The following is a 144179-nucleotide window of genomic DNA, read 5'->3' as shown; positions in this document are numbered from 1 at the left end:
ACAGGCACATCACAAACTGCTGGCTACTACAGTGAATTCAGATGATGGCTTGCCTGTAAATTAGATTTGTGTGTGTAAAACCGATGCTTGTTTACACACTGGAATGATGCCAAAAACCAGCTCAGATGAAACAAAATATTTATGAATTGGATAAACTGGAAACTTACATCTTTATAAGGTGTTCAGAGTGGATTCAGGTATAATTTCCCTTGCTCTGCCCCATTCTTCCTAAGGAGTACTAGAAATACTGCATTTTTAAAAGACACAGCTTTTTAATTTATACTTAGTAATATTAAAGCAAATCTTAAAACAATCCTTTATGAAACAAGTGATCTTAACTATTGTAATTCACATGAATTTAATTACACCAATTTTTACAAGTAATTTAAATATTGCTTTAAGAGAAGTTGGTTTTTTGCTACCATAATAAAATAACTTGTTTTATACAAGATACAGAAGAATATAATTTGATCATTTCTTCTGTTAGCCTTTGTTACATAGATTTTTACATAATCATTACTCATAATGTTCTGACAGATAATGCTATTACTAGCGTTACAATCTTTGCTATTATTATAAAAAATCTTCTGGCTTTGTGAAAATTTTAATTTATTAAAATGTAATGAAAGCACATCTAACATGAACCATAATTTATGAAAATTTTAGATGTGCTGCTTGACATTCATGTCATCAGGCTTCAAAAGTTTCACATCTGAAATGTGAAATTACACAGATTTATAAAGATCCCTTTTCAGCATGTTAGCTGGCACTATCTTCTGTAAAATGTATATGTTTGGCTTTAAAGAGACAGGCGCATGTAATTTTAATGTCAGCACCAGCATCACCAAAAAGTGCCCTGGCAATCAGTGGAAAGGTTTAATAGGTTTCCTGTCTTGTTCTTAATTTGCTGAAATTACAAAATCAATACTTTCAGTTGTAGCTGCAGCTACCCGTTTTACTGCTTTAAGATAAAGTCTACAATAAAGTAACCTTCACTTTCAATTTGTAGCGCAGAACATCAGGGTGTTCTTGGCCACTAACTAGTCTTTCTTTTCTCAGCCAGTATGAGACATTCTAGGTGTGTGATGTTGCCCTTCAAAGGGGAAAGATGCATTTTGTATTAAGCGGAGCTCTCATCAGTGACTCGGTTTGTTTATTTTTAACATCTCAGTCTACTCTCTCCTAAAGTCACCTCTGCACGGGTTGTTCATTATTTCCCTGTTTCTCTGTCTTGATATTCTATACTACATAAATAAGTGATTGGTGTTGAAATGGCCTAATCTTTGTTTTACTCCATAGTCTCCGTTTATAACACAGGATATTAGCATATTATATTGCTGCAGTTAAAAAAGGAAATTCTCCATAGTTAGTCACATTTTTAATAGTGAACGTGATGACTGCATATGCAAAAGGCCTCTGAAAGAACCAAAACGAGGACAACCAGGTCAGCACCACTGGAAAGGTCAAGCTCTAGCACAGAGCAAGAAGGAAAAACCAATAAATACCTTTCCATGGGCTGCTCTGCTATGCCTCCCTGCTCTTTAATGATAGAAGTGAAAAAACATATCTTTACACAATCATTTAGTCTTCCAACTCAAGTCCAACCTGTCCAGCAAGTACTCTGTACTCAAAAATTAAAGTTGTAAGATGAAGTTTTGACCCTCTTATCCATGTTTCACAAGCAATTAAAATGTTTTTAAATTTGGGGGGTTTTTTTTGTTTCTGTTTTTCTCTGATAACTCTCTTCCTGAAATACCTTTCAGCGTATAAACTCTCTTCATCACTTAGCTGAGCAATATTCTGGAGCTATTAGCATTGGAGAAGGGCTTTGGCTTGGTCCTCTTCTAGTGGAGCAATAAAAAGAATGTTAAGCTGCTGCTCACAAAAGGTTGCAGTGTAAGATGTCTCAGTGCTTCCCAGTGATGCAAAATGTATTCACACCAAGGAAAAAAGCTCTCAACACCTGCTACCCCAAATGTTAATGAATACACACACACATGCACCCACACACACACGTGCACATTATGCTTCTTTCTTCTCCGCCACAGCAATTTCAAGTTGGAAATTTTACTCATAAACAACACATGATGGAGTAAGGATACTGTAAAACAGAAAGCACAGTTGATCACAGATGGAATACAGCTCATCACATGAGGAAAACAGAGCCTCCAAATGCCACAGCTCCTTTGCTTCATGCTCTACATTTTTAACTAGCTGCTCAAGGTAAAAGCATGCTATTTATCTTGTGATGTACTCTCTGTAAATGAAAATTCAGAGTAGATCTAGAAACAATTTTGGACCAAAGAAAACAAAAGCATTTGTCTGTAAACAAGTCAAGAGAAATGCCAAATGATTCAATGAAGATCACTTGTGTCACTTGTGTTTGTTTTGATTGGTCCTCCAGTGTTTACAGCACTCAACTCAGCAGGCTCAGAACCCCAAATCTATATTTAATTTAAAGCATTGCACCATCACTCAAATCTTTCAGCAGCCTCACTACAGTCTAAAGAACAAGGGCAGAGGGACCTGTTTACATGAAGCACTTTTACATGCTCCAAGGGATTGCAGAATAGTTTTAAACAAATTATATCAAGATATAAAGGAAATTAAGATTTTTTTTTTGTGAAACAAAATATTTTCCAGTACATGTAGGCTTTTTGCCTGCATTAAATTCTGTCCATTTTCAGGTGTTCTCAGCAAGAGATCATCTTGCAAGACAATATAAAATATTCCAAAAGCAGATTTAAACTGAAAAATAAGATGAATCTCAGAAAACTTAATTTTTATCAGAACTAATATGATGATCAGAAAACATAATGTAATAAAGATAGTCATTGCTATGACATTGAAAGCTTTGTAAAAATTCACAGCAGTTTAGAGAGGTAAATAGAATAAAATAAATAATCAACATATATTTGAGGGCCCAGTCCTTTCAGATGCAGAAACCAAAGTTTTACAAAGATAACCAGTTGAAGGGAAAAAAATTGAGTCCTCCTTTAAGCATACACAGGTAGTCTTAAAATATGTCTGGCTTGTCAAAGGGAGTGAGCCCTCAGTTTCTATTAACAACAGCCAGGGTAGAATCCACTAGCTGTTTTGCAAAACCAGCCCTGATGCAAATGGAGAGTCACTAATGTCGTATGCACGGTGTCAAAGAGCAGCAAACCTCGCTGTAACCATGGTGGTAGCATGCATCAGCACAGCATTACTGCAGTGGTTTTCAATCCTTGTCAGGCTCCTGGTGTAAAAGTCTCTAACTAAATTTAGGGTCTCCCCAGGGAAAGGAAGCTGAGATAGAAGAGAGTTTAGAAAACTAGACACAGTTTATCTATGTTTATTATTCAAATTTTCCCAACGTGCCATGAGGTTTACTGGGGAACCTGTTACCTTGTTTGAAAATCTAGGAGCTTTTGTGCATTCACCCTACCTTATCATCTCCCTTTGCAGTGGCTGCCAGTCTAGAACTGCTGCCCCTGTCCCTAGCTGGGCCATTCCAGGTATGAAGTTTGATCAAAGCCTGTCAGAACTGTTGTCTGCAGATGGTACTCACTGTGAAGCATGTTTCCTCCTCAATGACTCAGTCATTCGTAGGACCCTGGGCATGAGGACTTGCTGCTTCACAGGCACACACAGTTAATGAGCCCGTCCAGCTCTTCTCCAGCTAGGATCAGAGTGAGGCCAAATTTGCAGCACCAAGTCCCAGTTCCCTCCGACAGGAGGAGAAGGGAGTGATTTGGGAGAGGGTATCCAGAGGTTTCAGCACTAGGCAGTCTCCAGCCTTCAGGAAAATGCAGAGAGGGAAGGAGAGCAGACCGAAATTAGCTTCAACCCTGGAAAAAGGAGACAGGCTTGTAATAGTTTTCTTCCTCTTACCAGAAACATTATTCCGGCATCTGTGTTTCTTTCAACCCTGTTGTGCTTCTCAGCAGACAGGGTAATTTGACCCAGAGGATTTTGGCTATCTAAACTATGCTTAATCATTTGGCCCCATTACATCACTACAAAACAGTTCAAAATAGAGGGCTCCTTTTAATAGATTTCTTGCTTCAGTTAACAAAAATTATTCAAACTTCAGTTTTTGCTGAGCTTATTAAAGCAGGACTGTGTTTAAGTTATAGTAATTGTCAATAAAGTCTTTTATAGCAGATTTAACTCAGCATATTTTAGACCTTGCCAATTCGAGACAGTTTCCATAAAAAGGAGAACAGCAATGTTACAGAGTGATAACTCAAAAATGGAAAAAAGGAATTATTTAGCATAAAAGGAATTATTTAGCATAGTAAAAGGAGGTATAACTAGGAGTAATGGGAGGAAATTAATAAAGGGAATGTATCAGTAGGGAAAAAAGAAAAACCTGACAGTGAGTTAACCAATAGAAAAATCTCCAGAGAGAGCAAAGAGTAGCCCACTGCTAGCCAATTTGAAAATAACTGGCCAAAACACTACCAAAAAAATAAACAGGCTGGTAATAATTTTGCAACCATACAGACAGAAGGCTAGGTACCATTCTGTCCCCCACTTCTAAATTTTATGAAAGTGAACAAGTCATTTGAGCTTTCTGATTGACAAATCTAGTGAAATTCAGCATTCTGGCTGCTGAGATGTAATTGCACGGCTTTTATCGTTGCCAGCATCAGAAGTCGAGGCAAAAAAAAAGAAAGGAAAAGTGTTTGGTTTGTGCTTTGTGGTTTGGGTTTTTTTTTTTTTTAATTGACATTCCTTTTGTTAGTCTGAGTTATTTGATTTATCTAGTAAAAATGTGCTCCTTGACTGACACTAAGACAACAAAAATTGTACTAAAAAAATGCTTCATAACAAGAACTTAAATTATAATTTTTTAAATCAATAATTTGTAACAGTAAAACAAAGCAGAAAAGCCAAAATGCTCTTATATAAATACCTCAAAATTGTATCAAAATATGATAATTTCTGAAAATTCAGAATAAAAATTAGCATCCATCTATACTCCTTGTTTTGCAAGACATTATATAAAACATTGTGTTTATTAAAGATAATTGAGGCAACAGAAATATGTTTGTGGGGTTGAATATTTTTTACAACTTTTTTAAAATCTAGTGAAAAATAAACAGTTAAGACTAATAGGAAGTTTGCAGGCAAGAAACGAGCTATCCCATACCAATTAGAAACAAAATACCTCTTCAATAAAAAGGATTAGATTGTTCCCTTGGTGTTGGGCTTTTTTGAATAGGATAAAACTTTTGAGTTATTCAATGTCTGCAGTAAAATTTGGAAAATGTGTTAATTGAATGTGTGACTGAAATTAGAAAATGTAAATCTTCTGAATATTTTCTGTATATTCATGACTATCACGTTTTGACACAAAGAAATAAAATAATCAGCGGATTTGGTTTTAGCATCATTACATGTGAAAACATTAGAACAATTTTTTTAAAAATGTATGAACAGTTTTACATATTTTTAAAAGAACGTACGAACCATTTATACCTCATTCAGATTTAAATTTTTCTTTTGTTTAAATAAAAAGTCCTACCTTTACTCACAAATTTACAGCAACATGCCATAAACCCTTGCATCTAATTATTTCTTAATCACATCTTCTGACACAGATGATTTCAGCTAGATCTACAGTGAAAACAATCACAACAGAAACTCTGACAGACTGGGACCAAACCAATGTTAGTCTACACAGCTGTGATTTTGTAGGATTATACATGTTTCAGTTTATTTCTGCTGTTTTTTGGACTTGCCATCAGCACATTACGAATTTGGTGGGATTGGAATACATTTTTCTTATTCTTATATTGTAAGTTTAAATGCTTATACTAAAACTTGTGCTCATCATATATTTGTCCTTTATTTTTTAAGAACCAAAAGATTTATTTCTATATAAGGCAGAGAACTTTAAAAACAAATTACTACAGAACTCCTCTACAAACCAGAAATATTTATAGTACATTACACAAATACTGATGTTATTATTTAGCAGTTTAAAATAGAAAATTCTAGCATGTAAAATTATGTTTTAAAGTGTGATTATAATGCTAAAAGATTAAGACATTAATATAGGTGGGGTTAGGTTAATGTTTTTTTATTAAAATCAAAGTATGATGTACATCAGTTCTGTTTAAACATGTGAAATAAATAAATGAATTTTTAGGTCTTCCTGGGCATTATTTCTATTATATAAGTTCTATATATATATGTTCTATTATATATAAGTTCTATTATCTATAGAACTTCAAGTACTCTAAGCTTAGCATGTAAACACACAGCTAAAATAAACAAATTACAAAGGAAAAAATCAATCCAACTTTAAGTAAGGTCATGCAGTTTGAAATCAGGGTTTTTTTTGTTAGGCATAAAATAGAATGATTTCCTAACCTGATACTCCCTAGCAATGTTGCCAATTTTCAAGTTACAAATGAGAAACTGGAGTAACAAATAGTCGCGTTGAAACTAAAAGCTTGTGTGTATCATAAAAATATTTAAATCCTTGCCATTTTTACATTTAAAACATCTATTCAAATATGTTTGAGCATTTCAGGGCAAAATAATTTTAAAAACCCATAAATATTGAGGTTTAAATTTAAGCACGCCTCAGAAATGATTCAGAGCAATGTTGTGTTTGCATCATGCTGTGACTCACCAGTTACTCTGAGCAATTCACGTGTGTAAAACGTGTGGAGGGGCCAGGTGGAAGTTGGAGGTGCACTAGGAACAGAGCTCCTCTTCTGTCTCCAGCTGCCATGATATCCTAACAAGGGCAGTGTGTCCATGCACATCCAAATAAACTTCAATAACCATTCACCCCTCCTGTTTATAGGCAACCGGTATGTCTGGAGGTAGGGTATGTTTTCATGTATACACAGACACCACAATGCCAAATGCAGTAAGATGTACAAACACTCAAGGAAAGAATTTATTCCTTGAGCAACCTGCTTCCTTAAAAATAAGTAGTAGTATCAGTGCATGCACTCTCTTAAGACATGCTTTAAATTTACTACTTTATCCCTTCACTTATATCCACCTGGTAAACAGTGCAACAAGACACTGGAAGCTGATGTTTTTTAAATATTTGACTGTTTTTCTAGTGTTTAAAATCCCACAACTTCAGAACTGAGTTAACTTACAACAACACCATAAAATTAGGCAGGGAAACTTTAGATAATATTATATGCATTTAATTTTAAATATCTATCTATCGAGACAGAAAATTGTATACTAAAAAGGCCCTATATTTTAACAATGCACTTTAACTAAAAAAGAGTAATTGCAGAAAAAAAGTATTCTATAAGTTTTCTTCCCTTCAGAATTTAAGGGAAAGCCAGTATTTTAATACTTCCCCATATCTCTCCCTTTCACTTTGTTTTCTTAATTCGGTTCTGCTCACTTCCCTTTGCTTCTTGTTTTCCTGCATTCTCTCTATTTTAACACATATAGATAACAAGAAAATCATATTTAGAGCCATATTTTCTAATTTTTTTCATTTCTAGAAATTAGATACTTGGGAAAAATCGTGTTATCACAAGTAAGATCCTTCTGGAAAGTGACAAAACCCAAAAGCTGTTTCAGTAAGGTACTGTTTTAGCACCTTACCCCTGCCCAAGAAGGTAGATAAGGGGATCTTTTACAAGACAGTTTAGTCACTCCCTGCCATGTCAACTACTGGGGACAGAGAAACAGTGAGGCTAGAAAGCAAAGCCTTAGGACTTTATCGCTTTTCTCCTTCTTAAGATCTGCTACTTATTAGCATTTTTTGATAGTACAGACTAAGTTTTACCCCAAAAAGAACAAAAAGGAGTCACAAATATTTGCCTCAGCTACAGTAGCCCTGTGCTGTGCAAAACAAGAATACACTCCAAGTCTTATTTACCTACAGCCATTTAATATCTCATCTGTTGTTAGAAAGCATGATCTTCCCATTTGATTACACTTTGGTTTAATCACATGTAAGTAAACTCTTTATTGCTGATGCAGAATTTTGCAACTGAGATTTTCCTTTTCTGTAGTACTATAAGATTCAGAAGGCAAACCACGCACTCGATCTAACAAAGCAGTATAATAGGGATGGAGGGGAGAAGCAATTTGGAGTCTATAGGAAGGTTACCATAAAATTTACATTTTCCATAAAATATAAGTAGCCACCATTTTGCTGTAATCCCAGAGCAGCAACGAAATGGTGGTACAGAAGAAAACTACCCTATCAGACACATTTCATCATTGCTTCTATCCATCACTATCTTCTTTCGCTAGCGTGATTATCATTTACCTTTCTCCTTCTTACAAGCAACCTCCTACTTTTAGACTAAAAATTGATAGACCTAGCATAGTAAATAGATAAGGTGTAATTATCAAACTAAAACTACATACTGTACAAGTCCTCTCCCCCTCACCCCACTTCAAACTGCAAAAAAGTACTGCATAGTGTTTCTATCACACACTGATGAACACATCCCTTGGAACTGCTACTGTATGAAAGCTGTATCCTAGAGGTAGAACACATGGTATGGAATATGGCTGCTGCATTGGTCAGTATGTATTTTAATTATTATATGATGAGACATACATAAGTAACACTCAGAAGACCAAAATGATTTAAACTAATTATTTTTGATTGTAATGTGCAACACTGCATTTTGTGAAGCATTTTATATTTAAGTGAATATATGTATATTGGCATACTCGGTTTAGAAATTTATATCGAGGCATCAATTTTGATACACAATGCCTTTTTTTTTTTTAATTATTGCATGCTTTTCAGAAGGTGTGGAAAGGAGTGCCTACTTGTACATAAAGAGGGAAACAGTATTTTTAGATTGGTGCAGGTCTATTCTGTGATACTGTGCTGTACATACTAAAAGAACTCATAAATTTTATCCTGTAATCTCTACAGAAGCACTATGTGCTATAAGCTTTATTAACTAGGTGCTAAATTTATAAATTTGTAATAAACTAGAAAAGTATATTCTGTAATATATTGTCTAAAAGCTTGCTTGGTGTTTATTACTATAAATATGTAATGAAGTTAAGATGGATCACATTTTCAAATACAGCGTGTCATAGGAAAATGTTCTTGTTTTTCAGACACAAGTTGAATATTTTAGATTCCAATATCATTTTATAACTAATATATCAGAAAGCACACAAATGTGGGTCATTTAGGTGATAGTGCGTGCTGAATTTAATTTTTTTTTCGGAGAACTTTTCAAAAACATCCTTAATGATGTGAAATTTGTTTGTACAAATCTGCAATTATGTACAAGTAAAACAAATGTCCTGTTCCTTCTTAAGTACTCCCATTCTTTTCCAATACAAAGCAAAGAGTATTTAGGTAACACTGCCACCTATTGCTTAAAGGTCATAGTGACTAAAATCTGGTCCAGTTTTTTTATCACTCACTGCTCGTTTTGACTACTATGCTTTCATTATTTCTAACAACTGAATGAGACTTCCATGTTTTTCGTATATAATAAACATCTGCCTTCAGTACTTATGACTATAATTTTTCTAGAATCAATGAAAACTTAAGAGACTTTCAATATCGATAAAATAAATTTAAAAAAAATACAAAAAAAAATTAATTTCAAATACAAAATCCATCCACAAAAGGAACAAAAAGAAGATTCTTCAGGTTATAGCATGGCAAATACTGAAAAATCCGATTTCTTTGTTAGATATAAGTTGTCTGATAGAATCCAAAATAGCATAATTCTTGTAAACATTTTGCAAGTGGATATGCAAATACTCAAATTGTAAACAGACATCTGCAGGTCTTTTAAGGACACAGCTTTGGAAGCATGAAAATAAGTCACTATAAGATCAGACCTACTTCTTTTCAGTAAATAATTCTGTTTTCAGGACAACGATCAAAAGATCACTAATTCTACATCTGAATAAGAATCCTGCCATAAGAATAACCTTTGTCAGCTTGGAAAAAAAAAAAAAAAAAGGAGAAAGAAAATTATTTCCACTTCTTTCAAAGAAAAAGTGAGAAAAAATATATTCGATCATACTAAGGAAAGTTACATGAATCAATCAGAAAGACAACACCAGTTGTATAAACTATATAACATAAGTACTGTCTAGGTTAATTTACAGCAATATAGAAAGATTACTTAGTTTGGAAGAAAATTTATTGTTGAAAGGCTCTTTTTTATCCTCAGTGTATTATTCAGTCTGCATGTATAAAATAAGTTGGCTTTACTTCTTCACTACAGGGAAGTAGCTGTATATTTTATAAAATCCCTTATATTCTCTTCTATTATTAGAAGAAAAAGTATGAATCCATTGTTCTTGTGCCCAAAAATGCTCAGAGTTACTATGCAGAATGCTGACATTTGTCCTACATTAAAATATCTCACTAAGAGTCCAGCTCAATTTCTAAGATTGTGAAATTTTAAGACAGATGGATGCACTCAGGAAGAGTAAAAATAAAATATATATTTAAAAATAAAAGTGATTTTGTTTTGGTTTTGCTTTGTTGTTGTTTGTTTTATTGTTTTATTTTTTTGTTGTTTTGAGGCAAGGGGTTTCTGCTTGTTGTTTTTCTGGTTTGGTTGGGTTTTTTTAAATTAGATTGAAAGTATTTTAAATCTCAAATATTTGAAATATCCATGGTAGCAGAGAGAGTATTTATACAAACAGAAGGAATCTATGTGAAGGTTAAATTCCTTATAGACAATATTTTTTTTCCTGTAATCATAACTGCATCCTTTCAGAACTCAGAAACAACATAAAACAAGACTTGTTCTTGCAGTTAGGGACTCCTGATCTTTTCCTCACTCTTACGGTTTTACTCTATGACATTTTTAACCATTTCTCTCCTGCAGAATGTTGCCTCTCAAAACAGTCACCTATCAAATCCAAGCAGTGTCCAGAGCTAATGTCAGAAAGGGAATGACTGAATACAAATAGATATCTACACACCTTTTCTTATCTTTCCTGGTTTATTTCTTATTTCTACACTTTCAACTCTAGTAACAATGCATGATTCTCACACTGGTGAAAAAACCCTGAACTTTGTTTTCTCTTTTTTACTTCTTTGAATAAAATGAATATTCAAGACCTACAAATGTTATGTATTAAAGGAAAAGGTTGGATATTTTTCAGATTTCATTAAATGTTTATGTACCTAAAACAATTTGATGCTAGAGTATTCAACCTTAAATTCACTCAACTTAGTACAGTAGAATGAATTATTAATGACCTAATTGCTAAACATTGATTTGTAGTGTAATTACTTGTTTAATGCACCATTTTATGTAAATATCAGACCAAAACCTAAAAGTGTGGTGCTTTTAATAAATTTTCTTTGATAACACTTGTACATATTCACATACAAAAATATGCCTTTGTTTATTCCTTTAACAAACTTTCTTTTGGAAACTGTAATATGTTTCCTAAACAAATGTTTGTGGCATCAAAAGTTTGCAGGTATATTTTTCTCCACCTCTTTTGCTACCTAAATTCTGATATGACTTGACATAAATTTTATATCAGAAAAAAAATTCATTAAAAATATAAGAATTTCAAATATGTGTGAAAAGAACAAACAAAAAAAGGAATACATTAAATTAAGGGTATGAAACCTAGAACAGGTACGGAGTAAAACGCAATGTCTAAAATCCAAAAGCTACAGAAGGCACTTATGAATAATTTGTTGATTTTATCTCCAAAATAAAATTCACACTTGCATTAAATCAATTATTTTCACAGATAGTCTAAAAATCAGTATAATTTTTGTCTATCATATATAAGATGATTAACAGGCAGGCACATGCATACTGAAGTGTATGTGAAAATGCCAGTATGCTTTGCCTCTTAACATCTGTGTGCTAAAATATACTCAGCTGAGACAAAGATGCAACTTAATTCAAGGAATAAATAGAGGTTAGGGGAAAAAAAGTTATCTTCCTTAGTTATCTGCTCTAATCAACTACACACCTCATGTCAGAATGCAATGCAGAGATGCTTATACTTCCTCAGCTAATATTATCATTACTTTTATACTTTGGCTTTACTAGATCATTGCTTCAAATGAGCATCACTGAACCAATGGAGCTTTAGTGTCTATGTTACATTTTCTTCATAATCATTTTCAATTTATTTTTTTCTTGCATGTCATCATTTTAATGTAAATCTTTCTTTTTCTTTTCAATAAAATGAAATGATTAAGTAATCCTGCTTTTTGCATGATTAAAGATGACGGATAAGCTTGGGTGGATAAAAATCAAGGCTCCTAACAGAATCTGTGCACCTCGCATGTCAGAATCCTTCCAGCTTGTTCAGTGCTAATGACAGAAAAAATTAGCGTGTCTCTGAGTTGACTAAAAAGGATAACAAGCTACCTTTAAGGACCTAACCATACCTCTACACTAAATTTTAAACAGTTGTTTTCCATAATTTTCTGTAATAAGCCCTGATGAATTGTTTTGAAACAGCTTAATAGAGAAATCTTTATTTAGGGCAATAATAAATGTTCATTAATTCTGTCAATGACTACTGCTGGGCTGTTTAATCACCACCTTTGTATCACCAGATATAACATATTTAGAAAATAAAGTGCAAGGGGTGCAATATGCTGAATAGAGTATAAATCTGATAAAAAACGACGCATTTTAATTAGCCAGTCAGACACGACTCAGCTTTAAAGAACAGGAAAAAACTCCTAACTACTGATTTTTGCCAGTATCTCTTTCCTTTCAAGAGCCCTGTGCAATATGTGTTCAGCCTTTTCTGACTGAAGCAAGAAAACCAGAAAGGGGATATTACAATACAGCACATACATACTGCCATCGCCTCTAGACATATGACCCAAAATGATGCTAAGAAGTCTTTCTCTGACCTCCTGCTAACCAGCCTCTTGTGATTAATTCAGCATGTCCTTGAAAGTATCAGCTCGAGATCCTTGTTTTTTTAATTTAAGAGTTTCTGAAGCCCACCTATAGTTTCACCGATGGATTTTTATTTATTTACTTTTTTTTTTCTGTTTGTTTTATCAGAGGTAAAGCATTAATCTATGAACAGAGATCTGCAGTAACAGAAAAACACCACCTGCCTAAGCATTTGCCAAATAGGACCATAAATACCACAACATTTCCTGACCTAAGTTTCGTAGACATCTGTATCATGGTAACACTGCATTTCCCTTCTTTGACAGATGAAATTACTATTCTTTGATTTCCGCCCCCCCCCTCCTCTTTTTTCTGATTATGTTCTGGATGGCAAAATTTGGGCCACAAAATGCTAATTTCTAACCTAACACCATGACAGCAATCACAGCCATCACAAGGATGGAATAAAGAGAGCAATCTAACATCCAGGGATATGAATTTCTGATCAGTGGCTGGCAGACTGCCGTGAAAGCTTACAGTAATCCCATTGGACAGCTAGGGTTGATGAAGCCTGGGAACAGGCAGCCACAATGTAGGTAGTTCACAATTGCAAGCATTTGTCCATAATTTAAAGCTATATGAGAAGTGGAGAGTATTCATCTGAACAACAAGCTGTAATTTAACTAGAGTAACATTTACACAGTTTTTAACCCATTAAGTCCACCTCTTCTTACACTGACATTCCCTGTGTTTAATGCCCATTGTAAACAAAACTCCTGCACATTGAATAACATATATTTTAAGCATTTGCAAAGCTCAGAATAATTTACTGAGATTAACTCTTATTGTATATTTGGCAGAAAATAAAGCATTTATTCTTAAATCCAAAGTCCAGACCATGTAAAACCTTACTGAAGTGAGTGGTTCCCCTGAAGCCAGGCCCGCCACCCCAGCTCACACAGAGCAATATCTAGTTTATAGACTGAGCACACGATTAAGGTTCTTTTCAAAGTGATAATGCCTCAATCATCCAGTGATGTTCCCACCAGAAGAAAATTAGCCCCCGACGAAGTAGGGAGGCTCTGCAAATGGTAGATATTAATGCAGGCTTTGAGCTCTGCTGGAAGAAGGGGTTTCTCTGTCAGGCTTTAAAACTGTAGCCCGAAACATAAAGTGTTGTCTTGCGCTTGAAAGCCTCTAAATGCATCTTTCTACACGATCAAAACCTGTTCCTCCTCTCTCTCCCGAATTCAGCCATCATTAATTGTCATTTTCCTATTTGTCACAAAGCCTTTGCAGCGTGTGTAGCTGTTGCCAGGATTTACAAGGCCCAGACATGATGCCGAAGCTGCTCTCGGTGAAGACTTGTCTACACAGACACGGTAGCACGGTGACAACTAATGACACATAAAAGTGGGCAGGTGAAACTGCCACCACCAAACACTACATGCAGCACAACCACAAGCAAATATTATCAGAGAAATGATAGAAATATGCAAGAGATGCACATGCAAACATTTTCTGATTTCCTTTGGAACCTGCACAGAAAAACCAAGAAAAATATTCACAGCCCCAAGGCCCCCAGGAGACAGAGAAGGAGGAAAGCTGGACCACCCTGTGGGCACAGAGTTGTGCCAGTGACTGAAATGGGGCAAGTTCCCAGAAACATTTCACATTTGTTCATTACTATTAGTATGCACAGAAATAGTAACTGCACAAACACACTAAAAAATGCCAAGGGCAACTGAAAAACATTAACACGCAAGGAGCAACAAGCCCAGGATCTGTGAATAAGCTCAAAGAAAAACTTGTGTTCATTGTTTGCTTGTAAAAGAGAGATGCTGCTTCAAGTTTAGTGTAATATGAGGATGGGTCAGTTCTATGTGCCTCCCAGCACTGAGAAAGAGGAAAACATCATTACAGTGATGTGGATGCTGGGGAGTGAGTGCTGTGCTTTTAGACACAGAACTCACGTTTTTCAGAGTTTCATCTGTTTTGGAGATTTTACTGATTTGTGAGCTGCTTCTGAAAGGAAAAAGGGAAGGAGAAGTGGGGAAATAACTACTGTAACCACCTGCAAATATTTATCGTCAAAATGCAATAACTACAGAGTAAGACAGGTTTTGTTCTTTGTTCTTTCTTTTGTTCTTCCCTCAGTCCTTTCTCCTGCCCCCTCCCCTCCTTCCCCCTTTCTTGCTAGTTTCCTTTCCATAGCCCATTTGGTGTATTTTCCTTCCAAATTAATTTTTCACTCACATTTGTAAATATTGAATCTACTTCCATCAGTTCCCTTTTCTTGCAATCTTTAAAATATTAAAAATATATCCCCACCTCCATTATTCCAATTTTTTTTTTTTTAAGCTCTTCACAGTGTTCTTTGTGACCTTTTTCTTTCTCCATTCTCTCATGATCATCTCTGTTTCATGTGTCTGGGAGACAGTTTTTCCAGTTTTGGTTGTTTTTCAGCACAACTCAATAAAATATATTTACAATGGCTTCCTGATCTGAAGTTGAGTCTTCTTGGCTTGTTAACAGGAGAACTTCACTGTAGTGCAGATATATTTGTCATGGTAGTACAGGGTGGGAGGAAGCAGGAGATGGATGCCAGCAGCAGCTCATGCCAGAGAGCAGAGGGTTCACTTCACACCTTCCCCTGTTTACGAGAATGGAGGGATTACCTCTCTTAAAGGGTGCCATTTGGTGGATGTACATAGGGCTCTGAAACCTGTTGTGGTCCTTACTGAGCCCCTCAAGCTACACTCAGAAAAGTAATGCATCAGTTTACATTAGAAACATTTGCATCTGTTTGTGCAAATCCCTCATCATGCATGTACCACTAACTGGTCCTGAACAATTTCACAACTTAAGAGATGCTTACCAGAAGCCCCTTAGCCAGAACAGGTACGTGCAACACTCTGAAGAGGGTGGATAGACGCTACCTCTGTTCAGCTATTTTATCATTCTTAGACTGAACAGATCTCTGGGGACTAAGGAGAGGAAGTCTTGATATATAACAGTAAATTGGATTTATAACTATTTTCTTATATTCCTCATTACTTCTAGAAATCACTTTTGCATGTGCATGAAACCACACACTTTCAGGAATGTGCCTCAGCAAGCACGAACCATCAAAAGGAAATGTTTTAAGGTGTGCTGGATAAATACCTCAATCAGGACAACAGCACCCATTTCAAATAGCCGCAAATTACTGTGCCTTGTCTCCTGCAGAATGTGACCGAAGATTTGAGAACTACCATCAGCAGATTTACATACAGCCTCGAATTTGCTTCTTCCCTTCTATTGCACAGCCTAGCAAAAGAGTCAAGCTTTGGAGAAGCAGTGTAGGCAGCAGGGAAAGGGGTCACTACAGATACTAAGTCCAAGACTGGACTAAGTGTGGACACAAAGTATGGTTCAGAGGTTTCTTTTTATTTTATCCAAGCTGCTTAGCGATGTCTGAAAAGTATTTCCATTTCATGTTATCTGGATAATATTTTACATCTCCCTAGGTGCAGTTTGCTTGCTTTGGGGCATGACTTCACAAGTCCTTTACCAATCCCATTGTGACTGGAGGATGTATCTATAAACTGTTTAAGGAGGAAAAACCCCAGATTTTTCTTGAACCAGCTTCCACTTCCACAGTGTAACTACAACCAGATCCTGAAGTAGCTTGGCTATCACCAAATAATATATGCAATTTATTACGAAAAATGTCTGTATATATATACGTGCTGACAGTGAATACTTAATGATTCCAAGAATAATAAATACGCAGCTACAGACACACATATATGCCTAAAAATCTGAATGCCATCAATACATATAACCTGTTATAATAAAAGCTAGGAATCCCAAAGCTGCTTCCAAGAACCAACATATCATCCCTGCTAGCAATCCAAAGGAGCCACTGGCACAGAAGTCTGAGGCATGTTTCCGCATGGACACAAGAAAAAAAAGGAAAAGCAGATAAAGCCTCAGACACTTCAGCAACTTCAAAGTTTTCTTTGAAACTTTCTGTAAGTCTTAAAATCTTAGTTCACTCTTTGTTAAATGGGGAAGATAATATCCCTCTCCATTCCTTACAGCTAAGTTGTCAGCCAAGATTCATTCACACTTGTTTAATGTGGTGATGGAATAAATATAAATGTTTAGATAAATACATACAGAAGAGACAACTAGACACACATGCAAAATGTCATCCCCCAAAACAATCTGCATGGCTAGCTTTGGGAATTAATGAGTGGGGACAAATGGGGTTGAACGGCTGCTTGAACCCAACCCAAATCATGGGGGTTGCCATTGGCAACCAATGCAACATATGTCTGCTATTAACCTTCCAAATGCCAACAAATCTGAAGAAAGTGTACACTTCGAAGTCCACACTTGTCCATCAATTACACAAAGCCCTAACATGAAAAGCAAGTTTTGATGCAATACTTCTCCATTTTTCACCAGAGATTTTATTTCTATTGTTTCCAACTCTAAAGTTTTCTGCAAGAGTGTATATGCAGTATCAGAAATTAGTAAAGCCATTTCAGAGACAACAGTTTTTTGCCATCTTTTGGGTTCTCCTATCACTCCACTAAAGGCAAATTTTCTACATGTTAGTGGCCAGCTGCTTCTTCAAAATATTCCCGTGAAAGAGAGAAGGTAAAAATCAAACAAAGGTAGCTTGCCTCAGACTACACAACCTTTCTGCTGGCTTGATGGCAGATCAATTATTTGGGAAAAGAAAAAAAAAAAAAAAAAAGAAAGTTAAAATATCAATTTAATAGCATTCCTTTTAATCAGGGTTTCAGATTATCATGCAATGCCCAGGCACATAATGAAATGTTCATTTTGTCTATTTTATTGGAGGAACCACTACCACAATCTTTTCTGTCTTTTACAACTTCCATTTTCAGTGCTGATTTTGTACTTTGCTTCCAATTATTTTAAGCCTGACAAGATTTCTAGCAAACCTTACTAAAAGGCAAAAATGCAGGAACTAAAGAATAGCAATCTCTCTCAATGCAGTTCCCAGGCAGTTTCAGTGGATGCAGTTAAACTGAAATGAACAGTATACACTAAGTCATGCCCACAGTGACTTCCACCATATATTTCTAAGTCCAAAATGATCAATTTCCCTAAATACACATTTTAGCCTCTTTCCCATATAGGAAGCTTAATTCTTTCACATGGCTGTTTGGTCTGCAATTCAAATGTCACAGCTGCAGATCTTATTGTCAAAGGTGTAATTCTTTAATAAACACAGAATAAATGCAAATTTGAATTATTAAATAAATGTATACAAGGATACATGACTGTATGTGTTCTTATGATGTATGTATGCATAATATATATTAAAACATAGAGAAAAAATGATCTCTATACCCACAATATCAACCCAGTTTTTATTACTTCCCCCACCGCTTTTAAATGCTTCTTATTGTTAAGGGCTCTTAAAAAGCAATAGACATATATAATTTTTTAGAAGTTTGTTAAACTAATAGTATCCTTTGCAGTACTTGTATTTCTTTTAAAATGATACCTGACTTACGAACTCACATAATCATTCAACACAAATTTAGCTACCCAAAAGTAACACCCTCACATGTTTGAAAAGCCCTACAAACCACAAATAACACTAGGAGAGACAGAAATCAGGAAACAAGAGATTTAAACACATCTCAGGAACTGAACATTTCATGGCACAGCATAAAATTTGCTGGAGGCCCTGCTTCACCCAAAAAGTTAAATCCTTGTGCAACATGGTTGTGTTTTAGTCCTTCAAACTGCGGTCAACAAATCTACATAGAAAATTCTGTTACAGACTGCACTAATGTGCAACATCCAAGAATCTTACCACCTGTTTTCTCCTTCTGTGCCATTTCTCTGACATCTGGGAAAGCAACATAAGGCTAATAATATTAGCAGAATCAGTTGCATAATTATGCAGTTATCACCCATGTTAGGAAAACACATTTTGTTCCTATTCTAGGTCAAGTCATTATGAAAATTTGTACGCTTGACTAGCAGAATAATTTGTAGATTGTTGTTTGCCCTGACATTTTGCTATCATAGTACCTCTAAAAGCCTGTTAAACTTCACAATTATGTTTCAGCTCCTGGGTGCCATTGGACAGGTCACGAGAAGCAGACAAGCGAGTGGTGCGTCTGTATTTCAATCCTCGCAAAGGAAGCATTCCGGAAGCTGTTGTCTCCTTGGTAGGTGTTCAAATGACATTTCAACAGTGGGTTGGCACAAAATAATGGTCAATAACAGTGCTTTGCTGTAGGGAAGCCTTCCACTCTGTCGCCATGGTTTCTGGATCTGAGAGAGCCTTAAAAGTAGTTTTCAGGAAATGGGACAAAATCAGGAATTGGATGTAAATATTCTTTGTCCAGTATGTTAAATCTGTGTAGGAGGTTCCACAGCTCTACTTTACAGCTGAGACCAGCATGCATACCCTGGTTTTTACTTTAAATAAGAACCATGAAAATGCACGTGGCTTTACACTATTAAGTGGTATCTAGAATGTTATTGTACATTATTATAAACAAAATACAGGAATGTCACAGCTGACTAAATTCCTATCAATTATGAACTTAATTTTTACACACATTTAATACTTATCTCATTTCAGACTTTTCTATACTGAGAAATTTTCTTTTAAAGAAAAATGGTTTATACAGTTCACTTCCTGCCATAATCAAGGTCTTTCTAACCTGATATCTGAAGGTTATGCTTCAGTGAATAATTCAGTAGGTTAGTGAAACTGTGGCAGCAAAGAAAGTGCTAATCTTAGATAGAAGCTGTGCGGGATATTAAGAAACAATTGCAAAAAGTGACATATTTAATAGAGAAAGATTACTCTGTGCTACATCTATTTAATTTGAATTGAATAAATTTTGCCAGTATTTTATGAGATGCAGTCTGCAAATTATGTGAAACTTCATAGTGTCACCGAAGTCTAGAGGAAAGAATAAAGGATTTTTTTCTCCCTCAACCATTTTATAAGTATTGTGATTTTTGAGGACTTCTCACTCTTTCAAAAGAAATTTCAAAGGAACTGAAGAATCATTCACTGCAGGACTTTATTAATTTGAATTAAGGAAGAAGAAAGGGTAGTAAAAGGTGATAGTACTGAAAGATAAATAACAAGAGGCAATAGAAGGATCTGGTGTAATGAGACTTCTTGAAATAACTGAATTCCTTCTGGACTGTGACTGAGTGAGGCTGTATATGTTCTCAATCTTTCAGGGAAAATTTAGTTGATCTAGCTGAGACAAGTCTGAAAGTATGAGTAAATGCAAGTGTGAAAAATGATAGAGGGCAGTTTTTTACCCTTAATCACTAAACAGATCCTTAATGCAAAGGCAGTCCTGACAAGAATAATTTAAGTCTATGTTCATATGGTTCCTTGTATGACTAAGTGGAATAGGAATATGATGCTACTACTAAAAATATTAAACTCATTCTATGTCATTGTAGAGGTAATTTTAAAAACCCTGTTCTTTCAAACAAACATGCATACCTTTTTCTTTTATAGTACTGGTTTTGTTCAATAACTTACAAGACTATTAACAAGTTGTACAAGGTGTATCCCCTTGACATATTCTTTGAAAGAAATTTAAATAATTGCAACATCTGGTGAAAAGTAACCAAAGCCTTAATTACATAGCAAACCTTTTGAAAAGAGGGGAATACGTTTCTGCATGCCAAGAAACAATTTGAGTGAACAAACATATTTAACATGATGAAAAAAAAATAAAATAAAAGAGATCTTGCCCAAAATTTTGGTCAGAAACCTGCTTTCCGGGAATTATGAACTTTGTGCCTGCACTGCCACCATCCCACCCCAGGTATTCTGCTGCTCAATGCAAATTGCATGAAAGTTATAGATTTATTATGTGGAGGGTTTTATCTGAGGACTGCAACTTTTTATTTTTTTTAACTTGCTCTATTTTATTTTTAAGTAGATGATAGACAAACATAAAATATCTCTCTGGAAAATACATTAGGAAAATTCCAGCTTCAGAGAATAACTATACATTTTGAAGTTAATTTTTGCAAGTTGTTGGTCCTGGATGGGGATTGTTTCATATTTTCTGTTTCACTACAAGCTCACATTATTAAAAACTGAGAGGAGACAATAACTCCTTCCCCTACATTCTTCTTCCCTCTAAGTGCAAGAATGGTAAAACCATTGGAAGTCCATACTGCAGGCAAAATTGTTCTCTCTGATCTGCATGGTGGATCAAATATTCCCAATGGGAATTCTCTGCTGTGTGAATAAAAGCACAAATTTCTTAACTGTGATTTCTACTTTGCCCATTCATAATCCCCTTTGTCTGCTCCAAACACATTGAAAGGACAAAAACACAGATCTACTATGCACTTCAGAGAAAAAAAATTCTCTTGTATGCGTGATTAACCTTACACTGAACAATTCATATATGAGCAGGAGTGGAAATAGGATATGGAGCATTTCACCTGTTCTATAGGTTACCAGATCAAGTCTAGTTTGGGTCACTGGTAGCCTAAAGATATTACAGCTTAATGGACAGTTTGTGACCCACATGAAATGAGCTGGAATTACTTAAATTCATGGATATACATTTCTGTATCACAAAAAAAACCACAAAACTCACTCAGGGCAAGCAGCCTTCCTGATAATATTAGCAGCAAACAGTAGCTGCAGAGCTCGGACCATGTTTTCACTTCAAATGGTGGTCATATGAGAAAGCTGCAGCAAGAAAGCAGTTGAAGCGTAGGAAAGACAGAGAAAGAGGCAGAGAGGGGATGCTGTGTTTGTCTATGTATCGTCTGATATGTGTACAAAGAGAAGACTTCAGTCTCAAGGCCTGTCAGTTCAGCACCTTTCACGAGTACAAAATGTCATGTACTACATACTGATGAAATAAAAGACAAAGGTGTCAAAGGAACCATTACACTATATTCTAGCAATGATCAGAGGATCAACAGTCTCTCTTCTAGATTGACACTATGTTAAACTATGCCAGCATATTTGGCCTGAACCTCTCCTTGTCTGCCCCAGTTTTACACCATGGGTGGAACTCAATTTACCCCAATAACCTCACACTCTTTCAAGCGGAAGAGAAATTAAATACACAGATATTTCCCTTCTAGATAATCTTTTTGCTATTTTTCAATAGAAAATATGGCTGCATACATTCATATGCATTACTAAGCTTACTGTTTCTTCTGTTACCAAAAATAAAGTGTGTATGTTTACTCACCATATGGATGCAGTGAGTAATTACAGTAGGCAGAATAACATCTTGCACCAAGAGGGTAGCTTATAGCTGGGGAAGCAATGTGTAAAAATACCACTGTTTCAACTTCACCTCATCCTGTATATTTGGCTGAAAATGTATTTTTTTCATCAAAATACCCTTCTGAGAGTCCAGATAATTATGGAAGAGCTCAGCATCTTTGCTAATGTGGATTGTGATGGCCTCATGATACCAGAATGCATTATCTTCTGCTCTATTCCACCCACACCACACGATACATGTTGAGAATTCTCTGAGAAACCAAACATATGAAAGATGTTCCTATGAGTACTAGTGACCTGAAATGTCAGAAGTGACTTGATGACTTTCCCAACTGATACGCCAATTAAAACTTCTTGTTTGATTACTTAACTTGGATAATCAGCATGAAAGAGAGGACCTCTCTGGTTTTGGCCTTTATAACCATAACTGCTGCTGCAGCAGTGTCCAACTGTTGAGTTAGGCTACCAGATCCAGTCAAAATTAGATTAAATAGCTCTAAAATGTTTAGATACTTGCCTTCCTCACTAATGTTTTACTAGTTTGCAAGCCTTCAACAGCTTTGATTATGCGACGAACGTAGGCTAATTGCCTACAGGTCTCCCTGTGTTATACCACTTACATAAATACAGGTACTAGTCTTCAAAGAGTAGGGGGTTAGCTTTTACAGGACCTAAAGTGAAATAATATGTAGCTTAGTCTTTCCCAGATGCACCTTTTTCCTGGCAGGAGATTTCCCCGATCCTTTCCAGAAGCACAGCTATAATGCACAGCTATAATGATGGTTGACTGCTGTGTGGAGCCTCCTGCTGCTGAGCAGCACGTGTTCCTGGTAGAATGGCATCTTCCCACCATCACAAGGGGTTACTACTTTGGCTTATGGCTTAAGAAAGGCAGTCTAAAAGATTGTTCCATTTTAATTACATTATGTAATGCAAACCTTGTAACAACCATTATTTGGACAGATGCCATTCCTAGGGCTTTGTAGCTCAAACAGCAGCCTGAAAACAAGAATAGGAAGGAAAGAAATGGGGAAAGAAATGGGGAAAGAAAGAGAAAGAAAGAAAGAAAGAAAGAAAGAAAGAAAGAAAGAAAGAAAGAAAGAAAGAAAGAAAGAAAGAAAGAAAGAAAGAAAGAAAGAAAGAAAGAAAGAAAGAAAGAAAGAAAGAAAGAAAGAAAGAAAGAAAGAAAGAAAGAAAGAAAGAAAGAAAGAAAGAAAGAAAGAAAGAAAGAAAGAAAGAAAGAAAGAAAGAAAGAAAGAAAGAAAGAAAGAAAGAAAGAAAGAAAGAAAGAAAGAAAGAAAGAAAGAAAGAAAGAAAGAAAGAAAGAAAGAAAGAAAGAAAGAAAGAAAGAAAGAAAGAAAGAAAGAAAGAAAGAAAGAAAGAAAGAAAGAAAGAAAGAAAGAAAGAAAGAAAGAAAGAAGGAAGGAAGGAAGGAAGGAAGGAAGGAAGGAAGGAAGGAAGGAAGGAAGGAAGGAAGGAAGGAAGGAAGGAAGGAAGGAAGGAAGGAAGGAAGGAAGGAAGGAAGGAAGGAAGGAAGGAAGGAAGGAAGGAATTCGGAAGGAAGGAAGGAAGGAAGGAAGGAAGGAAGGAAGGAAGGAAGGAAGGAAGGAAGGAAGGAAGGAAGGAAGGAATTCGGAAGGAAGGAATTCGGAAGGAAGGAAGGAATTCGGAAGGAAGGAATTCGGAAGGAAGGAAGGAAGGAAGGAAGGAAGGAAGGAAGGAAGGAAGGAAGGAAGGAAGGAAGGAAGGAAGGAAGGAAGGAAGGAAGGAAGGAAGGAAGGAAGGAAGGAAGGAATTCGGAAGGAAGGAATTCGGAAGGAAGGAAGGAAGGAAGGAAGGAAGGAAGGAAGGAAGGAAGGAAAGAAGGAAGGAAGGAAGGAAGGAAGGAAGGAAGGAAGGAAGGAAGGAAGGAAGGAAGGAAGGAAGGAAGGAAGGAAGGAAGGAAGGAAGGAAGGAAGGAAGGAAGGAAGGAAGGAAGGAAGGAAGGAAGGAAGGAAGGAAGGAAGGAAGGAAGGAAGGAAGGAAGGAAGGAAGGAAGGAAGGAATTCGGAAGGAATTCGGAAGGAAGGAAGGAAGGAAGGAATTCGGAAGGAAGGAAGGAAGGAAGGAAGGAAGGAAGGAAGGAAGGAAGGAAGGAAGGAAGGAAGGAATTCGGAAGGAAGGAAGGAATTCGGAAGGAAGGAAGGAAGGAAGGAAGGAAGGAAGGAAGGAAGGAAGGAAGGAAGGAAGGAAGGAAGGAAGGAAGGAAGGAAGGAAGGAAGGAAGGAAGGAAGGAAGGAAAGAAAGAAAGCTAATCTCTTCCTACTTTGTTCATCACCACTGCACACAGTAGGAACATCTGTTGGTTCTTACTCCATTGCCTCACCATGAGGCACGCCTCACACATAATTTTCCATCCTTTATTATGTTTGCATAAAGAAATACACCTACTTCTCTATGTAAAATTAATATTCAAAATTAACATGGGTTGTGAATAAGTGCACAGTACCAGGGAAAGTCACTTCTGAACTGCTCACATAGACTACCTTATTCTTGTTAGTAGTTTACTTAGTCGCACCATGAGAGTCTCAGTTTCACAGATTTCTTCATGGCTGGTCATTTTTGTTGGGGCTCAGAAAAATTTCCCAAAATTTTTCTCCCATTTTCTGCAGTTCTTTCATCCATTTTGCTGCAGGCAAAAGCCTCTAAAACCCTCTAACCTTATCTTAACCTTACAGGATTGTTTAAAGTAGAAGAAAAAAAGAAGAGAGACAGGCACTCTCCTGTTGATAGAATGTCATTTTGGAAGTCCTTCTGTGCTTCCTACTTTAGTCTGACTACAACAGTTCAGCAACTTTGCCTGAAGTTTAAAAAAAAATTCTAGAAAGAAACATGGAGGTTGGAAAGGATCACTCTGCATTATTTGAGCACAGAAATTGGCATTAAATTCCAGCTCTTGTTTTGTCATACAAGGAGACATGCACAGGAAAAATTCAAAAGAGAAACACCTAAGCAGAAACACAACCCTGTGTTTCTAGGCTGAAGGTGCTCAGGTATGTTTATATGCTGGCCTACAAATTAAGAAATCACTGTTCAAGGTTTACCACTCAGAAAGTATACAAAGAATCCCTTACATGCTGAGCAATGCAGGAGGGATGGCACATCCCTCAGATGGGCATACTTTAGACAGGTATTTCTAAATAATCTCATAGGTTTTGCCAATCACATGTAGGCAGGAAGACATTTGATTAAGGAGAGTATTAATTTCATCATAAAATCCACCTGTGTAAAGAGATGACAGCCACTTCATCAGCGAAACAAAATTTTTTCCCAGTGTCCCTCCCTACCTCTGCATTCGTACGACATAGCAAAACCTAAAGTAACCAAAACAACTTAGCAATGGAAATCAGACTAACTACCTCAGACTGAGACCATGCTGCACAGCAGTCTGGGGACACCCACCCATACCCCCTCACCATGCACACACACTGTCATTGCTGTCACATAAAAGGTGCTGCTGGCTTATCACCCCTTGATCCCCATGTTACACAGTAAAGAAGGGACCATCTCCTGCATAGAAGAACCTCTGATACCTGACCAGGATTCTTAAAACAGGTCACAAGACTTAAATACTTTCTCCAATGTCATCTCAAAAATCACCCAGACTCATTTTTGGAATGTCAGATCCAGCATGCTAGATCCATGTCATGCTAGATCCAGCATTAAAAGAGGAATAAAGAAATTTGCACAGGGTCTAAACGACAGAGGACTTCATTTGTCAGAAGTATATCTCACAACAAAAAGGAAGGCAGTGCAGATTCTGAGGAATGACTATCAACACTGCTTCCCCTGATCATGCACATTCTAAACTTCAACAAATTTGTCCATGAGCCAGCAATATGCTCTTGTGGCAAAGGGGGCCAGGGATAACCTCAGGTGCATTAGGAACAGCATTGTCAGCAGGTCGAGTGAGGTGATCCCACTCCTTTACTGAGACCTGGTGAGGCCACATCTGGAGTGCTGTGTCCAGTTTTGGGGTCCTCAGTACAAGGGAGACATGGAGCTTCCTCAGTGAGTCCAACAGAGGGTTACAAGGATGAGAGTTGTTCAGTCTTGAGAATAAACAACTGAGAGGGGACCTCATCAGTGTATATAATTATCTGAAGGGAGGGTGTCAAGAGCATGGAAAACAAGAAGCAATGGGCAGAAACTTATGCAAAGGAAGTTTCACATGAATGTGACGCAGAACTTCTTTACTGTGTGGGTGACTGTGCAATGGAACAGGCTGCCCAGAGAGGTTGTAGAGTCTTCCTCAATGGAGTTGTTCAAGAATTGTCTGGACACAACCCTATGCAATGTGCACTAGGATGGCCCTGCTTGAGCAGGGAGATGGGACCGGATAACCCACTGTTGTCCCTTCCAATCTTAAACACATTCTGTTTCTGTGATTCTGTGAATACTATTTGCTGAACCATGAAATACCTACAGGTGCTCACTGAAGCCAAGCAAGCTAGAGGTACCAAATGTTTAGACAGTACCAGCAGGTCTTGCATCTGAATTAAAATTTTGCAAATCCTTTGCCTAAGAGGGAAAGGAAAGGACATGCTTACCCAGTTCAAGTATCCTGCCCTCCACAAATGGCCAAGATCTAAAAGGAGATGTATGGTCATGAACCTGATTAACAAATTACAGGCAGCTCCTTTCAAATAACAGTAGCCCTGAATATGCTGTCAACCCTAAGCACAAGCACACTTGTAAATCTACCACATCTGAATTTTCCTTATTTTTTCTCAGCCTTTCAATGTTTAGAGATATCCACCATAGGGGGTCTGGACCCTTTAAAAAGAGGATGCGATAACTAGATGCTAAAAACTGGCATGAGGATGGTGAACTCCCACTTTATTAAACTGCCCAAGAGGAACACAGAGAGAAAAAACAGGGTTTCTGAACGCTAAGCACTGGCCTGTCTCAATTTTTGGTACTGAGCACCAGACCCACTGATCTGTACATAGAAGACGGTCAATCCTTAATCCCCACTTGGCTCTGAATAATGTATTTGCATTGTGTACAGACTAGGCATCGCTCTGTGCTTTGCCACTTCGTTCATGAGAATAGCAACGGTGAAAACACAGATTGTTCTTCCTGCCTTTTATATACCCACCCTGCAAATGCAGACACACACACACACGCACATGTATAAACAAATACGCACAGGTACACAGCCACATAAAAATTCACAGTAAGGCTCACAATCAAACAGAAAATTTGCGAACGCTCTCAGTGTAACACGCGGGCTAACTAGACACACAACAAAAGACTCCTGAACCTTTATCAAACACAAATTAACAGGAATACATTTGAATTGTTAAGCCGAACGTCGCCTTTCAGCGCGGCTCGGAGCTGACGCCTCAGCACACGGAGGGGAAACCTATTGCTGCAGCTCCACCTAGTGGGGAGCGGCGGGAAGCGCAGCGGCCCCGGGGAGCGCGGCCCGGGGGCAGCGGGGGCGGCCCGGCCGCGGCAGCACCGACCCCGCCGCAGCCTCCCGCTGCTCCCAGCGGGAACGAGCCGTGGAGCGGCCCTTTTCAACCAGAACACATGCTCTGTTCTCGGGATCAAAGCTGAGAGCTTGGTCGTTTCTGTTTGTTCCTCAGGTGAGGCAGCTCTCTCAGAGAACAGCACCCTCTAATACTGGCAGAATCAACTATCTAAACGAAAGATTAAGCTGCCAAAATTATATATGTTTATAATCTAAAGGAGTCTGAATTTTCATATACATTCAGAATTTTCACAGAATGGGTAAGGTTGAAAGAGAACACAGCTGTTCATCTGGTCCAACCTCCCTGCTTGAAGTGGGGTCATCCTAGAGCCCATGGCACAGGATTGGTATCTTGGTGATTCTTGAGTATCTCCAGTGAGAGACACTCTACAACCTCTCTGGGAAGCCTGCTCCAGTGCCTGGTCACCTGCACAGTAAAGAAGTTCTTTCTCATACTCAGGTGGAACTTCCTGTGCATCAGTTTCTGCCCAGTGCCTCTTCTCCTATTGCTCAGCACTCCTGAGAAGAGCCTGGCTCCCCCCGTTTTACACCCACCCTTTAGATACTTACACACATTGATGAAGTGATGAGGTCTTACGACCTCTTCCAGATTAAAGGTATGGGAACTTATTGTGTCCCCACTTCATTTCAGTATTCATTTGTGCTTCTGTAATATATTTAATTGCTTCAAAATTCTTTCCAGATATTCACATGTTGGTATTGTTCATGCAGCTAGACATGAGTGGTGCCTGGGGATGGTTATCAAAATCCCTCTGTGCCTCAGTTTCTTTACCTTTGCCTTATATTCCCAAGACGACAAAGTAAGAAAATCATGGTATCATACAAATGCATCACTTCTTCCCAGCAGACACAAAAGGTAAGAACTTTGGAAGAGCTGTAGGCAGGATAAAACAAAACCAAACCAAGCCCCCAACCCTTTCAATGTGTATAGGTGTCACACCTTTCCTTAAAGGTAGTGAATGTGATGCCATGTTCACAGCTGAACCCCTTGATTTTTTTTTATATTATTTGCTTTAAGCATTTTCTTGCAGCTTCTTTACAAGCAGTCTCTGTTTCATTGTAGCCCATTAAAAGCATCAATTTTTTCCAAAAGTCAGCACACTCTGAGGCCCACTGTGCAAGCAGCATCATTGGCTTCTGTATTTTTTCCAAGTTGCTCCACTACCCAGTTTCCCTGCGCTGCATGGGACAGCTTGAACTCACATTATATTTGAAGGTCTCTAAACCATTGGCACTAAGGTCCAGGGTTTGACTAGTGAGCACTCCAGCCCTGATGCCAGAGAGGCAACCTGACGCTGTTTCCTCCTACTAGAGGAGGTGAAAGAAGAGCAAGATCTCAAAACAGAAGAGGTATTAATGGAGAACAGTCTGCAGATGGGCTGGGCTATAGTGTTTCTGCTCAATTATAGCATATCCAAAGATTAACCTTAAAGCAGCAGTATAAAAAATTTCACCACACAAATAATTGAATTCATTCCAAAAACTGTAGTATACGCTGTGCATGGTAGGGAGAATAATTGCAAGTTTGTGCATATTCTTACAAAAATGCTGGTTACCATATGGAGCAAAAATGAAAAGAAAAAAAAGTAGTGAAAATATTTAGTTGAAATTGAAGCTTGCAAATTTTCCTGTGGCAGCTAATTCACAGATATTAATTCAGCATATCAATATATATTTTCAGAACAGTGGCTGTACATAAGCAACCGAGGGAAGGGATCCATCTACCAGAATGGTTTACTTCAATATTTGTATATATTCCAGTTTGTTTCTCCTGAAAATATAAATATTTTTTTCTGAAGAAGAAACCCAAAAGGTGCATAATGATTTCACTAAATTCACGTTAACTATACAGGGTAAATTAAGCAGAAAACATAAAGGCCAAACACTGTACACAGTAATTAAGCTCAATATTACAGGGCTGTACTGTAATAATTACAGCCAGCATTGCATGCACACTCTGATAATTCACTTAAATTGCCTTCAGAACATGCCAAGAAAATCTCCGTTACCCAGAAAGCAAAAAAGATTTTTAAAAAAGGCAAAGAGAAAGAAAAGTAAATTTGTACTTTTCATTTTGAAAACCATAATTTTTCCTTTTCCTATCTTGTTTCATCTAGAAAAAAAACAAAAAAAAAACCAAACCAAAAAAGACCTAAATATAAATAGAGCATTTGCTGTTGTCTTTCTACTAAAGCTTTTAAATTTAAGGAATAATAGATGCCTGTCTAGACAACCCTAAAATTGTTTTAGTTACTGATGTATGAATGACTGATAAATGTCATCTTTTCTGCCTGCAGTGCATTTTCCATCCAGTCTAGTGACATTTGTCTATAGCTGACCTGAGTCTGCATTTTTCATTTGCATTAAGCATTTAAATTTTACAACTCTGGAGCTTCAGGATTCACTGTTTACCGGAAAATACAATACCATTCCCTCCTCCCCCCTCCAGCCCAAAGGAGAGACGCTTTCTTTGCTTGTCACATGGCCATTTTTAATTAAACCAGCAGGGAAGATTCTAATCAGACAAAGGCAATGGAATTTTCTTCATACCTTTCCAAGTGAAATAATTATTAATTCCCTAGTTTCACATTTCTCATACAGATAAAATGAAACATGCTGCATGGGCAATGAAAGGAGGTTTCTATTTAACTATGGACACGTCTTTTGAAACAATGCAAAAGACAGTTAAGTATTTCATGGTAAATGACAAAGACATGGAGATGTGAAAATTAATAGGTTTACCAATTACTTTTAAAATATGCTTTATGCTATTAATGTCTTCAGGCATGTAATTGAAAGGTGGTAGAATTACCTCATAGACAGATATCCATTACGAGACAGATCACTGCAGTTTTACTCACTTCTACTGAGAAATGTTTGTTGCTGCCTACTTTGCAATACAGAAGATTCTGGTATTTTACTGTGTGAACTCTATTCTTCAATCCACCATTGCTCAAACAAGGCATGATCTTTGAAATGCATTACCTCAAAGGACTGAACTCCACTGAAAGTCTTTGCAACCTGTAAGTGGTCTCCTGATTTTGAGCATGGTTTGTTTTTCAAAGGCCATGCAAATCTCAAATTGCAGCAAGCTTTTGCTGCTCATGGTTACTGCAGGCTTTTTAAGGTTTGAGCTTCTTAAAAAGTCACCAAAATAAAATTCCATGGCAATTACTGTTTTCTCTGAATATGTTTGGCAACAAAGCCTGAATCTTTTTTCATTATAAATATTCAATATTATTTTTCCATTTCAGATTTTTCCTACCAGTATTTTTGCAGCTGTAGCCAAGGTAAGAGCTGGAGGAAATGCTTTGCTTTTTTATTGAACTAACAACAAAATGTCTTGGCTGGGAGGCCTAATGCACGGTGTCCACCTTTGCATACATGAATAGTGCCATTAAGCCCTATGGATTTGCATACATCCTATTAAGGGTGCACATGAGTAGTCCACAATAGACTTCTTGTTCTACTGATTAAGCTACATCAGGGAATCTACCCTACAACAAAACCCTTGGGCAAATATTTTCCCCTGCTGATTGGTACCAGTGAATTTCCTTGCAGCTTTGGGAAAGTCTCACTCCTATATACCATTTTTTTCAACAGCTTTATGAAAAGGATTCTTTTTGGTGTAAGCCTGTCATGACTGTTCAGATGATACAGAGAAAGGCAACTATTTCTCCTATGCCTTCCCTACCTGTGGCAGAAGTGCATCAATGCAAGACAGAAGCAGGGGCTCGTACCTGCCTCCGTGTTAGCTAAATCTCACACCACCTGGTACAAGACTCCCTGTAATTCCCTTGGTCCTGGCAAATTTTCTCTTTGCATTTTTCTATCAAGCTATACCTCATCTGCTCCCATTCTGCAGAGCTGGCTTTAATATTTTCACCTCTCTAGCACAAACCAGCACAGAAAAACAACTATCGAGCACCCTCAGAAGTCACAGCTACAGTGGGAACAGGAGTTTGGGGCACATATGCTTTTTTTTAGCCACTGCTGCTAAAAATGCAGCTGGATCCTAGAAAACAGAACTGAACGGAAATGGTTGCTGGGTTTTTTAACAAGCATAGAAGATACAGTTTTAAAATGGGGCTTTTCCCCAGGTCTAGGCAAATATCTCTGGTCCCACATAAAACTAACCCAAGGGTTCTTTTTAAATACTATCAAGAAAGCATATGCTCTGAGGTCAGAGGAAGTTGTAGCAAAAGGAAAACAGAAAACAGTTAACCTCCACCTTGTCTATAAATCAGAGCAACAGATGTAAAAGTAAGTGTACATTTGGAACCTACTGACCCAGAACACCAGCACTGAACTTTTGTTTTCTCTCCTCTCCAATATGACTCCATCCTGTGATTTTTGCTCACAAGGCAAACAAGACAGAGTAGTTTTGTTCTTTTGAAAGATTCACTGAGAAACATTTCTGCCTTGTCTTCTAAAGCATCTCCTTTGCTCAGGAGAGGTGAGGAAAGGCGTCATCATAGGACAACATCCAGTATTCGGACAATGTAAGCCACATGGTGTTCTTAAATGCTGGAATCAGGTACTGCCAGACCCAAAGAGGAAAAAAAAAACAACCCACAATAACACAAAATCACTCTAGGATTGGCCTAAGTACTCTCTCATCAACATTCAGCAGCAGTTCAATAGCAAAGAGGAGAAAAAAACACCCCACAGACACATGAGACGGAAAAAAGATAAAAGGTGTCCTGAATGAAGAAAAATGTGTTATTTCTTAGCTGAGCTGTGGATTAAGCAGAGGAAAGGGGCTCTGACATGGCCTGCAGCTCTTTGTTTATACGAACATCATTCCAGTGATCTGAACCAACATCAGGTGGGAGTATATAGCTACTCCTCATCTATTTTCAGCGCTCTGGCTCCTGTGCAAACTTAGAGAGGTACTATGTACAAATTTTTGTGAAAAGGCTAGGAAAAAAAATATTTCAATGCTTCATGCAGAATCTTCAAATTTGATGCCAGGAAACACACTAGAGCTTTGCAGGCTCACATTTACTATACATCAAGGTCCCAATCCTGCAGTTAAGCCTCTGTGAGCAGCACTTTGTGGTCCATCCCAACCTTAGGAACACAGAGACTTATGGAAAGCTGAAAAGCATAGCAAGAAGACTTTAGGCAATGATTTGGCAGCTAAAGCGGGAAGTCTTCAAAAAATAAGAATAATAAAATATAAAATATTTATATAATTATCTAATTATATACATAAGTACTTACAAATACATATATATATATATTAGCAAACTGAAAATTGGAAAAGCTCTTACAAGCCTTGAATTGTTTCCTTTCTTTAGAAAAGTTTTCACAAAATTCTACATCCTTTTTAAAGGACTAAGGAGCCATTTTTTCTTTGTGAGGCTGGTACACCCTACATTGCAAACTAAACTCTTTACTTTGCACAAAAATTGTAAAACTGTCTTCCTGTGACTTAAAAGTTTTTCCTTCATAACAGCAGAGCCTTTTCAGAAGATTTTGGTCTTAGGATCCAGCTTGTATATGATAGAGTAAATTTCTTAATAGAACAGCAGTGTTAAAATGAAAGTGAGAGCAATTGCACTGCTTTACAAATCTCATTTTATGTCATTTTCACAGGCTGAAAATTATTTTTCTGAAACTGCTCGTGTTGCACTGATACAAAAGTGATCCAAATTTGACCATTCAAGCTTTTTCAGGAGAAAATGAATAAATGTGTGTTAACCTACAAAGGGGCAGATTATTCTCTTTCCTTGGGCTTTTTTGTTGTTGTTCTGACAGCTGAAGAAGGCAATTATTAGGACTTTCTTCTATTAATTTCTGCTTACTGTTTTGGGGGCTTTTAAAATAATTTTTTTATTTTTATTTTTCTATTTTTAAGCCACCTATTTTTAAGCCACCCTTCTATCTCACTTGCCTTTATCAATAGGATTTGCTTGACACCTGCAGGGAGATTCTTCATTAATTTCTACACACCATGCACCCATTTATGTATATAATGTGGCATTTAAATATAGCAATAATGCCATGCTATACTGGAGAAGATTGCCTCCACCAAATATTTACCTGGGAGAGCTAGGGGGCTAGACAGATGGATATTTGGAAATTACATTAAGGGAAGGACAGGTTGCAAATTGCTTGATCAATACAGTACAGCAATGGAGAAAACTACTGAAAAAGTCTATATCCTATAGGGATAAGGATAAATATGGGTCAGTGATGAGAATTCAATTGCCATAATAAAGAGATGTAAATGAAAATATGTAACTGTCAATAATTGCCTTTACATCCAATGGCTAGTGCTTGAAATAAAAAACAAAGATATAAACCAGAAAAATAACATGAAAAGTAGTAAGGAACAGTTGGATCCTACTATGTGCAACTGCTCTGTGTGCCCATTTTGCATCTGCAAATTCCTGTTTGTGCCCAAACTCATTTCTGGAGCTGGTCCACACAGCCTGTATAACCTGCTTCTAACAGCACTAATATTTAGTAGACGTGTGCACTCAACTATTGCTTATTTTCAGATGTCTTCAAGGGCTATGGATATCGCATGGACTAAATGTTCTCTGCCTGCAGATAGGGAAATTGAGACCTACAGAGAGCATAATTTGCATATTTTCCCCTGGGGACTCAGGGGCAGGGAGGAAAGGCCACTGTGTGAGCCTCCTTAGGAATGGGTGATATTCAAGCCCTCTCTGTCAAGAAAAGCCCAGTCCCTATCCCCACTTGGGAGGATTATAGAAGGGTTTTATGCCATAAAATACAAAATAGCTCAAAACAGTCCTTGCCAGACGAGGAGGCACAATGCCTCTTGGTTCTGGGGGGTGGAGGGCTGCCCCTGCAATCTGTGAGGTTTCACAAAATGTTTGTCCATGGCTGGGTGTCCCCACCCTTCCCTGAGTGACCCCACTGTTTGACTTCTCCATTGAAGCCCACCGTTAGCTGTGACCTTTAACAAAATCCCTCACACCACATAGTCTCTACCTCAGAGTCGTAGCTAGAAAAATGACTTCCTCTACATCTTTTAACTCCTCACTCCAGACACTGTTCTTTTCTCTCAGAGAAATTTCTTTACATCTCCCTTGTTCAACTGCACGACCGTAAAACATCTCTGTCTTCAAGAGTGTGTCTTTCTTGCCATCGTATGAATCAGATGTATAAAACATGAGTCTTCCTTCTCAGCATGGGAGGCTGTTGGTACAGACTCCATTACAATGCAGCATCAATAACAACCCTTTTCATGTTCATCATATCAAATTCAGACCTTTATAACTTCCTGACATATCCATTTTGCGGTCTGAATTTACCTGAGTGTTGATTGTTCCTAAAATAAAATTATTTAGGCTGTAAAATAATTTTTTCAGATATTTCCAAGAGTTAGTTGAAAGACACATAGAAAGAAAAAAAATGGCCCCATAAGTTTTAATTTTGAAGAGATTGAGAAACAAATAGATCTTGATAATAGCAGAATTTTGGCCTGAGTAACTGTTTATAAATTAGTCTCCTCACTGCAGATTAAAAGAATAAAAGTAAAAATATTTGTTATCTTTTTAAACTTTTAAATTGGTCATATCTGTGGGAGAGGGGAGTGCATGCCTTTTTAAAAGCCCATAATATATAAAATTTTCACATTAATAAGTCTTCCATGATACTTTGCAAAAGATGATAACAGGATTCCATACTGAATGAGGTTCACCAATCTCATGTGAGATCATGATAGTATTTTTTTTTTCCTTACTATAAATCTCCTGCTTTCCAAATGGTGTAGTTAAGTCCTCCAAAGAGTTCTAAGATGTAATTTATATGTGAAGCTATTTGAAGTTCCTAATTTCAAAAATCTTGATGAGATGAAAAACATTAAAGAAATTAAAGGTTTTAAAGTTTGTTTGGAGGTTTTGAGTAGGTCAGTTGGGAAAAAGCTATTAAACTGCTATTTTGGGCTAATTTTCAGTTGCCTTTCACATCATATTGTCACACGTGTTTCATGATAAAAAACAAGAGCCATGTAAGTGCCATCAAGTTGAGTTGGAAAATATTTACAATTATTTTTCACTGGAGTATAGAGCCAAAGGAAGTTCAATACAACTGGGAACAAGTCCTCTATCTCTACCTGCAAGAGCCCTTAGCAAGGTGTGTGTTGCGTGAGACCTTTGTTTATTCGGGACACACTGTAAAAAGCAAAGACAAAAGTCAAGTGGTTCTAGTCAGCCAGAAAATGAGAGTACCTGTTAAAACTATACTTTTTTGGTTATTGTTGCTTTCACAGTCCTTTGATTCCTATTTGAAACAAGGCGGCAGCAGTTGCTCATGACTTTAGTTTCTACTTCCACTGTTTCTGCCTGCTAGTAGCATATTACAGTTTGTAGCAGTCCAAACAACCTAAAAGTCTAGCTACAGGTGACTCCCCAATCCTTCACATATTATTTTCATCATCAGTACATACTCAGTTCTGTTAGGGAGGCTTTATTTCTGATGTTTTGTGTTTGATTGTTTGTTTGTTTTTTGATTTGTTTTTATATGGGATAATACCAATCTTGTTTCTCCCTCCTCAGTCTAACATGACAGTCAGGGAGCTCTACTTTCACCTCCCCAGAATATTAGACAAGGAAGTCTCTTGCACCCAGCAAAGGAGGATGTGTCACTGCCTTGGCAGCAAAGTCAGTGGGAAACTTTATACTGGCTCCATAAAGGTCTGGATCCCACATCTTAACCAGTCTGCATTTTTCCTCTGTCTAGGTTCTTAAATATCCTTGACAGCATTGCATGGTAGCAAGCAAAGCCCTCAAGTAGCAGTTAAAAGTAGTAAGATTTGATTATATTTTGTTCAGTGAAAACTATGCACCCTGCTTACAACTCAAATGCGAGTTAATATCACTTCACGGAAAAGAAGGAAACCAGATCATTCGAATTACATGATTGTTGATGGATTAATTTGTGACAGAAGAAAGTCAAAATAAGGTGGTGACAAGAGGATTAGTTAACAAGATGCAGTAAGAATGCTAGGAGAGCTGCACTTGCTTTACAAATACACAAGACTTTTTGAAGATATTGCTAGCATGACAGATAAAGGGAATGTAGCTGCATTATATATTTAAATTTTCCAAAGGCATTGGAAAAGATACTGCACAAATGGCTTATTTTGAAAATAAAAGCCCATGTGATGAAGAGAAAAATGCAAAATGAATTAAAATGTAAGAAGAAAGGAAGGGGAGGAAAGGAATAATGAATATAATACACTTAAAATGGAAGGTATTCTCCTGAGAAGTCTCATAGAGCTCTTCAGGCTTAAACCAGGGTATCTGAACCTTGTTATTTAATCTATGTAATGCTTTGTTTATAGACTGTTATTTGACTGAATTGATGAAAAATACTTTATGGGATGCAGATGAAAAATTTTTTTACCTTTCATAGTATTTATACTATATTCAAAGTATGAAGCTTCTTCCTTGATATCACAGAGATTGAAGAAGAAATTAGAATAGCCTTTTGATTACAAAGCCTACATGCTCAACTGTTATAGAAATCCTTTCCCACTTCTCACACAGAAATGAATTTTCTGTAGTACCTCTGGTATGGCTCTTCTTACACTGAGCACCTGGAACCTCTAGAAAAGAAGTACCTGGTGGAGTCTGTAACTCAGAGGTGTTTCTTTCAATTAGTTTCTCTTTTCAGCCTTTGTAAATCATTGGCTCACTACCTTCATGAGCTATTGTGTTATTAGATATCCATGCACAGATTTTACATGGTCCCATTACCTGCAATTTTATGATTACACTCGTAGAATGTGAGAAGCCACTATCCCATTCTTTATGGACAAGGGAAAAGAGACAGAGAGAAACTTAAAGGTTTGTCCCCTTAAAAGCAACAACATGAGGTATTGCAAAATTTAAGACATCACATAATCAAATCCCCAGTCATTAACCCTCCATGACATTCATGAACCTAAACTTGGTTTGTTCTTTTTCAAAGAATATGACAGAAAGAGCAGAGTAAATTGAAGTCTAAAGCATTCACACAGAGGTAGGCCTGCATTCAAGTTCTGCAACTGCTGGAACTAGACCACAAATTTCCCTCATAGCTCTGCCAGTTTCCATGTGTGTACCTTAATTGCAAAACACTTGAAGTGTAAATTTATCTTATTGGTGTTATTCTGTGCTTTATAAATAATTTAGTAAGGAAAAAGGGATTGTCGCTTTCTTCTAGCCCTATTCATCTGTCACATGGGTGTACTTGTCTTAGATCACTGCCATGACAAAGGCAGAACAAGGATCTGAATCCAGTTTTTCCCACCCCAAGGAAAGTGATACTAGCACTTAGTCTTGTGTTGACACAAGTCAAAAAAAAAGAGATCTGTGTTTCTAGGATACGTGCTTCATTAAACCCAGCTCTAAATAATGTCTCTCTTCTGGGCAAGTGTCCTTCTGTCCACATCCTCCTATGTGGCTGGGGACTGTGATACAGGGGGTAGTACCTAAGAGCCATCTAAAGCCTACTTTGAGTAACACAAGATCCATCAGGGCCAAGACGTTTACCAAAAGATATAGGATGAAAAAATAGAGAAACTAAATCCACCGCTCCTAAGTTCATATGCTGTGTAAATATATTTTTTGCTAACATAGAGAGAATGCCATGGTACTTCTTGTCATTAGCCACAACACAATTTGGCCCCTGCCACAACAAAGTTATGGTATTTTACCATCTCTTCACATTTGTTAGCAATTTTTTTTTTCCTTTGTAGCCACGGTTTTGAAGAAAATGCTGAAATTTGCTGAAGAACATAGTAAAGTTGTTTGATTTTGTGGTGGCAATTGCAGAGAATAACAATTCAGAGCACATTGAATCAGGTTAAGTGTGGTTTCCCAAGAGGGCAGGAACTTTCAGCCTGAATGCCATCTTCTGCTTCTAAGCCATGTTGCTTTAAGTAAGATCAGCAGAGGTGGTTAAATTCCATGGGCCCTGATCCAATAGACAAACTCTAGTGACTTGAACAAAGCTGTGGCAGATATTACATAAAGACAAACAGCCACTGTGTCAAGGATGTTCTTGCCAGCCCAGTTCAGGATAAAATATTCAGCACATCTCAAATTTAAACCACTTAATTCTTCTCAAATCAAATACTACATGCAGATACTAAGAAATTTCTTGGAAGACAAATGGTGCCTAAAGTAAATTTTTAATATGTCCAATATCAAGATTTACTGCTTCCTTAGGGAATGTGGACTTCAGTTCTTTTCCAACATGAATAATGTAATCTCTTTTTTGTTGATATCCAGGCATCTGCAAAATCCTTTGACGGACAAGAAATTATGGAAGTACTTTGGCCCAGATATTATGAAGAGAGAATTTGATATGAAAGATTGCATCTTACAATATATTTTGGATTGCTTTTTATTTTGCAATTGGGACAGGATATACTTTACTTTGGGTTCTTAAAAATTTCTGAGATTCAGCTTTAAAATTCATGAATTGAAGTACATAAGCCACATGAAGGCATTCTTAAATTTGTACTCCATCTCCAAATAAATGTGCCTGTAGTTGAGAGAAAGAGGAAACATACTTATGGTCCATAGAGAGCTTCTAACTGTCCTCAAACAGTTGTTTACTGTGACCATTAGTGGTTGGAAGATATGGTTCTACTCTGCTATGCACAACTATATTAAAACCAATAATATTAATTTGGCATTGAATTAAATAGGAAAATAAACTGCAAAAACCCAGCAACAATTGGAAGGGAAAATATCAGGAAATGAATGGAAGTGAATTCTGGAGACAATAGAAGATATTTCAATTCAGAAGATATTTCTGATGTACTCTGCTCTCCTTGAATTTCCTGATCTGTCTCCAAGGTCATTTGTGCATAATGCCTACGGATTGTGCTTGCTTTAATGAAGGCTATCATGCTCATCAGCATGACTTGAGGAACAGTTACAACATCAAACTGCAAACTAAAGAAAGAAAACGTTGTTGACCATCACATCTGCCTAGAAATTCAGAAGGAACAGAAATTTCAGCAAGACTCAAAATCCAACCAGCAAAAAACCCCAAATCTCTGGCTGCATGTCTACTGGATGGATATAGTGTATTTTTATTCATTTGTTGTCTCTCTCTCCTTTCCAACTCCAGAAAGCCTCAAGGTGCCATGATTTCTGTGAACCTATTCTACTCTTCACTGAGGATAGGTTCAGGGCTAATATAGCACAGACCTTGCACAGATCATCAGAAATCTACTGAGGGAAAATGGAAAACTTGAGGGAAGGCAGAATAAACCCTCAGAGGAAGAACTGTCAGGAAACTATCCACCCAAAGACTTTCCCATTAACGATTCAATGGTAAAAGAATAAAAAAAAAAAAAAAAAAAAAGGCAGTGTTGGTTGTGGGGTTTTTTTTTCCTATTCTGGATTACTGGCTTTGTATTTGATGCTCCTGGCCAGGACATGCATATTAATTGCTTTGTTACAGTCCACTGGCATTTTAGGATTGAGAACCCAAACATCAGGTCAATCAAGGTTCTTTTGTAACAAGCTGCAAATGTGCACGACACAGCAGAAGGTATAAAGGTGTATCAGCATCCTCAGCTTTTATTTTGGAATGTGGGGAGTGTATTAGGTATGGAATGGCTTTGCTGTTCAGGAAAACATTAAGTACTGAATAGCAAAGAAAATAGGATTGGCTAATTTTAACATCAGTATAGATGCAAAATTGTTGATGCTGGCTTATTGCTACAGGGAGGTGTTAGCTGTCAGATCCTATTGATTTCAGCTTAGATGTCTTAATTAGTCAATCCTATTGATTTCGATGAGGATGTCATGAAAAGTAATTACATTCAGCATAGTCATTTTTCTATTTTAGCATCTTTTCTCCTTCAAAAATCAGACTTCTTAAATTGCTAATGGCACTAATACCAAGAAGGCAACCAGATTATTTGGTGTAAGAATCAAAACTAGACTCCCAAGACCACTTATCATCACTTTGACAGTTTTTGAAACAGACCACCAGAGCTACACTCAAAACTGTCAAAAAAAGTTGTGTTTCAATACTGCTTCTTCCCCAAGGTCTGATTACAGTTTGGTATTCTTAACTTACTTATTGAATTTTCCCTCAAGTAGTCTTTGTGCCTGAAAATTGTTGAGCTGTTCCATCATATTAGCAAGAAGTGCTTGTTCTAGTAGTGTACAGCAGGGACAACAAAGCTCAACCAGTGCTATGTCACCTCATTCATTTTTCCACATTTCTCACTTATTTATTTCATGTCTGACATCTTCTCTATGTCTTTGTATGATCAAAGTCAGGAAAGCTAGTTTTTGGTGCACTGACTATGGATCAAAGAGTATTTTTATCAAAAAAGATTGTGTTTGGCTAAAATCAATAGACATATTTTACAACACATTTCAGTTTCGTCTCAAGTGTTTGGGTCATGTTTAATTTAAAATTAATCACATTTTACAGACAAAAGACCACAAGTAAAAGACTTAATTCATAGAATAATACTAACCACGCTAGAATGTGAGTGTAGTTATACAAACTGCAAGAAAAGTTCTCCAGAACTAGGACAGGAGGAAAAATGGCTTCTGCTACTTTTATTGAAATAATAAAGAAATACATACATACAGACATAAATAAATATAATAAAGCCAGAAATCTTCATGAAAAGTACCAAAGATCTTCAGGAAGTGTTTTTAATACACCAAAGTAGAGCATAATAGTTGGACCACACAATGGCCCTATCTGTGTGATTCTGTTTTTCTCTTTTCCTGGTCCTGTCCCAAAGCATTCCAATCAAGGCTGGTTGTCTACCAGCAGTTTTCCAATGTGATTACCAAAAGGTCTTGAGTTTTAAGAGCTGAGTAGGTTATTTTAGGGACTAAGAATGCTACTTTTGGAAGAAGAACTGCACAGAGATATGAACATATTTACAAACGAAAGGAAGAAACCTGGTGTAATGACATTTGACAACAAAAAACAGAGTCCATACTTCAACAATTTCTTGCCCATTCCTAAACAGATTTTTCCCCTCATAATGTTGAGACTGGGGAAAGTAACAGAATATAAAATGGGCAGAGAAAAACAGAGAAAATGTTTCTTGACACTGGCTCACTGCAAAACACTATTCTCTGCATAGATATGAGGTTCCTTGGTTGTTGTCTCACCAGTCCTTGGAGCATCATTGAAATAAAAACTCATCACCTCCTATTAGTCCAGAAGTAGCACTGGTGAGCTGCGAGGCTACTTCACATACTCTTCTCACAGCTGCTTGTTTTGAGAAGCAAAGGATGAAACAGACTAAAGAGATCCCTTGTAGCTTATATCTAGGATATTGTGATCTTGTGCAGATGCCCTGCTTTCACAGAAAAATAATATCATTTTTTCTAGTAATTTATACAACAGAATGAGTTGAAGACAATTCATTGACTAATTTCCAGCACAAGAAGGGAAAACACTGTATTAACACCTTCTTATTTTAGATTGGATTTTGGTAGTTTAAGAGGATAATATTTGGTTCACATAATGGTACTGAATGCATATCAAAGATTCTGGTAATCATGTAGTTTACAATATCTGCAAAGACAATGAACATTTTGTAAAGTCTGTTGGATTGGTTTTATATCAGGAGTAATTGTCTGACTATATAAACCTGTGCCACATCTACTGTAATAAATAGTGGTTTATCACAGAATTGAGAATGACTTCTTAAAGTATAAATTTTTATAAAGTCACTGTTAAAGCATCATTTCTTTCAATGTTTTAGTGTGGTGTTATGTAATCATATTACTATTTAATTATAAATCAGCAATTTCCTGGCATGGCATATTCTACTTGCTTCAATACATATATTTCCCTCTTGAAATCAGGTGGCTTTTGTTTTTCAGACCTTCTGAGCACCTGATGCCTTTTGGGATGAGCAGGAATGGAAGTACCATTTCCTCAGTACCTCAGAAATTAAGGAAAAAACCAAGGAAATAAACAAATAAAAACCAACCCCAAGAATATCTATGGGAATTCAGTTCTGAGAGATATTTAAAGGAGCTGGGGTTTTTTTTGGGATTTCAAAATTTAATAATCTATACATTTATTTTGTGACACTTTCTCTGAAGGTAATTTTTGACTCTTGCTGTATTTGTACTCTATTGCTGTATCAGCTTTTTCTTCTGTGAGGTGTCAAATCTGCCCCTTTCTCTTTGTGCCTTAAATGTTCATATTTGACCCCAAAGTCTAAGCTGTGGAAACTGGCCAGAAAGTTCAATGATAGAATAAATCCTTGGTGAACTTTGTGACTTTAATTTTAAAAACTTTTTATATCTATTTTTTATTCAGCTATACAAGTTAAGTGCAATGTGGTCACTTAGATCTTCACAGATACTGTGACTACTGTATTTGTAGTGTGCAAGATCTAATAACCAAGAGAGGATTTTTTGCATTTCAATATACCCTCCTGAATACCAAGAGTATTGTTTTATATCTTGGTCTGCAAAGAACAGTACTATAGGAATGAAAGATCTCATACTGCAAAACGACTAGGCCAGAAGGAGGTTTCTCTGTATTACCCACTGAGTTCACTCCAGATGATCCTCACAAATTTGAGTTTAGTTCAGTGTGTATATTAAGGTGATAGTCTATAGCATGCTAAACTTTTATGATTTTGAGGGGGGAAAAATAGTGTCTTCAGGTGGCATATTAGGCTGGAGTTTCTGTGGGAGAAGGAAGATGCATTTATCTTACTTTGGATATCTAAGTTAGTGTGTACCTAAGATGTAAAATTATACTGCAAAAGGCAGTTTCTTCCTAAAACTGATTAAGCAGTTGGAATATTTGAATGTTTATTATATAATTGACAGAGAACCAATAAATTGTATCTGCTAAGAATTCCTAAAACATTGTGCCAGTCTTTATGTGCATACAGCAGTTGATCACTGAAATATAAAAATATATACATATATAACTCCTATGTGTATATACCATAATCTCATGCTTTATTTAAATAAACTTACAAATATACACTTTTAAAATAAATAAATGTCTAAAAATTTTGCAGGAGGACCTTTGCTGTCAAAAAATATAATTCTGAGGAATCTCAATACCAATATACATCACAGCTCAATTTTTTCTAGCAATCTCAAATTTTTACTTCTCTTTTGCTTTTGTCACACTAAAGTGAATTGGAGATGTGGGTTATTTTGTGTGCTGATGTGTATGAGGGCTATGTGTTAGAAATATGGTGTCTTAATTTTTTATTCATCTCCTCTACAGACCTCTGGCCTGTGGAGTTCTTATGAAATTTTGCATTGCAGCAGAAAAAAAGAGATTATCCATCTGACATCCTAACATGAATAAGTCATAGATCAAAAGCAGCAAATTTAAAAATCTCCATTTTGTCTTTGGTTGGAAGGATATTATGAAAAACGGGGACTATCAGAGGTGGCTTTGGGTTAACGAGCAAAGTTAGAGAAAAATACTGTGGAAGTGTAGGCAGGGGCTGTATGCATCCCACAGGTCCTGGACTCTCCTAATTGTTACAGTTTCATCAGTTTCATGCAATTTTTAGGAATATATTAAACAAAGTTTGAGGTAGGGAAGACTGTGCCTTGCATAAGGGCTCTTCTGAGTGCTGGGCTGCAGCACCATCTGACACTCAATGGCCACTGCACTGCCACAGCCCTCCCTGCCTGTGGGACCCCCCAGAGATGCTGGCCAGCAAGGCAGGCACCCAAGGAGCATGCAGAGTCCCAGAGATGAAAAGCGGACATCACACAAAGGGGAGATGGGAGACAAATGTATTTACAGAAAAAATAACATGCTCTCATGAGCAATTCCTCTTTTTCCTCAGGGAAAACTTGGTTTAGTTTTACTACCATAAGTTACAAAGATAATAAATACAGGTTTCTTCCTCTCCTCTGCTCCCATTTTCGTATCACCAAGAAACATGAGAGCTGTTTTCTTACTCATCCTTTCAACTGTACTAAAATTTACTTGTTCTTTTGCATTTATCTTTTTTTGCCTTTTACTGAGAGAAAAAAAGAAAACAAACCTGTTTATTACCTTCACTCATAACTTTTGACTTACTTAATAGACTAAAAAAGTTTTTTGGGTGACCAAATACATTTCTACATTCCTTTTCCAATGTTTTGTTAGCGTGCTCAGGAGAGGTCTGGTATATAAAGCTTTGATTCATCAGATCACGCAATCCCAGGTTTAAATCTTTTTGAAACACACAATTAGGTGGGTGTTCTACTGAGTCAGTTCTTCAAGATGTGATTTTCTTTTATGAAAGTGATGTGACTTATAATAAAATGAAGGGACCATTGAACTGGTTCAAAATTGCTCATTTAATTTCTGTGGGGTTTTTTTTTCCCTTTACTGTGCCTGGTAAGATTAATATACTCGTAAGTCTCAATATAATTTTATACAGTTTATTCAGAAGAAAAACATATATTGTCTCTTTGTCAGTTGTGTAAGACCTAATACAAAGAACAACAGATTATCATGGTATAGTTCAAGTATCCTACTGTCAATGTGTTAAGCTGATTGACCTCAATGTGTCTATCTTGCAGGTAATGTAAATTTTATTTTGCCTTGACCACCTCTCTGAGCAACACATGCAAACTAGGGTTGTGCAGTCATTTAGCATGTGTGGCCAGATGATTCCCTGACCTCTATCCTCCAGAGGAGGAATAAACAGTCTGGCCTGTGCTGTTCCCCAAGGCATGTCCAGGTCCTATAAACCCCTGGAGGGTCAGATATACTTCCTCTGGAGCTCAATCTCATATCGAAACCCGTAGGCTCATGCGGAAGTTCACACTGAAGTTGGCAGAATGCATGAGGCCAAATACATTATTGCATGCATCTAGCCCTTTCTCATGGTACTTTGAAGGTCTGGCTAGAAATAAAAATGTTTCCCACTCACAGAGAATATGTACAAGCCTGTAAGGCTTAGGGGATCACAGTAAGTTATTGGTACTGAGTTGGTCTTGATTTGCCAGTGTATCAGCCCTGGAGACAAGCTGGCTCCAGACAATACCCTCTCCTGAGGCATTTGTAATTGCAACAAGTGATAGAATCACAGAAGTGCTCTCCTTCCACTGAGCACTTGCTCCTTCAGTTTTTTGATGAGCAGTTTAGTCTCATATACAAAATATCAGTGCCCTGACTCCTGCTTATACACTAAGTAGAAGAATTATACAAATAATGAAACATGCAAAAAAACCCCAAACAACCAAAAAACTCCCAGAGAAAGCCTCATCCTATTCAAAGCTAAATCCAAAATTTCTCAGTGCTCATGAAGCTTAAAGTCAAATTTTGAATAGGGTTTCATATATCCAATAAGTCTTTCCTCTCAAGGCTAAAAATTGACCTTCCTTTCTGAAGAAAGAACAGGGAAAGGTGTCAGAACATCATGAAAATGCTTTTTTGGTTACTAACTTTTGTCTATTTATTTCAGCAATTGTGCCCTTAGTACTTCTGGACAATCACTAGATGACATCTGCCATCTCCCCGCACTCTGAGGTTTTAGAGGCTAGTTTAGTTGTACTACATTTTATTACCATGTGGGAGACCAATACAAATCTACACTGTGGGAAATGATAAGTAAGTCCTGGAAAGAAAAGGATCTGTGCCAAACATCTTGAACAAAAAGATGTTCTTTCAGTCAGTGTATACTTACTGGAAATACAGTAGCACCAGTCAACTGAATATTTGTTGGAGTGATTCTGGCAGGGATCCTTTAAATCAATTTCCTATTCCTTTGTTACCTCACCTTTTAAGTATCTGGAGTTTAGTAGATAGTTATGAAGAAGATCATATACCGTTTTCTGCAATTTTTTTCTATCACTAGCATGAACTAGGGCAACAGAACAAGCAAATGACTGGAGAATAGTGTTCCCAGTTTGTGCTAGGTTCTGGTTTCTGCCCATTGGCTTCAGTGCCTTGAAGTATTTGTAGTTTTATTTCTTGAAAAAATAAGCTGCAGCGCTATATTTCTCCAATCACACTCACCTAGCAAATTCAATCAGCAGAATTTGCTCTGCAGGCACTTGTTTGTTTTTTGGTGATGGTGGTCAGTTACACAGTGACAATTGTCACTGGAACAAGACTGAGTTCCCTAAAAGGCAGGTCAAATGATATTTCAGTTGGTAAGTAGTAGAAGCTCAATTAGCACATGAATCATTTAAAACCAAAATGAACAGAACAGTCAATAGCATTCTTTTGGGAGTAATCTTGCACTTGCAGAGGGATCTGTCTGTTTAGCAAAGCTGCCTCAGGGCTTCTCTAACCTTTGCCTGAGGGCTGGTCCCCACTCAGCAGCCCAGAACAAGGGGAGGGCTTAGGTAACTGTTCTTCTTGTTGTGCATTCCCACCCTCCATCCCCAGATTGAACCGTGCCCTTAATCATCACCTGGCACTATCAGCATTTTGCTCCTTAGCCACTTCACTATCCAACACCTTAAATCAAAAGCCATGGGAACATGAAACCAAGATTGTTCATTTTACTATGATTGCAAACCATTTCTTTTTCTATTATTTTACTATTTTTATTGCAACTTTTGAACTTGCAGAATAAGTGCAATCGAGACAATAACAGCAAGCTGAGAACAATCATAGCCATCAGACTTAGGCATGTACTTACTTCTAAGCATGATGAAACCCCATACATGCTTAAGTCTCACAAATTTCACCACATTATTTCCAGTTAAAATTATTGCTGTCATCACAGCTCATTCTCTATCAGCTTGACTCTAGATTCTTGTAGCAGTTATGTCATATTCAATTATATTTATTTTTAGAATTTACTTATTTCTGTCACCATTTCTGCATGCATAGGATAATTAAGAAATCAGACTTGGGGAAGTGGCAAAGAATGCTCCTAAGATAGCACTGAAGACAAGGTCTACAAAGGAATCCAACATAAGTATGTGCCTGTGCTGCACAGTGCAGCATATGTGAAGAATGCCAAGTTAGCACAGATGTACCTGAAAATGCAAATGTGGTTCTAAAAGTAGTTTAGTCATATCAGTGCATTATATCTTTGAGATGATGTTGTACTGACACAGGTATCATGTCCACAGTATGACAGCTGGCTTTGACAGTGAGAGCCCAGAGGTGGTTCAGAGGCCACAGTATCATCCGGCAGCATGTAGAAATTGCTGAGCAGTGATTGTTCAGCATCATCAAGTTTTGGAGTGGGATATCTATAGGCTGTTTTTTGCCTGTTCTCCAACATCAGACTAGATATAAGGAAAAAATTGTTTACAGTGAGGATGGTGAGACACTGGGACAGGTTCCTGAGAGAGGCTGTAGATGACTCATCACAGGAAATAATCAAGGACACCCTGGATGGGGCTCTGGGCAACCTGATCTAGTGGAAGTTGTACCTGCTCATTACTGGACCAGAAGACCTTCAAAGGTCCCTTCCAACTCAAACCATGATATGATTCTATGACGAAAGAGGAGCTGTGGTGCTAACTGCCATCCTCCAAATTCTTCTCCATCTAACACCATGGTCCTATGAAAAAGCTCCTAAATTTTTACTTGAATAGACAGCCAGAAATGTCTTAGCCTCAATGGCTCTGAACTTAAACAAATTTCCTCAAGGAGACCCAAAAAAGGGAAAAGGGATGAAGAAGAAGGAAACAACCTGTTCTGCATTTTAGTAGCCAGCTCAGTGGTTAGCACACGTGAATTCCCACAGGAGAGATATCTGCACTAGGAAAATTTAACTTCCTAGCTCACTGGCCACCTGTCAAATTCTCATTCTTGATTCAGGTTCTCTGTCTTTACCATATTGGAGACATACTTTTAATGATAACCATGCCAGTCTAGTAAGATAAATTATGAGATCCCTGAGTTACCCAGTAGTAAAGGAAGGTTTCCTTTACTAGGAAATGCTTGGAATGCTTGTTCCTCAACAGGGGTTTGCTCAAAGAGGCTGAGTGTCTCCATTTAGGATGCATCCTTCCCCAGCACTGGATGTTTGAGATATGTCAGTCCTTTGTCTTAGAGAGAGATTCTGTAGGTATAAAATTGGGCAAAGGCTTCCACAAGGGAAAATATATCACTGCTACTGTAAAGATCTCAACTTACTCTTTTCAGTGATTTATATACTGCTAGTATATAAACCTTTTTGTCCCTATATGTACCGTAAATGGTAGCCACATTTTTTTCAGATATGACAGACTCATGTAATAGGTTATTTTTTTCCATTAGAACACATGCCATTAAATCCATTATCCTTTCTAGTTTCTCTGTCAGGGCAATCAGTCTCTTTGCTTTGCTACAGTTAATGCCACTATTAATTAATCTTATCCTTAATTCATAACTCATATTTTTTTTAAAGTAAATGTGCAGCTTGTAATGAGCTGGACTGGCAGATTTTGAGATCAGAGGCACATATCCTCAGAGATACATGCACACTTAATTACTATTTAGGTATCCAGCTTCCATTGATTTCTGTGATAGTTAGGTGACTAAATATCTTTGAAGATTAGTGCCAAAGTTTAGATTCATGAGTTATTTATAGCCCAAAGTTCCCATCACTAGATCCATTTTGAGGAAGGCTGTGTCAAAAGGCATTAGAACAAAGTGCAGGCTCTCAGAGTCCCTTCAGCCTCCAACCTTGCTGCAAAAATGTGAGTGCAACTATTTGTGGGCACATCTTTGATTGGACAAAACTTTCTACCCAGCTGGTGGCTGAATATTCAGTCCCAACAGTACTTCTCACACAAATCATAGAATCACAGACTCATTAAGGTAGGAAAAGACCCCCAAAATCATTAAGTCCAGCCTTTGACCAAACACCACCATGCCCACTAAATCATACAGCGAAGTGCCCACTTACGTGGGAACTGTGTTCCAGTACTTAACCACTCTTTCAGTGAAGAAATTTTTCCTAAAGTCCAACCTGAATCTCACCTTGAGCACCTTGAGGCCATTATCCTTGTCATATCATTAGTTGCCTGGTGAAGAGGCCAACCCCTACCTCACCACAACTTCCTTCTCTTGTCCAGGCTTAACAATCCCAGCTCCTTCAGCCACTCCTAAGACTTATGTTCCAGACCCTTCACCAGCTCCATTGCCCTTCTCTGGACATGGTCCAGCACCTCAATGTCTTTCTTGTAGTGAGGCGCCCAGAACTAAACACAGGACTTGAGGTGTGGCCTCATCAGTACTAAGTGCATGGGGATGTTCGCTGCCCTGGTCCTGCTGGCCACACTATTTCTGATACATGCCAGGATGCCACTGGCCATCTTGGCCACCTGGGCACACTGCTGGCTCATGTTCATCCAGGTCTTGACCAGCACCCCTAGGTGTGGATGGAAAGAGCTGCATTTTTCCTTCAAAACCAATGTCCAAGGATTAAAATCACAACTTTCCATCTGTGATTAATTTTATATTCAAAATAAAGAGGATTTGAGAGAGCCTTTGTGATTCATAGAGGACCCTTATCTCAGACTAAACTTGTCTTCTTACGTTATTTCCTGTGGATGGGAGAAAACATCCATTCTGCTGAAAGTAGGTGGGTTCTTTTTACAGCTGTGGCTGAAGCAGCAATAATTTGTATGATGGGCTGCAGCGCTGCAGTGTTTTCTGTTCCTCAGGGTGGCACGCAGTGGCACACTGTCTATCCCTACATGGTACAGCATGTCACAGTGTGCTCGCCTTTAAGCCTACCAGCAGCTCCAGTGAAGTCAGCCATGACTCTAAGTTAAGTTTTGCTCAAGTGCTCTGTTAGATCATGTCAGAGTGCTAAGGGTTGTTTAGATTCTATCTTAAATATCCTAGTCTGAAGAGCTCTACCTTATGTTCTGAAGGCAGGTACTTTTATACACTAGGTTATAATAGCAAATGATACCCAAATACTCTTAATTTCTAGGATCCCTATTATCTTTCCTCAAGTTGGCTTACTCATTCAACAGTGTGACCAAACTGTAAGGTAGGCTTGCTATGGCCTTTAGTAAAATTTTCCTTTCAATAATACTATAATGCTTTGTATTATGTCATAAAAATGCACTGTAATATTTTTCATATAAAGAAACAAAATGCCCAATGCATGGATAATAATAATTCCAATGTAGCAGCAGCTTTAGTGGAGGCTGAGCTACCTTTATTCCACAGAAAAAGAAGCAGAAAGTAACTAACTCCCTTCCAGTCACAGGGTGATGTAGCCCTACAGACATGCTGGAGCAGGCACTCCGCTGCTCCCTAGCATTAGGGGTCACCTGTGCCACTTAGCCTCATTACCAGGGAGGACATGTGTCACGTGGGACTGACCGAGCACTCTCAGTGGTATTCCTCATCATCTGAAATGAAAGAATATTAAAGGAGCTCGACATTTTACTTCAAAGGTCAACAAATAACTCTCAGTGTCTCCATATATAAAGCAAATGACAGTAGACAACGGGCACAGCTTTGGCCCTGCAGCGGTTGTAGTTTAAAACAAAGTGACAGGAAATAATGAGGTTTAAATTGGTGAATTGGTTTGTTTGTACTGGGGATTAACCTGTAATACACAGTGCACCCAAATTACGGAACTTTGGAGATGAGCCACTTTAAAGCATTGTAGCACATACTCTGACTGCAATGATGCCTCATTTACAGAAATACTGGTATACCTCATTATTCTCCCACAATCACATCACAAAGTTAGACTAAAATCTTAAACTACTTTGCAATAAAATCAAGTGGTTTTAGAAGATAAACACAGCTGAAAACTATTTTAATAAGGTGCATGATAGAGAAAGTGAGAGGCATCAGCTGAGGTTTAAGTGTTACATTTTTACTAATATGTCAACATCAGTATTTATGAATGAAATGACGTGAAAAGAGCCAAAGGATGACTCAGACATTTGTGGTTTTTAAACAAAAGAATGGGATGAAATAACTGTGTTGTTTGCATCCTTCTAAACACTCCCCATAACAATCCAGATGTGGCTTTCACAGAGAAAATAAGTGGCAGCACATAGACCTTTGTGTCACCATATGTCTCCCTGTGACGTGAGGAACTACCGTGCAGTCGCTAACATGTACAGAGGTCATACAGAGAAGGGAGTGAATTCAGCAGCAGTGAGTAATAGAAATGACAGGATGCTCTGCATCCTTCTAAATCTGCTGCTGTTTTCTCTTTCCTTTTCTAGATATTCTAATAGGTGAGGGGGTTGTTTCAGGAAACAGCCTGAGTTCACGTGAAATGGGGCTGGCAGTGTGACAACACAAGTGTCGTAAGCTTGATGGGTTCAAGGATTCTCAGGCACGGGATTCAATATAAATTAAACTGTAGATAAATAAGGACTCTTACTCCGGGAAAGATAAGATTCAGGTGAGAGGGAGGACAGGGCAATGCAATTAATAGTTATTGCACTAAAAAACCTTTATCACCAGCAAACAATATTATTAGGGTTGAAGACAGTAATTTGAGGAAATGGTTCTATTCACATGCTTTAGTTGAAGTAGGTTCCATGAGTCTATTTATTGTGCTGGAGAAGGTATATTCTTTGGATTGGAGAGTTTCCACAGCTTTGGCTTTTTACTGACCTTTTTATGTCTTCATTCACTGCCCCCACACCCTCTTAGCAAGCAGAACACTAAGATGACATCTGACATATCACAGCCAATTCCAAGCATTTAAAATCTGAAAAGAGCACTCAAAATACCAGAAAGATTGACATCCATAAAAAATCAATAAACTGAATTATTTCCAAATCAAAATAATATTGCACCTTATTTTTCTGCATGTAAGTTTCATTGTTTGAGGAGGTTCTCTGTTAACTATGGTGCCTTCAAGCTTGCTCTGACCATGACTAAAGAAAGATCCCCTTCACATATTGACATACCTCCAGAAGCTGAGGCATTGCAAAAGGCAATAGCACCATGTTAGTTCCTTGACTAACTGCCCTTCTGTGCTCTTCAAGCCTTCTTGAATCTATCCTAACTGGGTACCTTTGAGACTTGGAGCACTATACTTTTTTTTCCCACTATTACCCCTATCTTCAAAGTGAAAATTTCTCCTTAAGTAGGTGTCTCCTTCTATACATCAAAAGCTGAAAGCTCCAACAGTGCCTTCCTCATGAACAGGGAAATGGGGAATCCTCTCCTGCCCTCCAGAAGGACTCCATCCCTCTTTTCATTTTCAAATTATTTGTTGGTTAATGAGCAGCACCTCAGGCTGTCAATCTCTGAAGAGGCACAGTGTCACAGGGATGGAATATCTGTCTCTATGTTTTTAATCACACAATGCAATTTTAATCAACCTGCAAAAAAGCCCACATTAAAATAGAGGACAGATCATGCTACAGTTAAATTGTGATTTTGGTGTTGAGATAAAAAATGGATATTAATGTTCATGTTGCAAAAGAAAAGTGTACTTCACAGAATATAAATTAAATATGTAAAGCTTGTTATTTTATAGTACATCTGTCTGCATATTTTAGAGTATTGTTCCATTTTATTACATTTCTGATCAAGACTAATGCTCATTAAAAATCTAATATGACAATGAAAAATTTTATATGGAAAATTCTTGTCCTCTATTACAATTGCTATCTGCTCCACTTTTTGGAAACCACAGTAAATTAGACTTGGACCACAGTAATCTTAATTATATCTTGAAACAGATGATGTTGGAAATATATTGAATAAACTCTTTTGGTGAAATTGCCTTTGCCTCTTAATTCAAAATCTATGTTCATATGCTTACATTATTTAAATTACAAAAGGGAGGCATCTGAAAAACGGGATGCTTTGTAGGGCAGTCATATTCATGAACATTCATTCAATTGTGAAGAGGTCAAAAAAACAGGGGAGAAAAAACTGCTTGCTGATCAAAACGTAACATAAGCTGCACCATTTCATTTAAGCAGCAAAATGCATAGACTAAAAAAAGACAGTTCAGTATGATCTCAAAACTGTGTTCTGTGAATTTGTCATAATTTTAGCTAGAGAGCAGTTGTAACCCAACCTATTTAATTGCTTTATTTGAACAAGAAAAAAGTAGGGGCCATTCTAATAGGTGACACAAGCATATTGGGCAGCTGATGTGAAAGTGACAGATGAGAATATCACCAGATCCAACACTTTGGTTTTTTCTCCAAAGTTGTATCAAAGTGAAATGTTGACTCTGAATGCAACTAAAAACCTGACCAAATTTTTATCTTGTCTCAGTTGGCCTTGTGAGAAGCATGAAACAGGTCATGACATAGCAGGTGATACAACTGGCCAGTTCACCTGTGTCACATGCAACAAGGTGTGATGATAAAAGGGGATTGGTGACAGTAAGTACTGCCATGAGCTACATGAAGGGTATTGTTTCACTCCCATGGCATTACTGCCCTTTGATAAGGAATGTATTTACATAATACTGAGAGGAAGGGTCCCAGAGCAGTGATGCAGAACGTGGCCTCCCTGTAGATCAGCCCTGTGAAGACCCAAAAAGCTGCCAATGGGTGCTTGAGGGCATGTTAAGATGCTGGGATACATTTCATCAACTGCTTAATAAAAACTAAATAAATCAGCTGCTCCAGCTGAGTATGAAGTTTGCAATCTACAGGTGATATACTGAACCACAAACCAAACTATATTGAGCAAAGCTGTCTAATGTTATACCTCCAGTGAAGAGGTTTTCTTAATCTCTTCATGGAACCAACAGCACTAGCCAATTTTTGCATGTCTTCTTTCCTTCCTCCTTACACTGAAGTCCCTTGAAACACTGAAGTACACCTTATTATGTACTCTATATTTTTCTAACCCATCACTAACTCCTCTAACTCGTTCAGGTGATTTCACTCCCAGAGACACATCTCCCTGCACAATCTTTATGATTATGCTTCCTTGAAGACCTTCAGTATTCTAAAATTGAAATATCAACTGTTGTCTGTTTGGTCAACCCGCCAACAAACTGGCAAAGGAGGTTACGTGAGAGGCCAAACTGCAAAATGTCACTGAGCCTAATCAGACACTCAACACTCAACTGTTCAACTCTTGCTACATTAAGACTCAAAGAGACAAGCCAGTGCTATTCAGATCAAAACCAAAGACATTTTAAAACTGTGGATTTCCAGGCTTTCTTCTTTAGTCTCAGAGGAGAGTGGTAAGCTTTAGATTAAACCTCTTGATCAGACTAGCTAAAGTAAAATCTTCAACACTTGCTGCTGTTTACCTCATCATGTTAGACATCAGTGACATTCTCCCTTCCAAAAGGAAGAAGTGGTGTCAGGCCCAAAATCATTGGGTAATTAAGAGATCTCTGCTGGTGCAAGGGTGTCCCACCACAATGTGACTTTGAGAAGCTGTCACATCAGGCCTTGTTTGTGAGGAGGTGGCAACCCTCTCAGCAGCACCAGTAAATCTACTGTTGATGTGGCATCTTTGACTGACACAAATGAACTACCAGATAATGTCAGTAGCAATCATAGCTCCACCGCAACATTAAAAAATAGAGATCATTGTCATAAGAACATTTTTAGCCATTTGTCTTGATGAGATTTTGCCCATCCTGTTTAGAAACTATTTAGTTATGCTGGTATTCAAAAGGAAATTATTATAGCTGGTGATACAAGATGGAAGTTCTCTTTCACTGTCATTACATAAAAATCTTTATATTTGACTATGTCTTCAAGTTTCTTACCCTTTAATAGAAATATTTCTGGGGTTTTTTTAGAGATCAGGTATGCATTGTAATTTTTATGAAATAATTTTTTGAAAATATATTCCTGCAATTGAGTGCCTTTAATCCTCTCTGCAACCAAATTTAGCTTTTGGCTTCATAGAGGGATTTTATTTACACATAGACTATTCAATTAATGAAAATACTTGGATTTGCCACAAGAAAATAAGGAACCAGAAGAAATCAGTGATTGATATCAGCCTTGATGACAACCATCTCCTCTATCTCCATATTAGAAAAATAACAGAAGGAAGGGAAGTGCAATTGTATTGTTAACATCATAAAACTAAATTTGGGAATAAATACTTTTTTTCCAGTTCTTGGCTATTCTTAGGGAGAATAAAGGGAAAGAAGAAAGCTAATGCATCTGTATCAGGGCCAATATAAAAAATGTAAAAATTAATTGCAAACCAATACAGAAGATTTTTTAAGGACATTGAAATGTGGATCTAGGTATTTCTTTACTATGTGCTTTAGCATAAGTAACACAAATGTTGGTAGTGCACAACTAGTAATAGTCTGTTGAAAGACATAAAAAAATGTTAGTCCATCACAGACAGACAGACACCCTTGAGGTAAAACCAGAACTTTCAAGTATATGAATATAACAAAGAATTATAACAAATTTTCTTACATTCTGTGAATGTTAAATTTTCTGTCACAGAATATTCCTGGAGCTCAGTAAATATCTTTGCTCACTTTCAGAATTTTTTAGTTGGGTGGAATTCTTGATAATGATTAGAACTGAAAGCTAGTTCATCCATCTGTCTCTGTAAAACACACAATCCTGATTTACCTATTGAAGCTACTTGTAAGGCTGATTTATGGAAATCCTTGAAGAAGGGTCTGTCAGCACTTCACAGCATTGAATTTGTAAGGGGGTTTCCATATTTTCTTCATTGTAGGCTGAAAAAAAATCTCTTCAGTCCCCTAAAATCATAATCCTCCTACACCCCACTCAGCATTCACAAGCAGAGGTTTTCTGCAAGTAGAATAAACAGCCATTGACTGAAGTTCCTCAGAGGGACCAGACAATCTCCAGCATTCAAAATGGAGTCCCCTCTTCCTCCCATGGCAGCTTTTCCATGTAGTTGTGCACTCCAGAGTAGAGCCCATTTGAGCAAAAGTAAGCAGCCCAAATCCAAATCACTGTATTATTATTACCACCACCACAAAAAAAAAAAAAAAAAAAAAATATATATATATATATATATCCCTAACCCCATCTCTATACAACTGAACAAAATTTCCAAGGCTGAGGAGATACTGGTTATCTAAAAAAAATTTTGTGAAGAGTTTTTCTAAAGTTTTCAACATCTTTATGAACAAGTTGCACCTAAATTTGTCTAAATAACAATGGGCTGGAGGAAAGGCAGTGATTTCTTAAGTTATCCCTGTCCAGAAAAAAACAGGCTGTTGAACATATGGTTCATTTTAAACACAGATGGAATTAGGCATATGCTTCAGTCCTTTTCTGAGTCAGAAGTAAAAACTGAAGACCATAACTATGTAATACTTTGCCATGTTACAGCAGAATCAACTAAAATGTTGCTATCATATTCTTTCATATGATTTCAATATCCTGCTTGAGCAGAGGGGGTTGGATTAGATGACCTCCAGAGGTCCCTTCCAACCTCAGCCATTCTGTGATGCTGTGAACACTGTAGAGATGAAAGCATGTCTGTTACATACTTATCCATAGTTTAAGAATTATAAAATATTCTCATTGTTTATGTAAATATGAAAAAAAAAAATACTAAAAGGCAAATGTGTCATTTGGATCATTCATTTTTCTTTATTGAGCTTTGATGAAAAACAGTCCATTTGAAATATTTCCAGCTACCATTCCAATTCCAAATGCTCAATACAAAAACTTGGTATCAGAATTCAAACATATAAAGTTACATCTCATTATAATTTAATATTTAACAGCACTAATCATTTCTGATTTTTCATAATTAAGTTTACAAAAATAATGTTACATTTATAAAATAAATCAGCTTTTCCCAATAAATTACAGTGGTGTTCTTATTCAAAAATGTAATATATCATACAAAATAGACAACAGCTTTTTGTCAGATAAAATACTAAAGTATATTTTTCCTCCAGTACATTTTGGCAGTGTGAAAACATTTTATTGTACACTTGATATCTAAAGTTCATTGTGAAAAATAAACTAAGCTATTATGCACATCTCTTATATAAGGCAAGGGTGGCCAGCTTGGGGACTAATCTTTATTTCCAGTTATATGTTTTTAGTCAGACCAATACTGCCATTATGTTTATGCAACTGACTTCCTTTATCTGACCCAGTTAATTCATGCAGATCCACCTAGAGTCCAACACTCTTTCTATGACAAGTACACAAAAGTGAGCCTAATCAGTAAACTTTTCTTTTGAGCTGCTCAGTATCTCTCACATTTGTTTTACCTTTGTGTCTCACTGTAGAGCATTGGTGGCCACCTTGTAAAAATAGCACAGTCCAGATACCCTTAAAGTTAATGGCAGAACTTCAGTACATTATTCTGTCATAAAAACTCATACTAAAAGGAACTTGTAAAAAGAGCAATGCATTAATAAAAAACAAACAGTAAACAGCAAAAAGAAAAATAATCTAAAAAGCAAAAGGCAAACATTAATAGTTACTGTACACAGACTTTACAAAAGCAACTACTTTAAAATAAAAAAGAAACACATTGTCTACCTGGTGATAGGTGCATTCTTATTAAAGCCTTTTGAATGTTCAGGTCAGCTCAGCATTTACTGTGTTGTATTTCTTGCCTACAAAAATGTATTTGAAGAATCATTCCAGATTGTTTGAGCAACTTTTACAAGCCAAAGGAGTAACTGCACCATCTCTGGATGCTGTGATCAATGAAGGTGTGTGGTTCAGGATGATCCACATCTTACCTTGAAGAATTTCTGACTCCACTATGTTTTCTCTTTGCAATAGTTCAGCAAACTTCAATATTTTATTATCTCTTTTCTGTCTGTTTCTCTCTTACCTATCTTCTGGGAAGAAAGTCTACTTTAAAGTACTAAGAAAAAATCATTGCTGTCTGGAATAAATAAAATGTGCAAAGTGGTGATTTTCTTATGATGTTATTATTGTATGAACAACATATAATTTCATATATCATAAAAGATTACTTTCACAAATTGTAACTGAGTAGTATAAATGCCCCAAGTGAGCATGTGTCACAAGGTTCACTTTGTGCAAATTCACAGAGGGTTCAAATCCAGAGGGGTTGTTAGGGACTCCAGAGACAAAAGTTAGTCAATGTTGTATCCCCCAGACTGGGAGGGGTGGAAGAGGTGGAGAAAGGGGTTCATCACAGAAAATCAAGTCATCCCATGTTTCTGAAAACTCTTAAAAATTGAGAGGATGAGTATTTGGTGTGCTGTCTTCTGGCTATCTTCTCTTGAAATACAATGGCTCAAACCAGGAACACCTGGAGCTGAATTCAGGCACATTTGCCACTGCAATTAGTAAGTCATACCTTTCCAAACACAGAGCTACTATATCAATTACAACTTCTCTGTATGTGAATATTAGTGATTGCTGAAACATGCATTTACCAGCCAGTTAGACAAATAAACACAATGGCTACTCTTAGAGTAAACCAAACATCACAAAGTATACTCCAGCCCTGAGGTCAAATGGCATGGTTCTAGTTAGACCTCATTGCAGTCTACAGCTTCCTCATAAGGGCAAGAGGAGGGGTAGGCACTGATCTCTGTGGTGACCAGTGACAGGAACCAAGGGCATGGCCTGAAGCTGTGTTAGGGGAGGTTTAGGCTGGATATTAGGAAAAGGTTCTTCACCTGGAGCGTGGTTGGGCACTGGAACAGATTCTCCAGGGAAGAGGTCACAAAAAAGCCCGACAGAGTTCAAGAAGCACTTGGACAACCCTTTCAGGCACATGGTGTGACTCTTGGGGATGGTGCTGTGCAAGGCCAGGAGTCAGACTTGATGATCCTTGTGGGACCCTTCCAACTCAGGATATCCTATGGTTCTGTGATACTCTCTGTACCCCTAAAGAGAGGGGCTGTACCCAAAGAACCTGGTGAAAAGTTTCCCTAGACTCGCCTAATTCCCAAAGCGTGCCCAGGAATTTTTTGGTAAAGTAGTACTAGTTAGTCCTAACCAAAAAGCCTACCAGTCCTTGTTCTAACTATTTATCAATATAAATGCTTCAGCACTGGCCAATTGACTATATAGAGACCTTATTGTATATATACTTTCAAAACAGGATTTTTTAATATAGTTGGGTTTTTCTTTCCATTAAGTATATTTTCCTTTTTTTTTTCAATTTGTGTGCTTTTTGGTAGCCTACTGTTCTACTACTAGTGGAATCTTGGCTTTTGCCTGATTAACCCACTTTTCCAAGTCTACAATTCACAGCTAAACAAGCACTAAACAGTTCCATTACGATGAAAATTATATACACATCTAAAACAATAATATTAAGACAACAACTAAAACAGGAAATAAAAACATGAATCTGTGCAGTAATAAGATCTAAAAATAATATCAACCTCTATACATATTTGTCAGACTGCAGCATCCATAGTTACAGTTTGCATGCAGCAGTCAGAACAGCATTACTTTCCAAATCATAAGGTGTTTTAAGGAACACCCACAGTAGTGGCTGCTGCGGAAATAATTTCCTTTATCAACCTGAGATTTAAATGTGCAAGTGTTCTACCAATCTATCTAGTGCATGAAAAGGAAGGGGAGAAGGGAAGGAAGGAAGGAAGGAAGGAAGGAAGGAAGGAAGGAAGGAAGGAAGGAAGGAAGGAAGGAAGGAAGGAAGGAAGGAAGGAAGGAAGGAAGGAAGGAAGGAAGGAAGGAAGGAAGGAAGGAATGATAAGACAGAGACAGAAATATTATCACAATGGTTTTTGTTTCAAAATAGATTGCTGTGCAATGACTGAAGCTTGATTTGCAGACATTTTGTATTCTTGCCCAGAGCCTTGTGGAGGGGAAGGTAATGGAGTTTCTGGAGTTGCTGAAAAAGAACATAGAAAGAGTTACATCTTTTTATAGACTGGTCTACTCTGGATATACACACTACTGCACTGAAAGGGAGTCCTGTTGCATTTGACATGCTAGGGAAACAGGATATTTTAATTATCAGAATTTTTAGTTTATTAAAGATTGTGCATGTAAAAACAATGATATATCATAATGGTGTTGAATTTTTAAAATTTAATTAAATTCAAGTCAAAGTCTCTTACTTAACACCATTTATATACATACATTTTTAATGCACAATTATTTTAATTTAAGAATGATGATGAAATAGCTCTATGAACACTGACAGGCCACCATTCTAATTAATATTTTAAAATTAAACAGTGAAATGTTATGACAGAAGGCTAACTTGCAATTACTTACGTATCTGTTCTGTATGTACAGGAGCAGACATTGAACTTATGAGGACAGTTTGGCCAGTTAATGGATCTTGGGCTAAGTGAGGATGCATTGGATGATGCAGATGACTGGCATCATTAGAGGTACCTGCAAAAATAACATGAGCATATATCAATTCAAAAGAGCATGTTGTTGCCAGTGACTTATACTTCAGTAATTACATTTCCACAGAGTAAATATTTTGATTGGCAATTTGAATAATTGCCTCTGGGTATTCATTAAACAATTTAACCAGACTTCAAGCATATTAAGCACTGCGTTTATTTTCACTGTTTTGACTGCAATTACAGTGCATTTCATGAAATATTTGTAAGGATTCTTTAATCTGCCTAGGGAATTGTAAGACAACCCAGCAGTTACTGAGAAATACATAGCACAATCTGTCACTGTAGAACTAAGTTAACAAGATGAACTGCCAAGACAAGAAGACTTTAGCTAACAGTTACACAACCCAAAGCTCAGACAGCGAGTCAGAGTGGTAGCTTAGATCAGGATTCCCTCAACATCTCAACATGCTAAATTCAACATAAGACAAGACGGTAAATTTAACAAATTGTTAGCTTACCTCCCAGCAACATTTCCTGAAGCAAACTGTCAATTTTAACAATCCCAAATAGCTTAACCAATTGTATCTGCTCAATCATTTGCCAAGTGATACTTTGGAGTGTAGGCAGTAGAAGAAGAAGTTCTCCAAATCTTCCTCTGGAGTCGTACTGACGGTCATTAATATAATCCTCTAAACTGATTTGGACTTGGAATCGCATATTCTTAATCTTCAGTGGATTACTCAAGCCTTTTGCATCTTAAAAAATGACAAAAACTGAAAGTCAAGGCATATCATGATTTGGGAGGAGCATCTTACTGTTTTTCATTTTATTCTTTTCCATTCAGCTAGATAACATGAACAGATGCTACATTCACAAAAACTACTTTCAATGCAATTACATGTAAAATAATTGAGAGATATTTTTGCAAAAATACCTGGATCAAAAAACACAATTGCTTTCAAGCAAGCATATTCATTGTCATCTATCTGAATTTCCTGGAAAGGACGAACTAATTCATCCAGAATCCGATTTGCCACCCGACAGATCTCTACTTCAGTGCTGTTGCGATGAATTATGTAATTGTTGCCTTGGAGAGAAAGAATACCAACATGTGAATTAATAGAAACATTTTGATGTAATGTATTAGTTGAAGGCAATTTCAAAAGTACATTTCATATTGCTTAATCAAGTTAATAATTTTTTTAAGTAATGACTCTCCCTTGCATCACACACAACTTTTCTTTGCAAACAGAGTATATGTGCGAATTATAGCTGTCACCCTGTAAATAATCTATACATAAAAGTATGCCAACATGTGGAGTTGCTGATTAGTCCACAGGACCAAAGTTTGTATTTGAATGTACAAGTATGAAGGAGTAGACCTTTATGTTTAAATAACAGATAAATATACTAATAAATTTATCTTAAAATGTCTTCTTCCCTGATTAAAATAATATATCCCAAGATGAATGACAAGGATTTGTCAATAGACAAGAGGAGATACTGGAAATGCTTCTTTTTCTAATGGATGTTTCTGTTGTTCCTAATAAAATTAGCATTGTAAAATTATCAGTCAAGAATTAATTTTACCTGGGGTTTTTGTTTTTTGGGGTTTTTTTTAAATATCCATTTTGGAGGTCTCCACTATGGCATCTTAATTCACCTTCTGGAGAACAATAGGAATATCACGAAGCTTTCAGAAGCCACCATGCAGTTTTTGAAAGAAAAACTGATAATTATATCACAAGAGGTCCATGTCAAAATTACTCATAAACTTTACAGATACCTGCCTCCAAGTATCATATACAAGCCTTGAAGCCTCAAATTGTTTCTTCTTTTGGTATATATGCTGATGCTGGTGATACTAAATATAATTTTCTTACTATTACATTATCATTATTTTTCTTATTACCTTCTTACTAATTGCAGTAAAACTGCAATTTTTTTTGTTTTGTTTCTGTTAATTTTGTTAGTGAAACTGTATGTAGGGAAATAACTACCTTAAGAAAGCCATTTGTACAGCCTTTATCTTGAAAGGATTGCTGGTGAGAGAAATACCTTCAGACCAAGCCCTTCTTGTCCTGTTAATGTTTTAATATGTGTAAAAATAAATTCAAGCTGATTTATGGCTATGAAAAGGCAGGCCCAAAGAGGAAGGAGAATAAGTAGTAGAAAACGTCCTTGTACCACACTACCAGTGAAGAGACAAATCTGAGTCCATATCCCAAATAGTCTTGCCTCACACCAAAAATCCTGTCCAAGACGACTGTCTTGGGGTGACTTTATGATGTGTATCCCCTATCGCTGCACTATGCCCAGGAATTAACTTTGTGCCTCTCTGTGCCTTTAAACTGAGCCTGAGAGGGGAGAAAGGAAAAAACTGAGTGAACTTTTCAAAACAGTTGTTCAAGGACACAGACACACACTCCTCTGCTTCTGCAGCAGCAAGAGCAGAGGAAGCACCCTTCTTGCTTTTCAGCCAGTTTTTGGCTCCTTTTCTCCGGAGGGAGATGGAGAGGTGAACTTTGTTTCCCTGGGACTTCGGTTTTTCCCTTCTTCTCTTCTGGACTGTTTCAACATCAGAACACATTGGGAGAGTTTTCCACCGAGGCCCTGGAGGTGGGCCCACACCGACCCATCTCCGAGGAGGAGGAGAGAGATCACACCTACAGAAGGACTCTGAAATCTTCCCAGGTTTCTTTCCAAAGGGAGAAGTTTTATTATTTAGCATTTTGCATATGCTTTCCTTGTGTGTTTGTTAAATAAATAGTTTTTTATCTCTTTCACTTTCTTTCAAGGAAAGTTTCTTTTTTTCCCAAACATGGTGGGGGAGGGATGGTTTTAACCTGCCTTCTATCAGAGGATATTTTCCTCCAAATTTGTCCAAACCAGCACAATGACCTACAGACTTCCTTGCGAAACAGCCCCAATAATGAACATGTCTAATGAAACTCTTTTTGGCAGAGTACACTTCAGAGTGGCAGAGTATTGTGTCAAACAAGGCTAACAAATGCCTCATCACATCACCCTCCACACAGGTTCACATCTAATCTTGCAACTGGGACTCCCCATTGCATGAACTAGAAGACATGCTTCCATCACATGACAACATCCTCTTCCCTAACAGCCATGTTCCCTTTATATAACCCAGCACAGGAGCTATTTCAGCTGACCAAGAATATGCTCCTGCAGGTGTGCCTCGGCAGTGTGCCATGGATGCACCCATCTGTCACACAGCAGGGACAGCAGGAATGATGTTTATGGGGTGGTCCTGTGGCAACTGTCGAGGCACCTGTGAGAGGGCTCTTGGGAAAGTGAGTTGCAGGGAACAGGCTATTTAATATTTTAGCCAGTAGAGTCAGAAGGACTCCTGAGAAAGCTCCAGATAGATGGTTTTCATGAAGACTGAAAGCAGTACATGGGCAACATGTTGGCTGTTTCTTTCCTAAGCAAAGGGGTTTTTATGGTGTTTTTGTGGTTGGTATTGTTTTGTTCCATTTTTTTATGGGACAAAGGTGTAGAAAGGACAATAATGTAAGGAGGCAATTGCCAGAAACTCACTTAAATTGTGGTTTCTGGTATCCAATAGACCTTTAGCTGTATTAACTCACATTAAACCATCCACCTGCTTTTGCTAGAACAGGCACGTGACATTATGTCATTAATAGCTATTTAGCATTCACAGAATGCATTGCTTTGATTGTAGCAGTTGTCCCACTTAAGTGATTACATCGTTGCTAATGTACTATAACATCATCATCAGTAAGTAAAACAAAACCAATATTTACCTAAAAGTAAAATGTCCTTATATGCCATGGACCGTTTTGCTGCTCCAAGCAACAGGTGCTCCCCAGCATGTGCTCTTAGCAGGGCAACCTCACAAAAAAACAGCAGACTCGTTAGATGATAAAGCAGTAAGTTTCAATAGGAGCAAAAGAAAAGAGGATGCATATTACTGTGTGTTTGGTACATGTTTAAGACTGTTAAGATTCCAATGTAAAATGTAAAGTGAATGTAAAAATCTTAACATTGTAAAAATAGCACTCTAACTGTCACCCTCTGTCACTTCTAGCATTCTGTCTAGATCTTAAATATCAGGCTCTGCAAAATACTTTTCAATAAATACACTACCTGCATTTATTTCCTAGTGTGTATTCCCTTGACAAAGTTTTCTCTGGCTTTCTAAGTTGACACTAAAGACTCCAGCGGGCTGGAATGGACTGTTACAGTAAATTTGGTTCCATCACTGCTTTTTCTCTTGAACCAAAAATTTATGCAGCATTTAAAAGAGCTTTTTCCCAACAAAGCCAGATATGCTAAAAGAGTCACTATTGTCCACAAAGAGGAATCCAAATTTGTACTGTGAAGGCACTTGTGCTTATTAGTTTACTCTTTGTCACCTATTTACTTTCCTCTGGTTTTAATGTCTGCTTGAAATCTCAGCAACGGCCTTTATTTCCTCAAGGAACTCATCTCTTGACAAGTCATTCTAATCCAAGACAATCACTTTAGGAGAGATATAAAGGTACACAGCACCTGGGTAACACTTATCTGTTAAGACATACCAGGTTCTCAGTAGAGTTACCTTAGCTGCTCTGGCCTCCTCTATGGTTTGTAAATCAGGCTGGCTCCCAGATCAGGAATCGTTTTTTCAAAACCAGATGGCTTATTTTATAACTGAATGCACAATGCCCCTTAGAAACTCATTATCACAAATGAAAAAGTGGCATTTGTTTTATTTCTCAACATCTTTGTCCCTACTTTACTAAGGTACTTAAGGTTTCAGAGTATTTCCCAATATGTACTCTTCAAGCACAGCAGGAGTGTTTTCAGCTTATCATTCTGAGCTGATATTTTATTTTTTTAAATGCAGACAAAAACATTTTAAGGACATTTGATACGTTCTCTTTTCCTTCATGCCATCGAAACAATAAAAGCAGCAATATTTTTTGCTTGCTTTTGTTGCCCTTGTGTAGCCAATGCATTTGAAATTCTCTTTCACATGAGCAGAGTTTTAACTTATTTGAGTATGTTGAGCTTGTGCACGTATGTGCTTTGTGGGTCTGCAAAGACATCACTAAACTCCTGTTTTGGGGGGGTGTCCTGTGGCCTGAAACATGATATTCCTGAAGAAGGATATAAGAGAGAAAGACTCAGTTCAAAACCAAGGATGATCTAGCACTTGCAGGATTTTGTTAAAAACTGAGAGACAGAAGAAACAAAAAGAAGGATTTACACAATTCCAGTTCACAGAGTGATTTTCAAGATTAATCAGATTTTTGTGTGGAATCAAGAGATCCCAAGCAATGAATTAACCTCCTGCTGAGACTGCTTGTCAGAGAACTGCTCACCACATTGTGGAGATACTGGTTCTGGGTTTGCCAGCACAACCTACTCTGAAAGCCAGTGATATATTAGGATATATTACAGATGTGATGATAGATCAGACCTCTGTCATAAAAACCCTTATGAATTTTCAAGATTTGATGCTTTTTTCCCTCACATTTATTATATACAGTATAATTTCAGTACATTGGATTGTATGAAAGATTATTTGCTATGGATTGATATCAGTATGCTTGGTATTTTTTTGAGATGCTATTTGCTTTTGGTTTTTGCAAGTAGAGAAGACCCACTTCAAATTAAATAACATGCTGTCTTAAACCATATTATAATGAAAAGTGAACATGAAATAAATGCTTTTTAAGGTCACAAAAAAATTCTGTTTCCAAAAGACTACAGAAAGAACAAAACACTTAAAGACATGCTGCTTTGCTGCTTCTTTTTGTTAATGTCTTTTCTGTGGTGGTGGTGGTGTTATTTCAAAACTTAAAAAAAAAATTAAGAGGGTGGGTCTAGTACCCAGCTCTATTTGTTCAGACAAAAAGGAATGAGTGCTTCATCATGACATTGAAATATCACAGGAGTAACAGAGCATTAATTAGAGTTTTCTCTTTGTTTTCCTCTTATACCTGGTCATCAAGTGGTAGTTCACAGAAGCCTGGAATATATTTAGCCCATTCCACCAGGACCAAAAGTTGTTGCTTCATAGATTCACAGACATCACTAACACCAGCGATTTTCTTAACATTTATATCAGTGCTAGCACCAGGACTGGAGATTGAGATCTGGACATAATGAGAGAAAAAATGAACAATGTTAAATTCCATATAATTTTATTTTCACTGGTTAACAGAATATTTAAGAAAAAATCACAGCAGTAATTGCAGATGCTCTTGAGAAATTCCTTGACCATAGGGACCATTACCCTGCATGTAAATTATACATTTTTATTTCCCATTATTACCAGTGTGCATTGCAGAATGCTAAAACTTTAATTAATCATATCATGATACAATATCCTCTCATTCCAAAATACTATTTTTAAACACATTAGAGCTCTTTTCATTTGTAGAAGGGAAGTGTTTTGTTTTTTTTTTTCCTTTAAAATGGTTGACATTTACTTCATTTCAGAAAAAAAGAAGAGCTCACAGTGGCATGCAGTAATATTAAGGGATAGAGATATTAAGAGAAAGAGAGTGATAAAGGGTTAGCATGTTGTTCTAGTGAAAAGATAAGTATCATTAACTTTAGAAGGTAAAATAGGGGGGTTTTAGTGCCTGGAGGAGAATGGTTTGCAATGATGAAGCAGCGGTATAGGCAGAGACCTGAGACATTTCAGAGGAAATGTAAAGGATATGTGTGTGCATCAGACCACCTGCAGTGAACAGTGCTCTGTGAAATGGCAAGAGAACAATATCTTTCTGGGCCTGAAGCTGGGGCACTTCTACCGAGCCAAATTCTTAAATTCTTAATGACTTTTCAAGGAAAGGATCAAAACCAGGCTTTCTCTGAAGCAAGGAAGGAAAGCCAACTTAAGATAAAGCCAAACCTGAGAAGGTAAGGTCCGTTTATAGTTGCTATCATACTAGGGAAGCAAAAGAAAAAGGAAGCTGAAAAGGAAAAAAAAAAGAAGAAAGGAAACAGAATGAAAAAGAGAGAAGAAGAAGAAGAAGAAGAAGAAGAAGAAGAAGAAGAAGAAGAAGAAGAAGAAGAAGAAGAAGAAGAAGAAGAAGAAGAAGAAGAAGAAGAAGAAGAAGAAGAAGAAGAAAGAAAAGAAGAAGAAGAAAAAGAAAAAGAAAAAGAAAAAGAAAAAGAAAAAGAAAAAGAAAAAGAAAAAGAAAAAGAAAAAGAAAAAGAAAAAGAAAAAAAAGACAAAGAAAAAGAAAAAGAAAAAAGAAAAAGAAAAAGAAAAAGAAAAAGAAAAAGAAAAAGAAAAAGAAAAAGAAAAAGAAAAAGAAAAAGAAAAAGAAAAAAAAGACAAAGAAAAAGAAAAAGAAAAAGAAAAAGAAAAAGAAAAAGAAAAAGAAAAAGAAAAAGACAAAGACAAAGAAAAAGAAAAAGAAAAAGAAAAAGAAAAAGAAAAAGAAAAAGAAAAAGAAAAAGAAAAAGAAAAAAAGAAAAAGAAAAAAAGAAAAAGAAAAAAAAGACAAAGAAAAAGACAAAGAAAAAGAAAAAGAAAAAGACAAAGACAAAGAAAAAGAAAAAGAAAAAGAAAAAGAAAAAGAAAAAAAGAAAAAGAAAAAAAGAAAAAGAAAAAGAAAAAAAAGACAAAGAAAAAGACAAAGAAAAAGACAAAGAAAAAGAAAAAGACAAAGAAAAAGACAAAGACAAAGACAAAGAAAAAGAAAAAGAAAAAGAAAAAGAAAAAGAAAAAGAAAAAGAAAAAGAAAAAGAAAAAGAAAAAGAAAAAGAAAAAGAAAAAGAAAAAGAAAAAGAAAAAGAAAAAGAAAAAAAGCCATGAAACTGACTTTCCCTTTATGTTTTATTACCGAAAGCATACTCAGAAAATGATGTAGCACAATTATCTTCCTCAGGAAAAGAAAATAATTGTTTGCCCTTCCAACACTACATTCCTACAGTTTTCAGGATAGTGGAAGCTATTTAGGTTGACTCCTACCAGTTCCCCTTCATTCATGTATCCATGTTAAATCCCTCAGTGGGATCTCTGGTGAAATCCCTTATCCTTGTGTAGTCAAAAGGAGTTGAACTTCTGAACTAAAGCTCTGTGCTTCCTACATAATTCAGTAGTGTAAAACACTGAAAACAGCTTAGATATTAATGTCAGTTAACCAGCTGAACATTAGTTCTCAGGGAAATACAGCAGCTAGGCAGGTGAAAAATTCTTCAGACCTATAATTCAAAGGCTATCATGTAGGAAAAAGGTTAGAGGTATTGCCTCTTTGTAGACAGAGAATGTGTGAAATCCATGCTATAATCATGAATCCATTTCTGGCATCTCCTGTACAAAAACCAGGTTGAAAATACTGAATATTGTTCAGGTGAGAGCTACCAGAGTGATTCGTTCTAGAAAACCTTCAGTACAGAAAGAGAGTAAAGAAATTCAATACCCCTTTTCCAGAAGAGTAAAAGGGGTCTTGCTCATGATTCAAAGGTACAAAGAAGAGATTTGTGATAGTAGGTCGCACTCTGATCTACCTGAAAATGATACTAACTATGCACCAGCTAGAAGATAATACATGAAGGTAAAGAAGAAGTAGATTGTTTAATTGTTAGACATAGTGACTCATGAAGTTAATACATTGTCCTTCCCTTAATATATTTTAATCAAAGCTGTGCATTTTTATAAATTACATCTTATATTACAAACTGCAGTCTCCAGGCTGAAATTACTTGGTGAACTTCTGCTGGGGATTCCGGGGATGACTCCAATGGAGTTCATTATGAACCTAGGATTTAATCTCTTGACAAGGATATGAAGCTATGTGTTTTTCAATTTCTATTTCTGTATTGCTTTAACCTGCCTCTCATTTATGGGGTACAACACAGAAGTCACTGATGTGATAACATCATAGACCAGCACAGGTTAGGAGGGACCTTGAAAGATCATCTAATCCAACCTTTTGTGGGAAAGGAATCCTAGAGGAGATTATCTAGCACCCTGTCCAATTGCATCTTGAAAATCTTCAGTGATGAGGACTCCACCACATCCCTGGAAAGGTTGCTCCAGTAATTGCTTGTTCTCACTGTAAAAAATTCTTTCTGGTATTGAGAAGAAACCTTTGCCAGGGTAACTTCTACCATTAATGACTTGATGAACATGACAATATAACACTGTATCCCAATTGTTCTGCAATCCTTCAGGGACAGATTTCTTTATTCATATGAGAGTCCAGCATGCCCTTTTCATATTTACATAATCCTGAAAGCCTCTCCCAGGTCTGTTGGAGAAAAATTATACTTAGACAATTCCCCCCTGTAAGGGATCTTAAGGAACAAAATAACTAATTTTCCCTATTTAATATGAAAATTTCAAAAGGGATGAATGCCACCCTCTTCCTCATTTCACAGCTGAAGTACTTGGATAGTGTTTTGGGACACTATCAACTCTTCTAAGTCTCTTCTCAGGACTGAACTCATCATACAGACCTATGAAATTGAGGGAAAAACAAGTACTTTTAAGACTTTGATTTGCCATCATGTTAATGGAGCCTCTTGGATTTTGAGGCCAAGATTGTATCTTCATATACACTTGACATAGTGGAAGCAATTCTGTTCTACTAAAACATACCAAATAGTAAGTACAATAAATTTGTGTACACACAAGGTGATGGTTTAGGCCCAGAACCTACTGTTTGAAAATAACTTTGTGCTATAAACAGCTGAGGGTGTGATTCTGTTCAAGACAGTTCTTATTCCTGAATTGCATATACCAGTTGGAAATGATTAAGGAGTATTATAAAAAAAGCACAATAAGCAAGTTAAAAAAATTACTAAGGAGATAAAAATAGCTATATTTTTCATACTGTATAGGTATGAAAGGTAGGAAGGTACATTGTATTCATCTGCTCTGCCCGGACATGCAATATGTGCCAAAGACTACTCCCCAGTAATTCCTGCATCAATTCTTTACAGACAGTTCCAGCCTAAGAGAGATGCTGATAAAGGATGAGATTACAAAGCATTTTGGGATGTATAAATCAGTCAGCATGAAATCATAAAGGTGGCAGTTAAATTCTAAGCAAGTTAGTAAGAGGTGCAAGAATGCAGAATCAATGACCATGATTTATCTGAGGTGCAGAAAAGGACTGGAGACTGTTCCATTCAGCAATTGATTGGATAGGAAAAAAAAGAAAAAGAGAAAATGAAGTTCAGATGAGACAAAGAAAATTTAAAAGCAAGATGTGAATAGACTCTGCAGTTGGAACACTTCTGTTTGCCTTACTTATAGTGTCTAAGGATATTAAAAATGGGATTTTCAAAAGAATGTAAGGAAGTGAGTGTCCACACCCCTTTGAATGTAATGGCTTTGGACAAATTTTTCCCTATGTTTGATAGGAAAGGCAGCTTCAAGGATAGATAGATGACACCAGCTGCCTAAGACAGCAACTGATTTAAAAGCAGATAGAACCATAAACCTTTATTAAGAAAGGTGCCTAAGACATATTGTCCTGGACAGAGTAGAATTTTTTTTATTGACTTTGCTTCAAGAATGTATTCTATTACCGCTTCTTTCATTGAGAAGAGGAAGCTGTGTGCATTTTGGAAGTAGAAAAAAGTAATCTCAACAATTATATTCCTAGAATAAGAAATTGAACAGTATTTAATTTTAGTAAAAGTGGTCTGAACATCACTAGATTTTGTGATAGTTCTCAGTACCTGGCGGGAGAGTGTCTCAGCTTGCGACAATGTGCTAATAGAGGGACTGTTGCAGCCATCAAAAGTGTTTCTTCTTGTACTTATCCTGTCCCGTTCATTTTGTACAGCTGGAAAAGAATAATCATCTCATTTATTGACTTGAAAACACTGACACACAGTATAATTTCAGAACTTTACTAGATTTCAGAAGATAACTGTAAGAACTGAAAGGTATGACATTCAAAGAAGATGATCTGCTTTTAGCTCTGAGTGATGAGGAAGGATGATAATACATGTTTATGGTCTGTATTGGTACACTACTTGCCAGTAAAAAGCATGAAGCATGTATAACTAATTGTAGAGGGATTATTAATCATCACTTTTGTCACTGGATTAATTACAGTAAAACCTCTTTCTTCCTTTGAATTTGAACACATGGTCTCAATTTTAACCAATTTTTTAAGTCAGGCTTTATGATAACAGCAGAAATGGACATCTCCAGACTGCCAAACAGGTCAAGTGGTACAGCACCACTACTGAAAAAATATCTGTCAGAGGAAGTATGAAAGCCCTATTCATGCTCTGCTGTGTGAAACAATGAAACAGGAATGAATCATGACTTTAATCCACTAGTAAGATAATTCTGAAACTCAAATCTCATGCTCCTCCTCAGTGACATTGCATTCATAGCCAGTTTATGGAACATTAACTAAGTTAAAGGAAAAAAAAAATCAATCCAAAAATAACACACCAAAAAAACTTTAGGACAGTAAATTCAGTAAGTTTTGTCTCATGGGGTCCAAAAAAAAGCATTTGAAAGAGCTTTGGATAAGGAATCTGTAATCAGCACATGAGAAGCCTATGAAGCAACAAGGCATACTTTTGAACTAAAGGAAGAAGAAAAAGTAAAAACTATCAGGCAGATCTTTCTAAAACCTAGATCATGCCCAAGATTAGGCCAAGGAAAATAAAAAAGGAGGGAAAAAAAGAATTGCATCAACAGAAATCTTTGGTTTTGCACAAGGACTCTCATTGTCTTTTAAGAGCAGCAGCTTTATTTCCAAAGATACATTCGCTATTTTGTGGGAAACAATCTGCATTACATAATTTAGGAGTAGTACAAGGGGCTTCAATAAAAAAAAAAATATTCTCTGCACTGAGTAGGTTCAGGGTTTATCTGAACAATGCACACTGTTTATTCCAGAGGTGTACTAACTTTTTGCAAGGACACTCGCTGATGGGCCTTTTATTAAGGTCACTCTAAGAAATCTTGTGGGGTGATAAACACATAGTATGTTGTAGACAGGAAAGAGAAAACATAACCTTTTGTAAAAGAATGCTGAAACAAACATCCACTGAATCTCAGCAGTTTAAGTTCTGCATAGATAATTAAAATAAGTTCAGCACTGATTAGTTTTACAAAAATAGTAAGGTGTTCTGACAATACTCCACCAGTGAAAGTCACTGGTGGCGTACGCTGAAAACCATAGTTGGATGCTTTCATTTTCTTCTACACAGACATAATTTTGGAGTATTAGACTAGAATATCTGGCTAAAGCCTTTTTGTCAATTCAGGCTAAAATAGCCTTAAACAGACTCCATGAGGAGGGTGGTATATTTGCTCAAAGGACTTTTAAAGCTTTTACCAACTGAAGCCTTTCTTATCTTTGTCCTGAAGAAAGAGATTTTCTAGAAACAACATGGGAAACTATCACAGACTATGCTACACTTACACTATGAGACATGCCCTAACCATGTAGAGAGGTTATAACAAAACAAAAGTAGTGTTGAAAGTTTTAGACACAGTGGGATCAGAGTAGGGCAGAGTAGTGTTAAGTAGGTTAAGAGCTTTGTGCCGTGCAGCAGGTTGCATTAGCATATTGAGGGAAATGAGCATTTCTGTGGTTTGGGATCCCCAGCACATGAAAGATACTGGAAAATCAGGCAGTGTCCAGCAGAGGGCTATGGAGATGTAATCCACAAGATGCACAAGGTGAAGCAGAGACAGGCATCTTTGCTTATGTGGAAAAGAGAAGACCAACATGGATATGAGGGTCTTCATTTCTGTAGCATACAGAAAATGGAGCCAGATTCTTCTCATGCATAATGAAAAGACAAGACCCAATGGACACTACCCTAACTACAGTAAGACATATTCCAACTAGTTATAAGGAAAAAACCCTTCCCACTGAGGGTGGTCGAGTACTGGAAGAGCTTGCCGAGCAAGAGGTTGTTGAATCTCCCCCCTCAGGGACTGTGTAAATCTGTCTGGACAGGGTCCCAAGCAACCTGACTGAACCTAGATGTCAACCTTGGTTTAAGCAGATGTCAACCTTGGTTTAAGGGAATGAACTAGATGAATTCCAGATGTCCCTTTTGAGATGAGCTACTCTTTAATTCCAGGTTTTGAAAGTCTTTAAAGCTTGCTATTTCCAAAACTTTTAGGTCTGCTGTGGATACACAGGTCTTTCCCTTTCTTCCCATTAGATTGATAACATATATACAATACGTTACTGATTTAATGGCTCAAATTCCAAAAGGCTGAAGTGTCTTAAAGGAGAGCCACAAGAGTTAGCTAACCTATTTCATACCCTGTGTAACACTGTTTAGAATATCCCCATCCAGCTTCAAGGAGAAAAATCCATTTTATCTCATACCAGTGACTTAAACACTACCAAAGCACTGCTACAGTACAGATACTTAAGAGCATAAAGAAAAAGCTTCCTTTGTACAGACTAAAAGAATGATCGCCGCGTTACAAGAGAACTGAGCACTCACATTTCAGACTGGCCTGCAAGCAGATGTATGTTGCTCCAAACAAAAAAGGTAGCAAAGTTTGTGACAAACCACTTTTGAAGGTGTATTTGAAAAGGATAAGGACATCTTTTGCCTCCACATCATAATTGTCCTTGAAACAACAGCCCCAACAAAAAAAAACCACCTCTACTATTTGCACTGCCCTTCTTTCCCTATTGCTCTGCTCCTGTGGTCATTTGGTCCTTCCACTTTGACAGAAGAATCACTGTGACACGTGTTTCTCATATCTGTCAGTGAGATGCATAAGTAACAATTTTCCTATATTAAGCCCTAAAGAAATTAGATTTTTTTGTTAATTAATGTGAGCACTCCACTGACAGATACCACCACTCTTCTCACTATTTTTTCACTCAACTTCACATTCCTTTCTCTGGCTTGAATGCTTCATACACTTACATTTAAGGGAAGAACCAGTAAATTGGCACTGTCATTATTTAGTGTAGGGAAAAAAAAGCCACATAGATATTTTATTACTCAGATTTGGTGGAACATTTTAAGTAAAATCTATTAGTTTGAAATATTCCAGCATATGGCTCAATAGGTAGAAATCAATGAATTTTGGTGCCAGAATTCATGAATTAAACAGTTGAAAATTCACTTTAAATCTATGGACTTCCTTATGTTCAAAGTTCTAGAACTGCTTACCCACTTGAAAGTTAGAAGACACATATTTCACCTTAGTATAAAAGCACTTTCCCATTATGAAGGCATTGTAGCAGATTTTCCATTCGTTTACTCTGCTGGAGTTTTTTAGAATTTTCATTATATTTCAAAGCTAATTCAGATTTTTTCTCTTTGTATATCAAATAATAAACAACTCCATTACCTTCCTTTTTCATTCCTGCTCGAAAACACTTTTTTAAACGACAATATCTGCATTGATTCCTTTTGTCCTTGTCAACAATACATTGTCGGTTGAATCTATCAGAGACAAGAAAAGGCAAATGTATAAAGCATTAATAAAGTAGGACCCTGATTACAAAGAAGCAAACCAACTAATCTGTCCTGTCAGAATAATTTCTATAACCACAGACTCTCTTCTCCAGCTGCACTGATTATTCTTCTTTAATCAGTTTTGAGAGCTGTTCCATACCTGTTCATTTTCCAGGAATATATGCATGTGTACAAACACGTGTATGCATTGGAATAGGCAAGTGTGGAAAATTTTGTAGTTATGTACATCATTTACACCTCAACTGATTTCTGAGGTATGTCAGTAACTGGCTGCATCAAATGGCGGTGGAGGAAAAAAAGAAGAAAAACTGCAAATAGAAAAAGGAAAGGACAATCAAGGAAAAAGCCAAGTGTTGCTGCCATGGAGGAGCCCCTTAGCTGCAAAACCATTACCCTTGTCTGGCAGTGTTTACTCCTTCTGGGAGATAACAATGAACAAGCTGCATGTTTTATCACTACAGGTGGCAACCTAAACAGGAAATGAGAGGAACCAACACAATGAAAAAAAAGGCTTGAGGAAATACACAGAGCATGACACTGCAAGGTGGCTTACCCAGGCTATTGTGCACATCTATAGGTGTGCCTAAAGTGAATGCAGATGAGCCATTTGCCCCTCTCCCTGTCTAGGTCTGCCTTTTTTTCTTTTCATGTGTTTGTTAGATAAACAGACTCTGAAAAAGCAGAGCTCTTCCTGAAATCACTTCTGTCAGCTCTTGACATACCACTTTAAGGGTATGCCTATGCTATATCACCGTGCTATGCCTGTAAGGGAGAGATTTCCTTATAAAAGTATTACACAACCAAAGAAGAGTGAAGGAAACAACACTTCCAGTAACAAGCCATTCTTAGAAATGTTTTCTCGTTACCCCATACAATGGCACAAGGGGACAGAGAATGGGCTACAGCCAGTTCACCACATGTTGTCTCTGCTGCTACTTCCTCCTCAAGGGGAGGACTCCTCACAGTCTTTACCTGCTCCATTGTCAGGCCCCTCAAAACAGAGACAGTTCTCCATGAACTTCTCCAATGTTAGTCCTTCCCATGGGATTACTTCTTCATGAACTGCCCCAGCATGGTTGCTTTCCACAGTGTGCAGTCCTTTAGGATTGGGCTGCTCCAGCAATGGGTCCCCTGCAGGGTCAAAAGCCCTGCCAGAAAACCTGCTCCAGTGTGGTCTCCTCTTTCCATGGGGCCATAGGTGTGGCCAGGAGCCTGATGCTGCAGAGTCTTCTCATGGGGTCACAGCCTTCTTTCAGGCATCCACCGTCTCCAGCAGGTCCTCCATGGGCTGCAGGTTGATATCTGCTCTGCTGTGAATTTCCATGTGTTTCACGAGGACAGCTGCCTCACCATGGTCTGTACCATGGGCTGCAGGAGAATCTCTGCTCCAGCACCTAGAGCACCTTCTCTCCCTCCTTCTCCACTGAACTTGCTGTCTGCAGAGCTGTTCCTCTATCACGTTCTCACTCCTCTCTTCTCTAGCTACATTTTGTTTCTGCACAATGATTTTTTTTTTCTTCTTAAATACATTATCCCAGAGGTACTACCACCATTGCTGATAGGCTCAGCTTTGCCCATCTTGGAGTTGGCTGGCATTGGCTTCACCAGATGCTGGGGACACTTCTGACAGCTTCTCACAGAATCCACTTTTGAAGCCCCATCGCTACCAAAATCTTGACTTAAAAATCCAATATAGCCTTTCAGTGATTTGTTTAAACTCACTGAGTTTTCCATATGTTCTGCTCATGGCTCAAAATGGACAGTTTATGGACCTGAGCTTGCACAGAAAATTTCATCAAAAATTGTGCCGGGTGATATTTTGGGCGCCATTCGGAAAGTAACAGATTGTCATTCAGACTGACAGGGGGAAATGGCTGCTCAAAAGACCTGTGTGTCACACCAAGTGGGAAAATGTGCAGAGGTGTTTCTATGGCCCTTAAAAGAAGACTCATAAATCTTAGACTTACTATTCAAAAACAACCTTCAAAAGGAAAGAATTTTTGAAAACAGTTAAGAATTACAGTTTTCACATTGCAGTGAAAATATGAACATTTTTCCTTTTTTTTTCAGGAAATGACCTTTGTAATCATAAATAAAAGAGTGAAACAGCCTCTGAGTGATGTAATGATATCAACAACATCAACAAGTATCTGGAATATAGTTTCTGGAATGTGTAATATCAAGTAGCATTTCTTAAGAAAAAGCTGAAAATACCCCAATATAGTTTGAAAATTCTGATAAGGTCTGAATACAATCTTTCCTTAAATTCATTAATTTTAGTACCTCTAGATGAACTTTTGAAATACCTGCAAGTATAGACGTGGTTTTTCCTTATGCTACGTCTAAAAAATCCCTTGCATCCATCACAGCTGGAAGCGCCATAATGTTTTCCGGTCGCTCGGTCTCCACATATTGCACAGAGACTACTGACCCCGTTGTCAGCAGCATTCATGTTGACAGCTTCTCCTGAACTGTCTGACAAGAGACAAGAACATACACAGTTATGGAAAAAACTTCCAACAACCACCTCATGCACAAGTTGTACCTAAATAGAGGTTTTTTCTGGCCTTTTCTCTTAATTGCCATTTAACAATTTATATTTATTTAATTTAACAATCTTATTACATCTGGTTCTTACTGACGTGAACACTTTCAAAGTGCTAGAGATGTTAAAAGAATTTATGAAGTTCATAACAACAAATAATTGTGTTCTAAACTCTTTTCAGCTGAAGGGTTAAAAATTAAAGTGCACTTCTTCATTTATAATTACACATACATTCCTACTAACATGAAGGGGAACTTTGGCACAAAGTGGTGTTAACTGGTAAAGATCTCATGTATCAGTTCTCATACAAGCTGGCAATAGCTGGCAACTCTCATACAAAGGTTTGTGATATTAAACAAAGAAACAAAAAAAGAGGGGTTTTGCACAACTTAATTTAAAAAAACCCAAACAAAAATGCATGCTAAGAGTCTGTTATTTCCTCAAATATATTTTTGACAGGAAAACTGGCGCAGTCTTTCCTTGCACAGAATATGAGTTATGTGATTAACAATTAGTCACTGAATATGGTAAACACTACTGAATAAGTTCACCTGAAATCAAACCAGTTATATTTATACTTTGAGTCACAATGTTAGCAGACATGTTCAAAAAAACAATTGCAAAATAGCTTTTTGTTTTGCTTCTGGTTTAAATGAAAGGAAAATATGCCCTAAGCATTTGTAGCTGTTTTGTCCAGGAGAGGAAAGAGTGCTACATTAATTAGATATGCAAACGTAGATTCAAAAGTCAAGTACATGAGTTCATGAACAGTGTACAGGATTAAAACTGTTAATATTGATATATACTATTATTCGTATTATATAGATCCAACTGAAATGTATAACACAAATACATTATAAAATTTTCATTGTGTCTGGCAGAGCTTAAAAGTTAAAGAGTTCTTTAGATACAGAGAGAAGCAACCTTTCTGTTTTGTTTTGGTTTACAGAGCTGTAATTGATAGGAATTACATTAAAAATGATTAAATAAAATGAAATCTTATAAGTAAGAACTCAGTTCTATAAAGATTTTATTTTAAAATCAGAATTTTCATGACTGGAAAATTATTTTTCAACTAGGTTACAGAATTGTTTTAGAAAAATATTAGACTTTTCTTTTGTAGTTTTGTAACTTTGCATCATACAGCAGAATAATTAAAAATACAATATTTGAATGTTATGATGAAAAATTTCACAGCAATATAAGTTGTGCATATAAATACAAGGACATATTTATTTCCTTTGGTGTTATTCTGAAACAAAATGTCTGGAAAATTGACCTGATGTTGAAAAATTCTTTGATTTCAATAGAACTGTGTAATCTGCCTGAATGTGGCTTGTTAAAGTTCTCTAAATGTTCCCAATTAATTTAGACAGCTGGAAAAGATACATAGGGAAGGTTCATAAGTGGCAGCTTTCAGTTCCAGACTAGCACTGTAACAAGACAATGTATTTATAAATGCTGTAAGAAAATATTTAGGCTAAACTCTAAACAAACTCTAAACATAAGAAGGCTGTACCTGATAACTAATAATTATCAAGCTAATCACTTACAGTGATAATTTAACCAGCTCTATCGCCAACACATAATGCAACCAAGCACAATCTCCCTAATCTGGCTTCCTATTTTATTTAATATTAACAGATCCAAAAGGGTGCTATTCAGCAAAAAACAAATGACCAATGAAATACCCATATTAGAACAAAAAGCAGAGAAATCATCTAAAGTTATATAATCATTGTTGATAGCTTCAAATTCAGTTAGGGCATAAAGTTCTGTTTTTTCTTCCTAAATCAATAACCAAATCTACCCTTCTATTTACTAAGCTTGCTGTAATGTAACATCAGAAATTCAGATAAAAGTTAAAGCCCAACAATGAAACCTCAATTAGTTTCTATATGGCAGAAATATGTGGAAATTCAGGTGCTAAATATTTTTCCTGCAAATCACTACATATTGGTTCTGCCTTTTAAAAATACATATTACTATATATTTAGGAATTGTTCTTTAAGATACAATAAGCCAACATTTTTAGTGTATTAAAAGATTTGGAAGGCCATTTTTGAGTAGTTTAACTTGCCTGATACTTTTATTCTTTTATTCACTTTTTTTTTTTTTTTTGGTCAGTACTCAATAGCAGAATGAAATGGTATGCTTTCTATTTCAAGCATAAATTATTGATACAACTTCTCAAAAATTGCATACAAAATGTCTGCCTAAAGTGTTAAATTAGCCAAATGCAAATACTTTTTCTCAGCAAAACATTATCCTCCAGAAAGCCAATGTGATTCTTTTTGAATCACTCTTGTTCATATATACACTTAGCTAGAAAGGTTAGATTAACACTTAAATAAAAAAAATATTAGTCCAACAATTAGAAACTAGGCATCAAGAAACAGTAGCTAATTTTTTTCACAAACCTCTGGATAATTTTGTCCTTTCTTTCTGAAAGTTATATACGAAATATACTTCCATGTCCAAACTGTCAATACTAGTTATTCATTTGTCTTACAGTAAATAAAACAACTGCTGAATAGACCATTTTCTTCCTTTGATTAACTGACTGGTGACAGTATAGCTACTTTATTATATATAACCTCTCTTTTATTTTCCTTAAAGAATTCTAATGTTACCAACTTAGAGTCAGCGATGAAGTGTAAGAGAGCAGATTTGTAGTTTGAAAACAACCCCCAAATGCTCCATTATTAAAACATTTAACTAACACCTTATAGCATTACTAAACTTCACTTTTTCTGTTAACTGGCTTGATTTTGCCTCACAGGGCAGAACTCACCATTGCCATTATACAGAATCTGCATAGTTTCAAACTCCAGTGCTGTGTATGTCGGATCTAAAACTTCACTGTAGTTTGCCATTTCCATGTCCAGTATTGGTTCTGAGAGCCTCATCATTGAATGCAAAAGCAGCGGAAAAGCTGTTCAAATGTACAACCTTCCCATTCTGTTTCACAGTGATTGATAATCCAAAGTTAACTATAACTGTGTCACTTACGTGCAGCAATGGGAGGAGCTGGAAAACTGCTTCTGCATGCTGTATTTTACCTGGGTATTTTTTTTCTTTTATGATACAGTGCAACCCTTCTGATAATCTTGGAATGCTTTTTGAAATAATCTTATCAGGAGTTGTATTGGTTCCAGTTCTTGCATGAACCCAAGGACGTGCAGGAAGCTTCCTATCCCTTATTATTTGCTGCACATTTTGTTGTCAATGTGTGGTACAAACAGTTCTAAACAAACTACTCTGGTTGTTCTGTGTAGAAACTTTAATTTCATATGCTATTCTGCTCTCTCTCTTCAGAACAATAAGGAAATGTGAAATGATTATGGACTATCTCAAACTATACCCAAATCACTCACCTTCATATTTTAAAAGACAGCTGTAAAACCTCCCATTTTACAGCTGGTAGTATTCTTTCCCACTGTCAATGACCTAGCTTTGTAGGCATCCTTAAGCAAGATTTCCAGTCACACAAGTCTGCAGCAAGGCCAGTTCATAAATCCCCTCCATCACACATTGTGCTGCTGCAATGGCTCTGGGCACTGGACACTCCACACTCTCAGACAGTGGCTTCCTGCTCTAACCCTCTTTCATACAAGATGTGATGGCTGCATGGCATTTCCAAGCACCATTCAGATGCACAGGGGGAAAAGAAATATTAATCACCTTCTCTGTAATGAAGAATCTCTGGGTAAGTCCACAGCTCATCAGTTGGTAGACACGGCATGTACAAACCCAGTTAAAAACCCCCTGTAAAGCTGCTTGCATCTGTGCCAAATATATAGCTGAACAGCAGAATTTCACTTGCTAATCTGGTGCTTTCAAATGTTGGATAGCAGGATTTCAAATGTTATTACTTCTCAATACATTCTTTACAGAAAACTACTCTTTACACTGCTGAAAAACAGTTACATAAAGATTACATATACAGGAAAACTGCCCAGTTTATGCCTAATTAACAAGTGCTAGTAACTGTATGTACAGCATTGAAATGCATATTTGAATGGAGAAGAGTGTCTGTAGTTGCTGTTCAGGATAAGTAGCTGTAGAAGGGCACCTGTAGTGGTTTAGTAACACAAACCAACTCGATTAACTAATTAAATAAATAAATGTTTTAAAAAACAATTTGTGACAGACAAATTACCAACGAAGGAGGAAAGTTTACATGAAAAGACCTAGAAAAAAAGCCTTTCAAAATTCATACTTCCAATATCCATGTCCCCAGGGTTACCTGAGAGTCACAAATCATCCTGTCTCCTTGTGAACATGTAGATGCAGTCTCAGGCCAGTTCTCCTCCTGACTCCAACAGAGCCCAGTAATATAATTATGACAACAGGATTCTTGTATAATTCACAGACCTATCCCTAAACCTAAGCAAACTTACAGTTGTGTTACTGCTTGCACAAATTCTCAGATTTTAGAGGGTCTCCACAGGGGCTGTCCTTTTCAACCTACTGCTATTCCTTTTCCTTTAAACCATTCATCCATTACTGTATTTAATGAGATATCAAAAACTGAAAAAGGTTCTTCTTAAAAAGGGCAATCCTATAATTTCATGCATTCATATGAATAGCACATTTATTAAAAACTGATATGACTACAAATACTTCCTATACACAACAAAAGACAATACCAAAAAATGGCAATTTTTAAAGATATTTAAGAATATGACTGAAATTTTAGAATATTTACTGCCTACAATCACAGAAAAAAATTACTCAGAAAGTGTCATTTCACAGTACTGGAGGTGTACAAGGTTTCACAGTTTTTAAACACAGCTAATATTTCTTCCTTTTTCTTAAAGAAATATATTAAATTAAGATTGATGAAGAGCTATTTTTTGACAGCCAATATTGCTTAGGAAATCACTGTAGTTTCATCGTGAGATGGAATAATTTTATATTACCTGATGGCTCAGTTTGAAAAGTTTCTTCTGTAGCAGAATTTGTTGTATTTGCTGCAACCATTTGTTGTGTTTGTATAGTATTTGCTGTAAAACTAATTACTATTTACATAAAAAAAGATTCATTGCCTTAAGATGCTAATTAGCATAGTGTAAAAATTCTTGCACGTTAACTAGAATTATCTTTTGTTCTTCAGTGTACACTTTCCGATAAGATTTTCTATAAATATTATCTGGGTTTTAATACCAAAATTGTATGCTTGCAAACATATCCATTGCATATTTTTTAAATTCAAAATACCAGTTCTGAAAACATTCTGGCATACAAGTAAATTTAAAATAAGGGAATGGATGGAAGATGGAAGATATCAAGTATGACATGATCAAATCCTGCTATTCCCTCTGCTATTAGCAGAACTTCTTCAATGCTGCCAAAACAGGTCCCTTAGTGACTGCTAAAGAGAGGGAATGAATTGACCCTTCATACTTCTGTCATATAAAAACTTATTTCAATTGATTTTTTAATATGGAAAAATGTACGCTACAGGAAAGACATTCTTTATGCTATTTTTTCATGTTTTGCTAAGGAAACTTCTTACAGTCAAATCTTGCACTCATAAAAATGTGCTTTCTGGGGGATTTTTGGCATCATGAAGTACATCATGAACAATTAATGTATACTAAATCACTATGGTAAAATATTAATATGTTTTCTTTCAGCCTTAGGTGGATTAGAATGCAGTCCTGGAATTAGAGCAGTTGACAAAAGCAGCTAATGATGAACGGCTTTTGGTCTTATGTCAGTCCAAGCTTTATACTGTTCACTACTATTCAGACTCCCACACAGCAGATTTCTTTTCATATTGGACACCTGCACTGTTCTTCAAATGCTGAATGACACTGCAGCTTGTAGCATAAAATGTTCTAAGTGAAGTCATCTACTACTGACAGCCAAGAAATATCAGCCTAAGGTAAGCAAAAGTTTTAAAACTGTGTAATTAGTCAAACTGCTAAGCACTTCTTTGAGATAAGTGATAATGTAAATTTGAGTAAGAAATAATTTCTCAAAGTAAATTTACCAGTAATTGTGAAAAGAAAGCTACACAATAATGGTTTTGTTCATGTGGTTTTCTTGCTTTTTTTCTTTAAATCTGATGACCTCAGGATCACATACAGATCCTAGCATTCCTATCTTATCTTTAAGACTATTAACTCTGTTAATTGTTCAGCTCTCCATATTAAATGCAATCATTCTTTCTGACTGGGGTATAAAATACAGCACAACCTACTAAAATCAAGGTTCTTTCCATAAAAGGCTTCCTGAAAATAAAAACAAATCTCAAACTACTATCACCACTGAAAAAGTTTTGGTTTTCTTTTTTTTATTTTTTTTTAATAAATAGTAATAAGTCCCTTTATCTTTCCAGCTTAGTAAGAAATGTAGGTTGCCAGAATAAAGTGTTAATTCAAAGGAATATTTTTTCTTGTTTCCCATATATTCTAGGTAAGAACACACCTTCACTCTATTTCCTGCTTTGCAAGTACAGTGAATTGTGGCGCACATACTTGCAAGGCATCCTGTTTTTGTGAATAATCTGTCATATTTATCCAGCATGCTGGCAAAAACACACATTTTGATCTGTTTCCCCTCTTGATGGCTGGCACATGTAGGACAGATATGCAAGGAGACCATACTAACAAACCCGAAAGAAACCATATGAGCTGAGGCAGAATGCTTCCTTACTACAGTGACCTCAAAGAGACAGTTTATTTGCCAAAAGCTTGCTACCCAGGAAGCAGTGTGAAAATCTCTGCACACCCATGGGCAATCTCATCTTTGGCTTACAAAGATATGTGCCCACGTAATACCACAGACTGAGCTTCCCTCTGCTAGAACACACCTCAGTGCCAGGGAGAACACTGCTAGTCACCATCACATCAGCTCTGCTGACACCCACCCCCAAGTGCTTCATAAATGGTCCATGAGTAATGACTGGAAAATGTTTGCTTGTATTGTATATGTGTTTCTCATGGAAATGTTTGTAACACTGTGGCATTACTTTATTTGGTAGAGATTGTTGGCTTTTTGTTTTTTAAACAAATAAAAATGTTAGAGTTGAATCAGATCTAAAAATCAGTGATAAAGTATAAATGTGTATTAAAGTATAAATGTGTATTACCAAGCTTCTTCAAAAAGAAATAAATAGCCTTTTTACTTAACACCTAAATAACATGATGGCAACATGGCTACAGTCCTCTACAACTCTAAGATGTTGCAGCAAGGTTTGTAATGTTGTTGTGCCCTTCTCCTCGCCCCAGCCCACAAAAAATTTCAGAGCCAAACAAGGACAAAGTTGCCTTTGAGCTGGTTAATGTGAAAGGATTTTTCAGAACACTTTTTGAATCATGAGAATAAACATATAGCACAACTGCTTCCACTAAGGTGACCAAAGGCATGGTCTCATACTCCTCAAACCCAGCACCAACTATCACCTTCAACAAATAAATTTATGGCACTTAGACTTTTGACTTTGTCCTAAAAATTATAGTGATTAAATAAAACACTAGAAAAGCAAAGTCAGTACCAGAATTGAGTAACAGCTTTTCACAGCACACTTATTAGGGAAGGTGGTAAGATTGGCTGCAACAAATCATGCCAGGTGAAACTGAAGTACAGATCTTTGTGGGAAATCTAGGCTAAGCCTGTTTTCATTACTCACATTTTCAGACACTTAGACCACCCCAGGCATTCTATAGAAAGGAGATTCTTGCACATATTGAATTTGCCTCTTTTTTCAGTTAAATTGGTGATTCATTATGTTGAGCTCTGCTCTAACACACAGCATATATAGCTTTCTTTCATAAGTTATGTTGAGGGTTGTGTTTGGGGTTTTTTTTCATTTTGGCATAACAGGGAACAGACAATTATTGTGAGGTCTGATTGTCTTCATATTTATGTTTTTGGCTTAAAAAAGTATTCGTCTTTCAGAACAACCAGCTACAACTTCAACGGTCATGAATGTGAATGAATATAATAAACAAAAAACATGCCTGGTGTCTGACTTGTCAAATACTACAGACCCACCCTACAGCACTCTTTAAAACTTGAAATAATCCCAAAATAGTTATGAAGACATCAATGAGTAGTCTACACCAGAGTTTCAAAGCTGAGTAAGAGATCTAGTACTGCAAATCCTATGAACTGCAATTTACAATTTTAATCTTGCATCCACCTCAGTATTTGCCCTGTCAGTAGCTGAGGGGAAATATCAAAGGAATATGAAAGCTCTAAAATATTTTTAGCCTGAAGAATAGCTGCTGCAGTATAATTTTAAGTATAATTTACACTTGCTGAGGATATATCTTGCTTTCAGATTCTCCCTCTCTATTCCAAATATAATTCTCTCCATCTTATTCTAAAAGGATAAATGATTTATTTATTCACTTTATATACCACAGTGTCATTGAAGGGATATGCTACTAGGATAGCAACAGTAATATAATGGTGTTATATGCAAAGAGATGTTACATCAACTCTTAAGGTGAAGGTAGACAAAGCTATCTGGTTTATCTGATTTTATTTATCACTTACACATGCACACATACATCAGTGAGTGACCTGGGTAGCATCTCACAAAGTATAAGATGCATTGCAGTTCACAAACCCTTAGCTGTATTCTCTCTTTAACAGAAGGGTGTTTTGAGGATGATTCTCACATTGTATTCACCCACAATCTTTGCAGAGCAAAATTATTAAGGCAGTATCGTCTTCATTTTGCAGATGTCCCATGCTACTGTTTGTCAATGGTTTAGTGAAACCCATGGTGTCTCCGTGACAGCCTTTCAGCAAATAATACCACCAGTAGGAAATATTCAAGGAAAAGCCATCTCATAGCCAAGAGGTCAAACATGGACCATTGCATACAGGCCATCACTAAATGTCAACAGCTAGCTGCACAACTGCACTGAGGGAGAGCATTGTGTCAGGGTGATGGAAGGGTCAAGGCCACGATGGTGCCAGTTGAAGTAGCACATTTCTACAGGAAGATTTAGAAGGATGAGTAATGGTGAAGTGGAAGCTTGAAGACACTCATTCAAAAAGGAGGCTGAGGGGTGCCCTCATTCCTCTCTACAGCTTTCTGAAGACAGGAAGTGGAGAAGAAGGGAGATTCTGATCTCTTCTCCCTTATATCCAGAGATAGGCTGAATGGGAATGGTTCAAAGCTGTTTCAGGGGAGGTTTAGACTGAACATTAGGATAAATTTTTTTACCAGAGAGTGGTTGAACATGGAAGATTTCCTAGAGAGGTGATCAGTGCCTCAAGCCCAACAGTGTCTAAAGGGCATTTGGACAATGCTCACCAAGGCTTTAATTTGATCAGCAATGATTTGGTCAGGCAGTTGGACTAGATGGTTGCTGCAAGTCCCTTTCAACTGGAACAGTCTATTCTATTCAAATCTCATCTAGTCTAGTGTATCCTAATATCTTCTATTCAGTCAGAACACAGTATGCCAGATGCAAGGGTTAGGTGGTAAAGACTGAGGACACAGAATAGTTATATTCCTTTAGCCATTCCAGGAGGATGTCCACAGTAGACTGCAAGGCATGTAAATATCAAATGTTATGCAGATTTAAAGTCTTTCTTTATGTACACATATGTTTATACTCACGTATGTACACACAGGAATTTATTGTCAGTGCTTTTGTGACTGCTGAATTTGCCTCTTGAATTATCACTGAGTATACCTACAAAAATTAATCTGACAGGGTGAAGCTCTCCCTTCTACATACTGAATCTTATTAATTCTTCACATTGTATTCTCCATGTCCAGATTCTCTCCGTGAACTATTAGCAAATTTGTATTTTGCCAGTTCAATCCATTTCTGTGCTCACTTTGTGTCCAGATTAACAGTAGATTTGCTAACCCTATGTAAGGTTAGCAGGCACTATTAGAAAATTGTGCATATTTATGGGGAGAAAGGATAAAAACCAGTATACTTTTGCTTTTTACATTGCAACAGATTAGGTTCATTGTTAGGTATGTGAAATACTATTAGGTAGACTTTAGTACTTAATATTTCTATTTTAACTTAATGTTCTTTAGTTCATTTCATTCTTGAAAACTCACTATAGTCATGAAGTGTTGATCATTTAGAGTGCTTAAAGGATTTTTGTAGCATAGAATTTTGTGGTGAGAATTGCTGAGGTACAGTTAAATGACTGGATACACTTGTTAATTATTTGCTTAAATTAGGTAACTTATTATTTTCTGCTACACACAGGAAAATTAATCAGAGAGTTGTCCTGGAGAGCAGAGTGAAATGAGAAGAAAAGAGAAAAGAGTTCAGGCATAAGATAAAACCAAACCATCATGCTATTGATAAGCAAGACTAAGCACTCCTGTTCAATCATCCCCAGGTGATTAGTAATTTTTTAATAAGCCTTCTTGGCAGGTTTTATGCAAACTTGCTCGTAAACAATGTTTTATATAGCCAGTTAGATAAAATTTACTTACAATTTACCCACAGTTATCTTAGAAATACCATATAATGAGATTTTTTTTCCCCAGATAAACACCCTTGCCTTTGCCATACACAATAAAAGAGTTCAAAAAAAGGTTAACCAGTATCAAGGCAAGGTTTGTTTGGTATTCTTTTTTTTTTAGCTTGCCTGGATCTTTCTTTTCTTTGTGATCAATTAATCATAGCAAGTCTTCTAATTCCTATATTCTATCCCCTGCTGAATGAGTTATGTATTCTACATAACATTTCAAAACAAACTCAGTACACTTCTGCCCATGCTAGTGACTATATAACTCTTGGTCCTACATAAAAAGCTAATTAAATAACTGAATAGTTAGACAAGTGCCATTATTTTCAGTTACACTGTCTAAAATTAAAATTTTTAACTAGAGCCTAAGCTGACTCATCACATTCCTGCAGAAAGAACGCTGGGTCAACACACTCAGTTTAACTCTTCCAAGACACTAGCATGGTTATGCTTAGCTTAAAAACTTCTCTAATTGCTATTATTACAAAAATGAATTAATGAGAAATTCAGAGCATACTAAAGACAGTTTAATATGCTCTGAACATCAGTTTAGAGTGAAAGTATGACAAATGAACAAAAACTTCAAATACTCCCTGAACAAAGGAACAATGAGAAAGCATAAAGGCATTGCCATGGTTTAGCATAGTTTGGGTTTTTAGTTAAAGGGGGCTCCATCAGCCATGGAAGTGATTCTCTTGCAAAGAGGTGCTTACAGCTTCCTCTAGACCCGACACAACCAATCAACTGGCTAGTTTGGATATTGGCAACCAACTTTTTAAAGCCACTTAAGAAGCTTGACACGCCTCTGTGATCCACGTTTAAGAGCGAGCAAAGGCCGGGAACGTTCCCTTGCTTCCAGCTTTTGGACCGGTAACGTGGGGCCCACAGCCCAGCAGGGCCGGGCCCTGCTCAGCGCCGCCCAGCCAGGTCAGCCGTGGTGCGGCTTGGCTGAGATCTCAGCCGCTTCTGCTCGCTGGACACCCGGCACAGCCCCCTCAGTGCGGGCCGGGCCGGCCGGGAGACAGCCACCCTGGAGCCGCTTGGCCCTGTTCCATCCACCGCCCTGCTCCGTGCAGGCGGCCCCGCGGCGCGGCCAGGCCCTCCCAGTGCAGCTGCTGAAATAAAACGCTATGAAACGAGCTCTGGCCACCACCCGGCAGAAATTAGGTGACCAACAGCAAAAGGCGAGCTCCAGCTGCAAGGCCCGGGTGAGATTAACTCTCTTAGTGCTGTAAGATTCCTCCAGAACAGATGAAGCCTGTAGACATCAATCCTCTCCCAAGTTGAAGGAAAGGGAAGGGTGAACTCACAGGTAGAAAACACCATAAAGACACCAAAATCAGTGAAGAAGGAAGAGCTGAAACCCCAAGAGAGGAGAAAGAGGAGATGCTTCAAGCCTAGAAGCTGAAATTCTGTAGTAAAGCTATCGTGATGGACTATGAGATATCAGAGTACCCGTTGTAATTTCATGAAAGCATGGGAGGTGGAGGGTTCAAACTGCAATTGTGAGCAAAAGTATCTGTGCTGAAGTAAGCAAATGTTGAAGTAGCTGTGATTTGATGCGAAGCTTGAACAGAGAGAGATGAAAGTCTCTTACTCCCAGGGAAGAAGACCTCTGTTCCTAGAGATGAAGATGCTCCCAGAGATAGGTGAAGAGACCCTTTGTTTCTGAACAGCTCAACCTTAAAATGGTACCCCAGTAGCTCAAGATGGAACCCTCAAAAGCAGTTGTGGGGAAAGCTGTAAAACGAGGGAAGGGACTTTCACACGTGAGCAGAGAACCATTCTGGGCGGCTGTCTTGCTGTGACATTGAAGCCATGAGAGAACTGTTTCTTGCAGAGATGTCTCCATAGCAAGAGCGAGAGAGACTCTTCTTCCTAAGTGAACTGAATAAGACTATTAGAGAGGTGGTAAACTGACTGAAAATCTCAAGGGTTGTCTTTTCATCTTGACAGTGGGAGAAGGGAGAGAGGTGGGGGAAGAAGTGTTCTGAAGGTTTAGTCTGACTTTTTTCTTTCTTTTAGGTCTGTTAATAAACTTCTTTATATTCTTTTAAGTTTTGTGCCTGCTTTGCTGTCTCCTAATTCTTATCTCACAGAAGGAAAATACGTAAGCAATGGATATTTTGAACCAAACCACTACACTTAATTGGTGTTTCCGCCCGTTTTACGAACTGAACCTGCTACAGGCATATTCTCTGTTTCGACCATATTTCAGATCAGTTCTTTAAAGTATCAAAATAACTCCATTTTATGCATCAAATAAATAAGTTTTTAGAACAACTCACAGCCTAGGAAGGCATGTGTGTAAAATACCCTGATTTTCATAAAACCATAGAATGATTAGGGTTGAAAAAGACCTTAAAGATCTAGTTCCATGCCATGGGCAGGGACACCTTCCACTAGACCAGGTTGCTCAAAGCCTCACCCAGCCTGACCTTGAACACTTCCAGGGATGGGGCATCCACAGCTTCTCTGCACAGCCTCTTCCAGTGTCTCACTATCCTCACAGTAAAGAATTTCTTCCTAATATCCAATCTAAACCCAGTGTCTTTTGGCTTGAATCCTTTCAACCTTGTCCTATCACTGCATGCCCTTATGAAAAATCCCTCTCCAGCCTTTTTGTGGGCCACCTTCAAGTACTGAAAGCCTGCTAAAAGGTCTTCCTGAAGCCTTCTCTTTTTCCTCAAATTATTGCATTGTATTTCTAATGAGAACAAAGTCATTCTTGCTTTCACCAGACATGAACTGACAACAGTATCTCCTTGAGAATTCAAACAACAGGGTTGTCTTAAGAACCAGGAAGGTCAAGGACACCTGATATCTTTATTGGCAGAGGCATCTATATTCTAAGCACAGCAAATTCAGATCCCAGTGAGAACAAAACAGAATCCTCTGGAGAAGCTCAGGTCTTTGCTTTGCTGTGCACAGACTCTCTTCAATTGGCCAGTGGTTATCTCTTTAATTTTAACGTTAGGTGTGTTCCCAGGTAGGAATAAAATGTTAAATACCGTGACTTCACAGAAGTACAGATATATCTGCTCCCAACAGATTTTAAACGGTGATTTTAATAAGCTCAAAATCTGTTGAAGTCCCTTTTAAAAGCTGATGATAAATATTAGAAAATAAATTGGGCTGCATCTCTTTTAACTAATGAAGCCAGAGCACTGATTAAGCTGAGCAGGGGAAAATTCACTGGCATAAGAGATATGAGAGAAGTGGTCTAGCAAGGTTTTAATTAGTCTCTATCTTGAGAGCAGGTAAGAGGAAACTTTGAGAAATGGTCATAAATGCCATTATGCATAAAAACACAATGCAAGTCATCAAGCTAAAATATGAAAAAATATGTGCAGCTGCGATAATGTAGGTTACATGATCAAGTTTACCTTCAATAGTATAGATAACAGTAGGATCTGGGTGGGTTTTCTGGACATGAACAATATTCATGTGGCTGTATTCCTTGTTCTTAATGTATTAATATAGGCAGGCTCCATCATTTTATCTGAGAACTTTGCAATCAGTAACATGATTTCCCCATCTGTGAGAGAGGTACAAACTATAGTCCCCTTTTAATAAACAGAGAAATGAGGCAAAGGACAACCAAAGATAGTGTTTATGACACTTGAGTCCACGTGTCTACAACACAGTCTCCTGCATACAAACCAAACATTCAATTCCCTTTGCATATAATGATCAGAAACAGGCACATCTACACAGATTCCTCAGACTTATCTTTAACAGGACGTTGAACTGAATCATCTCTCAAAACACCCATTTCTTCCCACTGGTTGTCTAACTAAAGTGCTCAAACAACTGCAACAGACAGCTAGAGTTAGGTGAGTTGAATGACAAATGACTCCCCAAAATCTGAGAAGAGAGCTGAAGGTGGAGAGCCTGGATGGAGACGTAGCTCCTGTCCTTTCCACTGGAGCAAGTTCTCAAAACTGAAAATATACCATATAGCACAACTGCTACAGCTTATGAATACCAGAAAAAATATCCTTTATCTATTAAAGAAAAATTAAAAGTATTTTAATGTCCTAGTTCAATAATTAATGTTTTCACCGACTTAAAATATATTTCAGAGGGTGTGAGCTTCAAGAAAAGTCAGCCAACTTCACAAAAATGGCCATGTGTCAAATCATAAAATGATACATTATACCAATTGAGGATTAACAGAATCAGACTTAAAAATCAAACTAAAAATAAGCTAGATAAAGAACATTCCTCAGAAAGCAACAAAGCTAATATTAAGTTACTATACCTAAATGTGGGACAGTTTTCCTACATGGTCTTGCCTGCATTCCTGGTTTTTCCATGTGCACCCAAAAATCCCCAAGATCAAAGGTCAGGACTATAATTTTCTTTAGAAGGTGCTCCAAGCACACAGGTTCTTTTCCTGGCTGATACCTTCTCTGGCCTGACAACAGAAATGCAAGTATGCAGAAGACACAGGTCACTTCCCCACCTTGCTGGGACACTGTTCAGGTGCATCTCCTGGGGCCAGGACTGTGATGCACATACACACAGTGCAGACACAGTCGCAGGAACAGCTTGAAGTTAAGCTGCCTTGTCAAAGCTACACTGTGTGTTGATAAAAAGGAGAAATCACAACAGATCTGTCAAATTTATCTCCAAAGACACATAAAAGTTGCTGCACTCCAAAGTTTCAGAGGTTTTTTTTAAACAAAGCAGTAAAGATACACTTCTTTTTGTCTGATTAAGGAGAAAAAGCAGCTGTGAACTGTACTTGCTACAGATTAAATCCCCTGACAACACCTAAAATTGATTAATCTTCTAGATAACATTGCTTTAACATGACACGTGAGAAAATATCTAAGGTGACAGTCCACTTTTGATAAGTGATTTCTGTTAATAAATTGGCATTTAAAACACATTAGTATTTAAATACTCCTATCTGATTTATGAGAATGGCAGAAGTAACTTCCTGTGAAAATTTAGTCCTTCAATTTCGAAAAAGAAGCAGTAGAAAAGACTGTCCTAATCAAAAAGAACAATTTGTTTAGGAATCTGGAAAGCTGAGTCAGTAGCAGCTGTATGCACGGAAACGAAGATGGCTTCACTTAGGTGATGGAAAGGTCACTACTGGGTGTATCCTATTTATGTTAAAGTAGATTACACATACAACAAAACATCCATTTGAAAACTTTCAGAATCTGCAGGTGAATGGAAAAATAGGGGTAACATGATTTTCCTTTTAAGGTGGTGTAAGGTCTAGAGTCAAAGTCTAGCAGTTGTAGTGTCTGACTGCTATACCTATCAAAAACATAATAGCCAAACCAAAGAGAATAGCAGTGTTGGCTGTTTGAAGTGAAAGTCCTGCTTGGTCTAAGAAAGATGGCACTTCTTGCTAAAACTTGGGCTTGCCTGGGCTTTTGAGTAAGTACAACTCTGGACAATACTGGAACTTCTTTGTTACGCTTACTTTTTTTTCCCTTTTTTTTACATATAATAAATGCTAGGGATAGGAAACACAAGAAATATTTTCCAGTTGAAGACTGATGTGACTTGTCTCATTTGATCTACATAGTGTTCTTGGAAAAAAAAAAAAAAGAAACAAAACTACAGTGTTGTCTACTGTTATCTTGAAAGGAACAGTTTAAAAAGATGTGGAAAACCAACAGTTCCTAGGAAGTGTGGTAGAAGTAATTACTTTGGGAACCCAAAATACTCAGAATCATTGAATACTAAAAATACTAAATACTAAAAAGACACGAAGACACAATCTTTTCTGTAACCAGTTTGATTCACGTAAGTGAAGTTACACTTTTCATTATTTAGGAGAGAAAAACAGAAGACTCAAAGGTGAAACTGGATACTGGGCTATTTGCTAATTTCCAAGACTGAAGAGAATTAAAATTACTAAAGTAATATTGTAGCAGATTGCTGTATTATATTGTTTTGAAGTGCAGGAAGAAAAAGAAAAGGAAAAAGAGAAAGAAAGTGGAAAAAAAGATAAAAATAAATAAGAAATGTTATTCCTAGTGTTATTTTCTGAAAGGGATCTGAATATTAAACGCAGTCAAGAAAGAAGAGATACAGGAGAGAACTAAATGACTGGGTATTTGTATAACATCCATTAGCAAGTTTTATGAGTCCAAAAGGAGGAACTGTATTAATACTACTATGAACATGAGGAATCTTGAATACATTCTTAATCCTTTACTTCAAGGTTCTCAGGAGATGATCGAGTTGAACTTTCTTCTCAATGCAGGTCACACCAAGTTGCTAAGGGCTTACAACAGCCATATCCAAAAATACTTTGAAGGAAAGAGACTGCCTAACTTCTCAGGGCATTCTGTTTTCCTACTGGACCTGGTGTCCCCTGGTTCTCCCAGGAGGAATATTTCTCCTTACATACAGTCTGAAATACTTTTATTTTAACTTACATCCACAGTCTCCTGTCCTCCTACCTGCACCACAGTGAAAGTCCATCTTTTCACAAGCAGCCTTGAGGTACCAGAGGCTGCTGTGAGGGTCTCTCCTACAAAGCCATCTCTAGGCTGAAACAACTCTGGTCCATCAGCTTCTCAACTGGGCAGGTGCATCAGCCCCTTACCATCTTGGTGGCCCCCCACTGAACTTTCTTCAGTTAATCCATTCATTTCCTCAAAGAAAGAAGGGGGCGAGTGGACAAGGATGCACCGTTTTAGACACCATCTAACAAGTGCTGAGTAAAAGGAAGTAATAATTTCCCTCGGCCCTGCTAAAACAGCCCAGGATGCTGTTGGCCCTCTTCTTGGATTCACTGCTGGCTCATGCTCTGCTTGCTGTCTACCAAGACTCTAGTTCTTCACAGCAGAGTTTTTCCCAGCTAGTCCTCTAATTCTCTCCCCAGTATAGGATTGTTCTCCAGTTGTTTCCCAGTGTCACAATTCTCAATTAAATATTTTTTCCCTAAGAACCACAACAGCTTTCTAGCCTGCCCAGGCTAAACTACTAGCATTAATAGCATTCCCTGTTTTTCAGGTGTATACGTAAATAAAATTACCGTGATGGACTTGGTTTGAAAATATTGACTTAGCTGTCTCAAACAGCTGTAATTAAAATACTGCCATATCTCTTAATTTAGCCAGAATAAGAAGCCAGCCAATCACTTCCACAAGTACTTCTGGACTCATTTCCTAAAGCCAGCAGAACTCATCTACACCTCCTGCTATCTGTCATTCACCTGACAGTGAATGGCATTTCTGCTTCTATCTACACGAGGAGGGGAGTTAAAAGCATCCATTACAGTCAGAATTAAGGAGCACAAATGGCTTGCCAGCCATGTTCAGGGCATGAGAATGTAGATCTTACTGAAGGAGACTAGAAGGAGTTGGCTTGCCTATCTCAGGGAAGTGAAAAGTGAGAGGGAGTTTATTCTACAAATAAATCATGTGCTGTAAGCTACATAGGGGAAAAAATTATTTAGACAATAAAACAATTCTGCTGTTAGAACAAAGGCATAAATTTGAGGCTGGCAAGTGGAAAGCTTCTAAGGGTTATGGCACTGCAACAAACCTCTTCCATTTGGGCAGCAGAGGTGAGAAACCTAACTGATTTTAAGACATGGAGAGAAATTTATGAAAGGTATTACATGGGTTGGTGATGTCAGCCAAACTGGTGATTCAGGAGATCTCTTCTAGTCTTACTGTGCTGAACATTTGCATCATGACTATTTTTTTATAAAGTGGCCAATGAAAAATATCAAGCGTATTATTCTAATTAAAAATTAAAGAAATATAAATGACAGAAAGTTAACCTCATTGTGATAAGCAATTAACAGAATTATGCTGTGATTGAAGCTGGTGCATAATTAACAACTGCTGTAAATGATGTTATCCATCTAATTTGCCCAGATTGGAATAGCATTATTCTTAGGCATGTTTAGCAAGTTCTGTGGTAATACGCACTTGAATGAAGTGCTCTTTACTAATGTGTTCAAATTCACAAAGCTGTTACTAGAATTGCAAATAAGGTATACACCAGCATCATTTCCTCTGCCCATCACTGTCTCTTCTTTGGAACTATCCTTGACAGAAAATCAAATGATAACAAGTCCAAAAGATGTTTGCACAAATTGAGCTAAAGTAGTGTTATTAAACATGAAAAATGTACAAAAAAACCCATCATGATGAACCAAGTGGGACTGAATTCAAAACACAAGCTGCTGCTGAGTAGAAAGGAACAAGAATCATGGAGCTCACCAGGGGACAGAGGAAAACACTCAAGGTAGAATTCACTTAACAAGTGGAAAAGGGAAGAATATTTTTTCAAGTGGTCTATATTTAAGGCCCAGAACTGAAGAACCTCGGATCATTCAAAGTCAAATGAAATCAGTCGAAAAAACCATCAGCTTTCAGGTATAAGGTCTTCATGGTCAATACATACTGGAGTTGTAAAGTTCTTAATTAGCTGACTAAAGCAGATTCATTAAAAAAAAGAAAGAAGTAACAAGTGGCTCACAAGTCTTCCATTCAACTTTTCCCAGAAGGATATTGAAAAATCTGAACCAGAGAAAGTAATAAGATATGATGAGGAACAATTGCCTGATGAGGAGCACACACAGCCTTGGGTGGACAAAATAATTATATCATTCAGCAAAAAATTTTGGGGTGTGCATACCTTCCACCAACCTACCACCAGCACCAGCTTCTCCAATTTAATAGGTATTTGTATGGCTTTCAGAAGCACATGATCTTTACAACTGATTCATCTCTAAATGGCCATCGATTTCTGAGTGAGAGGCATGTTGAAGTGGGACACGAAATTAGTCTCTAGCAAGCAAGGAAGTTAGTGAAGCATGCAGCAAAACTTTACTTACATTCAAAAAAGAAAACAACAAAGTAGAGACACTTCAGTTCTTCATACACAGGTGAGGAAAGGCTGATTTCCTAGGCTGAGTTTCCGTCCTCATATCTACGTAATACCTGCAGCCAATAAGAGTAAAATAAATGCTAAGCTACCTGCAATGCAAACCAACTGTGTTCCTAAATAAAATTCGTATTTGGACTATAAAGGTTGAGAATACAGTGCTTTCATTCAAGGTATAAAGGCATTTCTGAAGATTAAAGAAAATTCTTAAGTCATTGGACAACATTGATGCCAGATTTTCTTCCACTTGTACAGGAAAAAAGCATAGAATTTATACAATGTCTTGAAATACTATCTGGAAGGATTACATATAGGGAATAGAAGACAAAATGGTTTTTAAGACTGCGGTTCTGTTGACATAGAAGCATATGAATAAAAGATCCCCTGCTCTTTGGATGACTAATGTTTAGGTAAACTGGGTAAACTACATAGTAAAACAGGATTTGTAGTAGAAAAGCCTGAAAGAAAAACTATTTTAATTTAACTACGTGCACAGCACCTCAAAAAGGATAAAGACATGAAAGAAACAAAGGGACATTTTGTAGTAACCTTGAGAACTACTTTACAACTCTTGCAGCCTTGCTGACTTTTCTTGGGTGGGGTGAACTGCACTTTTAAATGCTAAGCTTTAGCTAGGCAGGCACTACCTATTTATTGCTTTATATATATTTATTTCAGTGTTGTCTTTTAATTCTATATATTCTTATGAATGTGTAGTCGATGCATTTATGAGCAACTTTTAAATCCAAACGAAATATGCACTGGTCACTCATAAAGTTCTGAAAGACAATTTGCTTTCTGCACCCCAAATATAACCTCATGCTATTAAGTTCAAAAGAAAAGCATGTCATCTTTAGGTTTTCGTATTTCAAAAATATCCACTTGCTTCAGCAACATTCTTTGCTTTGCCTTTCACATTACTTGAAACCTTATGGGTAATACATACTATTTCCCTTGGAAGAAACTGACACACAGAAAATCACTTCTAAACACCAGGGATGAAACTCACTCCCCTTATTTAGATACAACAGGACTTTAGACAAGAACAGAGATTCTTACAGTCTAAAATGTAAGTCTGCTGAGGTACTACATTCTTTATTGATCTTGTAAACTGCAGTGAATGCAAAATAGAAAGCAGTAAAATTATTAGCCCATCAGTACTTTCTGTCCTCAGAAGTGATACTGTTACACCAGCATGCCAGATTGATTCTGGCATTATCATAAATTAGAGTATTTTATTCAATAGTTAAACATATAAAAAATTAATTCTTCTCTGTATTTTCACGTATAGCCCCTGGATCAGGAATATACCATTTGGCTAATAGTGGAGGAAAAAGGCAATACTTGCAATGACACAGCCTCTCCCACTGGGATCACTATAAAGGCACATAGAAATCATCAGGGGTACTAAAGTGAGGATGAAGCCTAGATATGGATCTGTTCTTGAGATCCCTCTGTGCCTCTCTCCCTACCCTCACTCATCTTTGCAAGGCAAATTAGTCTTTCCATCATCCATGATAAGAAGTTGGATTCTCTACAGGAAGAACACACTTTTCTATGTACCTCTTTTAGTTCTATATTTTCAGACCTCCCTTACACACCTAATTCTACAGTCATTAGTAGGGCAATAAAAGGACATAAAATGAGCAAAGAGCAATAAAGCAATCATATTCCAGCATGTTTATTTAGTGTGGTCCTTAATGACAGAGACCTTCGCACCCACTGATACCTGGAGCTACTACTAATTCTCCTCTGCCTCAAATCCATGGTTATTATTACTCTCAGACTTATGCCCAATGTTTTAAAGCCTGCTTCACATGAACTGTGCAAAAAAATAAAACCTCACAGAAAGAAAAATCAGTTTTAAGGGGGAAAAGAAAGCTTTTCAAATTCAGCCCAAATCTAATTGCACGTGAGTCAGATACAAAGAAAAATTTCCATAACTGCACTGATGTTGTGTTAAATCATATTAATTTGTTCCTTAGCCTTTGAGTGTACTGTCCAAACTAGCTGGAAACATCAAATGGTATTTGAGGGCTATTGTTATCAGACTATAGACATATGCTTAGTGGTAAGAAAGGCATTTAAAATCTAACTATATACTTGTGAATCTGATTTCAAATCAGACTTTCTCTCCCCAAAATACTTAACATTCAGTCAAATTAAAGTTGTACTAACTATAGCATACTGTGATTAGTGATTAGTTCTACAACTCTTTCTATGTCAATCTAAAATCTCTTGCATTGCTTGTTCTTCTCTTGCTGTCTCCACCTTCCCTAGACTGTTCTAGGTTTTACTGCAGATTTCAGCAGTGGTTTGTTTCTGTACATTGAGCTCTGGGTATCTGTCATCTTTGAAACTGGAATGAGATGCACAAATGTGGAAGCCTGGCCATAAAGTAGCAACTAGTCAGAACACATAAGTGATGTGACCCAGATAACTTGTGATATGCTGCATTAATATTGCAAACAAAACATACAACAGGCCATGTTTGCACAAGAAGCAAGTGCATACAATATATAGAAAATGTATATAGATTGCCAAAATTATACAAATAGCATGCTCTACTTAGAAAAGTTGGTGAAAAACTACTCAGGCAAAATTTTCCTTTTTCATTTGAATTTTCAGGTGTCCAAACAGTATCCTACTGTGCAAAACAATGGCTTGCTGAAATAAAAGCATAATAAAAAAGAGCTATGTGTTGAATTATTTTAGTGAGCTAGGATCCAAAGTAAAGCACTATGATAAATCACATAATTTTGCTTAAAAGCAGGGGGAAACAAAACATGGACACATGGAGAAAAAAAGAAGAAAAAATAATGGGAGTAAACCGAAACACAAAACAAAGGAGTGCCTCTTTCAGAATGACTGAATCTTCCTTAATCCGTATTTTATTCTCTGCTACATAATTTTACACTCTTGACAAAGTGTCAGGCAGTTGGAAGAGGGTTGGAAAAACATATGTAGCTTTTTGTCAACTTTATGCCTCCCTAAATTTAGAAGACATTTTTAAATAAAGAAACTAAAAATAAATCACAAGATAGTGTCAATAATGTGGTCTGAATTATCCAGCAATAAAAAAAATGAAAACATTTTTAATATATTTTAATAGAATTTTCATAACATAAATAATAGCAACAAGACGACTGGCAACTGAAAAGTGATTTGTAGCTGACTTACACAGATGACCTTTTAAAAAAACCCTACACTGACTATATATACTGTGGCTTGTTTACCTACATGTTTAAACTATTCTAAAAACTTGCAGTTAAAATGTAGCCAACATGTACTTTACCTAATCTTAATAGCAAAACCTGGCACTGAGGTCTTGGATAAGCAAATACAGTCACATTAATAGTTACAATTTTCGTTTCCAGAATAAAAATCAATACCAATTTACCTGGATATTGCAAATTAACAAAATATATAGAAAAATTAATGTCTACAAATTTACATTACAATTTTATTTTGAACAAATATATACATACATATATATATATATATATATAGCATGCTTTTGTGTATATAGGGTATTACGCAATTTGACATATTTAGATAGGGTCCTGTTTCAATGACATCCCATTATCTTTAAGGAAAAGTGCTCATAAGTTAGAAGTTACAACATGTGCACTTTTATAAATATAGCAGGTTTAAATGTGTAATTTCTAAGAAGAAAACTTCCAGAATTTTGTAAACATTCACCATATTCGTTCTTTAGTCATTACAGTAACATCATCAAAAAGACCTAACAAGAATGGCAACTACTAGGCTAAGTCAAAACTTTGGCCAATATATACACTTTCTGAAAAAGCATCTACAAAACAATGACAGTGAAAAATGAAAAACAAGGATCAAGCAAGTTGTCAAAATAAAGAAAATTAGTTAATTGAATTAAGAAAAAATGTTAATTAAAAAAGGTTCCTTAAAACTTTAGCAAATTAGAAATTTTCTATCTCTAACAATAGTTAGATGCAACACTGAAACCAAGGTTCATGTTTACATCCACTTCCAATTCACTGCCTCTTCTCTACCCAACAGCATTTAAGGCCCAGAGCTGCAGTGCAGTGCCTTACACCAGGCCAACCAGCCAACAAAATTAACCTTTTTTATTTTTGGGAACCTGTGACCAGTGAAGAGCAGAATGATCAAACAGCTTTTTTTCAATCTCTGGATGAGATTAATCATGTCTCACCTTACAAGTCACTCAAGTCCCTGAAATTTTTCATTCTGCTACCCTTTCTTGTCAGTCCTCTTGTTCCTTACTCTTTACAGTCTTATTAAGCTTTTATTTTCCTGAGTTAATGAACAGAGAGTTTTACCTCTCACTCTGACAAGTTCATTGCTGAAACCATTGTTCATCAGAAATATGTAAAAGAAAATGGTATTAATTCTATGAAAAATGTTAGTAGATGGATGCTTTATCAAGCCACTGTTCTTGATTTTCCAACATATCTACATCAAGCTAAACAAATACGATCACACAATAAACTCACAATATTTAACTGAATGTAGTCATAAAGTATACCATTCAGTAACCAAATCCACACACAAAATGTGCAAATTATTACAGAGCAGCACTACATCTCAAACTATAGCAACATGTACTATCTCCCAGGTAGTACTAAGGGACAAAGGACACAATCCCTTTTAGTCTTAAAAAAACATGTATCATTTAGGATAAGTCTTTCAAACAAGCTGATAAAGAAAGCTATCTAGAACTCATAGTAAAAAGTAGAATTAGAAAAGACAAATTTGAACCTAAAAATAAACATAAGTCTAGAAATAGAAGCTCACATGAGTCCGAGGACAATCTTCAGATGATGGCTGGAATGCAAGTCTGATAAAAGATAATCAAATTTTAGTCAGACCAAGAAAATAACATTTTCAGGGTTTTTATGCCATAAAAAGGAAACTTTGCAATTGTTTTATGCCACAAAAATATTTATTAATTTGTTTATAGGCTCACAATAATTTTAGTGGAAACAGTCTGTTTTGGAAGACATGGTACAGAAATCATTGAGCCAACCAGTATCTAGTCTTTAGAAAATTGAGATGAGATGAGATGAGATGAGATGAGATGAGATGAGATGAGATGAGATGAGATGAGATGAGATGAGACAAACAGAAACAAGAAGAAACACTGAGATATACCACTCTGCCTATGTTCCTTTCGCAGAGAACATTCTGACCCCACCACTTGCATTAGCGGATCGTGACACAAGGGTACGAAGGTCTGCATCAGTACTTTGTTTGTAAGTGGCTAGTACCCCTGCAAGCAGTCTCTTCCATTTGAGTTCCCATAGCATATATTGTGAGTCTGTGAGAATTATACTAGCAAGATTTTTACACACTGAAGGTGATAAACAAAGAGATCATAGGCCTGCTTACAACTCATCTTCTCAAAAAAATATCAGTGGACAAAATGAAATGAGAAGTATCAACAAAACACAAATCAGCAGAAGATCAAATATGCCCACAAAAAGGAGCTGTTGAGATTTTTCAAAAGTATTCAGGCACCTTAAGATGCAAATAGGCAGTTAGAGAACCCATGGTTCTTGATAACGGCTGGCCTCACCCTACTAGGAACCAGCATGCTGAAAAATATCCTCAACTGAAAGAATAAAAAAGGGAAGGAAGAACAGGATCTCTGGCATTCAGAAGAGGCTGAATAAGAACACGTATCTAGTGCAGCAACTTCTCCCACCCAAAATTTCCTCCTACACACACACGCACACACACACATAGCAACAATATTCATTGTACCACCATTCTCAAAAGAAAAGAGAACTAGCAACCACAGCCATTTATCTTCCTTTTTGCTTGCAGACAAGATGATCAGTTTACAGACACCACATAAGATAGGTAGAATGTATTTTAAATAGACATCTAATTGCAATTTTTGATGCACGAAAATCTGGCCTTAGTCTTAAATTTTCTCTAGACTAGCATGATGATAAAAGTTTGTATTTCCTAGAAATAAATGCATTATAAATTCTAGTTTAAATACCTCTAAATTAACTGAAAAAAACTCAGATACTTTTAAATATTACCAGGTATTAGTTAAAACCATTTCCCCCCCAAAACTGATTTCCATGTATCTAAACTGCATGTGACTTCACTATCAGCCATATTCTGATACTAAAACAACACAGCCAGTAACAATTGAGAAAACACATTAGACATAGCACTTACTTTGTCATGAAATTCTAGATGAGTTAATGATAGATAATGGCCTACAATTCATGTGTGACTTATTTTAGCAAATCTCACTGATATAGCAATTCAAGCACGCTGCATCAAGGCTGCACTAACTATAATCAAAGGGACTTGCAGAAAAATCAGCAGAAATTACAAAACACTTAATGGAAAAGAAAGTGGCATGCTTAAAAGTTCCAGTGCTCACTGCTTTAACACATCTGTTTTATCAGGATTTCCAGTGCAGAGTTTGTGGAGAAAAGAACTAAAGTGTCTGTTCTCTTTAGTACCCTGCTCCTCACCCAAAACAAATGAAATAGTTACAAAATCCTACCCAGTATCACTGTGATGGCTGCCATCTTGACTGACACTAAGGTGAGATGTAAAGGGTATCTTTGCAAGCTCTCTTTCAACTTTTGAAGGGGGTTACCAAGTCCACATCTAATACCTGATATGTGGGTACACATTAGATGTACCCCGCAGCAGCGGGTTTGCAGTAATGACAAACTTTGCAACCTCACGTATCAACTCCTTTCAGTAAGTCCTCATGGATGTATTGAACAACAGAAGTCCCAGGAATATCTGTCTATCTGAACAAGTCTATGTGTGACTTAGTTAGCAATTTCCTTTCAGTACAAAAGCTAACTTTAAGCCTAATCCTAGCCCTGCCCTTTGTTTTCTATTAAACAATCATTAATCCAGGAAAAATCTTCCATCTTAACCCATAGTAGCTTTGTTTCCTTACATGTTTTTTTGAGGAAATTTGCCAAAGGCTTCTCGGAACATTAACTATACTGTGACAATGTCTAAAACCACAACCAGAAAGCACTGAAAGGTCCTGAGCCTGACATACCCCAGCTTTGCTACATCTTGCATTGGGATGAGGTCTGGAAGGGCACTGGCAGCCTTGCTTCCCTCTCATTAACCCTGCTGGCAGGAGAAGAGCTATGGTATTTGCTTGCTCTCCCAAGGCAGGACAATCAGACACCAGGACACAAGGAGCACACACCACGACGACATTCACTGAGGCACACCTATGTCAATGACATATCTCCATCCTTGCACTTAGTGATTCTTATGCAGTGTGCACTCTTCCTGCAAAAATTCTTTGTATCAGACTTTCTTTTTCACTGAGCTCAGACTGTAGTTCCACAGATTTCATCTGCAACCCTTTTTAGAAATAAATAAAAAAATAATTTTAAAAATGGCATAGTATTTACCATTTTCCATAGTCCTTTGATATGTGACAGGTACAGACTAGTGAGACAGATTAGTAAATACAAACTGTAACAAGATAGCTGAAATAATAATACCTTCAAATACCTTCCTACTTGTGAACAGCATGAAAGTAAAGCCAGCTTCACCAGTACTATGTGCAAGAAGTTAATAGGGAAAAGTTGAACAGCTGAGCATTTAAAATAGAGCAAGAAGAATCCTGGTTCCCTGTCTCGCAGCCCTTCACACGGCTGCTGTGCCACCACAGGAAATCATGTCTGACTCCTTGGCCTACATTTGGTCACCCCAAATGACCCCCAGCCACCTTGGGCTCTCAATGGCCGCTCACTTGCTGCAGCCACTGCCAAACAGACCAGTCATAATGGATTCACCTAAAATTTAAAAATAAAAAAAAATCTGCTTTACTAAAGCAAAGTGAAGTAAAAATACACATGCAAAAGCCCCAAACAGATCCTAGAGAACTTAAAACATCTTTTTCGATCAAAAATATAAATAAAAATAGAGGTGACACATAATCAGGAAGAAAAGTCATTGCAGTAAGATTTTTCTTAAGAGATCTCAGAAAACTAGGCTATTTCCACAACAAAATATAGCCTGAAGCATAAATTTTACCATTACTTACTTTTCTCAATTATCTTCATTCACCTAGGAGAAATACAAATTTGTGTAACTAGATTCTTTGTGTAATCATATTGCTTGAGTATATGCTTTTTATTAATAATGAGCAGATATAACAATTATCCAAAGCTTAATTACTGGTTTTACTTTGTATTACCTTTCCATCCTCTTCAACAAAAAAAACATAGGAACAAGATAAATGTCTTTGCCCTTCTGCTACTGTTTCAGTGTCAATCTAAAGATTTAGGACTGTTTTGAATCAGTTTTTATATACTGGAGTTTGAAACAATGTAGTTAATTCACACATATAAAGATGGACCCTCTTCAAAAACATTATCTTCGGAAGTAATGGCCACTTCTCAATAGGAAAAATGTAGTTTAACTAGATAGAGACTAAACCAGTTCAAACTACCTTATTTGCAAGAGCTCCCCTACGAAAAATGTGATCAAAATCTAACACACCATTTTTTGCAGGACCAGACATTACTTTCACCAGAAGAAAATTATCTATAAGAGCGTGTGTAACAGTGCCCTCTGGTGAGAATGTGCCTGAGAATATGCTTGCCTTGTAAGGGTAAAGAGATTTTATTGGCACAGCCAATAAGCAATCAGATGATTTTGCAAACTGAATTATGGTAACACTTTTCAAAACCAGCAATGAAGCAAGTTCGGTTTTTTGAGATTATAATTACTTTATACTCATTTTAAACGGAAAAAACTTATGCTCATTTTTTAAAACACAACCTGTATGACGAAAGAGACAGTAGCCTTGACTAAGTGAAGATTTATGAGTGCTATAGACAGCATAGCTACTTTTATGGCTGAGAATGCAATAGATCCTAAGCAAACATTGATAAGTCCTCTATTCTTCTGAGAAGTATCCACCCACCAAGTGTCCTGACATTGGAAAGCCCCACAGCTTTGATAAGAATGAAGACCAGCTAACTGTAGAAAACAACTTAATTTCTTAATCAAAGACATTCATCAAATGTTTTGTGGGCAAGGGCTGCATCTCCCTTTATTATTGAACAATGACCACCACATTTTCAACCCTACTGAAATGTGACAATCCTAATGAAATATATAATGTAATATATATCTTCGTCCCATAAAATACATGTATATACACCTATGTATACCTATGCACAGAAAATTAAGTTAAAATTTTGGAAAGACTTGTCATTGAACCAAGAAGTAACATTCTACTTTCAAAAGGTTTAACTGTCACACACACCAGAAGACACTTCATAAAAAATACAGAGTTGATACAGAGTTGCGGTGGTGGTCAATGCCTGAAAATACCATTCTGGTCAAACTTATTACCTATTTGTGATGAAACCAAAAGTAGTTTTACCGTGACTGTCATGGTCCTTCACCAGTACCTCCCAATGATCCCATCTGCTGTCTTTGAAACTACCATGGCAGTTACTTTTAGCCTCCTGAACTCCTGCAACCTGAACTGCGTCAGTGTTCTTCTAAGGGCAGGAAGACTTAGAGAAGATACTAAATCTATTTGTAGCTATGGCATTTACATTGCATAAGAATGAGAATATGACCGTAATGGAATTATTACTCTAGTCAATTTCTCCAACTCTTAGGACAATCCATCTTCTAATTCATATCAAGTATGTCTCATCACCCTCTTGCTCTGACTTTGGTGACTAATTAACTTCATGGTTTTTAAGGAAGGAAATTGGCAGTCCCAGTTAGTTGTTTAACAAATAACCAGATGTCCCCAGAGGACTTAAAGGAGTCACAGGCAAGTTCCATTGGGTCAGGTATAAACATCAAACAAAAACTCACCTCAGCAGATGGCAGCAAGAAGTGTGGGGGAACAAGACTGGTAAAATGTCACCAGCAAATAAAAATCTCATTTTACATTATTTCAATGTTTGGTGTATTTATTATAGACCCATCAGATATTGTAGGTTTCATTATAGTGTATGCATTACTCTCCTCTTATACATTTAGTTAACACCTCTGAACACCCACCTGTTAACTTTCCCAAACCAGAGGCACTAGTACTTTCAAAGGTTTCAAAGCTAATTAGTTTTACACACACACACAGGAGCAAAGTGTGGAATACTGCAAACCACAACAACAAATCAAAATACTTTCAAAAAGTTAAAAGTTCTTCCTTCTTTGCAAATTGTCACCCTGGCAAAAAAGCGGATGGAGTAAACTGTTTTTCAAAATCTACCATGGCTTTGACAGAAAATTCCATTTATGAAAAATGAAGCCAATTTATTTAGGCAAATAAAGAAGGGCTGTGTACGTCAGGTCTGCAGTAGAAACATTAACTTTCCTGATCATACTTTACCAAGTGTTAAAGATCCTAGAGCAAAGGCTACCTTTTTACTATGCTAGCAAGGCATTCGGCCTAGCTAGGCCAACAAACATCATGATAATATACGAAAAACACAGCAATGGTGCAGATCAGTTTGGGGTCTGCTCTGAACCTCAGCTATAGGGTAAGTTAGAAGTCAGCAAATTAAATTACAGGCTTTTAAACTGTCCCATCATGTATTTTTTGTATAGCTCCATGGATACTTCTCAATTAAGGCAACTAACTAAAGACTATCCAGTAGCAAAACAGAAGAGTGAAACTACAGTGTAAATTGTCACCATGTGCTTATGCAGGAGAAGTAAGAGCTCAGTGCAGTCAAATTACACAAGCATTCCTCTCTGGTGAAGTAATTGGTAGCTAAAGTGCTTGGATGAGAACGTGGCTATTTTGTGCCAGACTGGTAATTTTGGTAGAGTGAAAAATAATTATCCAGAATAGCTGCAAGCAATACTCCACGGGAATCTAGTGGAAGTAACAGAAATTGAAAAGCAAACAAACAAAAATGAGAATCCACATTTCTGCAGAAAACCTCAGCAAACTGGCAAAACCTGAAAAATATGTTACAGTCCTCACACGTTCAAAGTCAATGAGATTTGACTGCAATGGATATTTTTTTCAGGTACTAAAATCAAGAACATAAAAAAGTCAGACAACAAACACTGTCCTGCTTGGGGTTTAGCCCTGGCTTGTTCCTCCCACTACAAAGCTCCACATTCCTAGGGTGCATTGAACTCCCATGTGTGCCACCAAGGTTAGCAATGGCTGCTTTCTCTCGGAGCCGTTGTAAAACAGTTAAAGGAAGCTTTCCTGAAATTAACTCCTTGTTCACCAAAAGCAAAAGAATTCTCTTTTTTCCAGCCATGTGAGAGAGGATGGGATAGTTGTTCAGAAATTGCAGAGCTCTGTTAGCACTCCAGGCTTTTTTAATTCCAACCAGCACATCTCTGTCAGTCCTGCAGCATGATGGCATCAAGCCGACTTTATTATTCTGTTCACAAAGGTGTATTTCACATGTCTAAGACCAGTCACAACTTGCCCCAGTGCTTCTAAAGGAAGTAAAATAAATATACTATTATTCTAGCTTTTTAAAAAACCAAAAAAAAAACCAGCTGGCAGAACACACAGATTTTACTGTGTATTTCAAAATGCTCTGACAGCAATGTTGCATAGTAAATAAAGTAAAAAGAAATCCACTCTAATCAAATCTATTTATTAGTCCTTTAGATGCATTACATTGACAGAAGACGGACTCTGGTTTGCTTTCTTTGGGATCACACAGATAGTAAAACACGACGTTACAAAAAAAAGCAGGATGAATTTTTTTTGTTGTTGTTTCCATCAAGTTTTTATAGTGTCTAGGTTTTCCATCTCAACTGCCCTTGTTCAAAGTAAATCTAGTTCAGTAAAAAAATCCCCACCTCATTTCCCTGAGAACCTAGTTATTTTTATCTACCTCAACAACCAAGCTACTCTACCTTGTCATTTCAATTTTCACATATTTTCTCTTTGTGTATTCGTTCTATGATTCAGTGACATCTCATCTCTTCAGCCCACTGTCATAAACTACTGTCCGGAACAAAGCTCTCTCTCAAATTCAATCTCAAACAAAATGAAAAAGAAAAAAAATCACAAATGAGAAAGTGGACCACAACCAATCCTATGGGCCCCATTCTCACAAGATCTGTAAGTTATTTTGCTTCATCAAGTAAACCCAAACTACGGGAAGGTGCTATCACTTCTTTTGTTGCCAAATGAGAAAGTGTTATTAAAAACAAGACCTCCTTCCCAGCACACTGGAGTGTCAATGTTAATTGCTGATTTGGCTAAAATACACTTTTTGATCTTATGTGATTTCCAGATGAAATACAAACAGCTGAAATTTTATCATTCGAATAAATGGGGACACAGACTGTCACACATTTAGTGGAATTAATGTTGCTAAACTATGATTACTGTAAATAGTAATTATTTACTCTAATAGCAAAACCTAAAAATCCTTTGTGCTCATCTGAGTTTTCTCTCAGCCATTTAACAGTCTGAATGACCAGGAAGGCAAGAAAAACCTTTATGTTTACATCATCTGTACCTTAGCACAAAGGACTGCGCTTCAGAGGATCGCACAGTTGAAAGAACTCTTAGAGAGGAATGAATTTATTTTTGTTTCAAAATTTATTGCATTTTTTCTGTGGCCTATTAAAAGCTTTTTAATTTCTGTCTCTAAGTCTATGCATATTTTTCTTCTGTTGATATGACTTTAATAGCTTTGTATAGAATACAGAATAGTAGCTTCCCTAAGTAAACTGTAATACCTGTAACTCATACGACTGGATTACAAAGCTTTTCTTTCAAATACATGTCCGGAGAACACCAAAAATTAAGCACTTATGTAGCAGGCATTTACACATGCTGGAATTAAGCCACTGTATGTGAACCTGTGAGTTAAAGGGACTGAGCAAAGAACCAGTTACAGTTCTCTACTGTAGAAAATGCTTTGTCATATAATGGTGGCTCTAAGTATTTTCTGCAGTCAAGAACAAGCAATTGTCTGTATCCATACTGTTCCATTGTTGAGGTACAAGCTAGGCAAGCCCATAAAATTGCTTCAATCAAGCAACACGCTAAGGGAGTTACCACTGAATTAAAAAATTAGTGTCGCACAATGAAAATATGTTTAATGAAAATGATGAAAGTAATTTTACCTTCTATCACAGTGATTTTTAAATTGGTGTAACTTAATTAACTTTAGTTTGGTCAGCAGAGTGATCTGTAACAGAGTGTGCAGAACTGATGCAAATATTCCTGCATGCCACACGACAGCAGCGATGTACTAATAACAGTATATTGATGCTGATGTTCTGGCATCTCTGTGGCTATTAAAATCTAACAAAATTTAACATTTTGTTAAAAAGTTGTACTGAGAATTCTTTATTCAGCTGCAAATACGAAATGTTATTAATCAAACTATTTTTCACTTTTTCAGTTAGAGCTTTTGAAAAGTTAGGCTGCAGTGAAAAATTGCTAGCATTTCTTGGTGACTTTTCAGGGTAGCGTCTCCTTCTTATCAGGTTTACACCAAAGTGTTTCCATACAAGTGCATTTGGTATAGAATGAGACATTAAAGAATTTGACAAACCGCAGTATATTAAAAACGAGCCTCTAAGATGCATATGTATACATGCCTTGTAATACATACACATTTCTCTAATTCCTCAACTGTCCCACTGTCTTTGTAACATAAATCTATTGCTACTATTTTTGCTCATTTTTCTTGTCTCAATATCTGTTTTTGTCTAAGCAGACAATCTTTCCCTTGTGGACTCCTGCAACACTCAGTTCCAAGCCCTCTACCTTCTCTTCCAGGTCATCACTTTACTACTGCCTAAGCACTGAACCTGAGGTCTTCAGTCACCTGTAGTCTTAACCACCACACCAGCTCTGTGATAATTATTGTTAGAAACTCTAATGCCTACTAACATACCTCCGTCTCCTTTGCCCCTGATTTTCAAATTAAGTTCTGTGCTTCCTCTTGGCTTACAACACCACAGTCTGAGATGTGCCTAAAGCAAGCACCTCTTTCATTATTTACCCCTTCTCTGTGCTCTTTCTCAACTGCTTCCATATTTTATAGTTTCAGCATCAATCTGTTTTTTCTCCTCTGCTTGCAAACAGCTTGCTGATTCCCAAAACATATAAAAATTTCTTTGCCACACAGACAGAGTATGCTCTTTTTCTCCAAAAACTTTGTGGACAACAGATTACTCAGAACTCCAGGCCCAGCAATGGAAAGTTTTGCAGACTTTGTCCCTTTTCAAACATAGTTCCATCTGGAAGTCCAACCGTGTTCAGTAGCTGCTGTGACTGATGTCTGAACTGCGATCTTCCTGGCCACAGCAGCTCCAGGTGCTGGAGGTCAGTCACTTCATTTCATCCCTTACAAACCTGAGGTGGGAGAGCCTTACAAATACCCTATACATATCTTCACCAAATTCCTCATCTTGACTTTCATCTGTTTTCAGTTCAGCTATGTCTCTTTCTGCCCTAAAGCCAAGCTCTCCAGTCCTAGAGATGCACGACTGTAATAGATGCCCTAACACACGCAGGATGGTGTTCCTGCTCCTCATTCAAGAGTAAGTTACAGTAACAAGAATAAATTTCCTCCAAGATTAACCCCCTCTCTCTCCAAAGAATTTGCGTGTAGAAATCTACAGTAATGCAATAACGACATGGTATGCCACATTTTTTATGCTGTGACTGTCCACCAACAAACTACATTTAATACCCTGGCAGCTGTTCTCCTTGCATCTTTAGCAAAAGCTTGTGGGCTACTTGAGAGACAAAGAAAAAACAAAGAGAAAAAAAGCCAAACTCCCAAATACAAGCACAAGACATATACAATCAACCCTTGCACAGAAAAAAATATCTCCACACACCATTCTTACTTATTAAAACTCGTGTATATAAATAACTTGCACACACTTATTTTCATTCAGCTACAGCAAGGCAATTCTGATGGAACTGCACAGCTATAATAAAAATGGGAGAAAATATATATAATGGGAAAAGTCAAGGTTTAACTTCACAAAGGTCAAAAAATCAACAATTTTGCTTAAATAAAAATGAACATGGTGGTTCTTTAATGAGACACATGCAAAGTCTGAAATTGATTAATTTGACGTAGGTAATAATATAGACAGAACAGGCATCAAGGTTCAATCAACAGGCATCAACAGGCATGAAGAAATTGCTCAGGAAATTCAAAATGAGTGGGATTCTTTCCTTCATTACAACCAACAATGTTTCTTACCATAGCTGCTAAACCTTAATGTTTTATTTAAGTAACAGTCTACAGTAAAGTTCTCACACAGGTGACATCATTCCAAAGTGTTGCAAGTGAAGTTCCTACAAACTGAAAAATAGGTCAAGACCTAGACTACTCAAACATTTTAAATTACTAAATTTGTTTTAAAAATTTAAATAAAAATTTAAGGATCTGTTAAAAAAGCCAAAACACACACACACACCAAGAAACCCCTATAAACTATAGAAATACTTATTGCTTTTGCCTTTATTTTGTTGGAGACTATTCATAAAAGATAAATTTAAATATGTAAAGAGTTTGCTTAATTCAAAATTCCTCAGTACAGACTGCATGTGAAAAATAAATACACTAAAAATAGAAATAGAAATAGAAATAGAAATAGAAATTTATAAAATATATCTCCTTTATAAAATTTAAGAATTGTTTAATAAAGCAGCTGTTAAATGTTTTGCATTCTTTTCTTACAACTATGCCTGCTACAGCTGCATCTGCTTTGGTGTTGCGGCACATTTTACTACTCGATAACGTAGGTGTCACTGTACTAATAAACAAAGCAATTCTTTTTTTTTCCACGCATTCATTACACATGAGATTTAAATAATGCCTATCTTTGTTTGTTGTTTTTTTTCTGTAGGTCATCATTAGCCCCATCCCATTTCTTTAATTTGGTGTAATTCCCATGGGGTTACTACAAGGAATATGCATAAAACCTAGTGACTCTTTCTCACACCATAATCTTCTCAAGGAACGTCAAACACACTCAGAGTTTTACATAGAAGTCAACAATATTCTTCTGTATCGCATGGTGTCTTTCCTTTCAGGAACTTAATAACTTTTGCTTTAAATGTTGACTGTGCATAAGTATAAGGTCTGTCTTTAAAGCAATTTCTTCATTTATTCACATTGACCATCCACTTTCTAATGGGTGATTGCACAGAATATTTAGGAATGTGTTTCATCTGGTACCTTTATTTTCCATGAAAGCACTGTAGCAGATGAAAGAAAAAAGAAAGGTAGCAGTGGCATAATGCTACCTACAGCACATTGTGTATTATTAAGTGTCTGAGAGAGCACAGTTTGAGAACCACTGCTCTGTTCAACTATAAACACAGGTATTTATAGACTAGCAGATATATTTAGTGTCATAAACATCCCCCCTGGTTGGAAAAATTAAATTACATACACTGTTTAATATTAGGTGGCTGGTTTGTTTTCTTTTTCTTTTATTCTTTCTTAAATTACAAGGCTAATGAGGCATACAAAATGATTCTAAATGAATTTAAGAAAGGATGTAAGACTTGCTTTATGGGAAGGTTATTGATTTTCAACAGGAATCTAACTATGTCACATAATAATAAGAGCATTACATGTTTTGTATCAGGGCAAGAAGGCAAGCAACTTGCAGACTTGTATGATTCACAGATAGAGAAAATATATATATCTCCAAATGCTGTATCTAAAAATGTAAAGAGATACGCTATAAGTAACTTCCAGCATTCCTAGCATGAAGATACCCTATCCTTGTCCATACACAAGCTCCTCTTGCAGTTCTATTTTAACTACACCGACTCTGGGCCAGGGTCACCACAAAAAGCCAACACTGGGTCCGAACAAAAATTATGAGGAAATCTGAATTCAGTGATATTAGGATCAGGACACAGAGAAAGAAGGTAAGATGAGGATGTTTGTGTTCCTTGGCAGACCCATTCCAAACTGTAAATGGGAAAGCACAACAGCTGAAATAAAGGGATTCCTGCAAACAGGAGCCACTAGCAAGCCACAGATTTTTCTTCATATCTGAAAAAAATCTTTTCACTAATCAAGGATTACAGGACATGCTGAATTCTTTACCTAGCTAAGAGCAATGGATTATCTTTGATTTTCCAGGATTACAAGCTGCACTTGTGGCGAGCAGATGTATCCTTTGTGGAGAATGCACCACACAATCCATTTTCCAGATTTCTAAACCATGTTCCCTAAAGCGTCTGCTTCCAGTTGTACTGGTCTGAGGTAGACTAGAGCTCTTAACCTGAAAAATATAAATCTATTACTTTGGTCTCCTTAAATTACCAGAAAAGGCAGAAAAAGAAGCTGTTTTCATAGGAACTAACAAGAGCATGCTGCCTTTCTATATTTGATAAGCAGTTAAGTTCTAAACAGCAGCTTCCCTACAACTATTTAACTACGTTACTTTGTCCAGCCAATAAAATACTTATGAACCAAGAGGGGTTTTCCTTCATAACCTTCATGATACAGCTGAGGTTTAACAAGCACTTTGTTTGCTTGACTGCTCACAATGCTACTTTTCATTCTCTTAGAGAAAGCAAGAGGTCTGACCTACAAATTGAAAGCTACACAATGCGTAAGACCACTGACCATAAAGGGTTAAAAAAATTGCTGCAGTTTCACAGATATTTTCTTCAGGCCATTCAAAGCTGTGCTCATTTTCTGCCTGCCAAGTTTTTTGCAATTCGTACATGTATCTTAATTTCAGGATAGTCCTTTATGCTCCATGGTATCACAGCATCTTGGGAATTATCATTAAGAACGTCTTTCATTTTCTGCCCTCTTTCAGCTTCAAATTCATCTTGGGAAATAAATTACTTTACCTACTAGATTAAAATAAGATAAAAACTCCACTATTAAATTCTGCACTAACAAAACTCATGGCAAAATTTCTGTTAACATTTGAATACCTTTCTCATCCAGAGCATGCAAACTGCTTAACATTTCCTTGCCCTTGAAATATAAGCCCATGAATTGAAAGTTTCCAAGTTGTACTCCACTATTTAAAAGATCTTTATAGACTTGATACTGGAAAGCTTACGTTAGTGGAGACATTGCTCTTCTATTTACCTCTAATCAACATCTTAAACATGTGAAATGAGTTGCCCTCCACAAATTTTTGAGCAGGCAAATGCCCATTCCATTACGTATCCACCAGTCAGCCTACTCTTTAGCAGAAAAGAAATTATGGATTTTGTTGACTGACTCTTCTTTTCTGTGGGGCCAGCACAGGCGGGCACACACGCAGACCTCAGCTCTGTGCAAGTTCAACATCCACTTGATCAATGCACGGCTGCCTGCATTTGGCCATTTAAGCAACCATCTCAACTGGGGCCAAGCATATGTATTAATGCTGGCACCTTTGTTATGGGGACGATCACATTTAGGACGGGTGGGAGCTTGAGTGGAGAAGCAAGCGGTGCTAATGCCTTACACTGCCTTGGTTGTTTCAGCCAAGCCCGAAAATGGAAGTAAAATGCATCAGCCTGCACTAGGGAACTTGTACACTTTCTTCTCAGCTCTTACATACGTGCAAGCAAAGGCATCTGAATGAAACCTGAAAAATCTGGCCAAGATGGACCTTAAATTAACCCAAAAGCTCAAACCAGACTCATGTTCCCTGAATTACAGAATGTACCTACATTTTTAAATGTAGTATAGATTGTAAAGTCCAGGGCACCGGGGCTTTGGTTCACACTACTTAGGTTTTACTCTGAATACTAAATAACAGTAGTTAAGGAGACACAGACCCTGTAAAGTAGTTTTTATTTGAGGTAAGTTCTCTTCATCTTTATTCACTTTAAACTAAAAAAGCCATAATGAACAAAGAAACAAAATCCATTCACAGCGCTAGAGTATTACACCTGCAACTAGCTTAATGAATTTTGCATTTTTTAACTTAAACTTCTTCTGCTAGTCCTGAGGCTACTTTTTCTCTTTTGGGGAAATTCAGAGGAAACTTCCTTTTATTTCATTTTTATTTTTATTTTTGAAGATAGTATTTTGTCTTTGATATAACGATCTACTTTTCCATGCAAGCTTGGGTGTCAGAACCAAACTCTTAAAGAGATTAGTTTGTATCCCTGTAACTTATCTAGAAGAGTCTAAAATTATGCATAAAATGATAAATCTCATATTAAAACTGAGTTTCTTTTTTGCATGCCTTTCTGCATTTTTTTCCCTCTTACTATCACAGCTAAAGTTATTCATATTCCTATGTACAAATCTAAAGTTCTACCTTAAACTTATGCCTGCCTAAGTTCTGGCACTCCAAAACTGAAGTAAATTAAAAAGCATTGTCCCTAAGTCTCCCTAAAACCCTAGGCAAAATCTCATGTTCAATATTAATATAGTTACTAAAGCTCAGATAGTCAGATAAAAAGACAAAAAGAAAGTTAAAAGCAATAATACAGGGTAAGACACTCTAAAACATGAACAGACACAAGAGGGTTGGAAGACATTACAGCCTCTTTAAAAATGTAAATCTTTTGGAAATGCTTTGGATTTGGACATGAAAGTCAGAAATATCACAGTTCTTCCAAAAGGCAAGAAATATTACGTAAGGATAGTACATACCTATTATGTAGATAGTGTCTAGCATCAAAATCAGAACTAGCAGTAAAAGCTCTGCATTGCTTTCTCCTCTGTAAGTAAAAAACTTCCATTTTTGTGAGGACAAAAGAAGATACATGAATCAAAGGCTAACTGCCCAAAAACCATATAAAACTCTCCTTGCAGCCAATGTACAGGATCTCCATTCCACCTAACAGGGCCACTGCATGCCTACCAAATAGTGCAGCAGAAAAGATTGTTTTCAACTTGTTTAGCATTTGGAAGTAGGCAGTAGTAAGCAGTGGAAGTATTCAGCAATTTGGTGTACAAAATCCTATCAATTTCCGAGATCATAATTTTATCCTTGTAACTACAACAGCAGGTACAAGCTAACACTGAGACCGAGAGAGGACAGGGATCGTGTATTAAGGTGCAATCACAGCATGGTCACCATCTCTTTTCTGTCTAGTTTCTCTGAGTATTGTCTAGACCTTTACTGAGGCAATTTTATCAGCTAACGTAATGTCAGTCTGGCATTTCTTTGCAAAGAAATAAATATTATTATCCTGAAAGGCATTAGACACTTTGGGGTATGATTCTGAAACAGGTGGTATCACTAAGAATCATCTTTCTTGTCATAGTCATCAATTTACAAAGAAATAAAGAAACAAGCAAACAAACTGTAGCTGCAGGAAGTGCAAAAAGTTCTTAAGATATGTGATCAACTGGGTTGTTGTAGTCAGAAATCTTCAAGCATCTGGACCAGCTCTGAGAGTATGAACTAGTCCCACTCAGTGCCCAGCACTGATACATGTCAGCACTTAGTGAGAATACATTTATTTAACAAGAAAAAGGGAAAGTCAATCACCATAACTCTCTGTCAGTGAGGCCTATTTTGGTTAGCAAGTAATTGGTGACATTGCTACTGTCTCCAAGTCCAACCCAGGCTGGTGTAGCCTAGCAACCTCAGACAAAAATTACTCTCAAAAAGAGGATTCTTATTGCAACATCCCCACAGATGCACCATCAATTGCAAACTGAGTCATATTTGTCATTTCATGGAGTCTCTGTCCCCCTCTCCCACTTGAGCCAAATTCCTTTATTTAGGCAAGAACAGATACACATCAAGAAATCCTTTTCCATCAGAGAGGTAAATATAAATAAAAAGCCCAGAAGTCTACAGACAAACTACAGGTTAGAAATAGACAGTGGAAACAGTGCTGTTTGTATAGCTCTATTGCAGTTGGATTCCCAGATAAACAGGAGGCAAGGAAAATTCTCACAGCACCTTGTATACTGCTGACTGTAATGTATGTCCTTGTTGCCTGGCTACCTCCAGTGAATTACCGAGCAAGGGTGTGAGTTTTTTTTTCCTTGATCAGTATTAAATAAAAAAAATCCCAACCTCCTGCTCTGTAAGAGGCAGAAGATGCACATGGAAGATTCCCTCGCCTGTGCCAGCCGAGTGCCAGAAGGAGACAAATCGAGCCTAGAGAATTTTAAATCTTGTGGGTTGCCATGCCACGTTATGAACTAGATCTCATACAATTCATCACCCAAGTTGCAGAAAAATAGTTCAAGAACTCAAAATAATGAATTCTGTCATTTCCAATAGAAGTGTGAAGGGAGAATTATGAATGAACCTTTTAAAAACACGTATGTGGAGGGAGATTGCCCTTCTACAAAATGAAAGCAGCAGGCTTCTATTTAAATGGCCCAATCCTGAAAGCAAGACCTTTCATTTTCAATTAACTTAAATTGACAATTGAGAAAGGTTTGAAAATGTTGTTGGAGCCTTTCCATTTGATAGATCTCAGTTCTGACATTACACACACCATTCTGACCTGATTTTTAGGGTGTGCTGTTTTAAAATTGAGAATTTGAAATGAAAAATATTCGATTCAATCAAAGCTGTTGCAAGACATTCAAACATCTTAATCTGTTAGAAATGCACTTTCCATATTTTCTCATCATGATATGTTTATAATGCATCATTCATTAAGATACATTAAAACATAACAGCCATGCCTTCTCTCAACCCTACATTCTTTCATGTTGCAGCAACACTTTCACTGAGAAATTTTATTACAGAATATACTACCATGTACAACAAGTAACTATTTGCCAGACAAATAAAGCCTTTCTTCATATTCTAAAGCAGTCTATGTTACAAATCTACCTTACCAGAGTAATGCAGTTACCCAATATGACATACCTCCTGTCCCCCTGGCACAACATAGGCAAATCAAACTGATTTTCAGGCTTAATATTAATTCTCAAACACAGAAATGGAAGACTTCTGAAGAGCTAAATAACTTCATTACATGAAAAAAAAAATCAGAGACTATTTCAAAGCTCACAAGCAAGAGATGGGTCTTCGAAAACAATGAGAAGTGAGGCAGAGAGATCCACACAGTGAAATAATCCATTTATCAATTAATACATGGAGTACATTGCCTCTGCTATTTGACAGATGTAAAAGCACAACCTGCTCAGATCAGAACACCCCTATACCAATGATGCAGTCTTAAATCAGTCATGAATTATTTTTATAATAGACTAAATTCCCAAATGAACCAAGAACAAGCAAAAAGTTTATGTTTTTTTCCATCACATGGGTGACCATATTACTAGTTTTCAATATTTTTCAGGATTTTTAATTAATGACCTGCCAACAATTAAATTGTTTGAAGTAATTTTTTCTTTCTCATAGGCAGTGGTAACTGATGTACATGATACAGACCTGCAGATAGCACTGATGACATACATTTTTCCACCACAGGGTTAACAGATGGGCAGCCTCTTGCAGTATTGAGTTCCTATGCCCGTGACACAAAGTCTGCCACAAAGTTTGAAAGCGAAGCCATGTCGAGCATAAGGACTGAGTCCTGTTCTTGCACTACTGTAGGTTTTGGGAAACTCAGCAAAATCAAACAGGACTTGATTCAGAGATTCAAACCTAGCCAAGCAATACTGGGACGTATCTTGAGGGAAGGGAGCAGAAAAGACGTGTTTATACAAGGATACTTCTGTTAGGGAATTGTCTTAGAGATAATTTAATTCTGTGCACAAATTAGAAGTAAACACCACTTGACCATCCAAGGAACTGGCTATTATAGCTGGGCCACAAGAAAGCCATTTTCCTCATTGGACCTCCATGGTAGGAGGCAAGATAGAGGGCAGAGGTAGCTCCATGCCACCTGAAGCTTTTCCCAATAGCCATCTTGGAACTGCAGACTGGACCTCTGCAGTGCTCTGGTTTTAAACTACATCTACTAAGTACTAAAACTTTTGGAAGAGATATTCCTCTTGTTATATGAGGTAAGTTGCAGATAAAGTTTTGCTTTGTATTCCAGGAAATGAGTCTAAATGTGTGAGTTGCAAAAATCAAAGGTAACACCATAAAAAAGGTAACAGCATCCTGTCCTACACCTGTTTGACTGGGGTTTTTTTAATACATGTATGAAGTGAGACTTAGGCAGCCTAGTGTCTTTCAGTAGGAGAAGGGGCTACAGGACACAGAGTAGTGGACAATGAAAACAGCACTTTCAGATTCTTTTCTTCTCTGAATACTTCAGAGGCTGAAGGATAATGAGAAGTGTGAACTGAACCACCACTAAGCATTTTGTCCCTCTTCCCCTTACCATATGACTGTAAAAAAGGAGGAAAACAATGAAACCACAAAAATAGTGTTCATCATATTTCAAAACCACCTGCATACATATAAATGTTTAATATGCCTCTTATGTAAGATGTAAAAACGTCTTAAGGAATATGGGAAATGACATAGCACCTTATAGTTTTCTTCAGCACACAAGAGTTGGGGTTTGAAAGTTGTGCAGCATAGTAAGTTATTCAGTAGCTCAGTTTTAATGAACTCAGCATCAATTAACAGAGCTGCTATGTTAAATTATTCCACTTTCTTTGTAATATGGGTAAGAAATCACAGTAAATCAAAGCATGTGCAGCACTTTACAAGGCCTACACAGAGGAAGGTCCAATTTAACAAGCCATAGTTTACTATGGAATAGGATTGACTGTTGAAAATGTGGTAAGTCGCTTTATAATACTGATACCATTGTAATCTACTGTCTACTTTCCAAAATGCTTGACTATATCTCCTGTTTCAGGGTACAGGAACAGATGTTCAACTCACAGGTGTGACATCTGAAAGTTGGCTTTCATCAAAGGTACCCTGTAAACAGTGCACCTGCAGCACTGTAAAAGCTGGATCCGCCTGCAAAACTTACCCTTGGATTGCTTTCCTTGTTTCATGTTTGAATTTCTCTCTTCGAATTATTTTCCCTCTAAGTATTTTGAGATTCTCTAACAAGGCGTCCAGCACTGGCCAAGTGCTACTACTAGCACACCTCTACAATAATTCATCTGCTACACAGGTGACCATGAGGGCGGGGGCGGAGAAATCAATAAGGGAGGCAAAACCAAAACAGCCTTTAAAAAATGTTCCTAAATCCGTTGCAAAGCCGTGACTTCGGCCGCTGAGAAGCCACAAATGCCAGCACAGCGCCAGGCAGCCGTGCGGCCGGACGCGGCGCAGAGGCAGCGCGGCCGGCACACGGACACGCACACAGGGACACGCACTCCCGGGGACACGCACACACACCCCGCCCCGGGGCCCGGGACTGCGCCCAGTGCTGCGCCTTTCCCCGCAACGCCCCGGGAGCCGATAACAGGGACACGTGACCAGGCGAATTAGGAAAAAAAAAAAAATAAAAATAATAATAAAAGAATAACATAAAATCCCCCCAGGCCGGCTGCTGTCCGTTTGGCCACCAGCTGTGCCGCCGGGCACGACCGCCCCTCCGGCGCGGCGGGCGGCGCGGGGCTGTGTCACTGGGCGGCCGCCGGTCCCCGGGAACTTACCGGCGGGGCCGCCCCGTCCCTCGGCCTCCGACGGCGCGGTCGCAGCTCAGGCCGGCGGCATCCCCCAGGCCTCCTGCCTCCCCCGCACCCCCCGGCTCCCCGCGGACGTCCCGGCGCTGGGCTGCGCGACTTGTTTGGTGCGGTGACACCGTCCTCACCATATGCCGAAGCGGGAAAGGAGGAGAAGGAGGAGGAGATAAGAGTATGTGTGAGGGTGAATTAACTTTGCTCAATGGCGACAGGGCAGCAGCCTCAGCCCCAACATCAGATCGATTTACTAAACAAACTGAAACGTGGGTGGGGACGTTAAACAGTAACCAGCGGCCTCAATGAAAACTGAAAGCTGCTGCTGCCGCCGCCGCCAGCCACTGGCCTGGGCAGCCCGCGCCCCGCCGGCGGGCGGGCCCGCCGCTCCCCTCACGGCCCGGGAGCGGCCGGCGGGAGCCGCGGCGCTGCGACGGGCCTTGGGCCCCAGCCCCGGTGCCCTCGGCCGGCTCCGCGGCAGCGCCCCCGGCCGCCAGGACGGGAAGCGGCCGGTGCCCCTCTCCCTCGGCTGTACCCCGCCGGTCGCCCTTGCCTCTGTGACAAGGGCGGGGAAATCCCCGAGCCGCCCTGCTCTGCCCCGGTAGGCGAGTCCAGCGCTCCGCAGGGCCCGAGCGGACGGCGACCCGCGTCCGCGGGGCCGTCCCCGCAGCACTCGCCCGCGGCCCTCAGCTCCCCGCGGTGCTGGGCAGCCACACATTTGCGGGAGCCCCGACCTCCAGTGTTCCCATCCCGGTGTCACTCTCTTGTTTCCACTGAAACTGTCACGGGAGGAAGGAAGCCCCCTCTTTTTAGTTCGGTGCTTAGCTGTGTAAAGAAATGGGATCAAACACGAAGATCCACTGCAAACTCTGGGTTCCCTGCTCTAGAGATAATTCACCGGCCTCTTAAAGCTGGGAAGGTGGTGACACGAGGAAGTGTTTATAAAATAATAATTGCCGTTGTTTTCAGACATTAAACATTCACAGACTCGAAACAATAATTAACGCCTTGTTTATGATACTACCCGCTCACACCCATAGAAGCATCAGGAAGAAGGGAAATAATTCAAGGCAGGATGGTGTCTTGTCACTCCAAATATCATCCGGGGGGGCCTCCTCGGCCGCGTGAAGGGTGGATATTTGGCACAAGTTCCCATGTAAGACTGACAAAAGTCCCCATAAGAAGGGACTGCCTCGCCGTGGGTGCGTGAACCCGCCTGACATCCGTACGCGCACACCCGCGTCAGTGATTTAACGACGCTCTCGCAGGAGAGGGACTGCACTGGCTCTACACAGGAAGGAGGTTGGAAAGAAAATATGAAAAATGTTCTCTTCCTCCAGTCTCTGAAAGCGGCCGGTGATTGATTGGTTTCCCCAGCGAGGAGATCAGCGGGTTTCCTCTACTTTCTTACCGGCGGTACCTTGCCATGCTGTTGGATCTCGTTAAGATGGCCAATTCCTCATTTCCAGAATTTGCCCGTGAAAACTCTGGATCCCGTTTCTAGGGGCTTTCGATTGTCCCTTGAAGGGAACAAAGAGAATTTTGCTTGACAATTCCCACGCATTACAAAACATTAATAATCACTGGAAATAATTGTCCAGGTAGCCACAAGGAAGGTGTAAATACATCCAAAGCCCTCCGGTGTTATTTCAAAGGCGGTTTTTAAAAGGCCAATAAAAGTGGCCGAGGAAGACTTGTTTCTGAGGAGTTCTTGCCCATCTCCCGCCGCAGATAAAATACTGCAGGCAAGGGCTGCACTGACAATGAAATAAACGTTACTGCTGCTGGCTCCAGCGCTCCTCGGAGCAATCCGCAGGCACAAATAGCCGGCTTAAAAAGTGACTGTCACTTACGTGAGGGTTGTTTCTTACCTCTCTTCAGAGAATCTCGGGCATATGCCGTGGGCTAATAACCTGTTTTCTTAGATGAATAAAGAGGATGTGTCGGAGTTTTTTTGCTGTCTTAATTAGAATAAAGTTAACACGCTGAAGCCATGTGGTTATCTGAGGCAACTGTATTCCTACACTTGCATCCAGATGCGGGTAGATTTGATTGGGGGGGAGGGTGGTGGAGAAGGGGATCAGGACGTTTTGATTCCCGTCCCTTCGGCGTGTACAAATGTTATTACTATTCTTTTTGCGGGAAAGGTACTGCTTTGTTCCAAAAGCAAATAGCTTGCAGAAGAGTAAATGGAATTTCTTTCCTGTGAGGGGAATATTCGCGCGTACTTCTCATCACATAAGGCCGCGTTTGATTTAACCTTAATGTAACTAGTGCTTTTCATTTCGACTTCAGCGTTTCCTTAAATGGTTTTTATGAAGTGGTTGCCTCTTATAGTTACCAACGTTTTTGAGGAAGAGTGCGGGGCAGCACAGAGTCCCTTGATGGTCACCTCGCCGCCAGTGCTACTTCTGAAGCAGCATTTTCACGTGTCACGTCCACGATGAAATCATGAGACCGCCCTAAGAGCCGCGGTAGCTGTAAACTGCCCCAGTGCCCGTGGCCGGCAGCCCTTCCCGCTTCCCTCAAGGGTAGGGGCTTCCGCCACTTCCAGTCCTCCCGCCCTCTATTGAGGATGGAGCACCAAGATACTAGGGCAGCGGCCAGATCCTTCTGCCCCAGATCTCCGAAAGCACCAGCTGGGCCATCGAAGGCAGGAGATACCCCTTTTGCTCTCCACATCTCTCCCTAACTATACCCCGGGGAGCAGGGCTGGGAGACGGTGCCGAGGGGAGAAAACCCACGAGCCCTTTCACAGCAGAGAAAACGAATATTTCCAGGCGTTGACCTCAAGGGAAAAGTCCCAGACAGTATGGTCTCTGTGCCATTTTGAAGAAGCCCCTCTAATCACTTGGCTGCCTCTGGCTGTGTCCGCAGACACCTGCTGGGCGGCTGCCCGCCGGGCTGCGGCCGCCGGCATAGCCCCCTCGTTCCAACGGGGCCAGCGGCCCCCGCCTCGGGCGGGCAGCCCGGCATGCTCCAGCAGGGCAACATCTGCGAGGGTCTGCCCTTCCCGACCTGCTCCCAGCAGCATTTGTCAACCCCTCGCCAGGCAGCTTATTTGGGGAGAAAACAAGGGGAGCTGGCGGAGCAGCCTCTGCGGGCGGCAGGGCAGGGGCTGGGGTCGGAAACGGGCGGCCGCCCATCGCGGCAACCCTCCCGGTCTCCTCTCTCTTTATTTCGGTATCATTAACCTGCGGGTGAAACAACTGTTTGCGTGTCCTCTCTCCCTCCCCTGGGCTGCTTTTTTCTCTGTTACTGATCCATCCTTCGTAAATCATTTATGGGGAACTAGGCACTTCTCTCCTCGCAGGAGCTTCCCTTGAAAAACTTTCCCTTCTTAAGGCAAGCGCCTTTCCTTTGTTATCACGAATAATTGATAAAGGACCCCAACGTGCCTTCAAAAACCATCTAAACGGCTGCCGGGAACTATAGTCACTTGGGGTCACGGGGTGCTCCTGCCTTTAAAAGCGCAATACAGGAAACGATCAGGACCAAACCGGTTTAAAGAAACAGATAGTTTTATGTGGTTACCTGAAACCATAAATGGGAAACGCGGTCTAATTTTACAGGTTCTGGTATCGAGCGTTCAAGCTGACTTCTGCAGAGCCCTTTCCCCCTCCCTGTGATCAGAGAGCACCTGGCATTCTGGTACTAACTAAGATTTCTGCGTTTTGTTGCCTCGAAAAACAGAGTGAAAGTGCATTGTTCAAAAGAGAAAGAAAAGCCGTAAACCTCTTAAAACTCTGAATCGTCAGATTACGCCGGCACCACGCGGCTGTGAACCGATTTCAAGGGCTGCATTAGAGACTGGTTTCTTTAGAGGTTCCCTAGCTAAAGTATTAATTGCCAGGATTTCATGAAAGATTTGCAGATTTTACAATCATTTATGATCCGTGCCATAAAAACTCGGAGATATGGGCAGACTGGTTCAAGGTGTAATGCAAAGATGTATTAGGTGCCCTTGGCAACTATCTGTGGGTGCTGTTTGTGTTCTCCGAACACGCCCTTCGCTGCAATGAACATTTCTGCAAACCGCGGGTTGGGTTGTTCATTTCCAGGGCTCTGGAGGTTCACACAAAAGAGCTATAGATTTCAGGCAGGGGAATCGAATGCTTGGAAACTCATTCTAGTCCCCTGAAGAGTTCAAATGCAAGTGAGATAATTACCCTTGACGAAAAGTAAACTTCGAGGGAAAATATATGCCTTTCCCCCTCGTAAATTAAAAGCCCGCCAGAGAGTAGGTCTGAGTGTTCAGCGCCGCAGTGCTCTCCTGACCCCCATCCAGGCGGAGATCACATTATTGTCCGCCACAGCAGAAGGCGGAGAGGAACCCCTCGAATCCCAAGAAAGATACCTCAAAGGGTATCGCTGGCCCTCCGACGATATCCTATTTAGGAGCCTCACAAGCGAGCACCCCAGGCATTTTAAAGATTATCCCCCTAAATATCTTTGAAGATTATGCTAATGACTGCAGATTACACGAGTTTACTGCCAGAGCGGCCGAACAAAACCTGCCTCGTGGCGGCTGCCCGCGGTCATTTTCTGCCTCTCTTTTAAGATGATTTGCGCCTCCCTCCCTCGGCCGTTCCCCTCATTAACAGCGGAGAGAGGGGGAGGCGCGGGGGTCTCCCGCTGCCCCGCTCTGTCCAACGGGGCGGGGGGGCTGCGGCGGCGGCGGGGTGTGCCGGGCAGGGCCGGGCCGGGCCGGGCCGGGCAGCCCCGCAGGTACGCGGGCGCCGTGCGAGACCCAGCCGTGCCACCTAGCGGCGCCGGGCCGCGCTGCCCGCCGCCCTCCGCTGCCGCCCTCCGCTGCCGCCCTCCGCTGCCGCCCTCCGCTGCCGCCCTCCGCTGCCGCCCTCCGCTGCCGCCCTCCGCTGCCGCCCTCCGCTGCCGCCCGCCCCATACCGCCCCCGCCACCGGGCACAGGGAGGCCGCGGCGCAGCACGACCGCACGGTGCTCGCAGCGGGAGCAAGGGAGGAGCTCCTAGCCGGTAGCCTTTCAGTCAGATAGTGGGCAAAATCCTGCCAGCGTGTGCCAAGTGTCACACGGGAGGCGTCGCACACACCGCTGGGGGAGAGGAAACGATGGGCAGCCGAAAGGTTTGACGCTGCCTGAATGCTTCGTTCACCTCCGGCCCTACCCCACTCCCCCATCTTGACTCTTTCACTCCACAAACAGATAGATGGCTAAATCAGACTATAAGAGCCAGGATCTCCTTCCCGTTTGTTCCACCTGACTCATGCCAGTGGTTCTAGCAATTCCTTCCCCGGAAAGAGCACGTCCTCTGGTTCTGCAAATAAAGGGGGTGCAGCACATCATCGTCTAGGACGTTGTCATTAAAACAACTATAGTGAATTTGTGAGAGCATGAATCATGTTCACCGTGTTTGTTTTTTTCTGATTAAAATCCTGCCAGCTTAAGCAGGAGTAAGGGCTTAGAAGCACAAATGCTCCACTGATGTAATGAGAACACATATAATGAAAATTATTCCCCATCTGAAGACAGTAGCTTCCTATTTGGAAATACAGTTTTGATCCTGTTGCTAACTCCAGGACATGTTCATGGTTTGCCCTATGCAAATTATGATTAGTTTCCTTTCCTCCCAAAATACAGCTGAGAAATGCATGCATGAACAAAAGATGGAAGGAAAAACATTTTGTTGTTACTGTAAGTACTTCAATATGTCATATGCAAAAGCTCTGGTCATAGCAAATCAGTTGTCTAAAGATTTGTTTCTTGGTCTATGCACGTGAAGTGTGTTGCTGTGTGATTATTTGATGCCTGTCATATGTTTTAGGATATACCTCATGCTTATCTACAAAAACAATCAGGTGGATTTATATGCATGGCAATTTTAGCATGGTCTGCAATTCTACAATCTGCTAGTCTACATGCTCTGTGCAATATAGGCTACTCTGAAACGATCCTAACTCAAGTGGAGAATTCTCCATGTTTGAGTATACAGTAGTTGCGTTAGACTGCCTCCCTGATGATACAGGGAAATACCTTGGAAACTGTAGGATAGGTAAGCAGAGAAAATTGATGTTGAAAGAGATTTAAACAGTACTGATACGAGAACACAGCAAAAATGAAACTGGCTGGAACAGAGATTAACAGGATGAGCATGCATCTGATACATAATTTGTACACAAAATAGTTCCAATTCATTGATTCAGTTAGAGGAGATTGAATTCAAAATGTAGGCATGGAAAAAGAAAATTACCTTTTACTGATAAGTGAGTATAATTCACACTGTGTATACTGCTAAACAGTGTGTACACATTGATATTGACAGTGTAGACATGGTGTATGAAAATCATCTTCTGCTGAGAGTTGGGAATATTGCAATCTCCATGATATCAACAGATGAAAACTTCTGTTTTCAGTCAGGCTCCATGGGTAAAAAGTACCCTAGAAGCCTAATGAACCTTTTAAGAAATTCCATGGATGTGTTAATAATGATGGTTAAAATTAAGTAGTCTGTCTGGGGTATTTTTATGCTCCCAATGATGCAGAGAAGACAAGACAATTCAACTTCACCTAAATTTTAAAGTTTGTCAGGTTGTTTTATAGCATTCCAGAGTGCATTGCTCTTGGCACTGAACTTAAAAAAATGCAGAATAAGTTTGGAGTCCATTTGGGTGTTAAATTGTTTTTTAAAAAATATTTAACTTATTTCCTTTGCAAATCATCACCTTTTAAGTAGAGGCACAGACTCATGGCAATACTCATGGTTTTATTTACTTTTCTTAGTCTTCCCTCACATTCTCCTCAATCCATGCAAACCACAGTGATTCATCTTCAGCTGAAAAGCGCTGCTTTAGGAAAATACAGCCAATTCCTTCCTGATGGTTTCAGTTGAACTGGTTGCACTTTAACTAATTCAGTACTGTTGGCTCAGAACACATAGTCAGGTATTTAGTGCAGAAGGCCCTAGTGTTGGTCATAGGAGCTGAGGCTGAAGTAACAGAGCCAGGTGAGTGCTGAAGAACTTGTCCAGTCCCACCTTTGCTCCAAAAACTTCTTCTTAGGTTGCCCACCAGCTAGCTTAAAGCTGCCAGTTCCTCACATCTGCTGCCAACCATGTCAAAATTACATCAGCTTGTTTCCTGTTAGATAATTCTAACAGTACTGGGCATGGATGCAGTTATGATAGGAGATCTGAGCGGGGGGGTATAATGTTCAAAACGCAGACCAAAGGAGGGCTGGCAGCTTGCAGCAGAAAGCAAGTGGCTGTATTCTGGGTGAACTACAGTTTTGCAGATGTTGACGGTATAAGATCTAGATGACTTTAAGGTTCATTCCAACCCAAACGATTGTATAACTTTAATCATCCCTGAGGGGGAGAACCTCTGTCTATCTCCAAGTTTTGAAGTTACCAAATCCAGAAGGGGCAGGCCCTTTTATATGTACCTCAGCCTTTTATGTGCTCATAGAACTACTGAAGCTATGAAGAGCCCAGGGAGAGCTGTGATTCATGTATATTCCTCATACTCTTTACAGAGCTCAGCAACATCCAGAACAAATGATCAAACTCTACTGTGTTCATATTTATGTTAATAACTTGAGCCTATTTTTATTTCTAAGGTAATACAAATGAAGAAGAATGGCATTTTAGTAAGTTAGTTTTAAGACTGCTATTTAACATAGCTAGAGATTAAAACTCCACATTTTCATTTTCAGAGAGAACCATGTAAAATAGTATAGCGTCCCTAAAGTCTAACCTAGAATCTCATTGCAGTGTGAGCATTCTTATATTCTAAGATGGCGAACTTAAATTTGTAATTTATTTAATATTTTGCATAAAACTAAAAGCTTAATAAAGAAAGTGTAAAATCAAACATCACTTAAGTTGCAAAGAGACAATATATTTATTTACTAAATAATTTGTAAAATTTAGTCATTAACCCCAGGAAATATACTGGGGCCACCATAAAAATAACTGCACTTTATAAATTATATCACACTATATAAAATAATACTCTTAATTTTCAGTGTATTTTCTCATACTGATTTGTACACACAGGCATTTTCTTTCAAGAAATGGGAAATATTGATGCATGTTTTTTGCCAGCCTGACAGTAGGATGTTTTACTGAAGTACTCAGATTGGTTTTTCCTAGAAAGTGTGTGTGTAATTTGGTAGCATGCTAACATTGGTGAATTTGACCGTATCCATCTTTTCCTGGGAAAGGAAAACAAAAAGACCATTTAAATCCAGATGATGTGTTGGTTAGAAAAAATTAAATGCTTCAAACTTGTTACAAAATAGCTGTTTTAAGAGTAATTGGCCTGCCTCTTTAATACAAAAGATGTAAACCAAAAGAAGCATGCTGGGAAAGAGTACTTTGAAAGGAAATTTTCTCCCCAGTGTGGAATACATTGGATCATCTGAGAAAGAAGTCCTTGTGAAACAGCTGCTTCTCTATAGTCTCTGCTACCATCATCACAGAACAGCTGATTTGTCTTTGAGGGATAGTCTATATACATATTTATACATTTGTTTAGATGTACTACTTCCTTTGCTTTCTCAGTACACTTATTGTGTGATATTTTGCCAAGTTTCTAGGCTCACTGTGTTCCTTTTACTTATTCATGTACCAAGTGTAATGGGATGTTCCTTATGTTGGGACAAATAGAAGTTCTGGAGAGAAGGCCAGACTCACATAGGAAAGGGGCTTCAGACTCCCTAAAGATGAAAAAGCATGCTCCACTGGTCTAGCACAAGGATTCAGAGCTACAAACCATGCATGTAAGAAGACCTAAGACGTATTTTTTCAGGTGCTTGATACAAACCATATGCACTGGAACCAGGGCCTGTGTTGCATCTGAACTGCTGGTGTACACCGGATTCATCTTCTATTACTGTGTTTGAGCCTCAGGGCTGGAAATGTGTACCATGAAGTGGATTTCAGACTTTCTTCTCTGTTGGAAGCATCTCTTCCCAATACCATTCATCATACAGTGTTGTATGAAACAGGGAAGGGGGTTCAGAAACATGAAACTTAAATGAGCCCTATGACTGAAGAAGGTACCAAATGAAGCTTCCTGAGAAATCTTGTTTTCAAAAAGTCTCGTATCCTGACTTGCAAAGGGACAAAAGTGACCAAACTGAGTTACCAGACTGAATAGGCTGCCAAAAGAAGTTCTTTTAAGGGAAAACAGCTATTTATGTGCTTTACTGTCAGTGTTCAAACAGGTAAATTTACACCAATTCATTTCTATTCATGGTTCATCTTATTTTTGACAGAGTAAAAATGTGTAGCTGAAGTACACATACGCAGCCATGGTGTGGGCCTTAATTACAACAGTTGTGCTAATCACAGAGGCATAACACTTATATATGCACATATCAATTGGAAGGGTAAACTCTTTCAGTAGATGAATCCCCTTTTCCTGCTTTAATTCAAAATCCCTAATTATAGTTTTAATGCTTCATGGAAGGAAACAGAGAGAAAATACATCTTTTCTTGATTTTATTCCTTTGCATGTAACAATTTTAACAATTTGAATTCCATCTCTCTACAGTGGTTTATGTGGCTTGTATTTTGTGAGAGTGTGTAAAATGTAAACTCTATTTTATTTCTCTGTAAATGTCAGGAGAGTATAAATCAATAATAGAGTGGTAACTGTGCAATTAACTCATGTCACCCCTGTACCTTCACATTAGCATCACTGAGAATGATCTTACCCTTTCAGTGACCTCAGTAAAAGCAATAACATCCTTGTCTGCCAAAGTTAATTTTTTAAGTGAACTTAAAGCCCCTGAAAGGTGATAGATTGACAATCATGTAAAGTGAAGTTCCTTATTTGGTCATTGACTGTGGGTAGTATGTAATTCCACAAATTATCTAGTGATCCAGCCCTGTCCCAGAAGCATAAGAATGGAGTCTGGTACTTCTTTCACCCATTTCATTGAGGCATCACAACTTAGATGTCAGTTGTCAGGATAGTTTCTGATGCAGTTGCTGTCAATTAGCAAGCAGAGTTGGAGTTCCAATTCATTTTCATTTACTGTAATCGGTATTGACAGAATGTAGATAGATGGCCACCACAGACAAGCAAGTGTAGGTCCTGTATCCTATCCCCTAAGGTGCTTAATTTGCAAAATGGCACCTAGCAGCAGTTCAAAATGCATCAGGAAATCCTTGAAACAACTAAGAAAGTTAAATGCAATGTAATAACCTTCTTTCAAGCTGGTAGTAAGATTTTGAAAGCCAAAGTTTTGAAAGCTTTATGCATTACTGGGGCAAATGAAGAAAATTCAGCAAACAAGCAAGTGCAAGATAATTTAATTACTTTCACAAGAGTATTTTCATGTATGGAATTTACATCATATGATAGTACTAATCAAGTCTGTGTGTATTTGCCAGAATTCTGTAATGGCAATCTGAGCCTTGCAACTACCAAGATTTTCTCTTGTCCCCTCTGCCATGGGTCTCAGTCAAAGAGAGAAATGTGCCTCTCTCTCTCTTGTCTACAAGGAAAATGCCCTGAAAGTATTCCAGGCCAGTCTGGATGGGGCTTTGAGCAATCTGATCAAGTAGAAGCTGTCCATTATCTCTAAGGTCCTTTCCAACCCAAACCATTCTTTAAAAATATGCAGATACTTCCCTATTTCAGAGCAGCATAGTGTACAAACAAATATACAGAGAATATGGACTGTTCTGATGCCCCACAAATAATTGAATCAGATATGAAGCTGAGGTAAGACCATACCAGGATACACCCTTTAGTGGTTGAAGGGTTTTTCTTTCCTTGAATGTAGGTGCAGTGAGACACCTGAAGAGCTATTAAAATGGCCCGTGTTTCTGATGGATCTCTTTGTAGATGTACTTCTGTATTTCTGTGTTCACATGGAGTTATTCTCATCAACATGCAAGGAGGAGAATAGGAGAACCAGAGCTGCTTCAGTAGTAGCTATCTGGTGTGTTGAAGGGATTCTTGTTTGGGTGAGAACTTGCCTTCTCTCTGTACTTGGGTTCATATATACACAACCTAGCACAATTGGGACAAAATCAAAGCAGATTTCTTCTCACTGTCCTGCCAGGGCACCATACCCTGTACCCCACTTTCAGTGTGGCCATGAAGAACACCAGGGGTTTGCCTTTGACATGTGCAGATAATTGTGGCAGCAGCAGCAAGGCACTTTGGGGTGTTTGTACAGAGATCTTCATTGTATTGCCTTTAAATTTAGATGTGTGGATACACATTGCACTGGCTACTGGCCTGAGCTTGACTGCCAGTACACATAAGACGTGGCCATATGGTCCCAGGACCATAGCAGACTACACAAAACAAATTCCCCTTTTGTTCTCCATTAGTTAGTGATGTAGTTGCAACCAGCAAAGAGCTTGTCTTCTGCTTTCTGCTCCAAGCAAAGAGTTTTGCCATGAACATTGTCCTCTAGTTTTATGGGGAAGGGGAGGGGGCTTGTCTCTCATTTCAATCTTTTTTTTTTTTTTTAAAAAAAGGGGTACAACCAATGCAGTATTTAGCAGGAGCAAGTTTAGGCCCTTGGACTGTGTCTATACTAAGAGATGTGGATAAGACAGGATTTAAGGGTCCTACTTCTTTTCCTGTGGTTTTATAAGAAGGAAACCTGAGAGGTTAAGCTGGAACGAGCTACAGTGCTATCTGTGCTTTCTATACCACCCTTTACTAGGCAATGAAGTGAGAAGAGATAGAGGATATATTAGATATACTGTACATAGTCATAAGTCCTTGTAGTATTCCTATTATAATCAAGTCCTACTATTTTCTTTACAGTGAGCTGTTTGTTGCAGCTCTCTCAAGACTGAATCTGGTCCTTTGAAATATGACAGGGCTCCCAAATTTGGAGGAGAGGAAGATGGAATTTTTTTAAATATTGCAGGGACTTAGGCATATCTTTCATTAAATATGTTTGAGGATGTGTTTGCAGCCCTTGAAATAGTTTTTAAAAGATTTCTCCTTTGCCTTAGTATAATATTTTCTTATCTGGGATAAGGGCAGTTACCTAGATTGGAAAATGCTGTAGTGTCAGGTTACACTGATGGTTTTCCTGTGGAATGCCTGCTTGGACTGCCTTCAGGACATTTGCATATGGGGCATCTCTTCTTATATTTAAATCCAACCACTCCCCAGTATGCTATCTCATTAATTGTGCACTGGAAAAAAGAGAAGAAGAACACTGTGACCTGTGTATGTGTAGTACTTAGTGAGAACCCAGGGAATTATTTAATGAATTAAATCACCTCAGATATTTCTTCTACATTCTTGAATAGCCCACCAGCTCCCATATGCCGGTAGAAATTGCTATAGGGCTCAGGTGGTCCCTCATTAGCTATAATGTCTTAATTTCTTCCATCTTTATGCTGGAAGTACCTTCAAATAAAGCTTGATGGCATAATTCTCAGTGGCCATAATTAACAAATAAGGCAGAGGTGGGACAAGAACCCACATGCAAGTGCAGAAGAGATCCATGTTGGTGGCAGACATCACAGTGTTTACCCAGTGGCAGCAAGGTAGTGAACTCAGCTGTCATTGGTGGTATTCCCTGCAGGGACAAAGGTAGTGTTAATTAAAATTCACTCTGCGCAAAAGGCCCGTTCCTAATGAACACATACTGATGAGATGTTTAGCTATGTCTCTTTCATCTTCAGATGCATTAGAAATAGCTTTCATGAAAGATTTCTATTCCCAGGAAGGGTTGTCAATTTTCCAGAAGGATTTCAGTCAGTACCACTGTTTTCTATGTGGAATCACACAGTGACAGGCAGAGCTCACTGAAGTAGAAAGTGTATTAAAAGTATTGTTATTTTGCAAGAGAGATTCAGCCTGAGTTTCTTAGTGGTGTTGCAGTACTCTGGTGTCAGAAGAGCTTCTCCCTTCTCTTCAGCTGGTCACGGGAGGTGGAAGAGATGGCCTCCAGAGGTCTCTTCCAACTTAACATATTCCATGAGTCTGTGATAATTCCAGCATATCTGTGAAGGACAACTAGTATGATAAATATGTATGAGCAGAAATGGGTTAATTTTATATGAAATATAATGTTGCCAAAGTCAATAGTAAGATTCCTTTTGCCTTTGAGGGAAACAAAATGACTTTTGTTTGTGGTGGAATGTGATTTTTTTGCACTGAATTCATTATAGAATGTACAAGCAAACATTACCATACAATTGTAACAATTGTTTATCGTAACTCCACCCTGACATGTAATGACAGCCATAAGCATGGTTTGACTTACAGATCTTCTGTAAATACTTGCTCTGGTTCAGCACCAGGTCATATTGCAGCCGAAGAATCCTATTACATCTGCCTTTATCTTTTTTGGTATGGCTATGAAGCTGTCCTCAGAGCAAGACCAGACCCGAGTCTTGCAGCACATTCTCAGACCCCACATTCCAGGGTGTGCCTGTTGTGTTTTCACGGAAGAGATCTCCAAGGCTGCTCAGCATAACCCTCCTGCAGAGCAGCCTAGATATAGTCACAGGTTTCAGAGACTCTGTGTATGTGAGAAGGCAAGAAATCTTCATTTGGCTTTCCAATACCTAAAGGGGGCATACAAGAAAGATGGAGAAGGACTTTTTAAAGGGCCGTGAAGTGATAGGACAAGGGGGAATGACTTTAAAATGAGGGAGGGTAGGTTTAGTTTAGATATTTGGAAGAAATTCTTTACTGTGGTGGGGGTGGTGAGGCTCTGGAAGAGGTTGCCTGGAGAACCTGTCTAGCAGAAGGTGTCCCTGCCCATGGCAGTGGGGTTGGAACTACATGGTCTTAAAAGTCCCATCCAGCCCAAAGCATTCTATGATTCTATGAGTAGTAACTGGGCATATCAGCATATCAGCTGGTATTATTTACATAGCCAAATGGAGTTAGGCACTTGGCAGCTACCAAAATTCGGTGCATTCATGCAGCACCTGAGAGAGTCTGAAAATTCTAGCTGTGTGCCTCAATATTCCTGCTCCATCCTGCTGAGTGTGCTGTAAAAGTCTAGACACAAGGATATAACCTAAGCAGCGAAATGAGCTTGTTTACTACGGTTGTCAGGGTTTTAGGCAGAATTCTAAGTTTCAGCTTTGCAGAAATAGCGTGAGCCCTGACTGAAAACACTGTTGCTCTTAAAGGAGATACGCTAAGTCACTGTCAAACAGGGCGTTTTGATCACCTGCCTTTCTCACAGTGAGCGCTAGATGGCCATCTGGCCTTTTTCTTCTTGCCATGTTAAACCTTAATTACGATAAAGCCCCTGTGGTGTTCTGTAAATAATAACTATAAATAATATCACATTAGGAAATTATTCAGGAAAATTTAGCCCATATTAGACTGATTGCATCAGAGTCAGAAATACACAATTTTTTATTGTACCTGATAACTACACTCTGTGGTCTGTATGAGATGTAGTAAAACTAATTAAAAAAAAAACCTTTTTATGAAGAAAAGTAAATTCTCTGATAAAAATCCCTGAGTGAAATTTCAAGGTACATTCTGGTGTTGTAACATAGCTTATTTCCATGAAGTAAGACTTCTGCATGGTATAGGTGAATGTTCACAAATCTGTTTAGGGACAATCCCTAAATTAAGAGGCATTTCATAGCTATCAGTCTATAAGATGATCTGAATACTGTGGAGAATTGGCATTCCCAAAGCAAATAGGAATCTTTGAGAACAAAAAATCACTAAAGAAAAGTGTTCAAAATCCTCACACAAACCTAGGACAAGGTTTGCTTTATTATTTTGCAAGGCATATCTTCTTTTTTAACAGCTGTAAATTCTTCAGATTTGTTTGTAAAACTTGAATAATTGCAAAAGATTTGATGGAAATAATTATTTTTCTCACATTTCTGTAGAACTAGTATAATATTCTTTCATTGAAACAACAACATGGTTCCTAAATTCCTAGTAACAAACTAGAACACTAGTCCTTCTGTTTTCAACAGGGCCTTTGATTTCCACAGGTTGAATAAAGTTCTTACAAATTATTTTCTTATCCCATGCTTTCACTATCTCTGATAGAAATAGTAGAAATTTTCCATCATTTGTTTTTCGTTCATTTTACAATAAGGGAGAACCTTTATGAAAATGGTAGAACCATTGCCCACTGAAATTAAATGCAGAAATGACTAAAATAACCTTATATATAATTTGGAAACACCCAATAAGTTATAAAGTAACAGCTATCTCTAGAATTATGCATTGATATTCTCTTTCTCTCTTACAGTTAGGCATTCCAAAACACAACAATGCACTATTTATAGAAAACCTATTGTAGATTCTGGAACAACCTATTGAATTTCTTTGATATTCCCTACATCACTGCACAAACCAGAATTGTCTAATAAGAAGAATTATTAAGTTCTCTGAAATTGTGTTTAAAAATTATCCTTGCTTATGCAGAAGATGTGTACACGTTTTGTGACTTCTTTGGCTGCAAATTAATTTAGATAGACTTTTATTGGCAAGGTAAGGTAAATTCCGGCATTACTATGTGGGATTAAATATTCATTTCTTATTTAGGATACTACTGGATACCTATATAACATACCATCAAGATGTGAGATCTTTATGTTCTGCCCAAAGATTTGAGATGCATATTCAAAACAGTTTTCTGGATTTTAGGAAGATGGCTTGTTCTTTGTTTATGTTAGCCTCGAGTGGAGGATCTTTATTGACCGTAAATTTCTGGCACTCTTATAGTGCAGCTGTTTCATGTTTAATATTTGGATGGCAGAATGCTCAATAGTATTGAAAGCCAAGGAATTGGATTTGAGTTTAATGCACTGCTTATTACTCTCAAAGAGCTATTTATTTCAGGGGGGATCAACTATGTATGAGAGCTCTTATATCAAACAGATGAGCAGTTCTTTGCTGTAGATAGGACAAATCCTTCTTTTAAAATCTTCAGGGCACATACAATGCTACCCCAGGTAGTTCCCATTACCTTTTAATGGGTAGGTCTGGACTCTTGTATTTGGCTTGTTCTCAAAATGTGTTTGGCATCTGTGAGTGGCTTTCAGTCAGATTCCAACACATATTGGCAGTCAACCCTAACCTGCTCCTTTTACCATGCTGACCCTACTTATAGCAGGAGGCTGGCCTAGATGCCCTCCTGAAGTCCCTTCCATCCTGAATTATTCTCTGATTCAAGAATTTATTTTTTTTTCCTGTAAAACATTTTGAGGCTTTTTATGACTTCTTACCAGTTTCTACCTTTTTAAACGATGATTTCCTGCCTGTTCTGGGAGAAGGCTGAAGTTATGGTTTCTAAATTATGAAGTTGGTCTCTAAGTCTACATTTATGCTGTGGAATAAAGCATAAACAGAGCTGGAGGATGGACTTGAGCACTGGATTGTAGCTGCCCTGCTGTTTAATTTTTATTAAACTCATTGACAGAGTTTAGCCTTTCCCAAGTAGCCTGTCAGATAAGAAATAAATGCCAGGATATTCTTTTGTAGGTGGCTATTGGGAAATAGGCCATTCCCAGAAGGTAGAATAGATGGATCCACGCTGTTGTTGGGGACGAGAGAATTTTCCATGAAGATGTGAGCTAATCAATGTTATTTCTCTTCAGGGCTGCTCTAATTTTTCTACTAGGATAAATATATTTTCATGCTCTGAGGACCACAGTGAAATGTCTGCTGATCTCAGAGCAGGCATCAGGCTCAATAGCAAGTGCAATGTCATTTGCTGACATAAACTTGCAGGAGACTGTAGTTAGATTATTGGTGAGTGAGAGGTAGTGGCTCTTGAGGAAATCCTCATTCAGAAATTTGATTAAGCATGCAGATTTTCTACTGTTGGGCCCTGTAAGTGTTAAGAGTTGTATGGAAGTTAAGGATGCTTGGTAACATAGAAATAAGCTTAACTGTCAGACATCCCTCCCTGCAAAACTTGACAATTGAATGTAACTAATGGAAATGTGCTTGAATTTCTTTCAGTATCTGTATTCAGTAAAAGTGGACTATGCTAGAACTTTACCAGAGTTACTGTTACTAAATGATCTCTGATTGCTCTATTAGGGCAACTGTTTCTAAGGCTGGTTGCTTGAGAAGGAAGCACTCTAACAAGCTGTGACAGGCACTGTATGGTCAAATATATTGACTTCTAGAGGATAGAATTAACTGCTTGCTTGCTTCCAAGATCATAACTTTTCCAACTGCATATTCCTTGGATAGTTTGCCAGAGAGATGAGTATTGTAAAGAAATTTGCCAGATCCTTTCTGTTTCAAAGTTCTTAAGGACCTTTGGAAAGGCACCAGCATGTCCAGAGGCCTTCTATAGGGTAATATCAGCAAGTCCTTGTTTTATCTTCTATACTGGAAAGGGAACTGAAAATATAAAGAATGGTTGACAGTTTGACATGTTTTAACAAGTTGTTTATAGACTTGACTTTGACAGGAATTATTTATTGGAACCTTCATGTTCCTGATAGTTATAGGATTTGGATTTACTTGCAGTAGTTTCTGAGTTTCTTGATTTGCAGAATCAATAGGTGGAAGGTTATGCTGACTTTGCAGTATTGGTGACCTTTGCAATGTCTTGCTACCATCTTTACTGCAAGCTCCTATTTGGCTCAGAGTCCTTTTCCTGGTGATCCAAGGGAAAGAAATGAAGCCTAACACAAGCCTTTAGAAGAAATAGGAGTCAAAATATGGTTTTGGTGATATTTCTGAGATGTTCTCAATCTGCATTTTCCACTAATCTAGTAATCAGATCAAAAATGCTGGATTTTGATGCTGGCTTTCTAGTAAATTACTTAATAGAGCCTTGTAGTAAACAGATTGTGCATAGAGCAACATAGCACATAAAGTAAAATTATAGCAAACTTTCAGATGCTAACCTAAAATGTTCCTTGCTTGGTAACAAAATAACCAGTATTTTTTTCTGGAGAGACCTGTGAACATAGTTTTTCTTCAGCACGAGTGATATCTCCATGTTTTGTGTGCGTTTCCAAACACTGTCATTGACATTGTGGCAAGATGGTTTAATAAACTCACACTGTTGTAGCCATTGATTCCACATGGAATGTCTTGCAGGCTTTCCCCTCATGAAGATCACAGGTTATAAGTACAGTCATATTTAATTCTATGAAATGGATTACTTGGGCAGATTTCCTGAGCTTGCAATTTACCTGTTTCACTATTTGCATGGCACCTGGCAGTAGTATTATGTATATGCTCATCCTGAAATGAAAGTCTTCTATCCCAGTTCAGTTTTCTGAAACACTAGGAACTCAATGTTTTTGTGGTCACTGACATCTCACATTTTCTCTTTTCTCCCCACTATTTTTAGCATATCACCATATGTTCCATATTCCACTTCAGGCTGCATTGTGACAGATTTATTACCATATCTTAAGTGAAAGACTCCGAGAATGTTCCTCTATTATTAATTATCTATACTATAACCACATAGCTGAAAAATTTGACACACAAAACATATTACAGGTATTTCTAATAAACATTATAGCACTTCATTAGTGATGATGCCAGCTGAAAATCCGTAACTGATATATAATTGATATATAACTAAACAAACATCACCATATTAGTAAAGAGGAAGGGAAACTTCTTTCTGCTTAAAGTATGTCCAAGCTTTCATGAAAATTGATATAATTCTTGACAGTCTGAAATGTTTGAGGTATAATCAGTGTTATGAAATTAACTCTCAAACTAGTTCTGAGACCTCACTATGCTGTCTGCTTTGCTAAACGTGTGCATTCAAATCTCTGAAGTAAATAAGATTTTCCAGCTGCACTGTTCAAGATCCCCCTGAGTCTATACACTGTCTGAACACACACTGTTGTCCCAGAGAAGTAACCTGGCAGATCTTGCTGGACTGCTCTTTGGTTTTAATTGCATGTTTCCAGCTAGTTACTACAAACATTTAATGACAATATGCTGTAATTTTTTATACACCCAAAGACTGTAAAATACAGTATATTATAAAAAGAATTTTTTCCTCTGTGTAGTGAGTTATATTTTATCATGTCAGTATGGAAAATCTCTACATCCGGATTATATTTCCCTGTTTAATATTTAATGTTAAAATTTATTTATTTTATGGTCTATTTCTGTTTGTAGTATTCAGCTTAAAAAATACAGACCTTTACCCAGATATGTTTTAGAGGTCATGGTATTTTTCAGCTATAGGCATTTAAAAGCTAGAAATTCCAGCTTTTTCCCAAGATAAAAAGATCAACTTTTTAGCAATGTCTGTAGCAAACTAACTTCCAACAAACTGCAATCATATATCAATGTAAGTTCATATCTGGCCATTTCTAGTAGAAAGTATATAGATACAAAATAAGGAACAAAGCAGCACTGGAAATGAATATTGGTATCCAATCTACCAGTTATTCAAACATTTGCAATAAAATTTCCATCTTCCTCCTGTCAGACGTAAATAACCCTGGGTTTTGGAGCATGAATTTTAATCTAAATAATTTTCTCGATCCACTTCACAAAGCAGCCTCATGAACAATTCTGTGGGCATAACTGATATGACACGCTGAGATGTAGGATAGGAAAAAGTAGTCAGAGACAAAGGGGATGGGGATGAGAGCTTTTAAAGTATCCATCTCCTGCAATAACACATACTGGAGTGCTTGAACATACTTCATTCAAGGGCCTTATAAAATATTCATGGTATTATAGGTTAAGCTGCTTGTGGAGCAAATAATACTTTTTAAGAAAAAATTATTGTAGTAAGAACATGAGCACCACTATCCTCAGTCATTGATACATAGACCATGATGCTGTATCCTCTCTGTAACAGAAAACACTGATGCAGACTTTCTTCCACTGCTTGCAAGGAATGTGCTGTGTCAAAGCAGTTCTCCTACATTTGCATATGGAGTGTCAGTCACACACAATGCTGAGCTGTCAGTTTCCCAACACGACCTTCAAAGAACATGCAAGCTATTGTAAGTGACAATTTCCACTATATCTCTTGAGAAGAATTGATGTACAATCCCTTTACATTCCCCAAGAGTTTTGAAAGACAGAATAGAAAACTTTTGCATTGTGTAAGGTGCTATGACCAAGACTGAGAAACTCATGGCCAACTGACAGGTGGAGGGGAAAGATGCTGTATCATACTCTTACCAACTTATCTTATTGACTCAATCTCACCATTATGTTTTCTACGAAATAAGTTTCTCATAATAGTTCCCTCTTGAAAGACCCTCCACTAGACTTTTCTTTTATGACCTTCAGCAGTAAACTGAATTCTTTTTACTGAATTTATATTTATAAATTATTATTTAAGACAAATTAAAACTATTTCTACCAGAATAGATAAACTCTACCTTTCTTTTTTTCCCTATATCTTCAGGTGTGTGCCTCCTTCCTTTGAAATCTCCAGAGTTTCAGAATTTTCTCATCCATCACTCACAGGATAAAAAATCCATAACTGAGCTATGGTGAAAACATCCCTCAGAGTAGTAGAACTGGAGGAAAAGCACTGCAGTATCATCAGACTATCTCTTCCCTTATGAGTTTTGGTGTTTCCTCCCCAATTACTTACTTTTATCATCCTTTACCTCTTGGAAACCATCTACAATTGAGCACAACATGCTCATTCTGAAATATGTCCAAAAAGCAATATACTCTTTCTGCATGTTCAAACTGTGTGTTGGTTTTAAATCTTGTTTACATTAATTGCTGATTATATTAATTGTTATGGATTATGCATGTGGATTAAATTCATGATAGTGCCAAATATAGGATCCTAGAAAATTCAGGCTGGAAGGAACCCCAAGAAATCTCTAGTTGAGCTGAGCTCAAACTGGGTTCAGTTGTGAGGTCAGATTACAGCTTTAACCATTTGGGTCTTGAAAATCCCCAGAGATGGAAACTGTGCAACCTAACTGGGCAACCCATTTCATACCATGATGTCCACAAGGCAAAATTTTTTTCCTTCTTCCCTGTCTGTGGCTTTCTTGTTTCAGCTTGTGCCCATAATCTCTCATGTTCCAGTCATTTACTGCTGCAAAGGGCATTGCTCCATCTTCCTGTTGATCTTGTTGGAAAGATGCTATTCGGCCCACCTGAAGGTAAGATTCTCTTCTCCTAGGATATTTTTCCTATCCCTTAACTGTGCTATATTCTCTTGTCAAAGCAAATTAAATTACAGGAAACCTCTGTCATGGGCAAATCCACTTGTTGACCAGGAGTGGGAACTGAGTAAAAATAATAGGCCAGTATGTCAGCTCACCAGAGAGGAAAGGGCTAAATGCCTCAGGTAGAGAGTGCAAGTCTGGTTGCAGAGAAGGAAGAGACTTTACAGAAAGTCATGGCTATTTGGAGCATTTCTGAAAATATCATAATCCTCATAAGAACAGGTTTGAAGAAAGGAAGTGAGAAACATGCTGCAGACAGGGATGATCTCTGCGTTTTTTGTTGTCACATTTGCTTTTCTGTCTCTCATGTCATTCATTAACTGTCACAGGGTGTGAGCGTAGACTATCATGCTAATGAATTACTGATGGGCCTATCCTTTGTGACAATGCTCCGGTCTTTTTTGAAGCCTTTTATAATTTTGGGCTCCACAACATTTGTGGTATTTAGTACCACTATTTAATTCTTTTCTTTATAAAAGCACTTGCTTTGTTTTTAAGATAATTTGTTTGCTTGCTGCTTCCTCTTTGCCTGTAAAAGTTTTAGTCATCATTCATTTAATGGACCTCTATTACAGCCTTCCTTAACTGTGTTTTCTCATCTGAAAAAATCCTAATTTACATACTTTCTCTTCAGCTGGTCAGTAGTACTGATTATATTTTCTTTCTAGTTTATCTAGTACTGCTGGAACCTGTTCACAGTGGACATAGTATTCAAGATGTTACACCAGTGAAGACCTGAACAGTGATATAAGAATATATCACATAAGAATAATGGAAGTATTATTACTTCCATTTTTAAAGGTTGATGAAGAACTCTACACATCTTTTTTGATGAGCAAACCTCACGACTCTCATAAGCTAGAAAATGCTTAGATATATTTTTCCATTCCATTAGTATTTTACGTTTATTCCTTTGCAAACTGCCTTGATTAATTCTATTATCTATGCTCAAATGGATGTTTTTGTATGTCTCCTAAAACTCACTTTCAATTTTATAATCCAAACTCCTTAGGTATGATGGATGATTCCATGGGAAATTATCAATTGATTTTATTATTTTAAAACCCTCTTTTAAACTACTTCTACTTAAGTTATTCTAGAACATCAATATGACAGGTTTTTCATAGGATTTTGTCTTTAAATTTCTTTTGTGTTACTCAAAATGTATCTCAAGCAAATCCAGTGGAGTTTTTCATACTTCAAAACAAAACAGGCTTTTGGTAGTTTAACTACCAAATACATTTAATGTATTAAATAAATGTATTTAATTAATGTATTATTGTATTAATACATTTAATGTATTTTATTCCAGGAAAGATTCTTTAGCCCCATTATGAAGGCCCTCTAGCTCTTAGCCGTGCTGCTTCCAGGCAAACAAATCTTCCCTAGCAGCCCAGCCTTCAGTGATCTATGGCAGTTTTTAGATAGATGAACCTCTCAAACATTGAAACATTACAACTGAACCTCACCTACATGGCTTGCAAAATATTACACTCTCAGGCACAGGGGTGTTTAAAGCAGAACTTCATCACCCTTG

The 144179-nt window shown here is 37.8% G+C and overlaps 1 protein-coding gene across 5 annotated transcripts; it reads right to left on the bottom strand.

Annotated features, from left to right (window-relative positions):
• Positions 1–60065: 60065 nt before the first annotated feature.
• HNF4G (hepatocyte nuclear factor 4 gamma) lies at positions 60066–121839 on the bottom strand. 5 transcript variants are annotated; one of them, XM_069004970.1, is made up of 11 exons: positions 121512–121839; positions 97025–97130; positions 77486–77654; positions 75052–75146; positions 71430–71536; positions 66722–66877; positions 64538–64625; positions 61684–61836; positions 61268–61504; positions 60667–60789; positions 60066–60277 (listed from the first exon to the last, which is right to left on the bottom strand). In XM_069004970.1, the coding sequence occupies exons 3-11, from the start codon at positions 77629–77631 to the stop codon at positions 60159–60161; spliced, it is 1224 nt and encodes a 407-aa protein (XP_068861071.1). In that variant the 5' UTR covers positions 77632–77654; positions 97025–97130; positions 121512–121839; the 3' UTR covers positions 60066–60158. The 5 variants fall into 5 exon arrangements, with proteins under 5 accessions (XP_068861071.1, XP_068861073.1, XP_068861072.1 ...); XM_069004972.1 differs by having other exon boundaries at positions 121670–121839; XM_069004971.1 differs by lacking the exon at positions 97025–97130.
• Between the last annotated feature and the right edge of the window lie 22340 nt (positions 121840–144179).

This window comes from Aphelocoma coerulescens, chromosome 2 (assembly GCF_041296385.1).
Source record: "Aphelocoma coerulescens isolate FSJ_1873_10779 chromosome 2, UR_Acoe_1.0, whole genome shotgun sequence".
Taxonomy (NCBI): domain Eukaryota; kingdom Metazoa; phylum Chordata; class Aves; order Passeriformes; family Corvidae; genus Aphelocoma; species Aphelocoma coerulescens.
The sequence above is the reverse complement of the archived record's forward strand: the minus strand, read 5'-3'. Positions and strand labels throughout refer to the sequence as shown.

Excerpts from the sequence above, each read along its gene's own strand:
- HNF4G (XM_069004969.1), bottom strand. The coding sequence starts at position 80,636 with ATGATGAGGCTCTCAGAACCAATACTGGACATGGAAATGGCAAACTAC. Across the intron at positions 61,837-64,537 it reads TAAGGACATTTTACTTTTAG|GCAACAATTACATAATTCAT; the intron begins GTAAATATTGGT and ends TTTCTCTCCAAG. Across the intron at positions 60,278-60,666 it reads TGTACATACAGAACAGATAC|CAACTCCAGAAACTCCATTA; the intron begins GTAAGTAATTGC and ends GTTCTTTTTCAG.